The sequence below is a fragment of the Salvia splendens genome, chromosome 19 (assembly GCF_004379255.2).
Source record: "Salvia splendens isolate huo1 chromosome 19, SspV2, whole genome shotgun sequence".
NCBI lineage: Eukaryota > Viridiplantae > Streptophyta > Magnoliopsida > Lamiales > Lamiaceae > Salvia > Salvia splendens.
The window spans coordinates 8,825,824-8,970,002 of NC_056050.1; the positions used below are offsets into that span (position 1 = coordinate 8,825,824).

Below are 144,179 nucleotides of genomic sequence, written 5' to 3' on the forward strand. Positions count from 1 at the left end.
AGGTTTTAAGAAATTATTTGACTTTATGAAGTAAAGTGGGTAGAAAAGTTGATGGAATATGAGGCATACTTTTATATATTGATTTTATAATAAAATGTGAGTAGAATGAGTTAGTGAAACGTAGACGATAGAGTATTTGGATTCAATGAACAGAGGAAAGAAAAGTGCAATGATACATGTATGGAAAATGGGCCTACCATGTAAACAATGCCTATTTGCACATTGATTTCTGAGCCATTAATTGAAAGCAATTCTAGCTAGCTTAATTACTCCATCCGTCCCACAATAATTGTCACTCTTATTATGGACATGGGTTTTAAGAACGATAAAGAAAAGTTGGTTGAAAAATTTAGTAGAATATGAGACTCATTTTTTATATTAGTTTTATAATAAATTGTGATTAAAGTGAGTTAATAGAATGTGAGATCTACTTACCATTTATGATAAAAAAAATAAAGTGTGACAATTATTATGGGACGGACTGAAATAAAAAAGAGTGATAATTATTGTGGGATAGACTATATTTTATACCCCTATATTTTGTCAATTAACTAATACTAACAATGTCTCCACGATCAACGAAATACTAGTTTTTAAAATATTGCGCATACAAATTGTACCCCTTTCACATTTAATTTTCTTATTGTCTTCCAAGTTATATATGCCACTTTCTTATTTCTTCCTTTTCATATGTAGGCATTTGTCAGTTGGACTCCAATAAAAACTAGCAAAAATATAATATTTCATCTATTATAATTTTTCAATTCATGGTGGGAAGAGCTAGAAGACTCTTAAATTGATGCGACATTAATTCTTATGCAGCATAATAGCAAGTTGGCAAATTGAAGGTATAGAGCCAAATAATAACTCAACATTTGGTGTTGAACTAGAAGCACCTCTTTGGCATTTTATTTCATTCATGTCTATTTTTAAAATCCAGATATGCAGATGCTATGTTTGTATATATTTATATAGGGTCATGATCTATGGCAAACACCTCTTAACCATATAACTAGAGAACAAATAATAGCCACAAGATCAAAAAAATCAAGGGCTAGTATTAATTTTTGAATTTAATGAGATATTAGTTCCCTCAATCACAAATTTACTCCACAATAATAAGGCGGGGGTATAATGGTCATTGCACATCCAAAATTAGATTACATCATTGGCATTTGAAAAAGAAACCGCATTCTTCTCTTCTCCTCCTCTTCCTTCTTCTGCAAAATAGTTCTCAGCTCTCCTACCGCCGATTCGTCCGATTGAAGAGGAATTCGATTGGAAATTATCAATATTTTCGCGATTCAAGTGACTCTCTTTCCCCGACGAAGGAATCTGCATCGGTGTCTCCAATCATCACTCTTCCAGCGGCCAACAACACCGCCACCGTCAACAAGGCGGCGGCGGCGCTCCGGAAGGAGCTCATCGCGGTGATCAAGGAGAAGAAGGAGGCGATGGCCAAGGGCGGGCCGCTCTACGACATCTTGTCGCACATGATCGTGGCATCTGACCCCGAGCGGGAACACACAGATCTATGATATAATTTAGCCTGCATTTCCCAATTTATCTTCTGTTTTTCTTAGTTTTGATTTCCTTTAATTAGGGAATTAACATTAGGTGATAAGCTATCGTTGCAATTTTTATGATGGGATGTAGTGTAGTATTTGAATTTTGTGAGATTTTAGCTATGCATTTCAGATGTAGCCCCTTTCTGTTTCTTCTTGCTCTGATCTAATTATAATATCAATGTTGAATTGTCCCAAAAATAATCATGCTAAGAGTGAAGAGTGAAGTAAAATCATGCTAAGAGTGATGTGTTTTGTAAACAAGAGTGAAGTAAAATCAGAACAAGAGTGATGTGTTTTGTGATCAAGAGTGAAGTAAAATCAGAACAAGAGTGAAGTGAAATCAGAACAAGAGTGATGTGTTTTGTGAACAAGAGTGGAGTGAAATCAGAACAAGAGTGATGTGTTTTGTGAACAAGAGTGAAGTAAAATCAGAACAAGAGTGATGTTTTGTAAACAAGAGTGAAGTAAAATCACAATAAAAGTGATGTGTTTTGTGAACAAGAGTGAAGTAAAATCATAATAAGAGTGATGTGTTTTGTGAACAAGAGTGAAGTAAAATCAGAACAAGAGTGATGTGTTTTGTGAACAAGAGTGAAGTGAAATCAGAACAAGAGTGATGTGTTTTGTGAACAAGAGTGAAGTGAAATCAGAACAAGAGTGAAGTGTTTTGTGAACAAGAGTGAAGTGTTTTGTGAACAAGAGTGAAGTGAAATCAGAACAAGAGTGATGTGTTTTGTGAACAAGAGTGAAGTAAAATCAGAACAAGAGTGAAGTGAAATCAGAACAAGAGTGATGTGTTTTGTGAACAAGAGTGAAGTGAAATCAAAACAAGAGTGATGTGTTTTGTGAACAAGAGTGAAGTAAAATCAGAACAAGAGTGATGTTTTGTAAACAAGAGTGTAGTAAAATCACAAGATACATCAGTAACATTAAACGTAGACGGAAACTAACTATATCGAAGACGAATCTTAGAGCCTACAGCCACCGCGCCCCGCTCTTGTTCCGAAACTCCGCTTCTCTTCTACGGCAGCTCATCGTTGCGTCTCCTTACCTGCCGACGCTGATTCCGGTGAGTCCGACTTAGAGGTAGGTTTTGATTTGCGATTGAATCCGCCAGCAGCCCCTCCGCCCCGATCGCCTTTGCCAGCTCCCCCACCGCCGCCAGTATCCTCTCCGGCGCCACCCCCAGCTCAGAATTACGATTTGGAAGAAGAAAGGATCGCAGATTTGGAAGATTTCGCGTAATTTGATCGCATGTTTTAATTCAGAAAGTAATTTCCAAAAATACCCTCAGCATATTTTATTTTATTAAAATTAATAATATTTGTTCCATTAAGATGTGTGGCTGAGATTTGTTCTCTAGTTATACCCTTAAAAATAGTTATATCTTGATCACTACCCTATTTATATATACATAAATAATAAATAAATGTCTCGAGTTTTATGGGATAGTCTGATTGGAGAGTTCATAATTCAATAATCATAAAATCATAAATTTTAGAGGCTAAGCCGACAATTACAATTCTCCCTGGCTAATTTCTGATTTGTTCCCATTATTTTATCTGTATAGCTAGAAATGGTCTCTATGCAGAGAAAAGAAAAATCCTAGCTTAAATATTTGTAGCAACCACAAATTTGGGGAGGAAAAAATAGTGGATTTAGAGATGTAGTTGAAAATAGAAGAAAAATCATCAAAACTTGGTAGACACAAAAGTTAAGACTTGAAATGGATGTTGTGTTCGACCTCATATGCGCCGAAAAATTCCAATAATTTCTTGATCACAAAAAGTGGAGAAAGGAAGTAATTGGCATCTATCAATAATGGCAACAATATTTTAGTCTTGTTATTCATCAACATTTTAGGAGATGAACTAACAGTATTAATAAGAACGCAGAAAGGGGAACAAAAAATAAACTATGGAGAGAGGTTTCAAACCCGTAATCATTTTATTAGTTCATGCTCATCATCATCTTTTTTTTTCATTTTCAGATTCTATTTTTTCATTTGGTTTTAAATAACAATCCCAATATGTTTAGCACCTTAACGTCAAAAGCATTTAATATCTCTATTTGGAGTCAGAGTAAAAATACCTTTACCCTTTTCAATTGCATTGGACTTGTAGTTTAACATATCAATTTGAGGTTTAAGGATTTTTCCAAAATTAGATTTGGATGAAGACCATTCCTGATTGTCGGCCAATTAATTCATTATCTTTCATTTTCGCACATAAATGGTACCTGATCTTTATTTTACTATATCGTTTTTTATCTATAAATCACATTTTTTTCCTATTATAATTTTCACCCAAAAATGCTATCTAAACAAATATATTTTCTCATTTGTGTCATAGAGGATAATTTGGCATAGACAAAACTAGTACCAAAAGCGATATTATAATATCTTCTCTCATACTCCTCACTCTTTATACTATTATTATTAATCAATATTAATATTATTATTTTAATGTTATAAATTAATAATTAATTTAATTTTTTAATATCATTGAAATATACTTAATTATAATTATAACTATAATTATATTTAATTATTATAATAATATTATTGTTATAATACTAAAAATATTAATAAATAATCACAGTACACTTATTTAAATTATGAATCATACAATAATGCTATATAATAATAATAATAATAATAATAATATATTTATATTAAATTAATAACTAATTAATATAGTCTTAATAAAAATTTAAAATTTTGAATTGTATATAATGATATAAAGAGTTGAATATTTTTAGTTAGGTGTTTCGGCCCTAAAATGAGTATAAAATAATTTAATAAAATTATTCAATTGATTTACTTTAAATAATTAATTTAATTAGGTGCTTTGTTCTTGATTTATATTATGAATGCAATTAGATGTATGTATAAAACACTAAAAGGAAAGAAGAAAAAGAAGAGAATAAAAAAAGAGGAAATATAAACTAAGTAGAAAAAAGAAAGAAGAAAGGAAGATAAAATACTAAAAAGAAAGAAGAAAATGATGAAAAAAAAGAAGAAACTAAAGAAGAAAAAAGAATAAGAAAGGAAGAAAAAAATCACATGTTTGATACTCCCTCCGTCCACGAATAGGAGTCCCGTTTACTTTTTTACACTTGTTTTATAAAAATGATAACAAATAGTTAAAGAGGAGAAATGATAGAGTAAGAGAGAGCATAATGTAGATGAGACTCTTGTCTATGTTATTCTCTCTCTTACTTTACCATTTCTACACTTTAACTATTTATTATCATTTTTATGAAACAAGTGCAAAAAAGTAAACGAGACTCCTATTCGTGGACGGAGGAAGTACTATTTAATTGAAATTTCCAAAAATATCCTCCATAATAAAAAAAATCACAAGTTTGGTACTATTTAATTGAAATTTCCAAAAATATCCTCCATAATAAAAAAAATCACATGTTTGGTACCTAGCGTTATTTTTGCCACGGAGTACCAAAAACGGTATAAAATAAAGACCAGGTGCCATTTATGTTGAAAGTGAAATATCGGGTATCATTTATGTTGTTCACTCTATTTTATTTGCAGGATTACCATTTCTCCCTTCTTTTCATTAATATCACAATATAGATATTACTTTCATATTTCTTTCTATACCATTATATATTTTCTTATCATACGATCTCATATAATATTTCTTTGACTAACATGTAGTACCATTTAAATTCTAGTTTTATAATGTATTATTCCCTCCGTTTCATTGAAGATGATTCACTTTCTTTTTTTCAGTCTATTCCAATCAAGAGACTCATTACAAAAAATGAAAATACTTTTATTTCTACATTATTCCCTCTCTCTTATTTTATTCTTTCCACTCAATACTCAAAATTAGATTGCATAAAATTCATCTCTCTAGGGCCAGAGAGAATATACAAATAAGAATAGCATGTAAATAGTCTAAGGTGAACACCACCCACACAGGGTGCATTTTTTAAAAAAAAAATACTCCGTAACAAAATATAATGAAGGTAGAATAATTAATCATAGTCAACAGTGAACATAGCACCAAAATCCATAAATGAAGGTATAAATCTATAATATTAGATATATAGGATTAAATTTCAAATCTCAACAGATCACTGGTAGTACATAAGCTGCTGGGCGGCAGCTATGTTCTGATAGCCACCATCGTAGATGGCCTGACTAGCGCCTGCACCCATTCCCATCGTTGCTGGCTTCAGAGCGTGTTGACCCTGATGAGGCATGAGGCCAGGGACACCACCCATCTTGCTCATTGCCATTTGCCGCTCATATGCTAACAGGTCTGCAGCAGATAAGCCGTGCAGCGGTGCAGGTGCAGGTGGAAGGAGTGGGTTTGAGCTAGTTCCAGGCGGTGTTGGTTTGTTACCCCATGAACACTGAAAAATGAAAAATATCTTGGAACAAACTGTGACAAGATTATAAAAATTTGAAATATATATTGTTCCTGACATTACATTTTGGACATAAGTGTAACATGAGGGAGGAGAATGACCATTATCCATGATCACATTCCATATCTTATTGAATATTAAACTAGTGATTATGCAGGATAAACAGAGTCGCCGCAGTTTTCCAGTAGAAGTGGAATAACAAAAATCAAAGGCAAAACAGAGGTGAAGGACGAAGAAAGGAAGGATCGAACTATGGAAGGTGGCAACTACAAGTAGGGTGTGTTTTTTATCTGCACCAGACATTGATCACCACAGCCACCTTGGGGCGATTCAAGTTGGGCCCGTGTATCCTACACCCTTGGGCAATCTTCGGTATAGGAGGAAAATTAATCTTTTATTTTATTCATCTTTGTTTATTACCTATCTCTGTTTTCTTTTATCTTTCACTCTTTCTTATTGTCCATCAGCTTCTTCACTGTTATTTATCTTTGTTTATTTCCCATCTCTTTTTTCTTCTATCGATTCGATTTGGGCCCGTGTATCCTAACTGTGCAATATGATTCGTATGCTGAGATATTAGTGAATGCTTATAACCGCCTATTACTCTGTATCATTCTCCATAAAGACTAGTAGGAACAAATCAAACCTTAATTTGTTTGCCGCAAAGATATGACTGAGCATTTCCCAATTGAATGGCGACAGAAGCCTCTGCATGGGTGCTGTACCTCACAAAGCCAAATCCTTTATCACGTTGCACCCTAACTTCTTCAATTGATCCTACACCAAGTGCATGGAAGTGGCGGTGGAGGTCAACCTGGCTTACCTGGCAGAATAAAACCAAGGAAATTAAATTGTGACACCAAGTTCTGGTCAACTAGTCAACAAGTGAGATGTGTTTAAAATTGATTATTCAATCAATCAACTATCCAAATCAAGTTATCATTGCGGAAACCCATGAAGAATCACACGCTTATCCATGTAAACTGTCATGACTAGTTGCATACTATTCTATATATAATTTTCTTAGACCATTAAAGAGTTCCATATCCCAGCATTCCGACAAAGTCATATTCTGGTATCATATCACAGGAGACAATCTAACTAAGGGAAATGGAGAAGCAAGCAAAAGAGGACTTACTTCTGGAGCAAGATTACCGACATACACAGTGGTGTATTGAGGGTTATTCTCGGGGGCATCAGTGCTTGCTGCCTCCTGAACCTCCTCTGTAAAAGCAGAAGTATGCATCAGCTATGGTCACACCATTATATAGTCATCACCTAGTGACTACAGCTAGTAGACACGAAAGGAAGGCGATAAAGAAACTGGTATGTAGTTGTTTCTAATGGAAAACCAACAAAAAGCACCCTCATGCAACGACTAAAACATCACCCAGATATAAATCAACATTATTCGTTCAACAGCCTGTAATTACGCACTTCAGAGTTCAGAGTCAGTAAAATAAAATCTTCTAGTTTCTTACAACGACTAAAACTTATACTAGTTCCTTAACATACTCACCAGAAGAGCCGTTTGTTAGTTCCACAACACTTTTAGCATCCGAATTCTGCTTTTCATCAGTGGTACCAGCACCCTTTGTGGCCCAGTTACAGCGTATCTGCCTGTTACCAAGCCATTTTCCTGCAAAGTTTCATATAAAGCAACCTTAAGCTCAATGTTAATTGAAATACACAGTGTTTTTAAAGGAATTAACCCAAACCATTCCCACCAGTTAAATCATTTATTGCGCTTTGAGCTTCCTGGAAAAAAAGGAAAAAAAAAGCATACTCAAAATTTCTGTATAATGTAAACACTAGCATGAACAAAAGATCAGGTATCACATAAAGATTTACCTGCTGGTTGCGGAAGGAGACGAATCCAAACCCCCTAGAACGGCCAGTCTTTTGGTCCCACATAACCCTTGCATCACTAGTATAAACAGAGATAGTTAACACCTCTTAGAACTAACGACTAACGAGCACATGAAAAGAATAAAAGCATTAGCGTGACAAACAAGAGTAAAAGAAATTAAATGGAGAGGGCGAGAGATGCTTACGAACAACTAGAATAAACAGAAAAGCATGCATACAACATAGCATCAGTAACCTCAGAGCTGAGATCACCAACAAAAATGTTGTAGTGGCCTGCAATCAGATTTAAACTTTCATGAGACACTCAACGAACATACAAACTATAAGCTAATTTAGCCGATGCCACATGTATAAAAACATCAAAGAAGATGCGCGCACTTGATGTATCTTCCCTCTGACCACTAGCATATGCCCAGTTAACTTTGATAGGCTGCCCAAACCTGAAATTCTCAAAAGGTAATATTACTGTGAACAGCACAGCACTTAGAGATTAAATCTTCACTCTTCAGTAGTTACTACTCACAAGTGCCTTCCGTTAAGAGTCATTATCGCAAGTGAAGCACATCTGCGATCAAAGTAATGAATGAACCCATAGGATGACTGCACCATAACATCAAGCAAACAATGTTAATACAATCCTAAATTTAGATGTATGTGAATAACTAGAAGGTTTTATTTGAGAGCATTCACACCTTTTCTTTTCTAACAAGCTTGCAGCTCTCAACCGGACCAGTACTTGCAAAAACTTCTTGAAGAAGCGGTTCTGTCACCTGTATATGAATGTTTCCAACATACCTGCATTTTCTCAAAAAAAAAAAACAAATTGGAAGTTTAAAAAGTAAAGAAAAGAAAACAAAGAAAAATAAAGGAATTTATGAGAATCCTCCCAAGAATGACAAAATGATACTCCCTCCATCCCATGTTCCTTGAGTCATTTCTTTTTTGCACTCATTTAGGGAAAATGATAATAGATAGTTAAAGTGGATAGAGAGTAAAGTAAGAGAGAGAATAATGTGGAGGAGAGTCTTATCATTCGTATTCTCTCTCTTGCTTTACTCTCACTCCAATTTAACTATTTATTATATTTTTTCCAAAACGAGTGCAAAAAAGAAGTGCCTCAAGTAACGTGGGACAGGGGGGAGTATCATATTTATGAGTAAGATAGTATATATATGTGCAGATGCTAGAGTATTCCTCAAAAGAAGTAGATGATCTAAAAAAGAAGGTCATATATGACTGTCAGCATCACATAGATTCTATTATTAGAAATATATACAGAGAGAGGCATGTGAATTTAATTTTGGAGCAATAACTCAGTTATATCATTAAATGCTACTCAAAAGGTTAAACAAAACAAAATAAGAAATCCAAAAATAAACACTTACACACTGCGGCATGTGGTTGGATCAAACCCAGGTGGAAGATTTCCACTAGGAATTGGCTCAATCTGCAAATGGAGAGGTGGAAATGAATTAAACCGAAGAAAAGTAATTTCCAAACCATTGGCCAGAATGCAAATCACCCAAGGGACAAAAAAGGAAAAGATAAATACACCACAAGTGAAGGATTTGGAAGGAAAAATATACATGCAGGAATGAGAAGCAAATACATTCAATATCCATCAGCTTTACACATTTAAAATGCAAGGAAACTACTGAAACTCCACCACATTTGCTTCACATATCAAATAGTACTGCTTACTTTCTGAAATAGTAAGAGGCACAAAAAAACAGGCACCAATAGTACATCTCTTAGCTTCCAGCCGAAAAATTTGCTCTCAGCTCTTTTGCCATAAATAAAATCATGTAAAGGTTGATGAACTTAAACTAACTACATATTTATCCTTTGTGAGGGAAGCCAACTGATTGCAGTGTTGCAAACTATGCTTACCCAGCAACACAATCTGCTTCAACTTTCTTTCTCTTTGCATGTGGTAATATTATATTTACCTAACCAAATCAATCTCCAAATTAGTGTTGATCTTCAGGTCTTTGACGATGACAAAAAGATTTTCTTCATGAAACAGGTAACTTCTTCTGGTGATGGACTGGTCTTTCAGATTAACCACTAACTAGACATCGAGTAGAAAAGCATATTCTCGAGTGAGCATTTCCTTATCTATCTCCTTAGAGTCACAGCTCTTTTCAGAATAGATTTTCCTATTTATTGAGAACTTACTAGGAGTATATACTAAGGTAATTGATTTTGTAATGCAGTTTCCAATGGCTCCGTATTAGCTTATCGAAAGGAAAAATAGGTTATTAGATGATCTACAGTTTCCTCCGCCTTAATCTAATCGCACTCATATACAGCCAGCAATTCAACAAACAAACAAACAACGACAAAATGGAACTAAAAAACCAGCCATTCAAATTCAAATTTCGGAAAACCACATCAATGACCAAGCATACAAAAACTTAAGTCTGCAACAAAACAAAAGCATGAAGAAAAGTAGCCAATAAAAGCAACCAATACGTAAAAAATCTCAGTGAACCAACAAGCAAACAAAATCACCTAGATCAACACGCGAAGCATTCCAAAATGCACAAAAAAATCTAGAAAAATACGTATCAATTAACTCCAAAAACAGAAGGAGCTAAACAGCTAAAAATAAATAAAAACCTGCGGAGCAGCTAAGAGGCCTGGATGGTAGAGCGACTGCTGCTGAAGAAGCGCTTGCTGCATCAACGCCTGATGCTGCTGTTGCTTAAATCTCTGATTCAGCATTTTTTTGCTTGAGTTTTCAGCTAAAAATCGATCAATCGAATGATCGAAACGGAAATATTATCCGATTAGGGCTCGTTGAGCGAGGGAAATGAGGAAAGGGAAATGAAGTGGGAAAAAAAAGAAAGAAAAACAAAATTGAGAAAAAAAAAGGACAAAATGAAAATGACTTTCTCATAGAGGAGAAATTATTTTGCTTCTCAACAAATTTATACCCCAAGTGTTTCGACTGGGTCCCACTTGACGCGTTGCAAAATAATGATGTTTTTTCTTGTTGCTAACCTTTCCTGTATAAGATTACGAATTTATTTGTCCATACGAAATTTTAAAAGTGGTTGATTAATGTTAGTTAATTACATAAAAAAAGGGTGGGCATATAACAATTAAATGAAGAAAAAAAAGAGAATTGAATATTTAATTAGAGAGAGAAAAAAGTGGTTCAATGTATTAATTGAAGAGAGAAAATTATCAAAAATAATGTGTCATCTTGGTTGAGAAAAATTCAAAAAGAAAGTGTGGTAACTTAGAGCATGAATAACGCGGAGGGCCGGGCCGCAAATCGCGAGTCCCGGCCCGTCTCGCGCGTTGGAGGAGGAGGCGGCACGGCCTGGGCCGGTCCCCGTGCCGCGATCCCAGCCTGGTGCCCGTCACGCGGCCCGGCCTGGGACGGCGTTATTCGGGGGACGGGCGGCATCCGCGAGTCCCGGCCCAGCGTTACACGCTTCTCGGGCCGGGCCGCAAGTCCAATTTATTTATTTTTTTTTTGATTTTGTGTCTATAAATACGAGCATTCCATTTGTGCATCAATCTTACGTGCATTCCATTTCAATCTCTATTATACCCTTTATTTCGGCGTCAATGGATTGGTTCAACAACGATGAACGTGAGATGGAGGAGTTCCTTAACTCGAACAATTGGTACATACCGGGGTCGCAACCATCGCAGCCACAGCTTAGTCCGGAAGTCGGTAGCAACGTCGACGTAACATCGCCGGTCAACACCGAAGAGTTCGAGCTCAGTGAGATGGAGCCCGCTCAAGAGCGGGGCAAGGAGAAGGTCGGCGAGGAGGATGGGCCGAAGAAGTACGGTCTGCAACAGACAATGTGGCTTGCGAGGAACTACATTGACGTCGCCGAGGATCCTATCATCGGCAACCAGCAGACCGGCAAGGCTTTCTGGGAGCGGATTGCTCATAAGTATAACGCTGGCCGTCTTAAAGGGTCGATCGAGCGTAGCTACGTGAAGTTGCGCAAGCATTGGGGCCGGGTCCAGGCGGATATGAGCAAGTGGAATGAAAAGTGGGCCAACGTAGTCCGGATGTGGCCGAGCGGGCACAGCGAGGCGGACCTCGTCGAGAAGGCGAAGGATGCGTTCTTCACTGACGGGAAGAAGGCCTTCAAGTACTTCGAGGTTTGGAAGCTCGTCGAGAAGAGCCCGAAGTACACCAGCGGTGCCGAGGCGGCGGCAACTGGGGCGGCGAAGAGAACCAAAGTTTCCGCCTCCGGAAACTACTATTCGAGCGAATGAGGTCCGGCGATCGACCTCAACGTGACGGACGACGACGTCTTCGGCTCCTCTCCTAGCATTCAGAGCCGCCCGACGGGAACAAAGGCGGCCAAGAGGAAAGCACAGGGGAAGGCAACTGCGAGCAACTCCGCTATGGTGCCACCGCCGACCAATCCGTCTCTGGATAAGATGTCCGACACTTTGTCGGAGATGAGTATTACATGGCGGATGAGCCAGCTGACGGAGTTGACATCGAGGGATACATCGAAGATGTCGGACGACGAGCTCGAGTTGCACCGTGAGATGATCGCCTACCTTCGCGCCCAAATGAAGAAGTAGTAGTCGTGGCCCGGGTTTCTAGTATTTTAAATTTGCTTCGTCTAGTAATGTAATGTTAATTTCTAATGAACAATGCATTTTCCCGGTTTCAATTGTTCAACGAATTGCGTTTACGAGTTAAATATGTTGAAGTTGTGAATAGTGTCATTTATTAGTTGCGGCCCGAGTTGTAGCCTGCAGGGTTAGAGCAGTTGGGGCCTGGGCCGCAACTGTAGAGGAATGATAACGTGGAGGGGACTTGGGGCCGGAAATGGGGACGGGGTTATTCATACCCTTAGTTGAGACGGATGGAGTAGTACATAGTACTCCTAAGTTTACAATACTATTAAAACTACTCAGTCCGTACACCATTAAGTGGCTTAAATTGACTTATCATGAGTGTAAGAAATGTACTAATAGAAAATGGTTAAAAAAGTTAGTAGTATGTGATTCCTATTTTTATATACTTTTTTCGTACTAACTAAGTTAAGTCGTATTTCTTTTTGGGATATCCCAGTAAAGTTGATTATTTTCTTTTTTTAAAAAAAAAACAAAACATCTAATCACTATTACTTTATTTCATTACATGCTTTACTCTTTATTTATTTTTTCTTCTTTAATTCTCTCCTAGTCCCCCTTACTTTTCGACATAATTTCTTAATCTTTGTGTTCAAAAGTGTTGTCTCAATTTATTTGGAAAGAATGGAGTATGAGTTTAAAATAAAATGTGAGTGAGATAAGTTTATAGTTAGTGAAGTCTACTGAACATAGTAAAATGTAAATGAGCTATTAAATTATGAATTGGCGAAAAAGGAAACTTAAGATACTTAATCGTGAACATAATAATTGAAATTTTATTATTTTAAAATAGACTCATAGTCCCAAATTAGATGCATCATAAATTACACCATAAATAAGCATTCCACTTCGAGTAAAGCTAAAACAATTTAATATTATTAGCAAACAAATATTACCGATAAAATTTTCAACCATGATTTTTCGATTAATGTTTTGAAAATTGAAGCGGTAAATTGATAGGAAAACTTACTAGATTATGGTTCAACAGCTCGAACCATCGAACCAGTTTAACCAAGTATTTCGATATTTTATAGGAATATTAATTTCTAAAATTATAAGTTTTGATCAATTTTAATATTTTCCATGAACTTTAAACTTAATCTCAAATATCACAAATTACATTTATTCTACATTGTAAATCAATGTGGTTTTCTACCTGAATTTTTATTTTATTTGTAACAAACTTAAAAAGTGGTCTAAAATACCATATATATTTCACGGTTGTTCTTGTAAAAGTAAGTTTTTTGCAGAAGATATTTTATTTGAGTTGGGTTGGGAAATAACAAACAAAATGTAAAGTTTGTGATATTTAAGATTAATTTTAAAGTTTGTGTGAAAAACTAAATGTGGTCAAAGTTCATGATTTTAAGGACCAATGTTAATTCTACCTTCGTCCCACAATAGAAGTCACATTTGGTGTGAGTACGAGTTTTAAGAAATATAAAGAAAAATGAGTTGAATAAGTTAGTGGACTACGGATCTCATATATATATATATATATATATTGGTTTTATAATAAAATGTGAGTGGGATAAGTTGGTGTAATGTGGACCTACTCACTACTTATGGTAAAAATGAAATGTACTTTTATTGTGGGACGAACCGAAATAGCAAAATGTGACTTTTATTGTGGAACAGAGGTAGTACACCCTATAAGAACTTTTAAAGTTCATAATATGCTATCAAATTTTTGGAATATACTTCCTCCGTTCTGAAAAACAAAAGATAAACTTGTACTAACTAACATGAGATTTAATGTGCAATTAGTAAAATAAGGAAAATATGAGAAAAAGTAAGAAAAAGATAGGTAAAAGATAGTGAGAGCTATGAATAGCTAAGGAATGAATGAATTGTTAAAAAGTTAAGAAATTAAATAAAAAAAATAGATAAAAAATGGTGTGGGATCATATATAATGTATGGCATTCCTTAAAAATGCTATTGAATATGCTCTTAGAATTACATTTTCTATCAATTCACAACATTAAAAAAAGAAAATAATTACTTTTACCTTGTCGTTGATATTTACCAAGCTTCTCCACTTACTCCAATAATTTCATTAAAATCACATTTATGTGTATGTGATTAAATTTCATTTGAATTCATTGCAGTAGAATAATTCCTTCAAGCCTATATTGCTTGGGGTATCAACTCGTACTTAACTCTAGTACACTTCATACAACTCTAGTACCCTTCAATAATGTGATAAAGTTATAAAATACATAATTTTTCATCGAGTCTACTATTAGTTGCCATTGCGTGCCAATGCTTCAATTTGTATCTTCTCGTGCAATGATGGCTGCGCACCTCGGCGTGGGGGCTGCTTGCAGTTGAGCTTTCGTGTGTCGAACCAATTTGTCGTAGTCGGTCCTTCATCATCAACTATCATGTTATGCATGATAATACACACATAAATGATGTCGACTAGATTACTTACGTACCACACCCGGGGACTTGGCAACGTTGAATCGTGCTTGGAGAACCCCGAACGCTCGTTCAAACATATCTACAGTGCTCTCGACTACGTAGAAAGACTCTTCAAACATATTTGCAGTAGTGCCGTAAGCGAGTTGACGTATTGCGGATGTGAATGTAGTTTGCTTAAAATATGAGTAACGAGCTACAACTCCGTGACGACATGCAGGATTAAAGGCTTCCGCATCCAGAACCGTTGGCGTAACATCTGATAACTCCATCGAGGATCTCTGGAGAAATAATTTGTGAACATCCGCAAACTAGCGTCTTCATGGTCACGGTGGATATACATCTGAGTTTGTGTTACGCTTTGTCCGTTCCAAGCTTAAATTGCAGCTTGGTGGCGAGCAACCTTGTTGTTTATTTCCCTTTGGATTGCATGCATCACCTCAGCCAACAATCTAGCAATGTTGTCGCGGATGGCTCTCTCATCAGATTAAGGGGGCATTTTGACGATGTATTGGGTGATTTGGTTTGAGAGGGATAAAAATGAAATAGAATAGAAATGAAAATGTTGTAGAATGGTATGGTTTTATAGGGAAAATTTTGAATTAAAAAAAAATGAGTTGGGATCTGGCCCGAGCGCCCGCAAACAGGCACGGTCCGTGCGCTCGCAACACAGGGACGGACTGTAACTGGGCGCGGCCTCAACCCTCTCCACTGGCCCTAGGCGTGTCCCAGGCCTGTCCTCCCCCACCTCCAATGCCTGTAGGCCTCAGCCGGACCCCAAGTGCGGTCAAGCTCCATTTTTGTGCAACGCGCTGTGGATGCTTTTAATAACTCTATTTAACACTTTCTCTGTCCATTAATGGGAAAGACAAAAGCATTTATGGACTATTCAGAAAAGAGAACCATTAAGTTAGAAAATGCAATAGTACTTTGACTAACACTGTAGGTGTCGTGAACATTGCAAGATTGACATGACAGATGAGGGGAGAGGGTTGTTGAAAGAAAAGATAATGGTGGAAAGACAGTAAACAAAATTAACTACACCAATGATCAGAAGGGTTAAAGGAAACCCTAAACCTGGTTACTTCTAGCAAGATCACTGTTAGGAGTAAAGGCTGTCACTCGTTTAAATCAAGCATGAGAGGTGCTTGATCTTATAAACTCACTCACACAATCTGCTTGAATAAAATGCACCAAAGGATTACCCAACAAATTTGGAATGAAACTCTTTAATAATTATGAAGGATTACAGAACAGGAATGGAAAGAACAGAAAATAAAAATATAAATCCTCCGCAGAAGCTTACGGCTACTGCCGTCCTAAACTGATCTTACTTCCAAGATGATTTCTATCTCCTAAGAATCTCAATATTTATAGACGATTAATGCAGCTAAACAAATCAAATAACAAGCTTAACAAGGTTGCCTATTTCTTCTCCCATATCTTCTCCATCAGTTAGCTTGAACAAACTAACCAATCAGCTAGATTTGTGGAGCTAGAGATAGATGACTGAAATACAAATGAGTAGAAACCAGAAAGAAAAGAAGAAAAAGTCTGCCCTCACAAAATGCTATTTCCAAGCTTCTTTTCTCGTACTTCACCCTCGCAGTTTCTACAAGACACTCACTGTAAACCACTTTTCAAGTATGTTACTTGATCTGATTAGCCACACCATATGTATATTGGGGAACTGAAGTTACAGAGTAAATGTACACCATCTTAGTCGGTCTTTTCTTCTTCGAGATCACTCTGGGGTGAAGCATTGCCGCTTGTGGGAGAGTTGGAATCTGGACTCCTTACATCTTTCGGGATCAGTTTTGATGGTTTTATGGGTTTCAAAGTGTCGTCTTTGTATAACTCTTCCTCAGCATCCTCAGACGAAAAAGCATATCTGGTTGGGGCATAAAATCACCAATAACATACAAGGCAAAAATTTTGTACACAACATTTCATAGATCTTAGCATAGTTTTTTTGTTGTGTATGGGATAAATCCAATTTTACAACTATTTAGAATTCCAAATATTTACTTAAACTATATAATTCAAGGTGTAGATTGAGAGGGTTTGGAATTAGAATTTAATTCCAAACATAGATATTTTTGTGATACCAAACAATGGATTTGAAAGTGAAGGCTTCAATTCAAATTCAAAACTCCAATTACATGGTACCACACGCACTCTTAGTGTAATTTGATTTATGTATAAGAGGAAAATAGCTAAAATTCAGAAAGTGGCAGGGTAAATGAATGTTTAAACAAAACCTTATACTTTAAGCAGTTGAACCACCAAATACAAAAACACATACATAAGAGTTTTGAACAAAATGTTTACCGCATTGAGTTCTGCGATGGCGCCCAAAGAGCACATATGACGCACAAGAGGGAGAAAGACAATACTTGCCAGAAGGCTGGGATGATCCAAGCATTCTGCCATTGCTCATTGTAGACGTCATTTGATTTGAAATAAAGCTGCAAAAGACAAGGCATTGGGTATTTACATTAAAGAGGCAAGTACTATTCGCGACTCAATTCTTGTCCCTAAACACTGTCGTGGGACAAGATATTAGATTTGGTTCGTTAAGATAAGCTGCCAGGCTTTACCTCATAGCAAATCCAGCCAACAGACACAATAACTGCAACTGCTAATGTATTCGTGAACTTCCTGTAAATATCTAACTTGGCAGTCAATCTCCTAGCCTGTTAGGTCGAGTACACAGAGAATTTTAGCAAATGGACATGTCAGTAAACAAAGAAAGGAGTCCAGGTAAAAATAGTTAGAGCAACCAGGCACCAATCTGTTCCAAGTCCATGATGGACTATGAAAGTAAAATCAACTGTATACCAAGAATATGAAAGACAAATATTACACGTGCACACACACAGTAAAACCGCGAACTTTAGCCTAATTCTGGTTTGTTCCATACATTTCAAAATTTGAACGACAAACAAAAAGCTGAGGTGCCCGATGGAGAAACCTAGGTGACGTCTTTTCATTAATAAAAGTATTCTTTTACCCTTCTATTTTACCATATTTTAAATGGGATGTTAGGTTAAGAATGAGAATCTTGTACCTGAAGCTTATTCAAGGTGGAAGAGAGGGAGGTAAATATCCAAAGAATGAAGAAAGCATCCAAAATTGCCACTGGCAGAACGAAAAACAGCCTAGCCTTCCCTGAGCGGTCACTCACAGTACCAACATTTTCAATAATTTCAAGTACTTCTGTGGCAAGAAAGAAAGTCCCTCCAAGTAACATAACCTTTGATGTAAGACCACCTAAGTTGGGTCTAACAACACCATAACCCATGGAGACAATGAGGAGGACAAGTCTTGCCACAGTATGTTTCACCGTCCCAAAAGTGACTGCCCAGAGAGTGATACCAGTAGGTCTGGTACCAGTTTCATTAAACTCAGCATAATCAAAGTACCACAAGGCCATCTCAAACATGCCCAGTGTTATCACGAGTGTAATACAGTTTTGCAATGGAAGTACTTCTCTCCAAAATCTTGCATACTGTGAAAACCATAATACCCCAAGCAGGACAAATGCAAGAGACATGAACCCATAGAATCTCATTAGTGGAGCCATTCTACCAGGTAGGTAACCGGTAGGATTTTTCCAGACCGAAAACCCCTCGACATAAACCTCTTTAAGCCGTGGATCACAATGAATGAAATACAGGTTATACATCCCAGTTTTTGTAATATGCAGGGATCTTGGCTCCAGAGTAGCATCAGTCGCATCCATATCAAATGACACACCAAATACTTGTGGCCAACCTGGATTATTGGTAGCAGGACGGTAAATGATTTCACCTTGCTTAGATACTCCAAGTTTTGCTAGGTCGGCTGAGCAGCAGACCGCTCTCTGGCCTCCATATGCTGAACCTCCAATAGTGTCCCTGTCGTCGACCTCAAAGACAACTGCATGAATAGATTCTGAGCTGAAATTGGAGAGGTCCAGAGGCCTCTGGAATACTATCTTTTCAAATCTGGTTTTTATATAATTAGAAGAAAAGGATCAACTATCACTTAGTATCTATAATGAGTTGAGATGCTCAGGAGATTCTGATTAACTTTTCCAACCTACTTCCAATCATTGCAAAAATAAACAATATTATGCTGTTGTAGATCTCTAGAGAAATGCTTATTCTAGTGGATTATAGGCATTCATTTTCAGCATGTGAAATAAAAAATGAGCTCAAGTACAAGTCAATACCGTTGCATTAGCTTTCGCCTCGCCTCGCCTCGCCTCAATGCTCAAATCTCATATCTTATAAATTCAGACTCAAAGAAACAAGAGTTGGTAAAATTGTAACAAAACTGAAACAGCAACGGCGCTCATCATTGTTGGCAGGAAAACATTTAATCAAACACTCTACAGCCACGAATTCCTAGACGAATTTCGAGCCGATCTCGAGAAATAACTAAATCAACACCTCCAAGCGACAATACATCAATCATGAGCAACAATCCAACACAACCATGCGCAACGTGAGAAGATTATAATTGAAGCATAACCATGCTTGAAGAGAGAAAATATCTCAGTTGTTTATTGATTGAATGAATAGTTTTTGGTAACAAGAGAGATCCCACCTTATATACTAGGGATCGATACCTCTACAAAGAAAACTAACAAACTAACAGTTGCCAGCTCACTATAACTAACTTCTAACTAACAAAAGTAGCCGTTGGTTGATCGACCGTTGGCTGAGTTCTTGAAGCTTCCATCTCGTCTCTTTACGCATGCATGCTTCACTTCTTCACGCATGCATGCTTTCATGTAGCATATCTAAGAGCCCCCCTCAAGATGGACTATACACGGTTGTGAAATCCATCTTGGACAAGAGAGTGTGAAAGGGTGTAGAAGCCAAGGGCTTTGTGAATATGTCGGCAAGTTGAAGATTATTATGAACATGCACGGGTTTGATGATGCCTTCAAGTAGCTTCTCTCGAATGGTGTGGCAGTCGATTTCTATGTGTTTGGTGCGCTCATGGAATACGGGATTGGAGCTAATATAGACCGCCGCCTGATTATCACAATAGAGAGTAACAGGTTGCTTCACCGAGACTCCAAAATCCTTCAGCAAAGCCAAAATCCAAACAACTTCACAACATGCCAAAGCCATTGCTCTATATTCTGCTTCAGCCGAAGATCTAGAGACGGTGTGTTGTTTCTTTGAGCGCCAAGAGATTAAAGAACTACCCAAGAATAAGCAAAAACCAGTTATACTTCTCCTTGTATCTGGACAAGCAGCCCAGTCGGCGTCAGAAAAGATGCTTAGGGATGGATCCGCTTGTGTTGAGTAGAAGAGGCCATGACCTAGAGTGCGTTTTAAGTATCTGAGAACTTTCTCAGCTGCTAGCATGTGTCCTGAGCAAGGCTTGGATAAGAATTGGCTGAGCTTATTCACTGCAAAAGTGATATCGGGTCTGGTTATGCAAAGATACACTAATCGACCAATGAGCCTTCTATAGGCAGTAGGATCCGAAAGAGGTTCTCCTTCATCTTGGGGCAGAGGTTTAGAAGAATCCATAGGGATGTTGGAGGGTTTGCATCCAAGCAAACCTGCATCAGTGACAAGATCCAACGCATACTTGTGTTGTGAAATGAAGATGCCACTGTCATTTCTTGCAATTTCAATCCCTAAGAAATATTTAGGAGTGCCTAGATCCTTGTATTTGAAGTGATTAGTGAGGAATTTCTTGAAGCTAGCAATCTGTGCATCATCACTGGAGGCAACAAGAATGTCATCCACATAAATCACAATTCCAAAGTAAGAACCATCAGTGGAATGTCTGTAAAAATAAGAGTGATCTGATGCAGATTGAGATAGCCCAAAACCGGATAAGACTTGTGAAAACTTCAAATACCATTGCCTAGAGGCCTGCTTAAGACCATAGAGAGACTTTTTAAGCTTGCAAACAAGCTGTCCAGATCCTGATAAACCCTCTGGAACAACCAAACCCGGTGGTAATGTCATGTAAATTTCTTCATCAAGCTCACCATATAGGAATGCATTATTGATATCAAGATGAGCTAGCTTCCATCCATGTATAGCAGCAAGAGCAAGCACCATCTTAACAGTGGTGAGTTTTGCTACTGGAGAGAAAGTATCATGATAATCCACCCCGGCTTGTTGTGTGAATCCTTTGGCAACTAACCGGGCTTTGTATCTCTCCACTGTAGCATCAGCCTTGAACTTGATCTTGAACACCCATTTACAAGATATGGGGATTTTGCCCGGAGGTAACACAGTGATCAGCCAAGTGTCAGTCCTTATCAATGCTTGTAACTCCTCTTGCATTGCCAATATCCACTCAGGGTGTTGGGTAGCTTGCTTATAAGATTTTGGCTCAGTGAGGGTGGAGAGAAGGATGATGAATTTCTGATAAGGCTGAGATAGCTTGGCAAGAGAAAAATATGAAGAGATGGGATATTTGGAATCAGTCACCACTGAATTGCATATGTAGTCAGTGAGGTGTGCAGGAGGTTTAATGGTTCTGCCAGAGGATGAGTGATAAGATGGAGGAGTTATGGATGAAGCAGCATTGGTAGGAGATTGAGAAGTGGGATTTTGCTGCGGCAGAGGAGGTATAGAAGAGGAAGTGTTATGCTGAGGCTGAGATATTTGCTGAGGCAGAGAGTTTTCTGGAATAGCAGAAGGAAAGTGAGGAAAAGATGTGGGGTTTAAATGGGAGAGAGGGAATTTAGTTTCATGGAATATAACATTTCTACTGATGAATATGTTATTGGTTTCCAGATCTAAAACTTTGTATCCCTTATACCCGGATGGATAACCAATAAAGATGCACTTTATAGCTCTAGGTGAGAACTTATTTCTGCTTTTGTCCAAAGTTGAAGCAAAGCAAAGACACCCAAACACTTTGAGATTCAAGTATGTTGGGGATTTATTGAATAGCATCTGGAAGGGTGTCATCTTATTGGGTAGAACATAGGAAGGGAGTCTATTAATGAGAAAGGAAGCTGTAAGAACACATTCACCCCAGAATTCTATAGGGAGATGGAATTGAAAGAGCAGGCTCCTTGCAACATTCAAAAGATGTTGATGTTTTCTTTCCACCCTAGCATTTTGTTGGGGTGTTTCTACACATGAGTGTTGAGATAAAGTTCCATAGGTGGATAAAAGGGAGGTGAGATTGAATTCTGGAGCATTGTCACTTCTCAACATCTTAATTCTCTTGGAAAATTGAGTAAGAACAGTGGAAAAGAATTGAGATAGCACAGCAGGAACTTCAGATTTTTGGGAAAGAAGGAAAGTCTAAACAAAACGTGAACAATCATCAACAATAGTGAGAAAGTACTTAAATCCATTGTGTGTAGGGGTATGAAAAGGTCCCCATACATCACAGTGAATTAAGTCAAAAATGGACTGAGATCTGTTTGAAGAATCAGGAAATGGTAGCCTTTTTTGTTTAGCTATTGGACAGATATGACAAGAAGTGGTTTGAGAGTTTGAAGAAGGTAGAGTATGATACAAGAGTTTGAGTTTATTCAGTGAGGGATGACCCAAATGATTGTGCCATACATCCAAAGAAACAACTGAATTAACAGATACAGCAGAATTCTCATCAAGAACAGCAGTAGAAAGATGAGTATTTATCATACTTGAATCAGTGTATGGAGATTGAGCTAAATCAAGTATGTAAAGATTTCCAACACGGCTACCCTTCCCAATCATGATCCCCAGTGAGGCTTCCTGGATTAAGAAAGCAGTGTGAGTGAATGTGACAGTGCATGATGAGTTGTTGGTTAAAGCACTAACAGAAAGAAGATTAAAGGAGAAGGATGGAACATGAAGGACTGAAGTTAGAGTGATCTTTGGAGTGAGATGGACAGTACCTATGTGAGTGATGGGAGCAGTTTGGCCATTAGGGAGGTTCACATAGGCATTAGAGACAGGAGAGGCAGAAGACAAGAGTGAAGGATCAAAGCAGACATGGTGTGTAGCACCTGTGTCTAAAATCCATGTAGATAGACTAGATGATGAAGATAATGTGTAAATAGGAGATGAGAAGGAAATCGTACCAGAAAAGGGAGCAGATTGAGGTTGAGAGATAGATTGTGGAGTCTGAGATGAGTCTGGAGCAGAGAGGCTTTGAGTGTGGTTCTGAGTGTGGAGTTGGCTTTGCAAGAGATTTACAAGCTGTTGATATTGATCAATGGTTGGTAAATTCACAGCAACAGGAGCTCCAGATTGTGATCCTCTCCAATTAGAAGAATCAGAGTCATTCTCAACAAAGTTCACTGACTTATGCTTGTAAGATGTGGATTGATTGAATCCACCAGATTTTGGTTTATCTCGGCCATAACCTGGAGGAAAGCCATGGAGAAAGAAGCATTTATCTACATTATGGTTAGTTTTACCACAATGACTGCACAAAAATTTGTTGAAGCCTCGGTTAGCATTTGAAGCTGCATTTGCATAAGGTTGTTCACTTGCAATTGGAGTTGAAGCTGGAGAATAAGCTGATGAGATGAGTTTTCCATCAATGGAGCGTTGTCTTTCTTCCTGAACCACTAAGGAAAAAACTTTAGAGAGTGAAGGCAAGGGTGAGATTGCCAAAATACTGGATCTGATCTGAGAAAAAGATTAATTAAATCCAATGAGGAATTGGACTGTGCAATCGGCTTCCTGATGCTGGTGCCATCTAGCTGCGCTGTTGCAGGTGCAACGATTGCAATTGCACCAGGAGAGAGGCTGAGAGTTTTTGAATTCATCCCAAACCGACCTCAGATTTGTGAAATAAGTGCTCACATCAGTATTTCCTTGATTGAGAGTCATTAGCTGCTGCCTCAACTGATAAAGGCGAGCAGAATCACCAAGAGAGAAACGTTCCTTGAGATCTGCCCAGATCTCATAGGCATTATCCAAAAACATGATGCTCGAACAAATCTGAGTAGAAACTGAATTGCGTAACCAAGCAACCACCATGCTGTTGCACCGGATCCATGCGTGATACAAGAGATCATCACCGGATGGCCGAAGAATGGATCCATCCACAAAAACGAGTTTATTTTTGGCTAGTAAGGCTGTGGTGAAGGAGCGGCTCCACGTTGAATAGTTAGATCCAACCAACAACTAAGGAACTAGAACAACACCGGGATTATCACTCGGATGAAGGAAATAAGGGCTGGTAGTGTCCTCGGAAGGAGGGAGTAGAGGACGATTTCTGGTGTTCATGATGAGCGAAACACGAAAAAAAAACAGAAAAGGATATGAAATCAGAGAGCAATTGCGGAAGATTTTTTGTCTCCTGATACCATGAGAAGATTATAATTGAAGCATAATCATGCTTGAAGAGAGAAAATATCTCAGTTGTTTATTGATTGAATGAATAGTTTTTGGTAACAAGAGAGATCCCACCTTATATACTAGGGATCGATACCTCTACAAAGAAAACTAACAAACTAACAGTTGCCAGCTCACTATAACTAACTTCTAACTAACAAAAGTAGCCGTTGGTTGATCGACCGTTGGCTGAGTTCTCGAAGCTTCCATCTCGTCTCTTTACGCATGCATGCTTCACTTCTTCACGCATGCATGCTTTCATGTAGCATATCTAAGACAACGAAATTCGAGAAAAAGGAGGAAGTAAAATTGCAAATTCACCGAATAAAAGAGTGGCCGGGGGAAGACTCGTTGAGTCCAGGGGCGGAAGAGTGAAGTCCTTCGCTGCCGACGTGAATAACGAACGCATTTCCTTTGGCAGCGAATCTCTGTCCGGTGTACTCGTGGACCGACGCCTCAATGCGAAGAGCGCAGAGCAGCATCGCCGCCGCCGCGAGGGGCAGAGTGGGGATTATGCGCCGCATTGTGAAACCAAGTTAGGCTCGGGCGTGTGGATCTGCTGAGAGTAAGAGAGAGATCTGGCGCTGAATATGGAGGGAGAGTGAGACTAGTCAAGCTGTTCTAACTGTGGTTAAAACCATTAACCGGAAAATCCTTACGAACCAGCGGTTAACCATGGATTTTGGTTTCATATTCTTCTTAACCGTTCCAGACCGGTATAACCGATAAGACGGTTTTGGTAAAACTATCGGATGCCGGTTGCAATAATAAAAATCGCATATCTCTAACCATGACTACCTACGTCTAGGGAAGTTAATTGGGCCAGCTCAGCGAGTTTTGTGCCCACCATACTTCGATTGCGAGCTTAGGGTTAAAATTTACAATCCTAATTTTAATTGCTCGGATTTTGGGTTAACCATGCAGACTAATTGGACTACTAAGTATTAATTAAAATTATTTTATTTATTTATTAATAGTTAAAAATCTATATTTCTTACAAATAATAGTGCTTATCAAAATCAACATTGTAAATAAAAATATATAGCAAAAGAAAAAAAAACTGAAAATATAAGATGAATATAAAAAAAGTGGAGTATCAAATTTTTAAAAAATAGGGCAATATAATTATTTTTTAAACATTTATATATATAGAAAATTCATGTATTTAATTTATTTTCTTTTTGAACAATTATAAACTTTCGTCCTATCTTAAGTATGATAAGATTTTTCAACGCTTCTCGTGGCTTGCGAGTCAGAGCATGCCCATCGGTGCTCTTGCGCAAGGACAACGTCTGTGCCGTCGTCAAGAGCAGACCCATGCTCGCTGCTGTGCACTTGTCAACGGCACGGCCCTACTTGATGCATAGAGCACGTCCGTGCCAACGGCAAGAGCATGAGCATCCGACGTGGCATGCTCTGGTTGGCCGTTGGTTTATCATTTTTTATTATATATTTTTTTAAAATTTTGAAAAAATCTGAAAAATTCAGATTTAATAAAAAAAATATTTTTCCACTTCCTAATAAAATATATCCATTTTTTCCACACTTTTAATTTATTTTTTCATTATTTTTACCCCAAAATTCATACTTTCATCTATAAATACTCTCATTTCAAACATAAAAAAATGACACTATACCAAACAACTCTCTCAATCTCAATTTTTAGGATTTTTTTTAATTTTTAGGATTTTAATTATTTAATTTTTAATTTTTAGAATTTTAATTATGTAAATTTTAATTTTTTAGTAATTTGTAATAGTATTTCGCGTATTATTAATGCATTTAATATTGTGAAAATGTTTTTAGTAATTAATTATTTAAATTAAATAATAGAATGGTGGGACTCTTAAGCATGCTCTTGTGGAAAAACATAGATGTGTGTGTTGTGCTCTTGCCAAAAAGCAAAGAGTAAAAAATTAATAAAGATTAGTCCGACATCGTCACGCCGAACTAGATCTTTCGAAAACTAAAATTCCACATCACATCACGCCCAATTTTGCGAATCACTCTAATCTCAAACTGCGGAATAAACTAGAATGAAGCATGTATATCACATTAAAATAAGTACCTTTTTCACATTTTTTGGTTAAATATAAGTTGTATTTACAAGAACATCATATTTATCACATTAAAATTAGTACATTTTTCACATTTTTTGGTTAAATATAAGTTGTATTTACAAGAACATCATATTTCTGTGATATAATCATATAATGGTATAGAACAAATAAATGAACAGACATCTACAAGCCAAGATATACAGTAAGGCAACGTATTTTCGAAATATATATGTAAGACATGAGTGCCACAAACAAACCTTATCATTTATAATCATGATAACAAAAACAGGTCCATTGTGGCCACACTGAGGTTTGCAAGAAAACTCGCAATCTTGGGAATGTGTAGGGAACGTACAAGGTGGTTTCATAGAGGCAAAAAATCCAACTAACAACCTATCTTTGCTCATTGCCTCACACTGCCACCATCTGAAGAACAAAGGAAGAGTGTCCGCACTCTCCTTCTTTGTATCTCCAGTGGGCAGCAAACCCGTACTCAGCTTGAAGATGCATTCTTTTTGTTCGGATCTGAACCATACTGTCACACATTACTATTGTATGTAGCGATTGGTATGTGCAAATAGGAAGAGCACCGCATTAGATAAATTACATAGGAAACCAGTAGAAATAAAGGAGTATTCGCATTAAAACAAAGCATACCCATTGCACTTGGGATAAACAATGTAGTCCTTGAATCTCCCTGGGACTTCGTGCCACAGATGCTGGACAATTTTCAGAGCTTTATAACATTCTTCTCTTGTTTCAACTATCAATCTTAAACCATGGATATCATGAACTTCCTCCATATTTACCTTCTTTCTGCAAGAGCTTACAACATAGCAATTAGTGGATGTTACACCAAAGATAATAACTGAACACACTTCAACTTCTATACATGCATCTAGGTAAATCCAATAGTGTATGTATATTTGAGAAAGCAATGAGAAAAAGATCATACTTTGACATTTTGGAATAGATGCCAAACACGCTTTTATGCCTGCCTGACACAGAATAGTACTAAGAAACTGCTCCATTTGTGAGAGCTTGCTCCAGCTTATCTACAGAAGAAGTAATCACAGCCTCATCAAAGAACTTCACAAGCTTCGATGACAACTCCTGATATTGATCATGGTTTAGATGTTTGAAACTTAGATTTTCAAGCTGCTCTTTCCAAGAGGAGGCCCCTAATCTATTGGCTAGAGGCACGAATATTTCAGAAGTTTCCTTAGAAAATCTTTGTTGTTTGATCAGAGGCAACGCCTCCAGAGTCGTCATATTATGCAACCTATCAGCTAGCTTTATCAGAACTGCCCTAGCATCTGCCATTGCAAGGAACATGGTATGCAGTAGATCCGCCTCAACAGTCTTGTCAGCAGTAGAGGTCCCCAAACCTAACCGAACCGGACGAACCGGCCCGGAACCGTCACCGGCGGTTCCGAACCGGAACCGGAACAGTCGGCGGCGGTTCGAACCGTGACCGGAACCGCCGGTTCCGCTGGGCCGGTTCAGGTTTCATTTTTGGACGAACCGTAACCGGCGGTTCAAAACCGCCGGTTTCACCGGAACCGGCGGTTCGGCGATTCCCGACAGCTTTTCAGGCTACTTCCGACCTACCCCTAGCCTTTTCAGAAACCGGTTCAGAAACCGCTGGTTTTCGTTAGAAAACCGTTGACGAAACCGGCGGTTTTGCCAGATTTTTAAAATTTTGAAATTTTGATTTTTTTTTAAAATTTAATCACAATTTTCCCCTATAAATACCCCCATCAATCTCATTCTTGTGTTAATAAGAATTTCTCTTCTCAATCTCAATTTCTCTATTCTCCATCCTCATTCTCTCAAGTTGTATACTTTATTTGCGCGCCAAATTTACTCACGTTGTATACGTTATCACAATCACACTACTCTTTATTCTCCACTTTCAATTTCCATAAATATCATGTCTTCATCTCATCGTGGTGGTGATCGGGGCAAGGGAATTGTCCAAGATCAAAGTGATACTCGTCGTCGACGTGCCCCTACTAGAGCACAAGTTGCGGAGGAGGTGGGAAGGCGAGCCGCTCTTCGAGCGCAAGTAAGTTCTAATATGTTTTTGGTTTTTGTTAATTCATTTTTATTAAATTCATAATTTCATTTTTTAAATCTATATGTCTATGTGTTTTATTTTTTGTGTTAGTATTTTTACTTAGTTGTATAATTTTCGTAGGAGGAAGAAGATCGAAATGCGGCCTTGTTACTTGCCCTCGCCGACGACAACCAACAAGGGGGCATTCACATTCGGCTTCGCGTTTCGAATACGATGTGAATCTATCGTCGGACGAAGGCGATGATAGATCGCATCAATTCCCCCCTTCTAGCGCCGACCAAGTTGGCGAAAATGATGAGGAGGTCGATGCTCCTCCTGCTTCAGGACGACAAAAGAAGAAGATGCCACCAAAGTTGAAATCCGATATTTTCACAAAACATTACAAGAAGGTCCCGGTGGTAATTTCAAATCCTAATGATCCGACCACTACCGTGGAGACAAATGAGTTCAAAGCATATTGCAACTATTGCGATAAAGTTTATCCATTTGGAACCGGTGGGGGATATGGTACTCTCCATCGCCATTTGAAGACAAAACACCCCGTGGAATATGGGCATACTAAGTCCCAAAGCCAAATAAACTTCTCCGCCGGCTCATCGTCTCAAACAGGTACGCCTCTATTTAAATATGATCCAAAAAATGTTACCGACGCTATGGTAAGATGGGCGGCAATGAAGCATTTGCCGTTTGAATTTTTTTAATGACAAAAAATATGAAGTTACTATGCAAACCGCTTTTAATGTTGCTACAAAAAGAATTCCTCCCTCAACTGCTCAAAGATCTAACAACCGGCAGTTTTTTGATAAAAAAAAAAAAGAGAAGTTGGAAAATTTCTATCCAACTTGGGGCACAAAGTTAATATTTGCTCCGATGTGTGGACGGATTCTTTCCAAAGAAATTCTTACATGGGAATTTCGTGTCATTTTATAGACAATAGTTGGTCTTTAAATAAACGTTTAATTGGGTTTAGACAATTTCCTTCCCCACACACCGCACAAGCAATTGCATCTTTAATTATTCAAGTTTTGAATGATTATGAGTTATGCAACAAAATATTTTCGGTTGGTTTTGATAACGCAACCGTCAACACTGCAAGTATACCCGATTTAATTACGGCTTGCTCCCCGATGATAAGTGGTAAGTATTTTCACCAATGATGTATTTGTCATATTTTAAACTTATGTGTACAAGATGCTTTGCCTTTATGGCAAAGACATATTCAACCTATGACAACAGTTGTATCCTTGATCCACTGGAAGTGTCAAATTGACAAGGCGTGGAAGAAGTATTGTCACTCGAAGAAAATAAGGTACACAACTTTTACTTTAGACGTGTCTACTAGATGGAACTCTACATATGATATGTTGCATTCTACATTAGAGCATATAGAATATTTGGTTGATTTTTATAGAACTTTCCTTGTTGATGATTTTTATATCTAACCTCTTCTTGTTGGGATCAAAGCATGAGTTTATTTAAATTATTCAAAGGTTTTAGAAATGCCACCATTGAGTTATCGGGTGTGTATTATTACACATCCGTTCGTGTTTTAGAACATTGCATGTACATATCACTTGGTTTTAAAACTGCAATGAAAAATTTCGCAAATAATCTTGAATTAATGTGTGTTTTATATTACATGGTTGAAAAATGGCTCAAGTATTTCAATGAGATCCCAACGGTTTTTTTGCTTGCAAAAGTTTTGGATCCAAAATGGAAACTAGTTGGTACTTTAAAAAATTTAGAATTTTATTACAACAATTTGGCTTCTATTGATCTTGAACCACTCCGAGCTTTGCAATCGAATGACGAGGACGACGACAACTACATAAACCTACCCCAAACATTCCAAATAAACCTCCCCCACCTCCCAACCCTGCAAAGAGGTTTTGAGTTCGACTTGCGGGCTCTCTTTCACGATTACGAAGCCAAGTACAACAGTACCCACCAAGTGAGACCTAGACCCCCCCCATCAAACACATAACTTTGGCTTCTTCCAAGTTGATGACCCCGACGCCCAATCCTAATTGGCGGACCTATACGACTTCAGCAGCAGAGGAAGGACGGCAAATTTGGTAAGTGAGTTAGATTTATATTTTGACTCACACTTTTCATTCAATGAGGAAGAATGAGGTCCCGTTCCCCAATAAATCGACGTCCTAGATTGGTGGGGATCACACGAGAAAGATTTTCCCATCCTTGCATCAATGGCCAAGGAGATCTTTTCGGTTCCGGCTTCCACTGTCGCTGTCGAGTCCGCCTTTAGTGTTGGAGGCAACGTCTTGGACGACAGAAGAAGTAGACTCACCGGGCAAAACATGAAATCCACCATGTTACTTGATGATTGGTGCTCTGCCGAAATTAGAGACCAAAAACCGGATTGGGACAATCAAGTAGTACAACCCGACCAAGACTACTTCCCCGGCGAAGAAGAATAGGCCAATTCCTCCGATCAAGCCAAATAGGTAAGCAAGGTAAGAGAACTACGTGTACTTTGATTCCAAAATGCAATTGAGCATTGAGGATACGTAGGCATCCCAACTTAAATTTTAAATTTAAGTTGAGCTCAAGTCTCTTTCCTTCATTTCTTTTTTCTCCCCTTTGTTTCGAATATGTAATTTGTAAATTGTAATCAAGACTTTAAGTCTTTTGTAAAATATAATTTTTAAGTTGTAATTTGTAAATTTTAAGTTGTAATTTGTAATTTTAAAGTTGTAATTTGTAATTTTGAAGTTGTAATTTGTATCAATAAAATTGCATTTGTATATCGTTTTATTCTAATTTTATTTATGCAAGTATATGTACATTTTTTACTTGAATTACAATGGTAAAAAAATAACATGAACCGCCGAACTGGACGAACCGGCCCGGAACTGGATAGGAGCCGGCAGTTCTGGCGGTTTACGTGAACCGCCGGTTCACGGTTTAGGAACCAGAACCGCCGAACCTAGGACGGGCCGGTTCAGGTTCATGTTTTTCTTGAACCGGAACCGGCGGTTCCGAACCGTGAACCGTTGGTTACCGAACCGTGGTGACGTCTAGTCGGCAGTGTTATTGTCCCTCGCAAGCTTGCTAATTTGGCTCAGCTTTGACACCTGGCAGAATCACCCCAGTTTAACAAAAGTACTAAATTCAGTAAAACAGCCATGTGATGACAAAACTAACAGTTGCAATTTTTCTAATCTGATAGCCAAGAAAATGTATGAAGTCACAAAACATAGCACACAATGAAGGTTGAATGAATTTGTATTTATTATCACATATTTCAACTGAAATCAAACATATCACACACCAAAACCTAAACATTTCTCACCCCTTCAACTAAATCAGCGACTCCAGTTCCAAGTGACGCTGAAATATGGTCAAGAGTAAAAAATGAATCGTCAACAGAATCGTGCAAAAGCCTTATAGCAACAATTGTAGAATTAGCGCCAATGTTTGCCAGGAGCATTGCAGTCTCCACACAATGCTGCAAATAAGGATGCCCACTAGCTCGCTTCTACACAGATCAAAAGCATCAAATTGCTCAATTTCAAGTTTCAACTCACCATTAATGCCAACCAAATAGAAGTTCTAAGGTACCTGGCCTCTGTGAGCCTTCTCTGTTTCGTTGAAAGCCTTGATCACGAAATCATCGCTGAAAATTGAATGCCTCGACTGCGCTTCACAGAGTAAGTCTTTTGCGTAACCCGATTCCACAAAACTATTGAAAGTGAGTATTGGAATCTTGAATTTAAGATGCCCGGTCAACGAAATTTGATCAATAATAAATGTGATGAGATTTTTAATTTTTGGAAATTAAATGATATAGCGTTGATCTACGTTCCGCGTAGATGACCGTAGTATATTCACATTCTCAAATCCAATTCCCGGTAAGTGAGAAAAAGTGGAATAAAGTTGGTCACATTGTAGCTTTTAATAAAGCTATGAGATTAAAGCTTAGGAAGTAATTAGCTAGTGTTAATTATCCCATATAGGAGATGAGACACATCTTTAAATGTGTATTTCTTAAGTGACTTTACTACACTTAATAATTATAGTGGACTAAGATGGGTTGAAGAAGCCCACACGCGCGCACACGTTCCGAGCCGAGCTACGCCCGTGCCCTTGCTCTTGGACTTGGCAATTGGTCTTTGGGTGGTGCTTGGTCTAGTCCCTGGACCCAAATTTAATGTTTTGGACCAACGCTTAGTCAGCGAGACCAGTGGCATGACACATCGTCAACTATGACGCAATCAAAGTCTACGAGGCTGCCACGTAACGAAGTCCACATGTGACGGATGAACTAGGCATGCATAGCATCTAGATTCGACGTCGACCACTCCAGCTTTCAAACTCGTAACGGCTGGCCGTTACAGCCACGCCATGATGAGTCATGATGATAGCCATCAAGGCTGAGTTGACCCCTACAGTGGACTAGGCCTATAAATAGGTTAGTCATTTCTTGCATCAACATAGAACTTACACACAAACCATCATACTCTCTTTGCATAGTCTTTTCTTCCCGAAGCTCTGCCGTCTCCTCTTCCAGTTCACCGGAGCTCTGCTGATAGCGGTGTTGCTTCTCCAGAGACGTTGCCGTTTTATCTTTGGGGACGACACGCCAAACCGAGAGCATTACCGGGGCGTATCTCGTCTTGCGGAAAGAGGACTTTCCTCGACTCGACTAAGTTTAATTTCCATTTTACAGTTTCGTTGTATTTTTCAGTTTCTGTGCTTCCTTTTTGGGTTGTATTACGCCCGGTTTTTGTTTATCTCTTGTAATTCCAGTCATAATCTCAACAATCGCAAGACGAGATATACTTGCCGTTGAAGGATCGAACCTTAACTGAACTTAAAACTATCGAAACCTAATCCTTTTCTTGGAGATGTCGACCAACGCCGACACCTCCGCTGCCACTACTCCGGCCACCACCGCCTCCACTATTCCTGCCACCACCGCCTCCACTGTTCCGGCCACCGCCGCCTTCACTGCTGCCCAGTGTTGTTAGGGTCGCGGGTCGGTCCGGGGCGATGAGGCTGGACCCCGGGTCGCGGGGCGATGGGGCGCCGGGACGAGGGACCCACGAATCGGGGCGCAAAATTATTTATTATTTATATATTAGTAATAATAATGATTAAAGATAATTCACTATAATATAAATAGTATATTTACATAACAAGTAAAAATATTTTTAAAGTTCAATTTTGACATTGGGTAGAAAAGAATTATTGGAGGAATTATAATCAATTTACTTATTATAATATTTAATTAATGGATTTTATAATAGAGTCATTTTGGAAAAAGATGAAAGATTGGAAAAAATAATAAATTATTATTTTATTTCTCTTCATTTAAATAAACATAATTGTTATTTTAAATCTCTTCATTTAATTCATAAAACAAATTATCAAATAAACGTATAATTATTATTTTATTTCTCTTCATTTAATTCATAAAATAAAATTAGGTAAAATGAAAAGCTCCATAAATAGAGATTGTAATGTTCTAAAGATTACTAAATTAGCTTTATATAAACCTAAAATTAAATTATAAATATAAGGAATTAATAAAAATATGTTACTTATATAAATAATAACAATAGAAATAAACAATAATTGATGGGGTAACAATAGAAATAAACAATAATTGATGGAGTACAAAGTAATTTCATTTCCCAATGTAGTCACTCTCTCTCTCTCTCTCCCCTCCTCTCCCCTCCCCTCCCATCCCTCTTCTTTTTTCTCTGTAAAAGCAAAAAAATTGCAGCCAACCGGCGAACCAGGGCGGACGGCAACAGGTAAGCCCCCGATCCGTCTCTCGCTCCAGTCGCCCCGACCGCCCAGAGCGCGCCCCGACGGCGCCCCACGTATCTCGCTCGGCTCACCCATGTTGGGGCGAAGCCGGGCTCGATCATGGCGACCCGCGCCCCGAGCGCGCCCCGGGCGCGTTTTTGACAACACTGCTGCTGCCGCTTTCTTATCAACATTGATGGGTCAAGGCACTCCCTTTTCTGCCTCAAATACCTCTTCGGTATGGGACAACCCCTTTGGGGCGTCCACTGGATCCACCTTTGGTGGGTCGATAGGTTCCACTTTTAGTGGTTCCTTTGGATCATTTAATGGATCGAGTGTTGGTGCCTCCGGGCTCAATACTAGTGTTGGATCTATTGGGATCAACACGAATGTGGGGTCATCTATGGGCCACACATATGTGGTGGCCAATACGCTCAACACAAACTTTGGAGGCTCAATTGGAGCCCACATGAATGGTTCATATCAAGGACCAAGCTCGGTGCCTTTGATGCCGAGGATGATGCCTCCCGACGAGAAGCCCTCCAAGTTTGGAAGATCCGACTTCAAGAGGTGGCAACAGAAAATGTTGTTCTACTTGACAACATTGGGGGTCGTGCTCTATCTCAAGGAAGACGAGCCACCCACGCCAAGCGATCAAGAGACAAGGTTGGAGATCTTCTCCGACAACGACGCATGGCACAAATGGGACTATCTATGTAAAATTTTCATTTTAGGTGCATTAGATGATAGCCTCTACAATGTATACTCTAATGTAACCACATCTAAACAAATGTGGGAAAACCTAGAGAAGAAGTACCGTAGTAATGATGCCGGTACTAAAAAGTTTGTAATAGCTAAGTACTTGGACTACAAAATGGTCGATTCAAGACCAGTGATAGACCAAGTACAAGAGTTCCAAATTATCATCCACGAACTCGCCGCTGAGGGGATGATCTTGCTAGAAAACTTTACTTCTGGCACGATAATTGAGAAGCTTCCACCTAGTTGGAAGGACTTCAAGAGCTACCTTAAGCACAAGCGAAAGGAAATGACCCTTGAAGAATTGATCGTGAAGTTGTGCATTGAATCTGACGTGAGCAAGAACGACCAAAAGGCTAAAGGCCATGGCCCCTTTGAAGCCAAGGACAACTTGTTGGAGCGAGGAGGTCCCTCCAACAAACGTCCTCGCCCAAATCGTCCAACGTCAAAGGACAAAGGCAAGGCAAAGCAAACTGTGAAACGCGACTGCTACAAATGTGGCAAACCTGGGCACTACGCCAAGGATTACCGAAGCAAGAACAAGAAGCCTGTTGCCCACGTCGTCGAGAAAGAGTTCAAAGACTGGGACAAGAATGACCTCATTGTCGTGGTCACTGAATAGGCCAACTTGATTGAAAACAAGGGAAACCGGTACATCGACACTGGAGCAACTGCTCATGTTTGTGCCGATAGGAGTATGTTTTCAACCTACAATCCTGTTGATGGGATGAAGATCAACATGGGGAATCAAGCATCATCCGAAGTGAAAGGAACTGGAGATGTGATCCTCAAAATGACATCTGGCGTCTGCATCACCTTGAAGGATGTGCTGCATGTGCCCGACATCCGAAAGAACCTAGTCTCGGGATCTATACTAGTTAATAGGGGTTTTAAACTTGTATTTGAATCCGATAGGTTTGTATTGTATAAGTTTGGAAAGTCCCTCGGAAAAGGTTATGTAACCGATGGACTTTTTAAGCTTAGTGTGGCTACGCGCCTTGTTCCAAAGCCTTTGGCTATCAATAACAATGCATCTACTTCCTTTACTTGACTGAGCATTCAAACTTGTGGCATTGTAGATTGGGACATGTAAATATAAACGCCATCAAAAGATTAGTAAATCTTGATTTACTAAAGGCAAGTGGAGTTTATAGTAAAGATAAATGTGAGATTTGTCTTGAAGCCAAAATGGCTAAATTACCATTTCATTCAGTTGAAAGAAACACCAAACCCCTCGAATTAATTCACACCGATGTATGTGACTTAAAACTTGTGCAAACAAGAGGTGGTAAAAAGTACTTTATCACCTTTATAGATAATTGCACAAGATATTGCTACATCTATCTTTTGAAAAGCAAAGATGAAGCAATAGAAGCGTTCAAGAGTTATAAGAACGAAGCTGAGAATCAACTTGGTTGTAAAATCAAAATAATTCGAAGTGATAGAGGAGGCGAATATGTAGCCCCGTTTGAAGAACTATGCAACGAAAGTGGCATAATTAATCAAACAACTGCTCCCTATTCACCCCAATCTAATGGGGTTGCAGAACGCAAAAATCAAACTCTAAAAGAGATGATGAATGCACTGCTTCTGACTTCAGGAGTACCACATAACATGTGGGGGGAAGCGGTTTTGACCGCCAACTATATCTGGAATAAAATCCCTCTCAAAGGTAAAGATGTTACTCCTTATGAGCTGTGGAAAGGAAGGAAACCATCCTTACCTCAAAGTGTGGGGGTGTTTGGCTAAGGTGATGGTCCCCCCGCCCGAACAAGTTACAATCGGACCTAAAACGGTTGATTGCATATTCAATGGATATGCACTTAATAGTAGTGCATACAGATTTGTGGACCACAAATCTATATGCACTACTATTAAGTGCATATCCATTGAATATGCAATCAACCGTTTTAGGTCCGATTGTAACTTGTTCGGGCGGGGGGAACAGTGACTATAGGAACAACGATTGAATAAAGAAACGCTATATTTCTTGAAAATACATTTCCTTGTAAAAATAAGGAAAACGTAGCATCCAATTCTGAGAGAAGAATTGAGGATGAAACCACCAGCTCTAAACCATTGGAGATAGAGACCGATTCACGCAAACGTGCAAGGCCTGATCCGAATGAGGCAGCACTGAGACGTGAGAATATGGTCAGAACACCAAAGACATTTGGTCCTGACTATATTGCATTCATGTTGGACGAAGAACCAACATCGATAAAAGTAGCCTTTGCAGGCCCAGGCGGGTTGCATTGGAAAGAAGCTGTTCAAAGCGAAATTGATTCAATTTTGCTAAACCACACGTGGGTCTTGGTTGATCTACCTAAAGGTGCTAAACCTTTAAGATGCAAATGAGTCCTTAAAATAAAGTTTAAGGCCGATGGAACAGTGGACAAGTATAAAGCTAGACTGGTAGTCAAAGGCTTTAAACAAAAGGAAGGGTACGATTTCTTCGATACCTACTCACCTGTAACGAGGATTACATCAATTCGAGTGCTTCTCGCGATTGCTGCTGTACACAATCTTGAGATTAATCAAATGGATGTTAAGACTGCGTTTCTAAATGGTGACCTTGAAGATGAAATCTATATGAAACAACCTGAAGGTTTTGTAGTACCTGGACAAGAGAAAAAAGTATGCAAACTGGTTAAATCCCTCTATGGATTGAAACAAACGCCGTTGCAGTAGCACTTGAAATTTGATAACGTGATGTTATCAAATGGATTTAAAATCAACGAATGTGACAAATGTGGCTACATTAAGAACACTAATAATGGATACGTTATAGTGTGTCTCTATGTTGATGATATGTTAATCATGGGTAGTAACACCCAAGTGATTAATGACAAGAAAGCCATGTTAAAGAGAAACTTTGACATGAAGGATATGGGTCTAGCCGATGTAATTCTTGGAATGAAAATTCTAAGAACACCCGAAGGAATCACCTTAACACAATCTCATTATGTTGAGAATGTACTAAAAAGATTCAACGCTTATGATAGCACGCCGGCTAAGACACATATATAGCTAAATGTTCATTTAACCAAGAACAAAGGCGAACCTGTCGCACAAGAAGACTATGCGAAGGTCATTGGGTGCATTATGTATCTGACTATTTGCACCCGACCCGATATCGCTTGCGCTGTGAACAGATTAGCACGCTACACGAGCAATCCAAACAAAGAGCATTGGACTGCTCTTGTAAGGGTTTTGAGATATTTAAGATATACTCAAGATCATGGGCTACACTTTACGAGATACCTCCGGTACTTGAAGGGTACTGTGATGCAAACTGGATATCCGATAACAAAGACTCACTCTCTACAAGTGGATACGTCTTTACTATTGGGGGTAGTGCTGTCTCGTGGAAATCCACAAAACAGACTTGTATAGCCCGATCAACAATGAAATCTGAATTCATAGCTTTAGATAAAGCTGGTGAAGAAGCCGAGCGGCTTAAGAATTTCCTAGAGGACATTCCTTGTTGGTCCAAGCCTGCGCTTCCAGTGTTAATTCACTGTGATAGCCAAGCAGCTATCGGAAGAGCAAATAATGGCTTCTATAATGGTAAGTCTCGACACATTCGTCGACGACACAACACCCTGAGGCATTTGATCACATCTGGCGTGATTACAATCGACTATGTAAAGTCAATAGATAATCTAGCAGACCCGCTAACCAAAGGGTTAAACCGTGATCAAATGAATAAACTGCTAGAGGGAATAGGTCTAAAATCCACAAACTAAAATAATGATCATAGTGGTAACCCAACCATGATGACTGGAGATCCCAAGAACTTGGTTCAATGGGAAAACTAGGCTATGAGAGTTCATGAAGAAACACTCATCTACATCTATTCCCTAAAAAGCAATAGAGTGTTGAAAAACCTGCCTAAGTGGTAAGGTTAAGTCTATGACTTTTAATGGTTCTTAAGAATCTCAAATAGATGGAGTTCTCAAAGAGACCAAGTAGGGCAAGGTACTTGACTAAGAATCACCTATGTAAATGCGAAGCGTGGTCGCTTCACAAAACGCATTTATGAATCCAAAGTGGTGTCCAAGACCGCAATGGACACAAACTGTAAGAAAGGAAGAGGTTGAGGTGTTTAAGTGTTAACATCATTGTCTCGGTACATGCCATGGAGGAATAGTTCAAGGCATCGCACTACTAGTCCACCTGTGTATCCGATGGTGCTATCTATGGATGGTTCAAGGCCAAAAACTACCTATCCTTCTACTTATATACCTCGTGAGGGTTTTTGTTAAAATTCTCAAATATATTATAGTTTTCAATTAAATTAATGACTTAACATACTTGAAGATTCTTTATGATATTCGACATTATTCTTAGAATAAATTATAAGTTCTAAATATTTAGAAATAAAAAGTGCTATAAAAAATAAAATTAAAATAAATTAAACGAGAAAGATGTAAAAATATATTCCTTTCGCCCCTGAAAATTTGTCACTTATTTCCATTTTTGTCAGTCCCTTAAAATTTGTCACCTTTCACTTTTATCATTTTTGGTAGTAGATCCCACATTCCACTAACTCATTCTCACTCATATTTTATTATAAAACTAATACTCCGTCCGTCCATAAAAAATAGGACATGTTGTGAATGACACGAGTTTTAATGTGGAATTGGTAAAGTAAGAGAGAAGAGAAAAAAGTAAGAGAGAAGTAGTGTTAGTGGAATGTGGGGTCCATATTATTAGTAAGAGAGAAGGGAAAAAAATAAGAGATAAGAGAAAAAAGTAGGAGAGAATTAGTGTTAGTGGAATGTGTGGTCCGTATAATTAATAAGAGAGAAGAGAAAAAAAGTAGGAGATAAGTAATGTTAGTAGAATGTGGGGTCCTTATAATTAATAAGAGAGAAGGGAAAAAAGTATAAGAGAAGTTGTTGAAAACTTTTCTTTTTAAGATGCGCTCTATTTTTTGTGACAATAAAAAATGTCAAATGTGCTCTATTTTTTGTGGACAGATGGAGTATATAAAAGTATGACCCACAAGCCACTAACTTTTTCATCCTATTTTCTATTACATTTCTTAAAACTCGTGCTGGGTCAAATGGTGACGAATTATGGGGGACGAAGGGAGTAAATATTAAACACAAAAAAACATACATATATATTCAATCTCATAGACATAATTTATACTCTCTCTGTCCCATAAGAATATGTGAAAGCTTTGGGAAATTGATGTTGCTTGTGTAAGTAAACTCTTAGGTCCAGAGGATTCGCTAGAGCACAGGGTCTAGGAGATCATGAATTCTCAGAATTCAATCGTTGTCACAACAATCCCGCTTCAAAACCTCAACCCTCTATACTATTGGCTAGTATAGGGAAGTCGGGATCGAATCCACGAGGACGGAAGGGTTTGGAATGCATTAAGAGAACTTTGGAGGGTTTGGCTGCTGCCACGCAACATGAGGGTTGAGTTTTAACTACTAGACCTGGGAAATTAAAACTAATTTATTCTATCTACTGGATCCAGAGAACTGAAGGTGCTTCGAATGTAATTGCAATCATGATTTGAAACTGAAAATTAACTTTAAATCATTCACCAAATTTCCTGAGTCAAGCAAAATAAGTTTCCAAAAACAGCTAGACAACAGAGCATGAGAAAAAGTAACAGAACAGATTTCCCTAAATAGCTACTGACAAGAAAGCTGCAGCTAACAAACTAAAGCGGATCTGATTCTAACTACCGATTACCTTCATCTTCTTCAGTAAGCAAACATGAACTAGAACGAAACAGAGCATACTTCAAATCGAACATTAGACAAGAGATGATTAAGCTAAACATCACCAGGTCAAGCAAATCAACAATAACGGAAAATTCCATGCAGATCCAAAAGTACGTACTCAGATTTAAACATTAAAAAGGAAATCTACACTAGATCCATCAGATTCAACACCAACAAAACTCAGATCTACAACTTCCAACTCCCGATTCAACTCTGAATCAAGCTAACAACCACAAATCAACTCAGATATCTCCGATCTCAACTTCAAACGAACATTCAATTGCGAAAAGCATCCAGATCAGTAAAGTAAACACAGAACATCACAAATCAGAGTGAAAGCGAGAAATGGAACTAGATTAACCATAAAAATGTCGAAGTTAATCACAAAACAGTCGCCGAACTTCCGGCAAGGAAGTCGGCGAGAGAGAATACTTGCGTAAAAGTAAAATGATTGTTTCTTCGCCCTTATCAGGACGGTGTTACACTTCCAAAACAACAAACACATCACGCTACACTACCCCGAATCGCCCATGAAACCAAAATGCGTGAGCTAAGTGAGTGAAGATGAAGAGTGAGTCGAAAACGGCTAAGGAATTTTCTAACTAAAAAGAGGGCTTGGGACTCCAAAAAAAGCTTGCGACCTCCAAAGAAAATTGCTTCTTCAATATTTTTCCTCGTATTTATAGGCCTGGCTCCAATCCCTAGGGCAACGGTCTTTGCGATTTGACGTTTGTGCCCTTGAGGATTCTGCTCCTTTTCTTCACTTTTTGCTCATATTTCCTCTGCCCTGGTAAATAGAACACGTTCCTGGGTCTGGTAGAATATTCACGCACCTGGACTTATAATTATACGTTAGCACCATAGAAAACACAGAATTTAGATCCAAAACAAATGCATGAAACGAGGAGCCTTATCAATATGCACTATTTTCTTTTTAGTCCGTCCCACAAGAATATGCACTTTTTAATTTTAGAAACTTTTTTCCCTCTAATGAAGTGGAACTCATTTTCCACTAACAATACTATAATTACTTTTTCTCTTTACTCCTCTCTTACTTTACTAATTTTGCATTAAAACTCGTACTGAACTCAAATTGCATATTCTTTTTAGAAGAAGGGAGTAAGTATTTTAATTTGTAAATATAATTGAATTTCATCGTGTTTTTGAGTATTCATTTAAAAAATATTCCATAATGAAAATAAATTGTCGGTAAATTTTGAAAATAAACAGGAGTAGTCGGTAAATTAAAATACGAGAATTTGGAAAGATTCACAATTAGTTTTTGAGCTCCTATAATGATGAGTAAATTAATAGTACTACAGTAGTACATATATTGAATAAGGTAATACATGATGGGTGTTCGGTTGGGAAGATTAAATCTCATGATTAAATATGTATCATGTTTGGTTCATAAGATTGAACCCTTTAACTTAATCCTAGATGGATAGTCTCACGATAATTAGTCATAGCCTCCCCCTTCCGACTAAAATAATCCCACAACTTAATCCTAGATGGATAGTCTCATGATATTAGTCATGACAACCAAACGCCACCAAAGGAAATAGATCTTTATTTCCATGTCAGCAAATATTCTTTTATTTTAATTTTTCTCTCTCTTCCTCCCAAGATTCAGACCATTAATGAAGTGCCGCTTCTCTATAGATCGATTTGTAATTTTTAAGTTTTAAGTAGAATAGTTTTTATAGTGAAACATTAAAATTCCTTTCTAATATGATATTTGAATCCTTTCTGGTTCTCATGATTTCTCACCTAATCTTGCATCTCTTCAATTCAGATCGAGTATAATAAAAGGTGGCATAAATCATAATTGTATGAAAAAAGAAAAACACAGTACGAATAAAAAGGAAAGAATTGCATTTGGAAAGATTGACAATTAAAAAGGGGAGATAAAACACAAAAGTAAAAAATATAAAGATTACAAATGACGTGGAAATAAGAGGCTATCAAAACTCTATTACTTCTTCCTTGCAATATACTCCATAATTGAAACAACAGTATTTTAGGAAATAATTATGTTTTCCAAATTAAGTGTTTAGAGCTTTAGGAAATTAATATTTGCATTATGTATCAAATCACGTCCATATTTAACTTAAATATTTCCATATAAACATTTTAAAATATACTTTTATAAGGAGTACAGTACAGCCCCCATCCCATCATCACGTTCTCGTCTCTCATATCTCTAGATCGTAGCTACCTTTGTAATTGTAAGTTTTTTTTACAATGTCAAAGGATCAAGTTCCGCAGAACATACTAGAAATTGTAAGTTTTTTTTTACAATGGATTGGATGGTCATGGAGTGCCTTTTTTTGTGTTTTCTCTAGCTATCACATGTGCTAAACTGTTCATCCTCCTCCTCCTATTATCAGCTTCAAAACCTTATAGAAAGATGCATTCAGCTTTACATGAGTGAGCGGGAAACTGTTGATTATTTGTTTCACAAGGCAAAGATTGAAACCTACCTCACTAAAACTGGTAACTTTACTGCTTTCTTCCAACTACCTTACTCACTATATCTTTTAATTTATCTAATTTGCTTTCTTCCAGTCTGGCAAAGACTCGAAGAGGGAAACCCCAATTTTTTTAAGGCCTATCATCTGAGGTTGACTCTGAAGGCCCAAATAACAAGATTTAATGAGTTGCTCGAGAAACAGGTTGAGCTAATGAGCCAGACAGGGAGAGGAGTCCCTTCCAATGGATCTCACATACATTCAAGTCAGTTTTTCCTTAATTTAGCCACCATATAATTAGCTTTTTACGCATGCATGCATTTGTTTCTTTGGATCAAAACAACAAATGTTATTGGTATGATTCATATTATGTTTTCAAATTTGGGCAGTGCACAACAACTCGGATTATCAAGCTCAACAACGAGCAGAAAACATGCACCAAGCTGTTACAATATTGCCCGGTGATGGTGTGCTAGTTCCAGTCAACATGTCCATGCCAGAAAACATGTTATTAACTCAAAATTCCATCGCGCAAGGGATGAATGATGTGATGATCGAAGCAAACCCTGAGAACAAACTCGCGTCTGTTTCACCTTTCACTAGTGCTTGGGATCCCATGGAGACGAGCTCATTTGGACAGATACCGCACAACTTGAGTGTCTCAGATTTCGCAACTTACTTTTCCAATGACACAGGTGGGCTCGATAGCTACTCTATGCAAGTTCCGGTCAACATGTCCGTGCCAGAAAATATGTTATTTACTCAAAATTCCATCTGGCAAGGAATGAATGATGTGATAATGGAATCAGAGTTAGAGGGTGGCTTTATGAACAATCTCAAAGAAGTTGAAAACACAATTGGAGAAGCTTCCATTTCAGTTTTCAATAGTGTCGGTGATCCCATGGAGACGAGCTCATTTGAACAGATACCGCACAACTTGAGTGGCACAGATTTGACAGCCTACTTTGCCAATGACACAGGTGCTGCATTTCTCTTACCATGCCAAACCTTTTAAGTATCTATCTTGACTCTTATGTGTTTACCTCACTTGACCTGTTCAGATATACTCGAGAACTACTCTTTATTTCCATGTCTGGACACACAGGTGAACTTGGACTCCCACAGCGATATCACAAGCCAACAACAAGGTACTGTAATTTTCTATGTTATTCCTTTGTTTGCTTGAAATTGGCGATCTATGTTGATGTTTTAAAGCTATAACTCGATTAGCAGATTGGACACCATATCGAAGGGGTTGAGTAACGATGAACAACTGAATCTAATGCGACGAGCAGAAGCTTAGCAACGTGATGTAGTGATATATTTATAGACGTTAGAATCATTCAAAATTTTATATCGACACTAATTATTAGCAGTAGATGAACTTCATTTTCTCTCATGTTTTTAGAGTTTCATCTTATTAAAAATAAATTTCTCAAAGTAGTGATCAATTTAATAGAGTTTTTCAACTTTTGTTTTCGGATTTAATATGCGACCACATGAAAACTCAATGCATAACCATAAGCAACAACTAAAATAAATTATCATTTACATTACAAACCATATATTGCAGCAATGGCATACTTACTTTGTCACTCTCTCAATTTTTTTAGTTAAATATAATTTAATCTCTTGTATTTTTTATAAATACACACTTAACAAGATGCATTAATTCTTTTTCATGTTTAATTGTAAATGCAGTAGTTTTTTAACATTTGTGGTCCAAACCGTAATAACAATTGAAAATGAAATTAAGCCCTAAGCAATTACGGAAATATAAGAAATACAATTAGTTACCCAATTCATCTCTATCAGATCTCCAATGAAAATATTACTTTTCCTATAATTAAACCAAATATACAAATTTAATAATTTAGAGCGCTTTTTTTGGCATTTGAGATTTAAGTGATAATATTCCTATGTAAAATTGCCTCAATCTAGGCACATACTGTAAAAAAAATTTATTCATTTTTACTCCTTGTTTATCATTATTAATCTTTTACAAAAAAGTTCTATTTTTATGTATTTTTTTTATTTAAACAGCTCATATTTTAATTTTTTTAACTATTAGATTATTTTACGCCAAACATTCGTCTATGACAAAATAGGATTATATTACTCGTGTAAAAATAAGTGTATACAAAAGTCAAACTTGAACTCTAGTGGTTGAGATGATCTATATATATTACGTACAATAAATATAATTCAAGCATAATAATTGCTATAAAATTAAAAGAGCAACTTCAATTAATATAGCAATATGTAGGGTGTGTGATCAAATACTAACTAATTTACAGTAATAACTAATAACTAATTTCAATTTTGTATGTTAAAAATATCAACACAAAGACATAAATTTATCAATATTCATGTGTTGATAAACTTGTGTCTTTATGTTGATATTTAAATTTACATGTTATATTAATATAATTATATCTTTGTATTGATAATTTTAATACACAGAATTAAAAGTTATTAGTTATTACTGTAAATTAGTTAGCACATTAACGCAATCCTGTATAGTAGATTGTGCAATAGAGTAAAAGAAACTGAATGATGCTCTTTATATCTGGGATATCCAATAAATAGTTTTTTGCAACCACCTATTTAGAAACTGACAAGACCGCATTTCTATCTTAGCATAGCATAGGGAAGTAAATTTATCAACGCAGTTTAATGGACGCAATCTAAATACATGTGACTAGCTTGTTTATTTCTGTAATTTGATTTCTGATTTTTAAATTCACATATTTATATAAATTTTTACTATTTAACAAGAACAGTAATAAGCAGTCTGAAAAACACAAAAAATATTTCTATTTTGCCGGACTTTTACTCCCTGTCACTTTTTCTGACATCTCCATTGAATTCCCTCCGTTCCACCGTACGAGTCACATTTGGTGTAAAGAATAGTGAGTTTGAAAAGTTAGTTGAATATAAAGCCTATGAAACCTACTTTTCTATATTGGTTTAATGATTTTAAGGATATTGACTCCTAATATCATAGAACTTTTAAAAAGTTGGGTTTTCCCACGAAGTTGTAAGACTATGGGAAATAACAAACTCCGGTAAAGTTTGTGATTATTTGCCAAATTTAAAGTTCATGGGAAAAATTTAAATTTTTTAAAGTTTCATGATATTAATGGCCAATATTCCATGATTTTATAATAAATTTGAGTGAATTGACTTAGAATGTGAGACCTACTTATCATTCAAAGTAAAAGTGAAATAGAATTCTTATTGTGAGACGGACCTAAATGACAAAATATGACTCTTATTGTAGGACAGAGGTAACATATTTCAATATTTAATACTACGCATTAGTCCCACTGCTAATAGTCTTGATAGTAACATATATTTTCTACATATAGCACGATACGATGAAACACCTTATTTAAAATCGTTTATTTTAGTGACAAATGCTACATATTCTCCATGGGCATGTATATTGCATTTTAGATGGAGTTTTGGACAAAATGAAATATATTTTCAAATTATATTTTCATTTAGGGTATGCATTCGGGTTTCGGTTCGGTTTTTCGCCCAAACCAAACCGAATCCGAAAAACCGAATTTAGGCTAAAATTGAAACCGAACCGTAACCGAAAACCGAAAAAATGAAAACCGAAAAATCGGAAACCGAACTTAAAAACTGAATTAAACCGAAAAACCGAAATTATATAAAAAACTGAAAAACTAAAAAACCGAAAAATCTAAACCGAAATTCTGGTAAAAAAACAGAACAAAATTACAGATACGTATTTAGGGTACAATAACAATGTCAACTAAAATAAAGTTTTACTTGATGGCTTTGTCCCTTATTTATAATAAATGTAGTTTTTAAATATAAAATTTAAGAAAATATATTAAATGAATTAAACAGAAAAAAATAAAGTAAATAGATGAAATAGAAGTGTGCAAAGTTTTCAACCCGAATCAGCATCTCACCGCTTCCATCAATGGAAGTCGTAACTGAAAACGAAGCCACGACCCGAATCCTACTGGGTCAAAGCCTCGAAATCGGGCGGGCACACGGCCTCGATTCCTCGGACAAAACGATTTCTCGGCGTCATCTCTCGCTCTCCGTCGCCGGAGATACGAACGGCGAAGAAATCCGCCTGCAATTCGAAGTCCTCGGAAGAAATCCGATCTACGTATACAGAGATGGCGAAGTCAAGATTTTCCGGAGGTTCGAAAGTGGCGAGATGAGAAAGGGCGACATGCTGTGCGTTTCCGGAAAGAATCCCGTTTGGTACTCGGTGAGAGCAACTGAAGATTGCGGGGAAGGTGTTCGACAAAATGTCTCAGAGAGTGATTCGGGAATTGTCGATTTTGATATTTCGGGTCTGGATCCTGTTAAAGGTTTGCTCTTTATCCACTGCTTATTTAATTAATTGATGTTTTGATGTTAAAGGTGAAAACTTGGTGAATTGGATGAGTGAATAATTAATTAGCTTAAATTTTGTTGCAGAATTTGGTTTTGTGGTTGAAGGGCTCGAGTTTGATGGATATCCGAAAAAGATGATGCGCGATATCCAGAATTGGAATTGGTTCGTTGAGGAAGAAGTGAGAGATGGAGAAGATGATAATGGGAAGAAAGTGAAGGGGAAGAGGAAGAGAGGAGGAGGGCATAATGATGATGAGTGGAGCGGCGAAAGTGAAGATGAGAAGGCGTTGATGAACAAATCAAGAAAGGCGCGAAGGGAGAAGTACGTGACAAGGTCCGAGGATCGCCATGGTAAGATGAGCTCAACAAGAACGGATGATAGGGTTGTTGATAATGAAGAAGAAGACAGGGACAATGAAGATGAAGATGACGAGACATTAGGGGGCTTTGTTGTGGATGACGAAAAGGTGGAGGAGGAGGAAGAGAATGAAACGGAGGAGGAGGAAGAAGATTTTGAAGATGAAGATGAAGACGAAGATGAATGACATGATCATACAAGATCATATTGTAGTGCTTTAACTTGTTCGTGTTGTATGTTATTGTATGTTTATTCTCTCATATTTTTGCATCCCTGTGATCCAGGTAATCTATACCTCATTTCACTTTCATTTCAGTGCAAATTTCTTTATAGTACTAATACTTAATTTTTATAAGCAGGATTTATTAATCCATGTATAAGTTTTTGAGTTTAGATCTCCTAATTTTAATTGGTTTATAATTTATTAAAGAAACAACTTTAAGATTAATTAATTTGAAATATTTTTTATTTTTCTTAGTCAACCAAACACAAACACCATCTTAAATCTTAATACATTAGAAAATAAACTTTAAACATGAAGGTAAGGAGTTTTAACAAACTAGTGTCATTGAGAACAAATGATAGTACTTCTCAAAGAACTCTAAAATATTGTTCAATATTGAGAAAAATAAACAATAAGTATCTTATGTTTGCTCGTGTATTACGGCTTCAATTATTAGATGAATAGAGACCAATATAGACCATTTTCGTTATATTTTTTAATTTTAATGTTAAAAAAGTTACCATGTGCAAAAATTGGGACTGCAATTTTAAGAATAATATTTTTTTTCTATTTGGCAGGTAACAATTTAATTATTCGGGTGAGCGAGCATTCAGATTTTGATTATTTTTTTTTTCAAATCAAAATTCCTAATTTCTCTGAAAATTTGAACCAGAGTATATTGAATTGTTTTAATAACGAATTCAAAAATCTGAAATCCAATTTACGAAATTCAATTTAACTAAAAATAAAATCTATAATTTGCTTCGGGTATATGAAGTTTTATTTTTTCTCTTTTTTAAATAAATATACATATGGACATTAGAAGGTGTGTGACACTATATTTGAAATGGAAAATTGAAGCGCCATTCTGTTACTCTTGGGGGTAGATAAAGGATCATATTTTTATCCTTTTATTAAAGATAAAAATGACTTTAATAATGTAGAAAGTGATAATATGGATTCATATGATCCGAGAAAGGAAACAACAATCTTATTGATTGAAGAAGTCGAAAGATACAAGCTGAGAACTACACTATTTATACAAGGATTTAAGCTAGATAAACAAAGAAGATATTTTGCTAAAATATCTCTTAACTAACTCTATAACTAACTCTTGTAACCAACTTATCTCCTAACTAACTCCTCCAAAATATCTTGGCTGACATGGCACATGTAGTGAGTATAAGAAGGAAGCTATCGAGCTCAGGTATGACTTCGGAGTCTTGTATGCATGGCAGCATTTCTACGTTGATTCCATCGTGTATATGCTCAAGATTCTTCACTGCTTTCACGGTTCATCATCTTTCACATGCCCCTTCGAGATGAATTGTACAAACTCTCAAAATTCATCTTGTTCAAGATAGAATGGAAAGCCAAAGTTCCTAAGGGTTTAGTGAAAATATCTGCCAATTGTAGATTGTTTCTGATATGCAACGGTTTTATCACATTCTCCAAGTATCTCTCCCTTACCATATGGCAATCAATCTCAATGTGTTTAGTTCTCTCGTGGAAAACTGGATTTGAGTAAATGTGAATTGCAGATTGATTATCACAATACAATGGCACAACTTTCTCAGTCTTAATTCCAAAATCTTTAAGGAGAGCAACGGCCCACACCACTTCACACGTTGCTTGAGCCATGGCCCTATATTCAGCTTCTGTTGATGATCGAGCAATGGTGTTTTGTTTCTTTGCTTTCCAAGAGATCATTGAGGAACCAAGAAATAGGCAATGGCCGGTCATAGACTTTCTTGTATCCGGGCATGCTTCCCAGTCAGCATCAGAGAATATGCTTAGATTAATCTTATTGCTGCTTGAGTAAAATAATCCATGGCCTGGTGTACCTTTTAGATACATGAGAATCTTCTCAGCCGCTTCCCAATGCTCGTCATTTGGATTTGAAACATATTGGCTTAGCTTATGTACTGCAAATGTAACATCCGGTCTAGTGATGCATAGATAGAGCAATATTCCAATGAATCTTCTATATTTTGCTGCATCTTTCAATGGAGTTCCATAATCCAATCTCAGCTTTTTTAGAGGGTCCATGGGCACGTTGGAAGGTTTGCATCCAAGCATACCTGTATCTCTCAATAGATCTAGTGTATACTTTCTCTAAGATACTAGTATCCATTTCTTATTTCTTGCAATTTCCAATCCCAGAAAGTATTTAGGAGCTCCAAGATCCTTGAACTTGAAATATTGTGATAAGAACACTTTGAAGTCCTAGTTATCTGTGGATGAGTGGTTGCAACCAGAATATCATCAACATAAACCACTATTCCAAAGAATCCATTGTTGTCATTGTTGCTGTCATTGCTGTTGGTTTTGAAGAAGAAAGAGTGATCAGAGGCAGACTATTGCATACCAAAACCATTGAGTACCTCAGATAATTTCAAGTACCATTGTCTTGAAGCTTGTTTCAAGCCATAAAGAGACTTCTTTAGCTTGCATACAAGAGTAGAATCTGAGTTTGCCCCTTCACCTGAATGTCAATCCACTTCATATCCCGGACGCAATGTCATATAAATATCCTCTTTCAAATCACCATATAAGAAGGCATTGTTGATGTCAAGATGAGAAAGAGACCAGCCTTGAATTGATGCTAAGGCAAGAAGCATCTTTACAGTGGAGAGTTTAGCTACTGGTGAAAAAGTGTCTAGGAAGTCCACTCCTTCAAGTTGAGTGAAGCCTTTTGCAACAAGCCTTGCTTTATAACGTTCTACTGTCTCGTCTGGATTGAATTTGACCTTATAGACCCATTTACAATCAATAGGGATCTTTCCAGGTGGGAGAACAGTGACTGCCCAAGTATCAGTTCTGGAAAAGGCTGCTAGTTCATCATTCATTGCATGTTGCCACTCTTCATACTGTGAGGCTTGCTTGTAGGTGGTAGGTTCAGGAACAACAGTCATGAGTATGGTGTATTTAAGATACTCAGGGGAGAGTTTGGAAAGGTTGATATAAGAGGAGATTGGATATGGAGTAGTAGAAGCTACTGAGCTGCAAAGTCTGTGAGATGAGAATGTGGTTTTATTGGTCTTCCATGTCTGGAAAGGGTGGTTAAGGGTGGTTTTATCTGGAGCAGGGTTGATGATAGGTGTGTTTGAGGTAGAAGAAGTAGGTGGAGATGAGTTGTGGACTTCTTGGGATGAATAGGGAATAGGTAAGGCAGAAGGAGTGAGATGAGAGAAAGGGAAAATGTCTTCATGAAAGACAACATTTCTGGTTATGATCTCTTGCATAGTGTGTAAATCAATGAGTTTATACCCTTTGTAGTCAGAAGGATATCCCAGTAGAGCACATTTTGTGGCTCTAGGTGAAAACTTATCTCTACCCCGTTCAAGAGTGGATGCATAACAAAGACATCCAATGACTTTTAGATGTGAATAAGAGGGAGGTTTCTGGAATAGAACTTGAAATGGAGTCAAATTATCTGGGAGAACAGAAGAGGGGACTCTATTAATGAGATAAGATGCTGAGAGAATGCAGTCACCCCAGTATTGAATAGGGAAAAAAGACTGAAACAATAGACTCCTAGCAACACCCAGCAGGTGCTGATGTTTCCTCTCTACCCGAGCATTTTGCTGAGGGGATTCAACACAAGAATGCTGAATAACAGTACCAAAAGTTGAGAACAATGAAGGGATGTTTAGTTCTGGAGCATTGTCACAACGAATGACTTTTATTTTGGTGGAAAATTGAGTGAGCACAGTGTTGAAGAACTGAGGAAGAATTGTTCCAACATCAGACTTTGTGTGCATCAGAAATGTCCACACAAATCTGGAACTATCATCCACTATAGTGAGGAAATATTTATAGCCTTGGGTAGTGGGAGGATTGAAAGGTCCCCAAACATCACAATGAATGAGATCAAAGCAGTTAATAGCATGAGAATCAGATTTGGAAAAAGATAAATGCTTCTGTTTATCAAGGGGACAAATATCACAGAGTGAATGAGATTTATTGGTAAATTTAAGGACATCAGCCATGGTTTTGAGTTTTCCAAAAGATACATGTCCTAATCTCTTATGCCAAGTGTCTATGCTAATGACAGAAAGTACAGAAGATGAACTAATAGCAGAGGAAATGATAGGACCTTCATCAGGCTTTGAATCTGAAGAAACATCAAGGGTGTACAAGTTGCCCAATCTGCTACCCCTCCCAATCACAGTTCCCTTGGAAGCTGCTTGGATTTCAATAGAGTCATGAGTGAATATTACAGTGCATGACAGAGATGAAGTGAGAGAGCTCACAGAGATGAGATTGAAAGAGAAGGTTGGGACAAAAAGGACAGAGTGAAGAGTGATTGTAGATGTTAGATGCACAGAACCAATATGAGTGACAGAGGCAGTGGCACCATTAGGTAGGTTTACAGAAGCATTTAGAATGGGTGAGGATGCAGAAAACATTGATAGATCACAACATACATGATGTGTGGCTCCAGTATCTAGTAACCACACAGATGGAGATTTTGAGAATGAATTAATGAAGGAGTTGGTAAACAGAGTGGTACCTGAGAAAGAAGGCACATTTGGTGATTGAGAAGGCATATTTGGTGCGGCAGAAGGTGGAGTAGAAGGATTGAGAGTGGCAGCAGCAAGCTGAGACTGAAGCAGACTTATCAGTTGCTGACATTGCTCTTGAGTAGGTAGATTCATGGATGGAGAGAAGCTGGATTTGTCACATGAATCTTCCAGATTATCCTCCACAAAGTTGATAGACTTGATGTCTTTACCACCAGTACCAAATTTGCTCTTATTTTTGTTGAAACCTGGTGGATAACCATGGAGAACAAAGTATTTATCCACGGTATGGTTAGTTCTGCCACAGTGTGAGCAAAATCTTCCCTTATTAAATGGTTGAGAAGTTGCAGCATTAGCTAGATATGGCTGCTCACTCATAGGAGATAAGATGTTTGGAGAATATCCATCAATGTTCCTTTGTCTTTCCTCCTGCAAAACAAGTGAAAAAACCTTTGCTAGAGGAAGAATTAGAATCATAGAGAGGATGTTAGATCGAATTTGAGAGAAAATAGGATTCAATCCAATCAGAAATTGCATTGTGCATTCTTGCTCCTGGTATTCATTCCATTTCAAGGCGCTATTGCATCTGCAAGTTGCACATATACACCAAGCGATCGGTTGAGAATGCTTGTACTCATCCCAAACAATGCGAAGGTTGGCGAAGTATGCATTGATGTCATCCTTTCCTTGAGTAAGCGAGATAATGCGTTGCTTTAGTTGATACGCTCGAGCAGAGTTGAGTTGAGAGAAGCGAAGTCGAAGATCTGACCAGATTTCATGAGCATCATCAAGGTACATGATGCTAGAGCATATCTGAGGGGAGCTGGAGTTTCTGAGCCACGAAACAACCATGCTGTTGCATCGCAGCCATGCGGAGAAGAGCATATCATCATCACGCGGTCTGTACAGATCTCCATTGATGAAAGCAATTTTATTCTTCGCTACAAGAGCTGTGTTAACAGGTCGGCTCCAATGGATGTAGTTAGATCCAGTGAGAACATGAGGAACTAACTGCAAGCTTGGATTATCACTAGGATGAAGGTAGTAATGACTAGAATTATCCTCCATAGGAGAGGAATGAACGACATTCGCGGTGGAGTTGGAACTATTACCACGCACCATCGCAAATTGAAGAAGAATAGAAGATGATTGATAAGAAAAGAGTGATTGAATCAGCGGAAGGAATTCAAATCACATCTGATACCATGTAGAAAGTGATAATATGGATTCATATGATCCGAGAAAGGAAACAACAATATTATTGATTGAAGAAGTCGAAAGATACAAGCTGAGAACTACACTATTTATACAAGGATTTAAGCTAGCTAAACAAAGAAGATATTTTGCTAAAATATCTCTTAACTAACTCTATAACTAACTCTTGTAACCAACTTATCTCCTAACTAACTCCTCCAAAATATCTTTGCTAACATGGTACATGTAGTGAGTATAAGAAGGAAGCTATCGAGCTCATGTATGACTTCGGAGTCTTGTATGCATGGCAACATTTCTACGTTGATTCCATCGTGTATATGCTCAAGATTCTTCACTGCTTTCACGGTTCATCATCTTTCACAAATAAAAAAAAATTCAACTAAAATGATGTGAATACAGGTAGCACTAAACCATTTCGAAGACATGACAAGGAGTTTGACAGGAGCTGGGGTTTGTTTCAAACCAGAATTTGCATATCAAGATGAAGTCCAAATGCTCATCTAAAATAATCATTGTCTGCGTCATTGAAAAAGCTTTGTGGGAGTACCTTGCACGCCTCAATTGGAGACGGATGAGGAAGTTATGGTCGTTTTACGAAAGCCGCGCATTCTAGAATAAAACGTGCGACTAGGCAAACATGAGTGACTGGCGTTTTACGAAAGCCATTCCAACATGAAAAGCACGACCGGGTGTTTTTGTGCGTGAAAATGAAAAGTCTCCGGAAAAGGACTCCGAGAGGCGGATTTTTGAATTATTTTATTTGAGTGTTTTTTCTCCTCCCAACACCTCCATCTATAAATAGGGTCTTTTGGTTTCATTTGTAATAGATAGGTGGAAGTAAAATTTGAGTCTCTTTTGAGTGTCCCTTCCCATGTTGGGTGAGATAAATGTTTGGAAAATTCATGGTCAGACTATTGTTGCTTGGTGGTTAGCTCGGGGTAGCCACTTGGTAAATTCTTAACTAGAACCATCACTTAAGCTTTGCCACTAGTTACATGGTAGAGCGAAGGATCATGTGACTAGCGGCAAAGCTTGAGTGATAATATAATACCATAAGGGCTATAGTTCTAGTTCTGAATTTATTAAGTGGGCGACCATGGATTTTCCAAACATTCATTTCACCAAACATAGGGAAGGACACTCTAATAAAACTCTCAAATTTTACTTGTGCCTATCTATACAAATGAAACCAAAAGAACTTGTTTATAGGTGGAGGGGCTGAGAGATGAAAAGACAGTCAAAATAAGTTAAAAATCTGCCACTTGGAGTCTTTTTTCGGAGACTTTTCGTTATCCTGGACAAAAATGATCGGTTGAACGTTTGTTTGCTTGGTCGCGCGTTTCATTCTGGAATGCGACTTTCATAAAACGCCCGGTCGCGTGTCTGTTTGCCTGATCGCACGTTTCATTCTAGAATGCGCGACTTTCGTAAAACGCCCATAACTTTCTCATTCAGACTCTGATTGAGGCGTGCAAGGTACTCCCATGAATCTCTTTCGCAAAAACGACCATAACTTTCTCATTCAGACTCCGATTCTAGAATGCGCAGCTTTCGTAAAATGACCATAACTTTATCTTGATAGGCAAATTCCGATTTGAAACAGACCCCAACTCCGTTCAAACTCCTTATCATGTCTTCGTCCCTTTCATCCTTGCAAATGGTTTAGTGCTACCCCGGGTTCACTTCAAAAAATGTCTAGTAAATTTCCAGTCATATTAATGTTTATTTCTACTCCCTCTTGCAATTAAAGAAAAATATTTTTGTCTATTTGGAACGTCCATAATTTAAAATTTCATTTTTTTTTATTTTAATTAGTAGGTCTCACAATTTACTAAATCACATTTCACTATATAACTAACCCTCTACTATATAACACTCTACGTTCAACTAATCTTTTCTACCTACATTTCTTAAAATCGTACAAGTCAAAGTGAGCATATAAATGAGGGATGGAGGGAGTAATTCATTTACATGATAATTTTCTGTTTATGACAATTTTACATGATTTTAAATAGTTATACAAAATTTAATGAAAATTTTAATATTTTTAAAAATTGTAGATATTTAAAAATTTTAATATATTAATTTTTAATGTAAAATAAAATGTTCTTTACTTGCACTGTGCATTTATCAACTCCTTTGTTTTTAAAAAAACAAGATAGATGAATTGACTCTGTTCCCTGCTTGATAAAAATCTCAGCTGTATGATAAGAAGAGATATTACGTCGCAATGTTGGCTCCGATTAAACAACTCCTCCATCCATCACCACTTCTCCACACTTTCCTCAGACTTTCACCACCAAAATCTCATCTCCCTTCTCCAATCATCCCATCAAATCTCTCAAACTGCTCGAATTCACTGTTTGATGGTGAAGACCGGTCTCGACCGAATCCCATTTCCACTGAGCAAGCTTCTCGCTCAGGTCTCTACGCAGGATATCAATTACGCAGATTCCATCTTCAACCAGATAAAAAGCCCCAATCTTTACATGTTCAACACCATGCTCCGTGCCCATTCTATCAGCCCCAATCCCGGAAATTCCCTCCTTTTGTTTAATTGCATGAGGGCTGAGAATCGCAGCTTCGATTTCGATCAATTTACATTCATTTCAGTTCTGAAATCTTGCTCCAGTTTGTTCGAGATTCGGGCTGGGATTGGAGTTCATACCGACGTCTTCAAATCTGGATTCGCTTCGGTTTTGAATGTGATGAATGCTCTTTTGCATTTTTATTGTGTTTGTGGTATGATTAAAGATGCGCGCCAAGTGTTCGATGAATTGGCTCTGAGAAAAGACGTGGTTTCTTGGAATACTTTAATGGGTGGATATCTTTGCGTGGAGGAATATTCTTTGATTTTGGATTTGTTTAAACTATTTTGCAGAGATAGTTTTGGTGTTGGTGTGAGTGTGACTACTTTGCTAAATGTTGTTTCAGCTGTGGGGCATTTGTTGAATGAAACATTGGGAGAAACTATACATGTGTTTTGCTTCAAGCTTGGTTTCTTGTCGAATTTAAACGTGGTTGCGGCTTTGATTTCCATGTACGGGAAGCACGGCCGCGTGCATTCTGCGCTTCGAATCTTTGATGAAATTGATGTTAAAAGAGATGTTGTGTTGTGGAACTCTCTAATTGATGGATATGCTAGAACTGGTCTTCTTGAAGAAGCCATGGAGTTGCTGAGATTGATGAAGGATCACGGCATACGGCCTAATTCTTCTACGGTGGCGGGGTTGCTTTCTGCTTGCTCCGCCTCGGGGGCTCTTGGGATAGGCGAATACGTGCATGGTTATGTTGAGGAGGAGCAGTTGCCGTTGGATGCAGTTCTCGGCACAGCAATAGTAAACATGTATGCGAAAAGCGGGCTGCTTGATAAGGCTGTCGATGTTTTCAACCGGTTGGAGTTTAAGGATGTCAAGAGCTGGACGGCTATGATCTCGGGATGTGGAGTGCACGGGCGAGCAGATCATGCAGTCGCACTTTTTCGTAGGATGGAGGAGGAGGGTGTTGTGCCGAATGAGGTGACGTTTCTGACGGTTATGAATGCTTGTAGTCACGGAGGCTCAATGAGAGAAGGGCTGAGCTGTTTCCGGAAGATGGTGAATGTTTATCAATTAAAGCCGAAGATCGAGCACTATGGATGCATGATTGATCTCTTGGGCCGCGCCGGCTTGCTGGAGGAAGCGTACGAACTGATCAAAGGATTGCCAGTCAAGAGGGACGCCACTGCTTGGCGCGCATTGCTTGGAGCGTGTAGAGTGTACGGGAATGTCAAGCTGGCCGAGGGCGTGAAGGAAGAGCTCGAAGGGATCCGTGAAAATCATGCGGCCGATTCACTCAGCCTTGCTGGTGCTTATGTTGCTGCTGGAATGGTAGCAGATCAAAGATATGAAGTGGAGAATGCTTGGAAGGGAGCTGGATATAGCAAAATTGATCTACCATTTTGATTTTAGATTAATCGTAATTTCAAAAGTTCAATATCTGTAAGAGATCAGAAGCTTAGAAATTACTATCTTTTACAATAGAGTAATCACAACCTTAGAAACCACTAGTTCACAATTAATTCTCTCCATTCCACACAGAATAACAGAAGGCAAACTTAATCTGCGATGCGATGCGATGCTCGAGATCACAGAAAGAGAGGTGAAGTAGTTGAGAGTGACGACGCCAGCCTTGTTTCGTTGTTTGACCTTCAACTCATAAACCACTCTGCACATTTCCACCCCGTTGTTGTAAGCTGGAGTGTATTATAAACAGTCTCTTCTGAATTAAAGAGTGGTTTAGTCGTTTTTACCTCATTCCGTCCACCCACATTTCAGTTATCAATGTAACAGAAATTTCCCAGTTATGTTCCGGATCATATTTTGGTCACCTCCACAGATCTTATAGATGATGCCTCTAACTGCAAACCCGAGTGTGCACAGTCCATGCAAGATCGGACGAGAGAATCTACACACTGAATTTAGCAAGAGCATGAAGGAAATGATACTTCGAGTGCATGATACTAGAAAATTCAAGGTTTAGCATAAATATCAATGTTGTCAAAGCAGTATGGCGGCTCCCCCGAAAACCGCCACAAGAATATGGCGTATCGGTATGGTGGAATATGGCGGTCATTAATTAAATAATATTTATATATAATTCAAAAAATTAGAAAATAATAAAAATATAACATTAAAATTCAAAACTCTTTAAACAATTAATAAAGCATAAAATAAAAAGCTATTATATATAAAAAGCTATAATTAAAGTCTTTAGTTCAACAAAACATAAAGCCATCCTAAGCAGTACTCAATAGTCATCAATTTTCAAGCTCAATATAGAATTCTAGTTCACCCTCATCACTAGAGGTGCCAAGGTTTACGGTTTCGGCGGTTAACCGCGAAACCGTAACCAACGGTTACGGTTACAGTTTCGAAACGGAACCGTGAGAAATTACCCGAACTGAAACCTTTGATTTTAGAAACGTGGTCAGTTCAGGTTCGAAAATTTCTGAACCGAAACCGTGAAAAACTGCTAGAAAACCGCGAAACCGAGCCGGAACAGCAAAAAACCACCAAAAACCGGCGGTTCGGAACCGTGAAAAACCGTAAAAAATCGCCGGTTCGGAACCGAAACCGGAGGTTTTGGAACTGTAACCGAGAAACACCCTCGCAGTTCGATTCCAGTTCAACAACTTCCAAAACCGGAACTGACGGTTCCACACCGTAACCGCCAGTTCCGGAACCATGGGCACCTCTACTCATCATTATCATCGGCATCCATTGTTTCATCACTATAATTAGGGTTTCAATTCTATTTTAAGTTTAATCTATTTTCATTTTTCATTTTAATTATAAAATAAAATGGGTTAGAATGGTTGGGTGGGCCGGTTCAATTTTGGGCTTATACCAAAATTCAATTAAAAAGTAAAAAATCTATTAAAAAGTCATAATTAGAACCAAAAATGTCAAAATTACAATAAAACACTGCCATGGCAGGATATAATGGCGCCACGACCGTGGCGGGCATGGTGGCCGATACAGAAAAATGCCATAAATCAGTGTGGCGATGGCGTTTTCATTACTAACCGATATGATATAGCGCCATATCACCGCTACAACCGCTATTTAACAACATTGATAAAAATCTCCAACAAACCATCCGAATAAGCTCCAGTGATGTAGAACAATAGGGGGAAAAAGGAGGAAATGAGTTCTTTCGGTTTAATAATTACCCAGCCATTCAACAGCCTCAGGATCAGTGTTATCAATCTCGTATGGTGGCTTATGGCGGTTCGCCTAAAAACCGTCACAGGGATATGGCGTATTAGTATGGCGGTCAATAATTAAATAAATAAAATAATACTTTTTATTTATACATAATTCAAAAATTGAAAAATAACAAAAATATAACATCTAAAACTCTTAAAACAATTAATAAAGCATAAAATACAGCTCTAAGATCCATGTTTCTTGCATAATGCCCCATTCCTAAATGCAGTACATACGCAATGTTGTCAAATGGCGGATATGACGGTGCTATGGCAGCGCAATGTTGCTATGGCATTTCCACCACAGAACGCCATGCCATAGCGCCATGGCGGCGCCATATCCGCTATTTGATAACATTGCTTAGGATCAGAGTGCAGTGGGTCGTAATCACCAGAAAGTCTGTAAAGGAGGACCTGCATCATTCATTGCAAAACTTCAATAAGAACAAACTTTGTTCAACCCTTTGGAAGTGACTACATTGCTTTTACATAAATAATTATTTCTTTTCTTTCTAATTCTTTTTCTATTGAAATAAGCCAATAAGGCAATGACACATCCTAATCACCGATCATCAAACGGAAGCAGATTATATACAGAATAATATATTTCCAGATAAAAATATGAATCTGTATTTGGGCTATCTTTTGTATATAATTTTACAGTCAGCAAATTTGAATTGAGTGTCTGCTCTCTTTTACACCCATACTGATGGGAAGGAATAGAAGGACTACCACCAGAAAGAAGAAAGCAATCGACAACTGCAAATTTTGTATTGCAATCATGTCTTTATTCCTATTCATTTGTTGCTTCTGAACTAAGGACTATATCTGATCCAATAAACAAAATCCCACAAACCTGTGAGGGTTGTGTGCATTCTTCAAATACAGCAAATGGTTGACTTTTAGGAATTTTATAAGTCAATGTCTGACTGGTATGACGGGTATTTGGAAAAAGAGTAAGGCTGGGATGATTTTGAGAATCCACCAGCACCCCGCAAATAAAGAGACATCCATATAAAGATGTTTCATACCTTATGTATATACGTATGTATGTATGATATAGATGTCCACACACATAGAAACTTACCGTTGCACACAGTAATACGCCAGACTCTTTTTCGTAACTTGAAATTTCAACCTCGACAATTGCCGACTTGCCTGAAAGGTAATCCAATATGATTTTTCCCTTAAGGTGCAGTCAACCATGTGCAAAGAAATGTTAATATCATAAGCAACGCAAAACCATACTATAGCCTGAAATTTTTTAATACAAGAGAGGGTTAATGTGAAAAATTTTTCGACAAAATCTAATATACTACATGGCAGTTCCTACAAAATGGGGATTTCCAGAAAGGTTAGATTTTGATAAAGAGGAAAAGTTATGCTTCATTAATGTGTACCTCAAAAGGTAGATACTGTGTTATACTTATAATACTAGGTCTAGGGGCTATCAATATTGCAAAAGTTATCAATATAAGTTCCAAACATCTCTAGCCTGACTCATTAACTACAAGGAAAATGATAAGAAAAAGCTCCCATCAAGAAGGGTAGGTTCAATATTTGAAGTGAACCTTTATCATGCAGCCCAGAAATTGTCGCCTTATTTAGTATCTGTTTCAAAAATAGACATAAGAATTAATAGGCTCCAGCCAGCACAGATAGGGCTAAAATACATGTTACTGATCTACGATAAGATGAGAAAAAACCTTACACAGCCATTAGAAGGAAGAGATTTGTATATCTCTATGAACTGTTGCCCATGTAATAGGAGCCTAGGATCAAATCTAGAAATGAAAGGTGTCAGAAAGTACTTTAAACAAGTACACTCAACCAAGATCTGTTTCCTGAACAATCCGTCAAAGTATAAGGCAAACAAATGTGCAAAGAGACATCAACAAAATTACTTACGCCAAACCCGGCATCTGTGTAAAATATGGCAGATATTCAACAGAAAATAGACTAGCAAATGTTGGCAAAACCTGCATGAAAAAATATAGTATAATATACACATTTAGATTTTCTTTATTAGTTCAACACGCACAGAAGTTAGTAATACATAGATTTAGAGTTGCTTTATTAGTTCAAAACACACACAAACTTCTATGCAGAGAAACCTTGATCTGTTTTCAATGTGAAAGGGGTGCGAATTGAGAATCATTAGATAAGTCATAGAAAATAACACAAAGCCAACCTTAAATCCTTACTTCCAAACTTGCTTATGATTAAATGCACAAAACCACTCCCCAACCCATCGTTGATGTGGTAATTCCAAGTGGCCAGGTGAGTCAAACCTTAAGATATCAGGTTTATGTGGTTATCAAATTGCTATTTATACATAACTATAGAAGCTATTATTTCAAATTTTCTTAACAATATAAATTTTTCTACCTTTGATTGCACCTTTTATTTTTATCAACTAATTCAATTCGCATCAACCATTCTCATTTTTTGATAGACTTTGTGCATCAATCACCATATCTTATGTTGGATTCGTAATCAAAGGAAATTAGGAACACAAATGCAATCACTGGAATAGATATATTACAATACTTTGCAACGATTATTAACATTTCCAGAGAGATAGAATATCATAATCTAAAGTGTCAGTTTAATGAAAAGACTTATTTGCCCTTTTTGACGGGAAATTGTGAAGCTATTTTATTTGCTCTTTTGGTCATTTTGAGAAGGCCAGAAACTTAAGACAGAGCATGTCATAGGATATTGTGAAAGCTTTTTATTTTGTGAGCTATTTTGTGCAGATGTTGGGAAAGTGTGAAAGATTACAGAGTAGTACTCCCTCCGTTTCACCATAGTTGAGGTGAAACTTTTCAGCACGGAGTTTAAGAAAGGGATGTTGAGTGTGTTGAATAAATAGATAAAATAAGTAAGAGAGAGAAAAATGTGGAGAGAATAAAGTAGAAAGTGAATAGAGTAGAGAGAAAAAAGTAAGAGAGAGTAAAGTAAGAAAGAGAAAATAATTACTATATATGAAAATGACTCAACTATGAAGAAACTTCCCGAAATGAAAAAAATACTCAACTATGAAGAAACGGAGGGAGTACCATACAAGCTACGATTTTAGGAAACTGTGACTTTTGATTCAAATTTAAAAACAGAGCCAAAGGCACTACGTTTTTCTATAAATACATATCACCATCAATTAGTTTTCCATGTCCATTTTTTATGAAAACATAAACTAATAATTAGTATTAATTTAAATAAGATAAAAGAAGTTTTATTTAAATCAAAATTGAATATTATAAAGTGTAGATTAATTATTCGATGTTGATGGCATTTTACTATTCAATCCTATATGTTCTTAGAATATATTAGCTCTCTTTGTAAATGAGGTAGAGATTAATGTTTTAATCCTCCTATATATTCTATTAATTTAATACATTATATTACAGTATATTCTTTTACTATATATTACTATATAATATATATTATATATAATATTAATTTTATATTATATATATATATATATGTTTTTTTCATTTTTATTCGGTTTTTGAAGTTCGATTTTGGTTCGGTTTGAGCAAAAAATCGAACCGAAACACCAATGCTCACCCCTAGATATTGTTTCTCAAAGATCTACTTTAGTTTTTTTTTATCTTAGTCTAATATCGAAAATAGAGATGTCAATCGGGCCAACCCGCTCGGGTTGTTGGGTTATTCTGACGGGTTGCAATTTTTCGACCCTAACCCTTCGGGTTTGGGGCTAATCCGGCCAAAATATTCAACAATGCTTAGTTCCAATTTTTATTTTATTAAAACTTAGAATTCATTTCCACTACTTCACATAATAAAGTAATTGAATTACTTAATCTTCTTTGTTTTGTAAACAATATAATTATTACTATAATGATAACACAATTATTGTACTACTTCCATCCCATGCTACTCGCACATTTTTCTTTTTAAACCGTAAATTAAGAATTGAGTAATTAGTGTACTTAAATTAATAATTTAAGTGTAATAAGGAAACACTCAATAAGTGACACTTAATTAATTATAATATTTTAATTAAATATGATAATTCTTACATAAAATAATAGTGCAAATAGTTTAAAACTAGACAAAAAAAAGAAAATAAAAGAGCGAATAGCAAGGGACAGAGGGAGTACAAAATAAAAATAAAAATAAAAATATGTGTTTATTAAATAATAATAATATTTTAAATATAATATCATGAACTTTGGAAAAATAATAATCTCAATATTAATGCATTCTAAAAAATATAACCACAAATTTGCAAAACACAAAAATGTTAGCATATAATTGAATTCGTTTGTAGTATCATTATGATTTCTAAAATGAGTAATTTTATCCATAAAATTTATGAAAGCAAAAACTAATAAAATTATGAAAGCATGATCTATATTCAAAATAAATCTTAAATTTATTATTTTAATTGAAAAGTATAACCCGTCAGGTTGACCCGCAACCATATCGGGCCAGCCCGCCTAACCTGCCGACCCATTCGGACTGGCCCATATAGCCCGTTTTATATTCGGGTCGTAAAAATATAGTCCTAACCCTATAATTTATCGGGTTATCCCTAATCGAAATTCATTTGGCCTTTGGCCATGCATTTCAAGATGTGCTAAAATTCATGCAATGATATCCTCTATTTTATTTTATTTACTCCACTCACATTAGTTGATTAAAACTATATAAAATCATATGCCGAAGTCTAAATGCTTCATTTGGAGTGTGATAATATAAGGACATTCTATTTTTGTAAGTGTTCATAATGTGATGAATTTTTTTTTCCTATAAATTTATTAAAATTTGTATTCATAATTTGAAAATCTTAGGTCCCGTGCATAGCACGGGTGATAACACTAGTTCAAACAAAACCATAGTTTTATAAAATATTATAACACCCCAAATCTCCCAATATATTTGTATTCCGAATTGAGTCATTAAAAATCTCTTGCTACAATTAATTGTGATTTAAATTGCCATTTCTTAAAGCAAATAAAATAATTGTTTAATTAAACAAGAGGTGTAAGTTAATCAATGTCAATTACTTGTATAATCGTTAATTAGAGGAGACTATTAGCAATTGCAATCAATACCTGAATGGATTCGTGATGGTAGACATATTTGAGCTCCTTATCATCCACCGCATCTTTGGAGCAAGCTCCAACACCAAGCGCATAGTATAACGCAGCATCCCTGTTCATCAACCGAATCACCAATTCAACCCACAATATTGCATTTTCCTCACAAACTATGGCTGCTCTACCTTTCATCGCCAAAATCAGGGCACGAAATAAAAAAACGGATTAGGAGTGAAAAAAATTAATGTGAGAAAGGTAGTGAGAAGTGTACCTGCGGGAATTGGTATGAAGTGACGAGATTGGGATCAGTCTCTGATGTTCCAGCCATGGATAAATTTCAAAATTTGCAGAAGAGGAATTGAGAAAGGTGTGTAGTCGTATTGGGATTTAAAAATATCTATCCATTTGACCATTTAGATAATGATGCAAGTCAATTTTCTTTTACTCCTACTTTATTTTTGTCTTTTTTGTTGAATCAATCAAATTCACTAGTGATACTAAATGTTTTACTTTTATTTCAATTTAGAGCACCCATAATCGTACTCCTGCCAACGAGCACGGTTATGGGCCCGGTGCCACTATTTCTATCTGCACTTAGGCAAGAGCACAACACCTACAGCTGTGCTCTTCCGCAAGAACGAGCACAAGGGTCCCACCATTCTATTATTCAATTTAAATAAAAACATTTCCATAATATTAAAATTCATTAAAAAAAATCAAAATAATATTACAAATTACAAATAAAATAAAAAAGACATAATTAAAATCCTAAAAATTAAAAATTACATAACTAAAATCCTAAAAATTAAAAATTACATAATTAAAATACTAAAAATTAAAAATTATAAAATTAAAGCTAAAAATATCCCCGTGGAAGACTATTCATCCGGCGGCACTACCCCTAATTATTTTTGGAGGCCCAATATCATGGCCTCGTGCGATCGAAGTTGCGAGGGGGTCATAGTTGACCTATCGGCCATATTGAGTTGGGCCAAAATCGCCCACAACGAGTTGGTGGGGGGTGGAGGTGGCGCATAGGGCACGGGAACGGGAGCGGGTTCGGGAGCATCGCCGGATGGAGTCGCGGCGCGACGGCGGTTGGCCGCCGCCTTCTTCCTTCCTTGCGGTCGGCGTTGTGAACCGCTCGGGCCGGTGTCGGGGCTACCCAAGTTAGCTCCGGCGAGTTGGCTAACCACGTCTTCGGAGCCAACGTCGGATAGGGATACCGACCTTGACCGTTTGGAGGAGCCGCTAGAGGAGGATGTTACGCCTCCCCTATACTTCGGATGGGACCGCGTCTCGTGCCAAATATTGAGGTACTTGAACGCCTTGTAGTTCATGGATTGGTAGGTCGACATGGCGGAACTAATAATGTCGACCTCGCTCCGGCCGCTCCCCGCCGACCGCTCTTCCTGGAGGTAATACCCCTGAAACTTTTGGATTTCTTCCTTGGCTCTGTAGATGGCGTTGGGCACCATACTCTCGTTGCGCTCGATTGTTCCCTCCGGCCGGTTTTCATTGTACTGGCGACAAATGCCCCACCAAAAGTGATCGCTGGATTGGTTCGTGCCAACCTCCGGATCTTCGGAGATTGACAAGAATGCCTTGAACAATTGCTCCATCTCCGCCGGAGTGTACGGTGTGCGGACACCGCGAGTAGGAGGAGTCAAAGTTTGGGAGGGGGCAGTCGACCTCGCTCAAGGTTCGGGTGTCCACCCGTATAGCCCTTCGGAGGCATCTTGGTCGTTGATCGGGTAAGGCCGGTAGCCACCTGGAACGACCGAACTTTGGGTTTGAGGAGAGGCTGAATATTCCGTTTTCGGACTAGGAAACGGTTGTGAACCGAACCAATCGGGGTTCCAACCGTGGGAGCCCGGAGGGTGATCGCCTTGGCCGGACATTGTTATGTTGTATGAGTGGAAGAAAGATTGAGAATGGAGATGAGAGAACGTAGATGAGAATGGAAATGAGAGAATGTAGATGAGAATGGAAATGAGAGAATGTAGATGAGAATTGTGTAGTGTGGTGTGATTTTTTTGGTGTGAAAGTGGGGGTATTTATAGATGAAAATGTGTATTTTTGGGGGAAAAAATTAAAAAAAAATAATTAAAAGTGGGTAGAAAACTGTAGAAAATGGATATATTTTTTTGGGAAGTGGGAAAATATTTTTTTTTTTAATCGATTTTTTAATTAAAAACCGATTTAAAAAAAAATTCAAATGCAACGGCTATGCCGTTGCCCAATCACGTCCGGCCACGTCACCTGCTCGCTGCCACGTACGTGCTCGATGCATCGAGCAGCGCCGTGCTAGCGGCGGACGACGTCTTCCGTACCGCTGTGACGGACGGACGGACGCCGTCCGTCCACCGTTGCAGATGCTCTTAATACAAAAAGTATTAAGTTTACATATTTCATACAAAAAGTTTAGTTATTGTTTCAAAATAATACATTACGGTAAGCACCTGCTAACACCGTTACTTTTAATCACATCATACATACAAAAAGTTGCGTCAATGTTTCAAATTTGTACAAAATAATTTTAATTAAAACTTTCCATTAATTATTACAAACATAGTTATTTTTATTACTCACAAAAATAAATGAAAAACACGTAGAAAAAAAATCACCACTCTTCACCATCAAATTAGAGAATTGCATTTTATTGTCGAGCTTTCTCATGTAACAACGGAGAATACAAACTAAAAAGATATTGAATTTTTTTTATAAAAATTAAATATTGACTTATTGACTGTTTGAAGCTCAAATTAATCATTTTGTACAGATGAAATATGGACTTATTTTATAATGTGTTCTATAAAGAATACAATAAAAAAAATAGAGTAAATTGAGAGACATAATTTTTTTAAACCACGATCAATTGCTGGAAGAATTGATATTGACTGTTATTTTTAGAGTGATTAATTGTATTAAATATGTTTTATTCTTTTATTATGATGATAAGTTGGACAAATAATAAACTAACTAACGGTGTTTAAAATATTTAACGGAATGTATTATTCTGTAATATTGGAATCATGCTTAGTCAATTGATTTTTGACTAATAATAAATGTTACAAGACATTTAATTTTGTGAAATTAAATGCAATAGCGTCGATCTATGTTCCTAGTAGATGACCGTAGTATATTCATTTTCTCAAATACGATTCCCGGTGAGTGAGAAATAATATATTAAAGTTGGTCACAATAAAGCTAGAAATGAGCTATGTGAAAAGACTAAGGGATTAATTAACTAGGTGTTAATTATCCCACATCGGGGATGATAAACTTCTTTGATAAAGTATCTAATCAGATGAATTATCATATGTAATAATTATCGTGGAATAAGACGGGTGACAAAGCCCATACGCGCGCGCCGCCCGCGAGCCGTGCACCGTGACCCGTGACCCATGCCCCGGGTGCCTGGTGCCTTGGATCTTGGATCTTGGATCTTGGCAATTGGTCTTTGGTCTGTTCTTTGGAGCTAGTCGTTGAGCGTGGTTCGTGCCCCGCTTGTTCTTTTTAGACCAACCCAAACTCCACGCTATCCCCGCGGGTCCTGGTCCACGTCATGGTCCCGCTGGACCCCGACGCATGACGGGAGACAAAAGGTTCCCACTGGACCCCGACGCACAACGGGAGACAAAAGGTCCCCGCTGGACCCCGACTCACAACGGGAGTCAAAAGGTCCTCGCTGGACCCCGACGCATAACAGGAGACAAAAGGTCCCCGATGGACCCCGACGGTCCATGGTGTATCCCGTCGTGTAGCATGTCCAGGTGCGTCGTGTCTCTTCAGCTCCCACTGGCTAGTGCACCAGTCAATAAGCCCCGGCGGTTACAGTCAAGCCATCATGGCACGCATAATGGTTGTTGACTCCATCAATGCCCTGCAGGTGGACTTGGCCTATAAATAGGCATACATACATTGCATTCTACATAGAATACACAAGCATTTTTGCATACACGCTCTCTCACTCTCTACATTGTCTTCCCGTCGAAGCTCTGCCCTCGCCATCATCTAGTTCGCCGGAGCTTGTTCCGTCTGCGGTGCTGCAACGAACAAGATGAAGCTGTTTTATCTTTGGGGACGACTCGCCAAACCGAGAGCACTACCGGGGCATATCTCGTCTTGCGGAAAGAGGACTCCTCGACTCGGCTTACATCTTTACGGTTTATTGTTTCGAATTCTTCTTTGTAATTTCAATTCAATTTATTTTCCGTTTAATTTCTCTTTTCTTCATTGGGTTGTACTACGCCCGGTTAGTGTATCTTTGTATCACAGTTAAACAATCTTTTTATCCAACATGTAATACTAAGTAAACGTTTTGTATGAAATATGTAAACTTAATACTTTTTGTACTAAATTAAAATAAAGGTAAAACATTTTGTATGAAATATGTAATTACCTGATTAGTCTGGTTCACTACGCGATCAATTTACGTGATCTAAGTAATTTAGTTTGATCAAATATTCGCATTTCTTCATTGCACGATGTGAAGTTTATTCGCATTTCTTCCTGGTGTTATTTTCTTAAATCCATCTATAATTTCATTCCAATCATGACAACAAATCATTACGAAGTGTTTCACAAGCTACTAGAATATATTCATCGAGCTCAAGAGTCAAGAGTATTAAGTGAACCCTCTACCAGTTCCTACACCAAGAACCCATCGGTACGTCCATTGTGACTACGAGCTTGGTGCGGAAAGGCTCGTCGATGATTACATTGTTTAGCAACCGCGATAGTGACCAGACGTCTTCGGACATTGTTTTGGTATTCTCCGAAGGTCATTCTTGTGCATAGTAGATACATTGACGACTGATGATGAATACTTTTAACAATAAGCAGGCGACACATTGCATAAGTGTACATCTGCACTCCGACAACTTGCCATAGGGGGAAGTTCCGACATCTTCAACAAGTAGTTGTTGTGTCTAGAATGAGATATAAGTCTTGCCGGGCGAAAATTACACGAAAAGAAAACAATGAAAATTACACGTTACAACTGAAAAAATTACAACGGGAAAATATCTGTGGACAGTGGTAAGCCGAGTCGAGAAGTCCTCTTTCCGCAAGACGAGATACGCCCCGGTAGTGCTCTAGGTTTGGCGTGTCTTCCCCAAAGATAAAACGGCTTCGTCTCTGAAGTAGCAGCACCGCTAGCAACAGAGCTCCGACGAATGGGAGTAAGGCGGGGGCAGAGCTTCGACGGGAAGATTATGCAGAGAGGGAGAGAGCGTGTATGCAAGAATGCTTGTGTATTCTATGTAGAATGCAATGGATGCATGCTTATTTATAGGCCAAGTCCACCTGCAGGGCATTGATGGAGTTAACAGCCATTATGTGTGCCATGATGGCTGACTGTAACCGCCGGGGGTTATTGACTGGTGCACTAGCCAGTGGGAACTGAATAGACACGACGCACCTGGACATGCTACACGACGGGATACACCATGGACCGTCGGGGTCCATCGGGGACCTTTTGTCTCCCGTTATACATCGGGGTCCAGTAGGGACCTTTTGTCTCCCGTTGTGCGTCGGGGTCCAGCAGGGACCTTTTGTCTCCCGTCATGCGTCGGGGTCCAGCGGGACCATGACGTGGACCAGGACCCGTCGGGGATAGCGTGGAGTTTGGGTTGGTCTAAAAAGAACAAGCGGGGCATGAACCACGCTCAACGACGAGCCCAAAGACCACCCAAAGACAAATTGCCAAGGTCCAAGGCACCAGACACCCGGTGCACGGGGGTACGAGTACGGGACACTGGACACGGGTCACGGTGGATGGTACGCGGGGCGCGGGTCGCGGGTCGCGGGCGGGCGGCGGCGGCGCGCGCGTGTGCGCGCGTGTGGGCTCTGTCATCCGTCTTATTTCACGATAATTATTACACATGATAATTCATCTGATTAAATACTTCATCAAAGAAGTTAATCATCCCCGATGTGGGATAATTAGCACCTGGTTAATTAATCCCTTAAGTCTTCTCACAAAGCTCATTTCTAGCTTTATTGTGACCAACTTTAATATATTCTTTCACTCACCGGGAATCGGATTTGAGAAAATGAATATACTACGGTCATCCCTACTCGGAACGTAGATCGACGTTATTGCATTTAATTTCACAAAATTAAATGTCTTGTAACATTTATTATTAGTCAAAAAATATTTGACCAAGCATGATTCCAACAATCTCCCACATGAGTGGAAATTGCTAGATGCATATGTATGCAGACATAAGCTCAACCCTCAAGAGGTATGTAAGCATAAGGAAAGGTATTTTTTGACTTTGAACCATCCATAGTCAACACCATCGGATACACAGGCGGACTAGTAGCGCGATGCTTTGAACTATTCCTCCACGGCGTGCACCGAGACAATGTTGTTAACACTTAAACACCTCAACCTCATCCGTTCTCACGTTTTGTGTCCATTTCAGGCCTTGGACACCACTTTGGATTCATAAGTGTATTGTTTGAAGCGGCCCCACTTCACACTTACATAGGTGATTCCTCGTTAAGTATCTTGCCATACTTAGTCTCCTTGAGAACTTATTCTCAACGAGATCCTTTAGGGATCATTAAAAGTCATAGACTTAACCTCACCACTAGGCAAGTTTTTCAACACTCTATTGCGCTCTAGGGAATAGATATAGATGAGTGTTTCACACGAACTCTCATAACTTAGTTTACCCATTGAACCAAGTTCTTGGGATCTCCAGTCATCATGGTTGGGTTACCACTATGACAATTCTTTAGTTTGTGGATTTCAAACCCATTCCCTCTAGCAATTTATTCATTTGATCACGATTTAACCCTTTGGTTAGCGGATCCACTAGATTATCCAATGACTTCACGTAGTCAATTGTAATCACCCCTGTTGTGATCAAATGTCTCATGGTATTATGCCGTCGACGAATGCGTTGAGATTTACCATTGTACAAGCCATTGTTTGTCCTCCTAATAGCGGCTTGGCTATCACAGTGAATTAACACTGGAGGCACGGGCTTTGACCAACATGGAATATCTTCAAGGAAGTTTTTAAGCCATTCGGCTTCTTCCGCGGCTTTATCTAAAGCTATGAATTCAAATTCCATGGTGGATCGGGCTATACATGTCTGTTTCGTGGATTTCTACGAGACAACACCACCCCCAATAGTAAAGTCATATCCACTTGTTGAAAGTGAGTATTTGTTATCGGATATCCAATTTGCATCGCAGTACCCTTCAAGTACCGGGGGGTATCTCGAAAAGTGTAGCCCATGATTTTGAGTATACTTGAGATATCTCAAAACTCTTACAAGAGCTTTCCAATGCTCTTTGCTTGGATTGCTCGTATAACGACTCAACTTGTTCACGGCGCAAGCAATATCAGGTCGAGTGCAATTAGTAAGATACATAATGCATCCAATGACCCGTGCATAATCTTCTTGTGCAACGGGCACACTTTGGTTCTTGCTCAAGTGAACATTGAGCTCTATAGGCGTCTTAGCCGGGATGCCATCATAGGCATTGAACCTCTTTAATACTTTCTCAACATAATGAGACTGTGTTAATGTGATACCTTCGGATGTTCTTAGAATTTTCATTCCAAGAATTACATCGGCCAGACCCATATCCTTCATGTCGAAGTTTCTCTTCAACATGGCTTTCGTGTCGTTAATCACTTGGGTGTTACTACTCATGATTAACATATCATCAACGTAGAGACACACTATAACATCTCCATTATCAGTGTTCTTAATGTAGACACATTTGTCACATTCATTGATTTTAAATCCATTTGATAACATCACGTTATCAAATTTCAAGTGCCACTGCAACGGCGCTTGTTTCAATCCATAGAGGGATTTAACCAGCTTGCATACATTTTTCTCTTGTCCAGGTACTACAAAACCTTCAGGTTGTTCCATATAGATTTCATCTTCAAGGTCACCATTTAGAAACACAGTCTTAACATCCATTTGATGAATCTCAAGATTGTGTACAGTAGAAATCGCAAGAAGCACTCGAATTGATGTAATCCTCGTTACAGGTGAGTAGGTATCGAAGAAATCATACCCTTCCTTTTGCTTAAAGCCTTTGACTACCAGTCTAGCTTTATACTTGTCCACTGTTCCATCGGCCTTAAACTTTCTTTTAAGGACTCATTTGCATCCTAAAGGTTTAGCACCTTCAGGTAGATCAACCAACACCCACGTGTGGTTTAGCAAAATTGAATCAATTTCACTGTGAACAGCTTCATCCAACATAAATGCAATATAGTCAAGACCAAAAGTTTTTGGTGTTCTGACCCTGCTACCACGTCTTAGTACCGCATCGTTTGGATCATGCCTTGTTCGCTTGCGCGATTCAGGTTCTTCATCCACTGATTTAGAACTATTGGCTTCATCCTCAATTCTCTTCTCAGAATTGGGTGCAATATTTTCCTTGTCTTTGCGAGGAAATATATTTTCAAGAAATACAACATTTCTTGACTCGATTGATGTTCCCACGGTCACAGTCGGTATTTCAGACTTGTGGACAACGAATCGATATGCACTACTATTAAGTGCATACCTAATAAAGATACAATCAACCGTTTTAGGACCGATTGTAACTTTTTTGGGAAGAGGAACCATTACCTTAGCCAAACACCCCCACACATTGAGGTATTTGTAGGATGGCTTCCTTCCCTTCCACAGCTCATAAGGAGTAACGTCCTTATCTTTGCGTGGGATTTTGTTTAGGATGTAGTTGGCTGTCAAAACAGCTTCCCCCCACATGTTCTGGGGCATCCCCGAACTGATTAGTAACGCATTCATCATCTCTTTGAGAGTTTGATTCTTGCGTTCTGCAACACCATTAGATTGTGGTGAATATGGTGCAGTCGTTTGGTGAATTATATCATTTGCGTTGCATAATTCCTCAAACGGGGCTACGTATTCACCCCCTCTATCACTTCGAATCATTTTGATTTTATATCCAAGTTGATTCTCGACTTCGTTCTTATAATTTTTGAATGCTTCTATTGCTTCGTCTTTACTTCTTAAAAGATAGACATAACAATATCGTGTGCAATCATCTATGAATGTGATAAAATATTTTTTACCACCTCTCGTTTGTACCAATTTTAAGTCACATACGTCCGTGTGAATTAATTCAAGGGGTTTCGTGTTCTGTTCAAACGAATGAAACGGTAACTTAGTCATTTTCGCCTCAAGACAAATTTCACATTTGTTTTGAGTTTCTACTTCATTTTCCTTTAGTAAATCTAAACTTACTAATCTTTTAATGGCATTTTGATTTACATGTCCCAATCTATTGTGCCACAAGTTAGAACACTCAGTCAAATAAGAAGAAATAGATGCATTCTTATTATTAGCCAACGGCTTAGGGACATGGCGTACAACTACACTAAGCTTGAAAAGTCCGTCGGTTACAAAGCCTTTTCCGAGTGACTTTCCAAACTTGTACAAAGAAAACCTATCAGATTCAAATACAAGTTTAAACCCCTTATTCACTAGTATTGATCCTGACACTAGGTTCTTGCGGATGTCCGGGATGTGCAGCACATCCTTCAAAGTGATGGTGACGCCGGACGTCAACATGAGAATCACGTCTCCAATGCCGAGGACTTGAGACGAGGCTTGATTCCCCATATTGATCTTCCTCCCTTCAACTGCAGTGTAGGAGGCGAACTTGCTCTTATCGGCACAAACGTGGACGGTAGCTCCAGTGTCGATATACCAGCCACCTTGTTATCAACAAGGTTGACTTCTTCCATGACCACAGCAACAAGGTCACTTACATCCCAGTCCTTGAACTCTTTTTCAACAACGTGGGCAGCCGGCTTCTTCTTCGGCTTGCGGCAGTCCTTGGAAAAGTGGTCAGGTTTGCCACAGTTGTAGCAGTTGCCTTCAACCTTCCTCGCAGGCTGCTTCTTCTTGCCCTTGTCCTTTGCAATTGGACGGGAGCGTTTGTTGGAGGGACCGCCCCGCTCCAACAGATTGGCCTTTGCAACATTTGGGCCATGGCCCTTAGCCAAATCATCGCGTTTGCGCACGTCTGACTCGATGCGCAGCTTCACGATCAAGTCTTCAAGATTCATCTCCTTTAGCTTGTGCTTAAGGTAGCTCTTGAAGTCCTTCCAGCCGGGTGGAAGTTTTTCAATGACCGTGCCCGCCGTGAAAGCTTTAGGCAGGGCCATTCCCTCGACTGCGAGGTCGTGAATGATGAGCTGGAACTCTTGCACTTGGTCCATGATTGGTCGAAAATCGACCATTTTGTAGTCCAAGTACTTGGCTATTACAAATTTCTTAGTACCCGCATCATCACTACGGTACTTCTTATCTATCATGTCCCACACTTGTTTTGATGTGGGAACAGTACAATACATGTTGTGGAGACTATCATCTAAAGCACTTAAAATAAAGTTTTTACAAAGATAGTCTCATTTGCGCCAAGCGTCATACTCGACGTACATCTCGACACGTGCCTCGTCCTCGCTTGGCGGGGTTAGCTCGTTCTCCTTGAGGAAGTTCACGACGCCCAACGTTGTTAGGTAGAACAATATTTTCTGTTGCCATCTCTTGAAATCCGTTCCCGTGAACTTCGATGGCTTCTCGGCGGGTGGCATCATCCTTGGTGCCATTGGTGCCGAGTTTGTCCCATGAAAGGGACCAAGTCCGTTGCCCCCGTAGGAGCTAACAATTGGGTGGGACACAGTAACCCCCATGTTGCGTGGAGCATGGAGGCCCCCGCATTTGTGCCGACCCCGAAGGATCCAGCTCCGGTGCCGACCCCGAAGGATCCGGCATCCGTGCCGACCTTGAAGGATCCGGCACCCGTGCCGACCCCGAAGGATCCAGTACCCGTGCTGCCCCCCGAAGGAGCTAGTACCCGTGTTGACTCTGAAGGATCCAACACTCGTGCCGTGCCCGAAGGCCCCGACACTCGACCCACTGAAGGATCCAATGGAACCACTGAAAGTGGAACTGACCGACCCACTCGAGGTGAATCCAGAAATCGTCCCAAAGGTGTTGTCAAACACCCAAGGGGTTGTTGATGAAGAAGTTGTGAATCGACCCACTGAAGGATCCAACACTCGTGTTGATGATTACATTGTTGAGCAACCGCGATAGTGACCAGACGTCTTCTGACGTTGTTTTGGTATTCACCGAAGGGCTTTCTTGTGCATAGTAGATACATTGACGACTGATGATGAATACTTTTAACAATAAGAAGACGACACATTGCATAAGTGTACATCTGCACTCCGACAACTTGCCATAGATGGAAGTTCCGACATCTTCGACAAGTAGTTGTTGTGTCTAGAATGAAATATAAGTCTTGCCGGGCGAAAATTACACGGAACGAAAACAATGAAAATTACACGTTACAACTGAAAAAATTACAACGGGAAAATATCTGTGGACAGTGGTAGCAGCACCGCTAGCAACAGAGCTCCGGCGAACGGGAGTAAGGCGGGGGCAGAGCTTCGACGGGAAGATTATACAGAGAGGGAGAGAGCGTGTATGCAAGAATTCTTGTGTATTCTATGTAGAATGCAATGGATGCATGCCTATTTATAGGCCAAGTCCACCTGCAGGGCATTGATGGAGTCAACAGCCATTATGTGTGTCATGATGGCTTGACTGTAACCGCCGGGGCTTATTGACTGGTACACTAGCCAGCGGGAACTGAAGAGACACGACGCACCTGGACTGAAGGGGTTGGCAGCGGAAGCGTGCAGTAATTTACCGATCACATAAATTTGATCTATTTATCACATGTATCATGCTCATAACTTGAATTAAAACATGCTTTAGCATATAAAATCCCTAAAACATGCTTACTACGGAATGATGGCTTGCGTCTTCTCCACGTGAAGATCTTCAGTACTCGACGTCGGACCTTCTGACTGTTGTCCCGGACTATACGCTGATATTTGTGTGGGCAAATCTCACCAACGTACTAGGACTTGAATAACGAAGACAAAACTCAGCTCACAGAGGAGGCAAAATTTCGAACTCTCTTTTTCTTTGAGGGGGACGAAAATTCTCAACAATAATAATTGTGTTTTCTGTCTCCTTTATTCTCCTATTTATATTAAGTCACATACTGGGCCTAGTGAGGGATCTAAGGAAGAATTTGGAACAGGCCTCACCCAATTAGCTTTTTACTAATTAAATTGAACCCACAATTTAATATAAGCTTATATTGAAATATTACAAGCAGCCACTACAGAAGTAATATTGCACTGCCTTCCAAATCCGAAATTATAAGTATTTCGGGTTTCATTTAATTGCATTTAATTTGTTTCTCACGCTTAAGATAGAAACATCCATTAATTAATTATTGTCTGCTATGGACTTAATTAATTAACATATTTTAATCTCCAAGAGTGGACTTAGCAAGAAACACTTATTTATTATTCATAGAGTAATTAAACTCGAACTAGCTAGGTTCCAAATAATAAAACCTTGTTTCGAGCTCCTCTTGTGGATGTTATCAAACGAGACTCTCCTCGCGCACGATTCAACGCAATAGCAATCCTAGCACCGCTAGATAATGATCGCCACTACCCAAAATACCTGGATCGTTGGGTGACGAAAAACCCGCACCTTTGGTAAGTCAAAGTAGTAGATACTCAATATCGTATGCTCAATGCTAACTACATTGATTAAGAAATTAATTATCAAGACCTCGTCTTTCAGTAGATAGCATAAAGACTAGTCTTGCTGTTAGATCCATTCAGTGCTATACCACACCAACGTCATCTTATTTCAATAAGGCTTAGAAATAATCGGACTGACATTGCAACCTTTCGCGATAGGTAGTCTAAGCCTATCTAGGTTGTGAAATTCTTATTTTTCTTTGTTTAGAACTGACCGTGTTACCTTAAATTGGACGACGCCCACAACCGGTCTACTAAAACAAAGACTTAGACTTTGTTACGTTTGCTTATACATTTAAATATGCAATAAACAACCATTAACTGTAAAACATAACAACATTATGACAAAAAATAATCTGTTGCATTTATTGGAAAATAACAATTAGAGTTTTACAGTATCCAATCACTCGAAAGGTGATTTCTAGTATACAAAACCCTAACAATCTCCCACTTATACTGAAAACAGCTTTCGAGTATACAAAATGGTAGTGCACACGTCTAAAATTTCTCTCACTTATACTGAAAGCGAGTTGAGGTCTTGAATGAGTCAAACTTTCATCCCTTCAACATGGCACTCGAACGGTTTCACCGCCAAAGCCTTTGTAAAAGGATCTGCCAGGTTGTTCTCTGACGCAATCTTGACCACTTTTATGTCTCCTCTCTGCACTATATCCCTGATGATATGATACTTCCGCTCTATGTGTTTGCTCGCTTTGTGAGCTCTTGGTTCTTTCGAGTTTGCCACAGCACCAGAATTGTCACAATAAATGGTGATGCTCTTGGGCAGATTCGAAACCACATCTAAATCCATAAGGAAGTTATTGAACCATACAGCCTCTTTTGCAGCCTCCGAAGCGGCCACATACTCGGCTTCCATGGTAGAGTCCGCGATGCATTTCTGCTTCACACTCTTCCAAATTATGGCTCCACCACCTAAGGTGAACACATATCCTGAAGTAGATTTTCTCGAGTCTTGATCAGCTTGAAAGTCTGAGTCAGTATATCCCAAAGGACAGAGCTCGACTGCATTGTAAACTAGAGCATAGTCCTTAGTCCGTTTAAGGTACTTGAGTATGTTCTTTACGGCAGTCTAATGTCCTTGGCCCGGATTCGACTGATATCTTGCCACCATGCCAACAGCAAAGCAAATATCAGGTCCAGTACAAAGCATAGCATACATGAGACTTTCAACTGCCGAAGCATATGGTTCGATGGCGTTTTAGGGCACATCTCTTGAGATAAATTGATGCCGTGTCTAAAAGGTAAGAAACCTTTCTTGGCGTCCTGCATGCTAAAACGACTAAGTACTGTGTTGATGTAAGGTTCTTGAAATAAGCACAACATCTTCTTTTCTCGATTTCGAAGAACCTTGATCCAGAGGATGTGTCCCGCGTCTCCCATATTCTTCATCTCGAACTGGTTCGACAACCATGTTCGTACTGATGACAACATCTTTCTATTGTTTCCAATTAGAAGAATGTCATCTACATATAAAACTAGGGATGTCAATCGGGCCAACTCGTTCGGGTTGTCGGGCCATTCGGGTACGGGCTATTCGGGTTATAATTTTTTCAGGTTATAAAAGTTCGACCCTAACCCTAACCCTTCGGGTTTCGGGCTAACCCACCGGGTTATTCGGGCCAATGCGTATTTTTAATTCTTTTAATATTTTCAAAAAAATAATACGTATTTTAAATTTTCTTTAATTATATACATATTTTTAATTAATCATTCAACAATGAAATACGTATTTTTAATTTTCTTTAATATTTTTAAAAAATATTAAGTTATTTAAATTTATATAACTTATTCATTACATAATTATTTATAAAATATCTCTCAATAGTATGTTTATGTTTATGTATTTAAAACATAAATCAACACTTTGTTTTAAAATTCAAACATAAATCAATTCGTAGAAAATTAAATAAAATTTTCATAACGTTAGAGGTGCATCGTAGATGTAACAAAAATATTTTGAATTGTTAAAGAGTGAATTATCAAGATGCTAGCTAATTGGAGTAACTCTAAGTTTTCTTGAATTATGATTGGTCAAATTTAATTTATTCCAGTTGTAAATAAGTCAAATAATAATTTATCTTTGTTTTAAAAATCATCAAAGTACGCATAATTCAATGACGAAGCGGCGTCAAAACACTTTGCACTATTATATTGGAAATATACTAAAAGAAAGCTTTTATACACGAGTATTTATGAATCCATGAACCACATAGTGATTTTTTTCGTGATCTTATATAGTCGGTTGACGTATTTGGATTTTGCATGGTTTTAGAGGGTTGTCTCGGATGATTTTGATTATATTTCTATATTTTGGTATGTTTATATCTTTGTTGAGAAATGATAGAAAATGGATTAGAAAATGTACACAAAATATGTGGATGTGCAGCAGCCTTGTTTGAGTCAATGTTTCTCGTGATTCTGAAGTCTGATAAACCTCTAATACATATCATTCTCTTCGTCTTCGAAAGAGCTTCGGGTGGATATATTGCACGCCTCAATTGGAGCTTTGTAGAGAAAGTTATGACCGTTACAAAAATTGCTCGCTGTGCAAAAGCCTTCAACCCGACGGGCAGACCCGTAACCCGATCGGGTCAGCCCGCTTATGTCACGACCACATCTCCCTAGTCAAAGAAAGTGCAGCTATTTCGCGACTAAATAATACTAAACTGTCTCAACACATCATATAAGTTACTTAATTTAAGGAAACATTGTCTGAAAGTTATAAAGATAACAAAATACTGAATCAGAGTAAATTCTGGGACATTGTCTTTACTAAAACAAGTCTAAGTCTGCGCAACGGAAGAGTTCCAAGACAGGTATAATATGTATGAAGACATACTACACCAGCTATCCTTCTACTTATTTAGCCTTCTATCCCAACACCTCCTCTGCCTCGATCGATCAACCTGCACATTAAGGAAAACAATATGCAGGGCTGAGTACTTGATATACTCAGTGGCTTATGCCGAAAACTGTTTTCTTTTAATTGTCAGCCAAGCTGAGTGAACGCGGGGTTTTTCTGAAAACAAGTCCCGGTCACTAAAATCTTTTATTTCTTTCTGAAATAGACTGCAGTCTTTTAAACTTCTGATGATATGCCATATCAGCTGTGTGAATCGGGAATGTGGCCACATTCCACGACCACTGGGCCGGCCAACCTGGCGCTAGCTCACGACCCCTTGACCGGCCAACCTGGCGCTAGCTCACGGTCCGTACGTGTACACTAGTCCGAGTAGGATTTACTGACCTACTGGACCCGAATTCGATTTAACAGATAGGCAATCACAAAACAAAACATGTCATGACAACTCACTGAAAATATTCATACTTTTCACATAAATTCTGTAAAAGAAAGCCCACACATAATGTAGGATAGAAAAGCCCACCTCGTTTGCTTAACTCTTTCAAACGGGCACTGTCTGACTTGAGATTTACTCGTCGAGCGACGACGTCCCTTTTCAAAAATAATATACTTAAATTAGGCTTTAAGTAATCATTGATCTTGCATGAATGCATGCCTAAGCGTGATCTTTTATTTTATCTCTTTCTTTCTAAATATTAGAGATCTAAAATCTTTAATTAAATCGGCGATTTAATTTGTTCCGAAACCGACTGATCTGTTTGGGTATAATATATATTCCCGGATTATTCTTAAGTATTTTTAAAATACTTTTTGTGACTATTAAAGTCCGCTTAATTATTTATTGGCTTTTATTTCACTCACGGCTTATAAGTTCTTTTCTTCCGTGGCTTAAGGAATTAATTCCATTAACTCTTGGAATTAATCTAAGATAATGGTTCCAACCAAAATTAAGCTTTGTGGTCCAAACTAATTAAAGAGGGGCAGTGGCCCATTTTAATTTCTGTTGAATCTGGCCCAACTTAATTAATTCCAGGCCCAAGTGTTTTATTTCTCCCATATGCATCGGTCCTCATCTCCTTATCTCCAAATTCCCAATTCCAGATCAACTCAAAAACCCCAATCTCACCACACGAAATCAGCGACACCTCTTCCTCTTCACGCCGCTCTATCTCCGTCGCGGAGTCAACCACCGGCGTTCTGTCGTCACCATCACGCTCCCCTCCGTCAACGCCTTACCTCGGATGGAGTTTCGACATCGAGCTGGAACTCGGCCGCGGTTCGGCGTGCTTCGAGGTGAGGCTCCGGCAGTAGCAGTGCCTCGCGAGGCTCCCGCCGTCGCCGCTGATTCGCTGCTGGTTCGAGGCGTACGGCGTCGCCGCCATCCACGCCATTTAGCGGCTCGGACTTGGCAGGGCAGGCGTCACTGCTGCTTCTGGAATCTCGCCGCGGGATTCCCTCAGCCGGCGCCTTTCCGTCTTCACCGCCATCTCCGACAGCCCCTAAAGCTAAGCCCCCTTTTCATTCGTTACTTAGCTTTTGTTATGGGTCCTATTCGGCAGAAGCCAAGTTCTTAATCTCTTTAAGTTCTTGCGGTAGATTTGCTATGTTCAACCGATGGTGTTGTAGTTTGGATTTGGTTGTTGAGTTCTACTACAAATCTATGGTTAACTCATCCATAATCAAAATTTAGGCAGTGGCTCGAGAGTTTGGTAGCATATGGTGTTGTTACCGTTCTTTATCTATGGTTTTCATCATGTTGGGTTCTGAAATTATATAAATCTTAGCATGCTCGTGGGTAAACATGATGCTTATGAGTAACATGAGCTTAGATCTTGGTTGTTGGATGAGTTACCTGCTGAGATTTACCGTTGGGTTGTAACACGGCGCTTGATCTATGTCTCTCGGTTCCAGCCCTTGGTCTCAGCCTTGCTCCCCTTTACTCTCTCCCTCTGCCTCGGTCTCTCTCACTCTGGGACTCACTGTAATGAGATTGATTTGTGATGGTGAGGGAGGCAGGGATGGGGTTATATCCTATATATAGGATAGTATGTAACTGAAAGCTGAAAAAGCTGAGTGTTGGCTGGGAAAAAGGATTTACAGGCTGTGCAGCTGGCTGCTCTTTCTCTCTGCACCTCTGCAGAGCACTTACCCTGGTCCCTTGGCCTCTTTCATAACTGATTCTGGTGTTAAATGGTAGTGGCTGTACTCTGCATGAAATCTCAGGGTGTACCCGTGAGATGTTTGAGCCTAAGGCTCCTCATTGTGTTCTGATGCTACCACTGAAATTGATGCTTTCTTTTCATACTCCCCTGCTGCCCATCTAACAACATTCGTCTCTATATGGGGTTTAGTACTTGGTTTATTTATTGTTCCTGTTGGTCTATGACAGGTGCACACAGGAGGGAGCATCTCATGACTGATTCTTTGACCATGGCAGGTCTGAATGGAGGTGGTACAAGCTGTTAACTGCAGCCTTGCAGTGTGCAGTTGTTGGTGAGGGATTTGCTGCCTGAATCTTACCCTTCTCGGCCCAGCTCTGCCTTACCTTTCCGGAAGGTAAGGTTCCCTTTTCCTTTTTCTAATACATGGTCATTATGCATCCCAAAATTTCCACCTAATGTGTGTCTCTGGTCTTTTCGCTAGGTGTGGGCAGCCTTGTGTGGCTAGCCGCGGAGAGGGTGCTCCTTCGATGTCTCGCTCATTTGGGCATCTCTGAAATCTGGGCCGAGGCGGCCTATTGACGAAAACGACATAGTTGCTAGGGCTTCAACCATGTAGTAGTATAGTTCGACTTACTTCCCAACATGTACGAAAAGTTCGATGTTAGTTGGTGTGTATTTTAATTTCAAGCATTTGTAATGTGTTAGCTTTGAAATTTCTGAATTTTGTATTAATACTCTTATTCAAGAAATAAAATACTCCTTCATTCTTTAACGAAATTCTAGCATTAAATTTCAAAATTCTCGAGAATTTAAGTCCCGGCTATTACATTCTACCTCCCTTAACAAAAATTTCGTCCCGAAATTTTGTCTCGGTTAGGCAAAAAGCTGTGGGTACTTCTCTTTCATCTGGTCCTTGAGCTCCCACGTCGTCTCCTCGCGGCCGTGGTGCTTCCATAGGACTTTCACTGTTACAATAGTTTTATTTCTCAACTCTTTAACTTTTCTGTCCAGAATTGCTCCTGGATTTTCTTCATAGCTCAAATCTAGTTCTAACACCATTTCTTCTTGGTGTACTATGTGTTTGGGGTCAAACACATACTTTCTCAACTGCGATACATGAATAACATTGTGAACATTCCCGAAGCTTGGCGGGAGCGCTAATCTGTACACCACATGGCCGACTGTTTCTAGGATCTCGTAAGGTCCGATAAAACGCGGTTTTTTTTATTTTTTGCTTGCCCTTGACGCCAAATCTGGTTATTCCTTTCGATGGGGACACTTTCAGAAAGACCTTGTCCCCTGCTTTGAACTGCAAATCCGTTCTGCGGGCATCTGTATAGGACTTCTGTCTATCTTGAGCTTCTTTGATTCTTCCTCGGATCTGTCGAACAATTTCTGTCATTTCCTCTACCGAGTCTGGTCCGAGAATCCTTCTCTCACCAACTTCATCCCAGTAAAGTGGTGATCTACATTTTTTTCCATAGAGTGCCTCATACGGGGCCATATCAATAGTTGCCTGGTAACTGTTGTTGTAAGCAAACTCTATAAGTGGGAGTACTGACTCCCAGCTTACTCCACGGTCGAGCACTACGACTCTTAACATATCCTCTAATGTCTGGATCATCCTTTCGGACCGTCTGTGGGGTATGGAATGTTGTGCTGAAATTCAGCTGAGTGCCTAACTCTCGTTGTAGGCTTATCCAAAATCTAGAAGTAAACTTTGAATCTCGATCTGGAGTGATCGTTACTGGTACACCATGCAGGCGCACGATCTCTTGCACATAAATCTGTGCCAGTTTGTCTGATCCGGAAGTGATACGAATCGGTAGGAAGTGAGCACTTTTGGTGAGGCGATCTATAATCACCCAGATGGCAGTGTTTCCTCGCTGTGATTTTGGCAATCCTGTCACAAAATCCATTGCTATATGCTCCCATTTCCATTCTGGAATCTCGAGAGGCTGCAACTTCCCATAGGGGCGTTGATGTAAAGCCTTCACTTGCTGGCAAACCAGGCATCATTCTACAAACGAGGCTATGCTTCTCTTCATGTCATCCCACCAAAATTGCTTCTTCAAGTCCTGATATAACTTCGTACTTCCAGGATGGGCAGTGTAGGGCGTCTCATGAGCTTCACTCATGATCTCATTCCTAAGCGCATCATCGTTGGGTACGCATAGTCTTCCTTCAAAGTGAGAGCGTTATCCGCCTCTTCGCGGTAACTATCTCCTGTTCCAGACCCCATTATGAGACGAACCTTTTCTAGGGCCTCATCGCGTCTCTGGGTGTCGATGATTCTGGCTCTTAAATCTGGTTCTATGACCAAGGTGGAAATTCTGCTGTCCACTGTCTCCGGGTCTCTTACTATTTCCAGTCGCATCTTGGCAAATTCCGAGATAAGCTCTTCCTCCTGGGTGAGTAAAGTAGCCATTTGAGGTGCAGTCTTTCTGCTCAAGGCATCTGCTACCACCGCTGCTAATTCCAAGTCGTGCGTTGGGTAGTTCAACTCGTGCGGCCTCAACTGGCGTGACGCATATGCTATCACCTTGCCCTTCTGCATCAGCACGCACCCGAGTCCGACCTTCGATGCATCTGTATACACCACATAGTCGACTCCCGCTTCTGGCTCGGCTAGAACTGGCGCTGTGGTCAACTTTTCCTTTAACAACTGGAAGCTTGCTTCGCATTCTGGGGTCCAATTGACTTTAACTCCTTTCTTGAGTTGTTGTGTCATCGTCCTTGCTATTTTAGAAAATCCTTCAATAAATCTTCGGTAGTATCCTGCCAGTCCTAGGAAACTCCGAATTTCATTGGGTGTCGCTGGTGACTGCCAACGTTGCACGGCCTCAACTTTAGCGGGGTCCACTCGGATCCCTTCTGCTGTCACTATGTGTCCAAGAAAGTTCACTTTGTTAAGCCAGAACTCACACTTGCTAAACTTAGCATAGAACTTCTCGGCTCTTAACGTCTCTAACGTAGTTCTCAAGCGCTCCTCGTGTTTCTTCTCGTTCTTTGAGTACATGAGCACGTCGTCTTTAAAAGCTAGGACGACCTTGTCCAAATATGGGCGGAACACGCGGTTCATTAGGTTCATGAACACGGCTGGGGCGTTTGTAAGCCCAAAAAGGCATTACCGTAAACTCGTAATGGTCATATCTGGTGCGAAGTGCAGTCTTAGGTATACCGTCTTGTCGAACTCCCAGCTAGTGATAACCCGATCTCAAGCCCATCTTCGAGAATACGCTGGCTCCTCGCAGCTGGTCGAAGAGGTCGTTGATTCTCGGTAGAGGTACTTGTTCTTGAGGGTTAACTTATTTAGCTCTCGATAGTCGATACACATTCGCAAAGTCCCATCCTTCTTCTTCATGAAGAGTACTGATGCGCCCAAAAACGATACACTGGGTCTGATGAAACCCAGGTCTACTTATTCTTGTAACTGGATCTTAAGTTCTTCTTATTTCTTGAGCGCCATTCTATATGGTGACTGAGATAATATGACTGATTCAAGTCATTCCTTTAGTAATTCATTTCGTCTGGGTGATGAAGCTATTTCTAATCTTAGATTTCATCGCCAGGTATTGAGTTCTCTAACGCTTGCATCGATCGTAAAGGTAGTCATTGAGCTGCCATAGTGATCTCGTAACCTCTCGCTCAGTTGAGGTAGTCTACTTTTACCGCTTTCAAGGTGCTTTTGTGCTTACTGCGACTCTTTCGTCATGATTTAGTACAGACTTGTTCTACTCGCGTCAATCCTTGAATATTGGTTTAGTGCATGTGGAGGTGTTGGCTTCTTTCTCCCAACGCTACTGTCTCCATGCCCTTTTTGGTTCGACTGAGCGATTCATGGTGAAATAATCTAGCATGACTTTCCAAAGTGATCTAGATCTCGTGTCCAGATTAACACAAAACTCTATCGACAGCTCCTTTCTGAGCTGCTTAATTGAGACGTGGCATATCATAGAATAATTCGTCGCATTTTATTGCCAACGTTTGCCCTTGCTCTATATTATAGGGCTCTAAATCCTGTTCTCTTGCGATAACTTCTTTTAAAAGGAAAAATTCAATTTCTCCCTTCATAGTAGGGACGGTGAGGGTAGCGGTGCTATCACGCGTTCCTCTTCCCGAATGTCTCTCCAGCTTTAGCCTTTTTCCTGGCCACCTCTTAGACGAATCCCTTTTGCTGATGGGATTTGTTCCGTCAAACATAAACTACGAATACACTCGTACTTTCTCCATGGCTTTCGTTACATGCCCATGATTGAGTCTTTGTTCTTGTGGCTTACTTATCTTACTCGGAGTAAGCATTTTGATCGTTCAAACTACCATATAGGTCTTTTACGTCTTCGGACATCGTTTAATCCACAAATATTCCTTGATATTTCTCTACCCAAGGCTAGTTGCTTCTCTATACAACAAAATATTCGATCTTCCACCTGCTTGTCACAAGCGGTACGTAGATTCGAAGTATTTAACGCTTTGCTGTCGGTTATGCGACGCTTCTGGTTGGTGCATCATTTCCTGCACGTGTCTCCATGGGGACGTATTTATTATGCGTATCTGAAAGAAACTGAGACCATGCCTTTTTCTGCTAGCCTCGTATCAATAACTCGATGATTAATCTAATAGTCTTAACTTGGATTATTATTCACACAAGAGAGTATGACTGAAAATTTGAAGGGCTACTGAATACCCAACTGGACTAGAATAACATCTCTTGTTCAACTTATATGAATTTTCGTCGATAATCGACCTTGAAGGTAAGTATTGAGTTCATTCAAAGAACTACGTAGCTCAACTGGTTCCAGGCAAACTCATAGAAGCTGAGGCTCACCCCTGGTGGGAGATAGAAATAATCATGAGATAGGTCATGAAAACTGGATGGAAATGAATTAACTGTAAATTCCCATAGTAAGCTGCAAAATAGGACAATATAGTTGTCCAATTAAACTGAAAGGATCTGAGCATCAAGGACAGTGGTTCAAACATGTCATCGCCTAAGATGATCAACCGCGAAAATTTATAAACGTAGGCGATTGCAATGAAGGAAACATTGATCATGCTTCAAAGGCATCTTGATATGGAATAACAAAATCACATCAATGATTTCATAGGTTCATTAAGGCAACGCACTGAAATGAACTATTCAGAAAAATCAGCTAGGACAAGCTCGTTAGGGAAAGGTGCAATATGCTTGCCTTAACTTCGAGCTGCAGAAAAATTCCGAGACTAGGAATAATACATGTACTGGAATCGAGGTCGAAAAATTTCACCTTTGTAGGATTTCAAAATAGGGAGGTAAACAAAAGTTCCAGCACCACATGAAATTCCCTGAGGAAAATGTTTAACTGTCTTGATCACTCTGGGGATCACAACGTAAGCATCGTAAGAATGAAATTTCATTGCATAGGTCCAAGAAATCGAGATATAAATCTCCAATATTGTGGCTCAAAGGAGACAACAACAAATAACGATGCTTGAAACATAAAGGTATCCAAAATTTGGGAACTGAAACTGGGTTACCGCTTTCGTGAAAGAATGAAAGTGGCGTACTACTTGCAAAACGTGAGACAATCAGAAGTCTCCATAGACGATGTCTGAAGAATAAACTTATTCTGAAGGTAATAGATAAAAGCAACTTAGAATTTATGACCGGAGCTTACACAGTCAAAACTTTACTCTTTATGAACGATGAGTCAAAGGGCTGCAGTCCATAAACTGGAAGTGAGTCTTACCTCGCATAGAAAAAGAAATACTGACATGTTACTTGGGAGTCAAACTAAAGTCTGATCAGACGGGGATATCGTCCTTTGGGAGGACTCTTAGAAAGAATTTCATTGGGAATCCAAGTAAGTACTATTGATTATAATCATCGGTTCTAGTTATGTGACACTCCCTTGTTTTTCTTGTGGAGCTCGCACATGACAACCGCGTTCTGGGAAACCATACATTCCAAGATGGGGTTCCTCGTGCTGTTAAACTGATAACCGCAGCTGGAGGTCATACTTTCATATCGTTCTCGATAACTTAGAACGCTGATTCTGGTAAAACATTACATTCTCCATCGTGCTTCGTAGCACGCTATAAGTATCGCTTCTGGATCACGTAGCCACTTGGGCTTGTTACGCCACATTAGATCACTTTACTAGATCGCGGGTACGATCTCTTTCCGTGTAGGGATGCATCTCCCGAACAGGCTTGAAAGTAAACTATTTTCGTTATAACTTGGTCTTTGTAAAGACATTGGGAACTTCTTGGTTCATCGTCTAGTATACATATATATATGTATACTATCTGTGTGCTTAAAAGAATGGACTTCCTTTAATTGCTGTCTATAAGTAGTACAATAGTACTTTTTGGCTCGTCTTTTCTTTCTCATAATTCCTTGGAATTTGAAGCTTGCCCAAACTGATGGGTTTTAGTTGGTCTCGTCGCCCTGGAAGGCGGTAACAAATTCTCGTTCTGCTAGTACTTAGTCGCATGTGTCTCACCTAAGATACTTTTCTAAAGCACTCTAGGTTCGCATACATGGGCCCACATGACAGCTATACATTTCTGTCAAGCTCTTTGAAAATAAATCACAGATACATTAAGCATATCTTATGCAAAGTATCAGCTATCACGTTGCCTCACGCAAACATTTCAAATAAACATTTTCGTTCCCATTTAGGGCTATGAAAATTCTTTTCTTTTTCTGGATGCTTAGAAAATTTCATTTTTCTTCTCAAAACGAAAAAAAATATTTTCTTTCTTTAAAATTCTCTTTTCTGGACGAGCGGGCGTCGACCCCTGTTTCTGGTGCAGTTGATCGTGTCGAGCTGAGGTGTTGGGATCTTGTACTGATCATTCTGTTCACCTTCTAGCCTAGTGCTACTGTTCTGGACTGAGGCTTAGAAAGAAGGTTCTTGGGTCAGAGCGAAAGAAAAGTGCTCTGATACCACTCTGTCACGACCACATCTCCCTAGTCAAAGAAAGTGCAGCTATTTCGCGACTAAATAATACTAAACTGTCTCAACACATCATATAAGTTACTTAATTTAAGGAAACATTGTCTGAAAGTTATAAAGATAACAAAATACTGAATCAGAGTAAATTCTGGGACATTGTCTTTACTAAAACAAGTCTAAGTCTGCGCAACGGAAGAGTTCCAAGACAGGTATAATATGTATGAAGACATACTACACCAGCTATCCTTCTACTTATTTAGCCTTCTATCCCAACACCTCATCTGCCTCGATCGATCAACCTGCACATTAAGGAAAACAATATGCAGGGCTGAGTACTTGATATACTCAGTGGCTTATGCCGAAAACTGTTTTCTTTTAATTGTCAGCCAAGCTGAGTGAACGCGGGGTTTTTCTGAAAACAAGTCCCGGTCACTAAAATCTTTTATTTCTTTCTGAAATAGACTGCAGTCTTTTAAACTTCTGATGATATGCCATATCAGCTGTGTGAATCGGGAATGTGGCCACATTCCACGACCACTAGGCCGGCCAACCTGGCGCTAGCTCACGACCCCTAGACCGGCCAACCTGGCGCTAGCTCACGGTCCGTACGTGTACACTAGTCCGAGTAGGATTTACTGACCTACTGGACCCGAATTCGATTTAACAGATAGGCAATCACAAAACAAAACATGGCATGACAACTCACTGAAAATATTCATACTTTTCACATAAATTCTGAAAAAGAAAGCCCACACATAATGTAGGATAGAAAAGCCCACCTCGTTTGCTTAACTCTTTCAAACGGGCACTGTCTGACTTGAGATTTACTCGTCGAGCGACGACGTCCCTTTTCAAAAATAATATACTTAAATTAGGCTTTAAGTAATCATTGATCTTGCATGAATGCATGCCTAAGCGTGATCTTTTATTTTATCTCTTTCTTTCTAAATATTAGAGATCTAAAATCTTTAATTAAATCGGCGATTTAATTTGTTCCGAAACCGACTGATCTGTTTGGGTATAATATATATTCCCGGATTATTCTTAAGTATTTTTAAAATACTTTTTGTGACTATTAAAGTCCGCTTAATTATTTATTGGCTTTTATTTCACTCACGGCTTATAAGTTCTTTTCTTCCGTGGCTTAAGGAATTAATTCCATTAACTCTTGGAATTAATCTAAGATAATGGTTCCAACCAAAATTAAGCTTTGTGGTCCAAACTAATTAAAGAGGGGCAGTGGCCCATTTTAATTTCTGTTGAATCTGGCCCAACTTAATTAATTCCAGGCCCAAGTGTTTTATTTCTCCCATATGCATCGGTCCTCATCTCCTTATCTCCAAATTCCCAATTCCAGATCAACTCAAAAACCCCAATCTCACCACACGAAATCAGCGACACCTCTTCCTCTTCACGCCGCTCTATCTCCGTCGCGGAGTCAACCACCGGCGTTCTGTCGTCACCATCACGCTCCCCTCCGTCAACGCCTTACCTCGGATGGAGTTTCGACATCGAGCTGGAACTCGGCCGCGGTTCGGCGTGCTTCGAGGTGAGGCTCCGGCAGTAGCAGTGCCTCGCGAGGCTCCCGCCGTCGCCGCTGATTCGCTGCTGGTTCGAGGCGTACGGCGTCGCCGCCATCCACGCCATTTAGCGGCTCGGACTTGGCAGGGCAGGCGTCACTGCTGCTTCTGGAATCTCGCCGCGGGATTCCCTCAGCCGGCGCCTTTCCGTCTTCACCGCCATCTCCGACAGCCCCTAAAGCTAAGCCCCCTTTTCATTCGTTACTTAGCTTTTGTTATGGGTCCTATTCGGCAGAAGCCAAGTTCTTAATCTCTTTAAGTTCTTGCGGTAGATTTGCTATGTTCAACCGATGGTGTTGTAGTTTGGATTTGGTTGTTGAGTTCTACTACAAATCTATGGTTAACTCATCCATAATCAAAATTTAGGCAGTGGCTCGAGAGTTTGGTAGCATATGGTGTTGTTACCGTTCTTTATCTATGGTTTTCATCATGTTGGGTTCTGAAATTATATAAATCTTAGCATGCTCGTGGGTAAACATGATGCTTATGAGTAACATGAGCTTAGATCTTGGTTGTTGGATGAGTTACCTGCTGAGATTTACCGTTGGGTTGTAACACGGCGCTTGATCTATGTCTCTCGGTTCCAGCCCTTGGTCTCAGCCTTGCTCCCCTTTACTCTCTCCCTCTGCCTCGGTCTCTCTCACTCTGGGACTCACTGTAATGAGATTGATTTGTGATGGTGAGGGAGGCAGGGATGGGGTTATATCCTATATATAGGATAGTATGTAACTGAAAGCTGAAAAAGCTGAGTGTTGGCTGGGAAAAAGGATTTACAGGCTGTGCAGCTGGCTGCTCTTTCTCTCTGCACCTCTGCAGAGCACTTACCCTGGTCCCTTGGCCTCTTTCATAACTGATTCTGGTGTTAAATGGTAGTGGCTGTACTCTGCATGAAATCTCAGGGTGTACCCGTGAGATGTTTGAGCCTAAGGCTCCTCATTGTGTTCTGATGCTACCACTGAAATTGATGCTTTCTTTTCATACTCCCCTGCTGCCCATCTAACAACATTCGTCTCTATATGGGGTTTAGTACTTGGTTTATTTATTGTTCCTGTTGGTCTATGACAGGTGCACACAGGAGGGAGCATCTCATGACTGATTCTTTGACCATGGCAGGTCTGAATGGAGGTGGTACAAGCTGTTAACTGCAGCCTTGCAGTGTGCAGTTGTTGGTGAGGGATTTGCTGGCTGAATCTTACCCTTCTCGGCCCAGCTCTGCCTTACCTTTCCGGAAGGTAAGGTTCCCTTTTCCTTTTTCTAATACATGGTCATTATGCATCCCAAAATTTCCACCTAATGTGTGTCTCTGGTCTTTTCGCTAGGTGTGGGCAGCCTTGTGTGGCTAGCCGCGGAGAGGGTGCTCCTACGATGTCTCGCTCATTTGGGCATCTCTGAAATCTGGGCCGAGGCGGCCTATTGACGAAAACGACATAGTTGCTAGGGCTTCAACCATGTAGTAGTATAGTTCGACTTACTTCCCAACATGTACGAAAAGTTCGATGTTAGTTGGTGTGTATTTTAATTTCAAGCATTTGTAATGTGTTAGCTTTGAAATTTCTGAATTTTGTATTAATACTCTTATTCAAGAAATAAAATACTCCTTCATTCTTTAACGAAATTCTAGCATTAAATTTCAAAATTCTCGAGAATTTAAGTCCCGGCTATTACAGCTTAACCCGAAAACCCGAACGGGTCAGCCCGAATGGCCCGATTTTAAATTTGGGCAGCGAAATTACAACCCTAACCCTGTATTTTTATCAGGTTATTCAGGCCGGCCCGCGGGTTCGGGTTACATTGACATCCCTATATAAAACTAAGAACACCACATTCCCCTTATCAACTTTCTTATACACGCAGCTTTCTCTTGGGCACTTTTCGAATCCAAACTTGCGAACAGTTTGATCGAAACATTGGTTCCATGATCTAGATGCTTGCTTGAGGCCATAAATGGCCTTCTTAAGCTTCCAAACCATGTGTTCTTTGCCATTTATGGCATATCCTTCGGGTTGTTCCATGTAGATGGTCTCCTCAAGACCGCCGTTTAGAAACGCAGTCTTAACATCCATCTGCCATACATCCCAATCCATGTAAGCTGCAATAGACAATAGTATCCGGATAGATTTAAGCATGGCCACTGGGGAGAAGGTCTCGTCATAATCGACGCCTTCCTTTTGGGTATACCCCTTGACCACTAGTCTTGCCTTAAAGACTTTAACTCATCCATCGGGTCCACGTTTACGTTTATATATCCACTTGCTCCCAATAGAAGTACAGCCTTCGGGTAGGACGGACAAATCGTAGACGTCTTTGTCTATCATAGATTGTAGTTCCGAATCCATTTCTTTCACCCATTCGCAATGATCGACATCTGCCTGCGCCTCCGCAAAGTTCCAGGGATCTAATACATTGTTGTCCGAGGAGTGATCCATAGATTCTCCCAAACCAATGTATCTGTCGGGCTCATGCGAGGCCCTCCCACTGCAGCGCGGCACTACAATATTTTGAGTAGAAGTTGAAGTTTCGGGAATTGTTTGTACACTTGGTACTCGTTTTTGGTTAATGGAACTTGTGACAGAAGTTAGCTCATCAAGAGCCATTTCACTGCTGGGTTTATGATTCATTACATAGTCTTCCTCTAAGAATGTCGCGTGAGTACTCACAATGACTTTCTTGTCTCGGAGACTAAAGAATTCATAACCTTTCGTCCCTTTGGGGTATCCTATAAACAAAAATACCTCCGTCCTTGATCCTAGCTTAGTTGGATCATTTTCCAATACATGAGCCGGGCAACCCCAAATCTTGAGATGTGCTAGATTGGGCTTGCGCCCAGTCCACAACTCATAAGGAGTAGTAGGTATGGATTTTGATGGTAAATTGTCTAAAATATGGCTTGCAGAAAGCAAGGCATGTCCCCAAAACGAAATAGGTAGACGTGCATAACTCATCATCGATCGAACCATATTTAACAAGGTCATGTTCCTTCTTTCAGCCACGCCGTTCTGCTAGGGCGTGCCCGGCGCAGTCAGTTGGGATTCAATTCCTGACTCCGATAAGTAGTCCAAAAATTCGGCACTGAGGTATTCGCCTCCACGATCAGATCGTAGGCTTTTGATATTCTTTCCATGATACTTCTCCACAATAGTCTTAAAGTCTTTAAACTTGTCAAAAGACAATGACTTGTGACGCATCAAATAGACATATCCAATTTTCGAGAAGTCATCAATAAATATGATGAAGTATTGAAAACCACCTCTTGCCTCCGTAGACATTGGTCCACATACATCTGAATGAACGAGCTCAAGTACTTCCTTGGCCCTATTGCCCTTAGCCTTAAAAGGCCTCTTGGTCATCTTGCCTTCTAAGCATGACTCACACTTATGAAAAGGTTCCTCCTCTAGACCTTTGATAAGATCTTGTTGAACAAGAGAATGGATCCTCATTTCATTTGCATGACCAAGTCTAAGGTGCCATAAGTACGTTTCGTTCATTGAACTTGAAGGTTCCTTTCGTTTCTTTGAAATTTTCGATGTTGTATTGAGTTCTGATTTGCGATTATTAAATTGTGTAGAAATGATTGTGTACAGATTGTTTTCCATGATACCACGATAGATATAAGAACCATCTTTCTTAATAACGTAATTGTCATTAAAAGAAATCGAATATCCATCATAAACCAATTTAGAAACTGAAATTAAATTTCTTCTAAAAGAAGGTATCAACAAAACATTCTTCAAAATCAAAAGTCTATCACTACTAAAACGCAAATAAATGTTTCCCACTGCAACGGCCGCCACTTTGGTAGCGTCGCCCAGCTGGACTTCGATCCCACGATCATGTAGTCGTCTTGTCACCTGCATTAAGTCAGGATCAAAACAAATATGATCAATGGCTCCTGTGTCAATAACCCAAGTGCAAGTAGATGTCAAAGTCAAACATGACTCAACTACTAAAGCTTGGTGCATACCTGTAGCCTTGCCCCTTTTAGGACAGTCTGGCTTCCAATGCCCCTTTTCTCCGCACTTGAAACACTTCCCCGATGGATTCTTGTTTGCCCTTTTCTTCTTCTTTCCCTTAGCCACTTTGCCCGATTCTGAGTTCGGTGACTTCCTTTTTCCTTTGCTAGGCTTGAAGCCAGAGGAACGAGGTGCCGAAGTCATCATGGCAGCCTTAGCCTGGACCATAAGGTCCTCTGCTGACTGAAGTTCAGTCAATAGTTCTGCCAAGGTGTAATTCCTTTTGTTCATCTCAAAGTTGAGCTTGAACTGCTGGAAGCTAGGGGGAAGACTTTGAAGGATGATTGTTACCTGGGACTCAGGATCGATCGTCCCTCCCAACACCTCAATCTGGTTGAGGTGGCCCATCATCTCGAGGACATGGTCCCTCACAGACGAGCCCTCCTTCATTGTCTTCGACATGATACTCTGAAAGGCTTGAGACTTAGTCGTTCGATTCTGAGTACCAAAAAGATTCTTGAGATTCTGCATAATTTCAGTGGCAGTTTCCATGGCAGAATGCTGATGCTTGAGTACTGAAGACATAGATGCCAACATGTAGCACTTAGCCATCTCATTCGCCTTATGTCACTTTCTATGTGCATCTCTGAGTCCTACCGCAGCGTTAGCCGCCGGTACTGGAGGTCGCGGGGTTGTGAGCACAAAGTTGTACTCTTCAGCTGTAAGAACGATGTCCAAATTTTGTTTCCATTCTATGTAATTTTGGCCCTCGAGTTTGTTTTCTTTGAGAATTGCAGAAAGAGGATTGAACGACATTGTGACGATTTGAATTGCACTACAAAACAAAGTATTTTACTATTTGTCATAAACTTATGTAAGAAATTTGATTAGATTAACCATAAAACTTTTCAAAATCTTACAATTGTAAAATTAAAATTTTGTACCCTCCAGAGGAAGTCAATACGCATTAAAATATTACAATATTACTGGTCACAACACCGACGAATAGTCCAGAGACCACAGAGTGGCATGGCCGCCTAATGTTGCCTAAGCAAGACCACCGAATTTAGCATTACAGAATCTCATTTCTACAACACACTCCCATAACAATGCTTATGTGCTGCTAACAAGATCAAGCTATCTCATAAATCCTGTTTGAACTTCTGAATCTCGTAGTTTCTTAGGATTATTGTCCCCACAGAGCAGGTGGCGATAATATTGGAAACCACATTCTAGTTCATACCATTTATATTTGAGAAGTCCGCCATATGAACTTGCTAGTTCTTAGGATTATTGTCCCCACAGTGCAGGTGGCAATAATATTAGAAAAAAGCTTCATAAATTGCAGACCAATTGGTGGAGACCATATACAAACGTTGAGTTTGTAATTATAGCTTAGATATTTGGGTTATGGTTTTTCTTTAATTATCCTTAGCATTAGGGCAGAGAAAGGCTTGATTAAATTCTGTTAGTATTTAATTTGCTGGATAATTAATTCTTTAGTTTAATGTTGTTATCTTCCTTTAGGAAATTATTGTTCTAGAATATAATTCTTATTCATGTCTACTATAAGATATGTCTAAAATAAATAAATTATTTAATTCTTAATAAGACATGAAAAATTAAATTCAAATTAATTCCATTGTTCAAGATTAGGAAGAGATACTTTATTATTTAATGTATTCATACGTATCTATCCTTTTTAGGATCTTTGATATATAAATATTAGGAAACTATAAATTATTCTCATCTATATCATCTAGGAATCAAAATAATATTATTTACTTCCATAGATATATAAAATAATAAAAATATTCCTTAAGTCTAGATAAATATTAGGAAACTATTAAATTATTCTCGTCTATATCATCTAGGAATAAAATAATATTATTTATTTCCATAGATATAGAAAATAATAAAAATATTCCTAAAATCTAGACAAATCTTCCAAAAAGATTTTATTTCCATTAAATAATAATATATTAATGATATATTTTAATAAAATAATTAAATAATCATTAAAATAATCCTTCATTGTTATCTCATCATACGAGGTTTGTACGAACGATGAACGACGAAGATCCGACGAGTTCGTCGTCGAATCACGACGCACGCAGCGTCTAAGCCACAGGCGCGCAGGTGGCGCGCCAGCGTCTCGGCCCGTCGAGCCATCGGGTGTCGCCGCGTCTCGGCCAGCGGCGAGCGCCCGTCTCGGTCTTGTTGATTGTCGGGTGCCGACGCGTCTCGGCCAGCTGCGAGCGCCCGTTGCCGACGCTTCTCGGCCGTCTCGGCACGTCGGGTGACGCGGTCCTCGGCCAGCAGCGCGCACGACGGTGGCGCTACTCTCGGCCATTTGTTGTCGCCCGTCTCGGCCTATCCGAGCGACGATGCTCCCATCCCAGCGGCACACGGCGCGCGACTCGGCGCGTCTGTCTCGGCCAGTGGCTCGGGACTCCGTCTCGGACCTTCCGCCTAGGGTTGGAGTTCCCTCGCATCTCGGTGTCTCGGCCGGTTCTCGGTCGAACCGCCGCACCACGCCAGCATCCATGTCGGTCTTGACGCGGGTGCGTCTGGGGCGTACGATCTCGGCCTGCGACGCACACGAGCCCTCGCTCGTCCGCGGGTCGCCACGTGATCGTGGCTCCCTGGCTCCCACTGTCTCGACATCCCTACATCGATCGCGCGTGGTGCAATCCGTCTCGGCGCGAGCGCCGACGGATTGCACGTCTCGTACGATCGAGCAATTCAAGTTCTTTGATTCGATAGTTCTTGAGTTCATCATGCATACATGAATTTCGCGAAATTTAAATCCAAATAATCAGAGCCAAAGACTGGCTTTGATACCAATTGAAGGGGTTGGTAGCGGAAGCGTGCAGTAATTTACCGATCACATAAATTTGATCTATTTAGCAGATTATTTAGACAAATTCTATTCACGTAATTATCACATGTATCATGCTCATAACTTGAATTAAAACATGCTTTAGCATATAAAATCCCTAAAACATGCTTACTACGGAATTAGCCAATTTACCTTGTTGATTCAGTCAAGAATCGATGATGGCTTGCGTCTTCTCCACGTGAAGATCTTCAGTACTCGACCTCGGACCTTCTGACTGGTGTCTCGGACTATACACTGATATTTGTGCGGGCAAATCTCACCAACGTACTAGGACTTGAATAACGAATACATAACTCAGCTCACGGAGGAGGCAAAATTTTGAACTCTCTCTTTCTTTGAGGGGGATGAAAATTCTAAACAATAATAATTGTGTTTTCTGTCTCCTTTATTCTCCTATTTATATTAAGTCACATATTGGGCACAGTCATGGATCTAAGGAAGAATTTGGAACAGGCCTCACCCAATTAGCTTATTACTAATTAAATTGAACCCACAATTTAATATAAGCTTGTATTGGAATATTACAAGTAGCCACTACAGAAGTAATATTGCACTGCCTTCCAAATCCGAAATTACAAGTATTCCGAGTTTCCTTTAATTGCATTTAATTTATTTCCCGTGTTTAAGATAGAAACATCCATTAATTAATTATTGTCTGCTATGGACTTAATTAATTAACATATTTTAATCTCCAAGAGTGGACTTAGCAAGAAACTCTTATTTATTATTCATAAAGTAATTAAACTCCAACTAGCTAGGTTCCGAATAATAAAACCTTGTTTCGAGCTCCTCTTGTGGATGTTATCAAACGAGACTCTCCTCGCGCACGATTCAACGCAATAGCAATCCTAGCACCGCTAGATAATGATCGCCACTACCCAATATACCTGGATCGTTGGGTTATGAAAAACCTGCACCTTTGGTAAGTAAAAGTAGTAGATACTCAATATCGTATGCTCAATGCTAACGTACATTGATTAAGAAATTAGATATCAAGACCTCGTCTTTCAGTAGATAGGATAAAGACTCGTCTTGCTGTTAGATCCATTCAGTGCTATACCACACCAACGTCATCTTATTTCAATAAGGCTTAGAAATAATCGGATTGACATTGCAACCTTTCGCGATAGGTAGTCTAGGCCTATCTAGGTTGTGAAATTCTTATTTTTCTTTGTACCGTGTTACCTTAAATTAGACGACGCCCACAACCGGTCTACTAAAACAAAGACTTAGACTTTGTTACGTTTGCTTATACATTTAAATATGCAGTAAACAACCATTAAATGTAAAACATAACAACATTATGACAAAAAAAATCTGTTGCATTTGTTGGAAAATAACAATTAGAGTTTTACAGTATCCAATCACTCGAAAGGTGATTTCTAGTATACAAAACCCTAACATGGACATGCTACACGACGAGATACACCATGGACCGTCGGGGTCCATCGGGGACCTTTTGTCTCCCATTATGCGTCGGGGTCCAGCGGGGACCTTTTGACTCCCGTTGTGAGTCGAGGTCCAGCGAGGACCTTTTGTCTCCCGTTGTGCGTCGGGGTCCAGCGGAACCTTTTGTCTCCCGTCATGCATCGGGGTCCAGCGGGACCATGACGTGGACTAGGAACCGTCGGGGATAGCGTGGAGTTTAGGTTGGTCTAAAAAGAACAAGCGGGGCACGAACCACGCTCAACGACCAGCTCCAAAGAACAGCCCAAAGACCAATTGCCAAGATCCAAGATCCAAGGCACCCGGCACCTGGTGCACGGGACACGGGCCACGGTGCACGGTGCGCAGCTCGCGGGCAGGCGGCGACGGCGCGCGCGTGTGGGCTCTGTCACTTGTCTTATTCCACGATAATTATTACACATGATAATTCATCTGATTAAATACTTCATCAAAAAAAGTTTATCATCCCCGATGTGGGATAATTAACACCTGGTTAATTAATTCCTTAGTCTTCTCACATAGCTCATTTCTAGCTTTATTGTAACCAACTTTAATATATTATTTCTCACTCACCGGGAATCGGATTTGAGAAAATGAATATACTACGGTCATCTACTCGGAACGTAGATCGACGTTATTGCATTTAATTTCACAAAATTAAATGTCTTGTAACATTTATTATTAGTAAAAAAACATTTGACCAAGCACGATTACAACAGTAGTCACACGTCGTTGAGTCCACTGATTGCGAGTGTTTGAATAATTTATGCTAGGGCATTCTCAAGGCATTGGGTGAAGAATACAGGAGGTGAAAAAAGTTAGACCATGTTTATTTGTCAAGATTCTAACATGGAAAGTAATTGATCCTTGGAATTCTAGAATTCTTTGTTTGTTTCAATAATAAGAAAATAAGGAAACTAATTTGATTCCTAAAATTGGGAAAAGTTAGTGAAAATTCTGGGATTCCGATTGCTCAGCTTAAAGTTGTTATTCTTTTTTCCTGATTTGAGGATTTTAAAAAATAAGGAAATGATTCATAAAATCGTGAAAAGTTGGTGGAAGATCTGAGATTCCCATTCCTTAGCCTAAAGCTGTTATTCTTTCTACCTGATTCGAGGATTTTAAAAGATAAGAAAAAATAAGTTAAAAATATGTTTTCTGTCTTGTACTCATTAATTCTTCCAATTTCCCTTCTCCAAATCTCGTCTGGCGATTTTTGTCCTCCATATTTTTGCTTAATTCCCTTCATTATATCTCATCTTTGCCGATTTCTCTTCTAATATCTCACTCTACCGAGTTTTCTCCTTTTCAATCTTTCAATTTTGTGATTAACACCATTAACAGGTAAGAAGCTTGATTCAAATCAACAAATTTATGATTTGTTTGTAACTGTAGTTTATGTTGTTCTTTCTTCGATTCATGAACAATTTTATAAATTTATACAGTTTTATATTTGGAGTCTTTTTTTTTTCGTTTTCTAATTTTGACGAATGTGATTTGTTGTTGTAATTGCCTACACCTGATTAGTTCTTGTAATTGATCTACTTTTGTAATTATAATAAAACAGAGGCAGCAAAACCAATTAGGAAGAATGGTCTGTAACTTTCCAATAAAATTAGGAAGAATGATAAAGAATTTGTGTGATGAATAGAATGGAATTTTGGTAGTCATATCTATAAATTTCTGACTCGGGATTTTTTTAAAAAATTTTTGAATCCTATCACAATATTAGTGAATCCCCATGTGTGCATTTGTACACTACAATATTTTATTGCTATTGTGACATGACATAATTATTTTTGCATCATGAGAGTCCCGTTAGAGTTTCTAAGAAGAAAGGAAAGAATCTTCTACCTCTAATTCAAGTTGTCTTAGAGTTTCTAATAAAAAAGAACCTATCATACTTAGAAAAGGAAAAGGGAAAAGGAAAAGGCTTGCGCTTGTAGATGAAGAATCGGAGGAGGAAGAATTTGAGGATAGTGTAAGTGGAGATCAAGAGGATGAAGATGAAATGGATGCCGATGATAGTGATGATGATGAGCTAGAAGACTATGTTGAGCTTGATGATTGATGTCTATTGAGCTTATCATGGTTTTATGTTTTGTTGAACACTTGAACTAAAGACTTTAATTGCTAGACTTTTATATAATTGTTTACTATTTTATGCTTTATTACATGTTTTTAGAGTTTTTAATGTTATATTTTTATTATTTTCTAATTTTTTGAATTATATATGAATATATAAATATTATTTTATATATTTAATTAATGACCGCTATATCCCGCTATACCGATACGCTATATCCCTGTGGCATTTTTCGGGCGAACCGCCGTGAACCGCTATACTGCTTTGACAACATTGCTTTCCACCAATCTAATTTCACACTATTCAATATATAAGGAGCTTCATTCTAATATCCGTTCTTCGTAGAGTATGAATTCAAAATAAGATTTGATTTGAGCTTTGACATGAGATCTGGGTCACTCTTAGGGCATGTCCTGCGTCTGCTAATTGGGCAGATTTGAGGTGAAAACATGGCATTAAGAGCACCCGCAACGCGGGCCGCCGGCGTTCCGCGGGCCGTTCCGCCTGAACGACTTCGCAGCGGAACGCGTTGCGGTGCATGGTGTCGTCGAGGAGCCGTTCCCAAGCCGTGCCGGGTGCCGACGGCACGACATGCGGCACGGTCCGTGCAGCCACGCGCTTCGGCGACGTGGCTCTCCCCGCGTCGTGCGTGTCGCCCACTCGCCGGCCCGCGAGTGGGTGACGTCACGTGCTGACGCAATAATTATTTTTTTAAAAAAAATTCGATTTTATAAAAAAAAAAAAAAATTAACGGTATTATTACCATTTTTTTATACCATTTATTTATTTATTTTTATTTTTATTTTATTTTTATTTTCTTATTCTATAAATACTCCTAATTCATCCTTATTTCACACACAACTACACATCTATTCTTCCTAAATCAACTTCATTTCCTCTCCAATTTTTATATTCAACGCGTTCGGCGATTGAGAGACCATGTACAACACACTTGGTGGTTCCGGTTCGTCGACGCCGGGCACCCAGGGGTCGGCGACCCCGGGTGGGTACCAACCACCCACTTTCGATGTGGATGCATACGCTCGACCCTCCGCCTCGCGGCCTTCTCAGGGATTGTCCCAGATTCGGGAGGATATCCCCGTTGAACCCACCCAGGGAGGAGGCCGAGGCGGTGGAAGCTCCATGGCTGCGTCTGAGGCGGCCGAGGAGGAGGAACAGGAGGATCTGGGCCGGCATCCGTACATCAACGAAGAAACAAAGGCGGTGTACAACGCCTGGCTCACCGTCTCGTACGATCCCATCGTCGGGAATCAACAAGCCGCCAAGTGCTTTTGGGAAAAGGTCTGTGATGTCTACCACCAGACTAAGCCGAAAGAGGCCCGGAAGCGCAAATATACAATGCTCTGTGCTCACTTTGGCCGAGTTGACTTACAGGTAAAAAAATTCTGCGGCATCTACTCGGCCGAAGCGGCGCACTACCAAAGCGGAGCTTCGGGCGCCGACATTCTAAGGGCGGCTTTGCGCGCCTTCCACCAGGACACCGGTCTACAGTTCAAATTTGTTGATATTTGGCAGCTCGTCAAGGACGAGGAAAGGTGGGCCGGCGGTGTCCGCTCCAGCTCGGGCTCAACCTCAAAGCGCACGAAGCACACGGCGAGCGGCAACTACTCGTCTGGTGACATCGGGGAGGGCAGCGAGGGTGAATCGCAGGTGTTTGCGGGTACGGCCAGCGAATAGGGGGGATCCAGCCTGGGCGCCGTCGGCCGCAAGGGACGAAGGCGGCGAAGGCGGCTAGAGCGAGGAAGGGCCGAGGCGAATCAAGCCATCCGGCCTCGGGATCGGGCTCGCGGGGAGGCTCGGACACACTTATGGTGGCCTACATGACCGCCACAATGGCGGACACTTCCCGCTTCTCGTACGCCCAATTCGCGGCCTGGTGGAACGGAATTGTGCATATGGCAGCACAACTTGGCCTTCCGACTCCCCCTCAACCTCGACCGCCTCCGGAGGATGATTAGCCGGCGGAGTAGTTTTTTTATTTTCCCACGTTTTTTTATTGTGTGTTTTTTATTTTTTTAGGATTTTAATTGTGTGTTTTTTATTTTTTTTAAGTTTAAGTTGTAATTTTTTTTAATGTTGTGTGTTTTTTAATAAAGTGTGTTTGTTTTAATTGAATTGGGTTGGAAATAAAAATAAGAAATGAAATTGAATGAATAGTAATTTAAGGAACGGTTAAGGAACGGCTAAGGACGGAGGGTTGCAGGTTCCGTTTCTTAGTTAAGGAATGAAGTAAAAAAGTACAGTGGGGCCCGCAAATAGTAGTTTAAGGAACGATATAGGAACAGCGTTGTGGGTGGCCTAATGTCGGTTCGGGGTTCCTTATTAAATTCTGCACGATCCACGATAAATCAATCCACTGGCCCGCACTGTTCCTTTTGACTTTCACCTGAAATAATTCTGCCCAACCACTTGATTTTGCAATTCTCATTCGCTAAAGTGGATAGAGAAATGAGCTCAAGTGAACCCTTTTGTCCCTGAAAACTTTGACTTCCCCCCAAAATAAAGAAGTGTACGTCATTTTGAGGTGCAACTCCTAAATTTACTCTCTCTCTATCTGCTCACCGAGAGACCAACTGCGCGACATAGGGGACCATCAACACCTCACCGGCTCATTGTGCTTCAAAGTCGTCCTCGTCATCTTGGATAGGAGTCGGTAATGTTCTTTGCCGTTCCCTCACTCACAAAATTGATTATAACACTAATATATAAAAATGGTTCTCACATTCCAGTATATTTTTCTAACCATTTTCCTTTATATTTTTTAAAATTCGTGTCAAACTCAAATGAGATTTTTAATAGCAGATAAAGAGAATAGATGCATATCTTCTCTTCTCATTGTTTCAGCAATGAATATGGGAATATGATCAACACCTATGTGCACACACTTTCATTTGTTCAGGCTTTCATAAAATTCAAAAAATGTAAAATTATTCATTTGAAATATAGACTTACTGCACACAACTTAGCCATTTTCTAATTGGATAAAAGACAACTTGATGGTTGAAGGCTTAACACACACAGTATTGATAAGTTGTAATAGCAGAAAAATCCACACTAAAGTAGGTTTACTACTCCCTCGGTCCACGAAAAGATTTTACTTGTAGATGGCACGGATTTTAATGAAATTGGTAAATTAAGAGAGATGAAAGAAAAAGTAGGCGACGAAAAGAGAAAAGGTAAGAGAGGGGAAAAAGTTATGGGACGGAAGGAAAATTTAATTTCAGTTTAATCGGTTAACTGAATAACCGACCGGTTATTACCGGCTGGTTAATTGAACTAACCGATTACCAAACGGTTCTAGTTCCAGTTCTTATTAGTGTTCTTTATAGTCGGTTAATCGACAAATCGACTCGGTTACCAACCAAACCAACCGATTAACTAGACCTAATCCCAACTATACCTTGTACTATCTTCAAGTTCAAAAGTTGAAATTTTAAGAATCAAACAACATAAAGCTATTGATTGTGGTAGCTATGTCAAAACTAGATACCGTGGTACGTACACAAGGATTGACCGAGAAGCTGCAACACAATACTCCCTCCATTCCACAAGAATTTGCACTCTTTCTTTTTTAGTCCGTGACTTTCCAATTTTGGAAACTCTTTTATCTCTAATGAGGTGTGACTCATTCCCCACTAACATACTTTAATTACTTTTTCCCTTTACCTATCTCTTACTTTACTAATTTTGTATTAAAACTCGTGCCGAACCCAAAGTGAATATTCTTTAAGGACGAAGGAAGTATTAATATCTAATATACAAATATGCACTCATTCTAAACATGATGGTTAGAGAAAGATCCGAAGAATGAGCCGTTTCAAAAACATAAAACTCATGTTAGGAGATGCAGGAGAACATACGACGGCAGAAATGTTCACTCATTGAACTAGACGTGCCCAAGAGGATGATGTACACCCTTTATCTAAATGAAGATTGAAACTCTTCATATATTATATTACCACATGATGATTCGGAAGATTTTACCTTACAATTGCAAAGAGAAGGCCTCAAATTTAAGAAACACCCTTTTGTTAGGGGAGCATATGCTTAATACACCTTGGATAGTTCCATTTTTTACATGGAGAGACGTCGCACTACCTTACTCCAGTTGTACACTATTCAACATTTAGATAGAATGGTTTGGAGTAAGTTATGAGTTATACACAAACTCACAGTTCTATAAGATGATCAAAGCCAATATATACTACACTAAATTCTCACTCAATTGATACAGCCAATACCTGATAGTGGAAGATGCTTATTCAAATTTATATATAATTCACCTTTACGTTTCTCAGAATGCGCTACCACAAATAGGCTGATTATATATCGTCCTCGACATGCTTTTAATGTCAGGAAGCCCGTTTAAAAGTCAAATTTCAGAGTTGCGATATGAAATATCTGACAGTATGAAAAATATGAAATATGATCAAGCAAGCAGGTTTTGGGAAACTGACGTGCTTGGGGAAGAGTGTGGCATTCCTCATCCTCAGAACGAAGCATTTACTGTGAACAACTTTGTGCTTTTTCCATCTTTGAAAGAGCATAGCCTAGCACATGTTGAGCATCAATATCCTCAACATAATCTGCAACAAACAGTAAATCTGAGTATTTACTGTTAGCAAGGAAATAGCACACGATGGCCGTATTAGTGTCATAAACAAATAGTCAAGCTGTTGGAGAAGGAGAAAGAGCATAAGTTGGTGAAAATTTAACTTCATAAGATTAATGAAAGCATCAATTTCAGCTGAGATACTGACCAACATGTGTGGTCATCTAACAGATTTCATACATGCAATTTTTAGTCAATTCTAGCAAAGGCTGGGAAGATTTTTTGAATCATATCAAAGATATTCTTTCGCGTTGTATAGCCTTCACAACACACAACATTTCAAGGCATATTCATTTAAAAAGCAATTATTGTTGCCAGGAAAAAAAGGTACAAACCAATATTTCATTCTAAATTAGAACAAGACTATACAAATGATAAACAATTAACAATAATCAAATAGAAATCAAGGTTGAAAATATTATTTCTTCTTGGCTTAACATTATCACCCATGTACATCTCATAAAACAATAACAAAAGATATCATTCTCCAAATTAGCTTACACATTCCATCGAGGTGGCAGTTTAATATAGAATAAAATCAAACCAATTAAAGTGTTATACTATGTTATAATTTCACTAACACCAACAGTGTAATTCTTCAATATCAAGAATGCAAAACTGACCATTACACAAGTATGGGCAAGAACTGCACCGATAAAGAGATTTGAAGCACTTAAAATAATATAAGAGAGAAAAATCAAACCTGGGCAGCCACCAAGAAGCTTGACACCCGGAAGAAGCCTCAGCATCCTATAGTCCGGATATAACCTTGTCGCCGCTATTGTTCTTTCAAATGAGGAAGCTAATGGGTTGAGCTAAAACAACCAAGGTATAAACCGTTCATGTGCGGAGGAATATAGATCACCAATAATCACCACACGAACATACTCCATCTTTAAAATGATGGAACCTATTACAATCCCTAACAGTAATTTCCCGTTTAACAATTCTTGAGATCACTTTTATAGCAGCATGGCAGTCTACGCAAGCTCTTAGGTTTTTCATCACCAGTATAGGCGATCCCTCTGGAGTAGTTATGAGTGCAAACGCAATCGCCAGCCTTTCACTGTGATATTTTAGTGATTCTGCTTTTAGTTTGTCACTCACATTTTGAAGAGTACAACTAACATCAGGCTTGTAGCCTTCCTTTTCCATCTGTTCCGTCAAAATGTCTATCTTTCTCGCAATCTCCTCACTAAGTGGATGAGTCCTATCATTGGCAGTGAAGGCATGAACCTTTTGTTTAACTTCAACCCAGCTATAAGCAGCCATTTTTCGTACTCCACGATCTCTCATAGCCTTCTTCACCTTTGCCATGTGTTCCCAGTCTCCTGCCTCTGCATAAATATTAGACATGGTAACATAGGCACCAGCATCCTTAAGCCCATCTAGCTTAAAAAGTTCATCGGCGGCTTTCTTAGCTAACTTTTGATTCTTATGGATCCTGCACGAATATAAAATGGATGACCATATGATTTCATCTGGTGTGAACGGCATTTGGGCCATGAACACCTCTGCTTCCTTAAATCTGCCCAGTCTGCATAGTGCATCCACCAACGAGGCATAGTGCTCTTTCCTTGGAACAACTTTGTAAGTCTGGATCATGAGATTGAAATGCTCTAATGCTTCATCAACGTGCCCCGAGTGGCTGCATGCAGTCAAAACACTAAGAAAGCTAACCGGATCGGGATGAAGACCAGACTTTATCATCTCTTCGAAGGACCTCAGAGTGGCTTTACCATCTCCGTTCTGAGCATATGCAGATATCAGAGCGTTCCATGATATTGTGTTTCTCTCAGGCATATCTTTGAAAACTATGACCGCATCCTTCAAAGATCCACATTTAGCATACATGTCTAGGAGTGCGCTACCACAGAAGACATTTGACGTAAATCCAGCCCCAATGATGCACGAGTGCAATTGCTTCCCAAGTGAAACTAAGGCCAGGTTCGCTGCAGCTCTCAAAATAGAAGCAAATGTTGCTTGGTCTCCACGGACATCATTCCCTCGCATCTCATTGAACAGCTTAAGAGCTTCGTCATGGAGGCCTAGTTGAATATAGGCTGATATCATAGCTGTCCAGGAAACCGAGCTTTTGCTAGCCAAATTTTTAAATATAACATCTGCTTCATCAAATCTGCCACATTTGGCATACATGTCAACAAGGGCATTCCCTACTTGATTCTCTGAATCAGCTGTTGTCAAAAGCGTCTGCGCATGGATCTGCCTTCCCATCTCCATATCTTGCATATTTGCCGCTATACTCAACAAAGTTGCAAAGGGAAAGTTTCTTCTATTGAACTTGCTCAACTGTAACTCTCTGAAGAGCTCGAATACCTCTTCAATTTTTCCGTTCCACGCATAACTTGTGATGACAATATTGTAAGATACACCATCCAGCTCCCTCATTTCATCAAACAGCTTCCTCACATCTTCCATACAATCTTGCTTGGAGTAAAAATCAAGAAGCGCATTGCCAACAAATACATCCCAATGGAAGTTTGTCTTGATCACCAGACCATGAACTTGTTGCCCGAGGGTCGCACCATCCATTCCAGCACATGCATGTAAAAGGGCCGCAAAAGTGAAATCTGACGGCCTAAAACCAAAATGCTGCATTTCTGAAAAAAGCTTTATCGCTTCTTCACGAATCCCTTCTTTTGCATACCCTGTAATCAACGTGTTATAAGTAATGATATCCCCCACCACCATTTCCTTAAACAGCTGAAAAGCTAAACTAAGATTTCGAGATTTGCAGTAAGCATCAATCAAACTGTTACAAACACCAAGGTCAGAGCCAAATCCTAATTTAGTGATATGAGAATGAACCTGGTGCACATCATTTCTAGTCATAGTCTCATCGAAGCTCGACAAAAGAGTCGTCACAGTCACATGATCGGGTCTCATCCCTGACCTAAACATCTCAGCATAAAGATTAAAAGCATCCATAGGTTTATTACTTCGCGCGTATCCCCCCATGATAATCGTCCACGACACCGCAGTCCGGTCACCCATACCGTCAAACAACTGATGGGCGTAAGAAAGATTGCCTGACTTGACATGACAGGAGATCATCATGTTCACCGAGCATATGTTTCTGCGGGGCATTTCATCGAACAATTTGCTTGCCTCCGAGAGCTTGCTCTGTGCAACCAAATGCTTGAGCTGGAAGTTGTACCGGCTGATCTCTAAGTCAAAACCAGTCTTGATGGAGCGAGCATCCACCAAATTCGAGCCAAACGAGCTGCAATTAATTAAAACCAGATGGCATTTCTATCCCAATTGACGGAATTAGATAGAAGCAAATGAAGAGAGAGAGCTATAACAATTGATTTACCTGAAGTTGGAACCTTTTCTACAGAAATATGTGGCCTTGCGCAAGAACCTGAAAATTTGAGGTTTTAAATTGGGGGGTTTTTCACATGATAGCAAGAGTAGGAAGAGTGGATTTACCAGAGGGATCGCGTGTGCACCCAGTCTTTCATGTCTCTGGGCTGCCTTTGTGGTATCAACGGTCCATCAAGTTCTGGTCTAATTACAAATGGTTTAAGCAAGATTACTCTTTGGCAGCTTGGGAGGATGCTGCTTTTCGTCGCGAAAATTCCTTCAATCGGGATTGCAAAGAAATTGTATTTTGGAGCAGTTTCTCTTCTTTTTTTATTCCTGAATATTTCTTTCCCCCTGCTCAAGCAATAGTGTTATCTGCCTTTTCCAGTCAATCGAGTGTGTGCCGTAGAGGAGTCACACAACCGGCGACAGAAATGGAGGCAGTCGCGACAATGGTCGAGGCGGCGCCTGGACGGGCTTAGTGGCGGCGGCCTGTGGAGTGATAGGGAAGGAGTGCTTGGGAAAATTCCACGAAAGTACCTCCTGGGAGGTGGTATCTGTCATTTGTTCCCGCCAAAAAAAAGTTTCCAGATAGGGGAAAGACGCGAGAAGCTCACGCGTGTATCCATATTAAATACGCGTTACGCTCATGCGTGTTTCAATTAAACACGCGATTTGCTCATGCGTGTTTGAATTTATACACGCGATTTGCCCATGCGTGTTTTAATTTATACACGCGATAAGCTGATGCGTGTTTAAATGAATGAAATTACGAGGCTTCTGCCCTCTTCCTCACTCCCAGCTTTTGCCTCTTCCTCAAACCATGAACCCTAAATCTTATACCCAACTAAAATATACCAATAATAATCGAAACTAAGGGTAGAAAGTTACCTAACAACACTTCAAATTGGAATGGGGGCAGCTAAATGTCGGATCAGGGTTCGATTTTTGCTGGGTCGGAAGAATGGGGCGACGAAGGCAGAAGCAGCCTCCAATGGTTTTCGCGTTCTGTGAGAGGTAGAGAGCCTGGACTGATTTTGTATCCAAGGGAGACACGCATCAGCCTGATGCGTGTATGTTTAGACACGCGAGAGGAGAATGCGTGTATGTTTAAACACGCGTGAGCTTCTCGCGTTTTTCCCCTCTCTGGAAACTTTTTATTTGCGGGAACAAACGACGGATACTACCTCCCAGGAGGTAGTTTCTTGGAATTTGGCTAGGAGTGCTTTTACTTTTACCCAAGAAAATTAATTTAAATATAATTTTTTTAATGCAAAATCTATCTATTAGTATATAAAATGTCAGTTTTTTGAACTCCAGCCGGCAGCATTTTGGCGGGAAAATGAAGTTTTTGTATTTTTTTCATTTTTATTGCGTTTTTTCTGAATATTGTTGCTGTCATTCATGGTTCCAATGTTGGTATGTTGTTTTTGTTTTTCATTTTTTTAGCTTTTATTTGATTGGTTTGTGCAGTTCACTATGTAGCTTATTTCTATTTTATTACAAACACAATGAGATCACACTTTTCAAAGATGATTGAGATACATATCTTCTGCAAATTCCAATGCTTCATTTTCCTGAACAAGTATAAAAGATATATTAGTTTTGCACATTTACAACATGAACAATTGACGATATGGTAAAATTATATAACTGTTTTTGTATACTAATAATTTTAAATGTATTCAATGTTGAATCTAGCAAGGGGTTAAGAGAAATAGCAAAGACATAATGAGTAGGATATGCATATATTCAATAAAAGATGAACACAATTGATTGTTACTCACTTTGCAAGGATATGCATATAGTTTAGCTTGAATCATGGAAGGGATTAAGAGAAATAGCAAAGAACATAATTAGTATGATATGCATATATTCAATAAAAGATTAACACAATTAATTATTACTCACTATGCAAGGATATAACCTTTTAGCCATTATTCTAGCCTTTTCAGATCCATGTTTACACTTGCAGATCCACTAACTCCCACTGACTAAAATAGTCTATGGGTAGTATCGCAAGACTTGCAAACATTCTTGTCTATCTTAGATTATTATTCAAAATCTATCGTCTTTTTAAAAACGATTATCTGAATGAGTCAATGTGTCCATGTAGTTACAGGGATTGGGTTCAAGTCGATCTAAGGCTGAGTCTAAAGACTCTCTTAGACTCATGAACTTATTATGTTTGCAAAGAATGCTCCCTCTACGACATGACTCTTACAATCTTAGGTACAAACGTTGATTTTCTTAGTGCATAAGTTTCTAATGGTATGACTTCTTGGTTAAGATGGAAAATAGATATTCTCATTATCTTGAGAATTATCATGCTTGTTAGGCTTGTAGTTCTTTTCATAATCTTCATCTAATAATCTAGTATTCGTGTAAATAAACACCTATCTTGTCGTGAAAATTATAGAACTTGTACCTTTTCTATCATTCGGGATAACATTAAAACATACCTCCGTACACAACTCCAATTACTTGGATACCTTTTCTAAAACATATGTTGGAATAACTCCACACCTTGAGATGTACTGGACTACACTTGCCTCTAGTCCACAACACGTGTGTCGTAGAAGGTACTGATGTTATGGTAGTTTCTTTAAGGTATAACTCGTTGTTTCCAACGTATATCCCATCAATGAAAAGGTGTTATTGAGTACAACTGTTCACTTATCGAACTCGTCTTAGAGGGACTTCGATATCTTCTTATATGACTATCTCATTCTTTAGAAGAATGCTTGGAGTAGTCAACTAGGATTTAACTCCCACTACTGATCTTAACTCATTGCTCATCTCCTATGGTGTAGACCATTGAGACTTGCTAGTCTTTCTACGTTGCATCTCTATAAGTATTCTGAATCCCTTGAAACACCAACGGATTCTAACTTATAGTGCATCAACCAGACTTACTTGACTTTCAAGATATTTAACAAACAAGTTGTTAAAATCTCAATAGTCACTTGAGTTAGACAAAATCAGTTTGAACAATTACTAAGTACTTTCGTGGCCTTATCTCTAAGTGCCATAAATACTTTACCATTCATTGTATAAGAAGTTGAACTATTGTTTGAAACTCAATCTTGTTGCATTTATATTGTTTAGATACTATGATGTATAATTTTTTTTTCTATGGTACTATGATAGATAGTCGAATCACATTTCTTAATAATGCACGCATTATAAAATGACATCGAACATCGCTTAATCATAAACAAGTTTAGAAACTGAATATAAATTCATTCTAAAGAAGATTGAACCAATAAAACAAAATCTTTAACATCAAAACAAAATAATAAAGTGAGCATAAATAAATAGCTCCCACAGCAACAACTGTCTAACTGTATTAAAATCTTTCTTTTAGAAGTTGCATTGTTATCTAAGTCATTGTCCTTCGTAGGGGTGGGTCGATACGAGATATCGTATCCAAAACGTTGTATCGTATATCGTATCAAAAATATCGATATGAAATAATTTCATATCGTTATCGTATCAAAAGTTTCGATATATCGAACTTTCGATATGGATAATATCAATATCGATATCGTATCGAACACCTGTATATCGAAAATTATAATTTCAAAACTTAAAATTCACACAAGAACTAATAAAACTTCAACATAATAAAATTAATAGTGTTCTTATCTCCATAATCAAAATACAACACAACCAAGTACAAAAAAACACACCATAAAGTTTGAACAAACTCCATCACAATAATTAGCAAAAACTAGTAGTTGTCTTGATCTTGATTCTTGAACACCAAACCCTTCATCTTGTCGAAATCATCTAGAAATATTAACCTACATAATCCAAGACCAAGAGAGATGAGAGATTAGAATTGAACAATAAAATGGGCATATACAAATTAGATATACAACACAAAGAAGTGGACATTTAATTGACAAATTACAAACACAAAATTAAGACTAATACCTCATCATTTGGTGGATCAACTAGTAGAAGATATCAAAATATCAGATATTAGCAGATAGTTTAAAGCAGTGAGCTTCATATCAATGTTATCAAATGAATTAATGATTTAAACTATCTGCTTTAGCAAAATGAGAGCTCTGCAAACACAAGCTAAAATCAAAGTCTAGAACAATAGACCAATCTTGTCATATCTTCTCATGTAGTAGTAGTACTACTTATGAACTCAATCACAATTTATAAATCAAAGTCTATAATAATAAGACCAATCCAGTCATATCTACTCATATAATTTACTTACGAACTCAATCTCAATTAAGAAGCCTAATGGCTACCACATATCAAATAGCAACCAAATTTAAGACTAATACCTCATCATTTGGTGGATTAACTAGTAGAAGATAAATTTGGAGAACCATCTCGAGTCTCTTGAGTAATGGTTGAGTGACTTGAGCCTAAAAAGAAACATAAAATGGAATTAATAATATATGACAAATAAAGTTTATAAATTAAAGAAACACTTACTTTTTTCAATTTCTTCAATTTCTTGATAAAAAGCAAGGTCATCATCGGTCGGATCCTTGTATAAGCTAAAATCATCCGCTTTGAGCCAATCATTGGTGCACACCAATGGCTCAACCATATTTGGACTCAAACTAGTCCTAAAAGGATCTACAACTCTTTTGCCCAAGCTAAAAGCGAATTCACTAGCTACGGTTGAGCTTAGAATTGCAAAGATATCTTTTGCAATGAGCGAAAGGATTGGATACCTTGTTCCACTTCCTTTCCACCATTCTAAAAGATCAAAACAAGGATTAGATCGCTTCTCCATCTCATCGGCTAAGTACTTATCCACTTCATTAGATATTTGATTTAGTTGGTCTTGAGAAACTTCTTCTTGAACTCCATTATACAATTCATCAAAAAGACCCGAACCACCTAGACCAGTATCATCTCTATCACCACTATTTTCTAGAAGTGGTTTCTGAGTAACCAATGTATCACTCATTCCCTTATACTTAGCCCACAAAGTCACCAAGTCATTTTTAAATCGGTCACACAACTCTCGAACCTTTTGGTTAGAATCTCCAAATCTCTTCAATTTCTTCACACTAACTTGAAGCATTTTCAGTTTGTTCCTCGGGTCCAAAACATTGGCAATAAAAATTACTGGATTCATTTTATTCCAATCACCCCAGTACTTGTCAAATTTCACCTTCATTACTTTTGCAACCTCTGACATAATCGGATCCGAATCATCACATTTTTTTTCAATCTCGATTTGTAGAGCAAACATAGACACATAAATCATTTGGGATGTAGGAGTTTTTGATGCACTTAACTCTAAAGTGGCATCATAAAAATTCTTGAGAAAATGAACAAATACTTTTGCATTATCCCAATCCTCTTTAAGTGGAGGTCCCATTCTTTGTTTACCCTTGTCATCCTTTTCATCAAAGTATCTCATGAAAGGAATCCATTCGTCAGCCATTCTTTCAAACACCTTTCTATATTTCAATGCAACATCAAGCATTTTATATGTTGAATTCCACCTCGTTTTCACATCCATGGGCACCATTGACATACAAGAAAACTTAGCTAGTACTGCATACTCTCTAAATTTACTCAGTCTGGAAGGGGAAGAATGAATAAACACAACAACATTTCTTATAGACTTAATTGCATAATTAAGCTCCTTTAATCCATCCTTGACAATCAAGTTGAGTATATGGCAAGCACATCTCAAATGCAAATACTTTCCATCAAATTGCAATGTGTTTTCAATATGCAATCTTTTCTTCAAATAATCAATCGCACTATCATTTGAAGAAGCATTATCAACCACAATGAAAAATATTTTTTCTATCCCCCATTCTCTCAAGCAAACCTCAATTATCTTGCCTATTTCTAACCCAACATGACTAGTGATTTTCGTGAAATTAATTATTCTCTTATGTAATTTCCAATCACTATCTAGAAAGTGAGCAGTGATGACCATGTAATTGATATTCTGAACTGATGTCCATGTGTCTGTAGTAATACTCACTATTTGCCCATTGAGCACACTTTTAAGCCTCTTCTTCATATCTAAAAACAATTCAAAAACCATACCTGCTACCTTCTTTCGGTCGGGAATTCAAAACCTTGGTTCTAATTCATGGACAAGCGCAACGAATCCTTTTCCCTCAACAGCCCGAAAGGACACTTCATCTGTAATAACATATTCCGTGACCTTCAACTCACACCTTTTTTATTAAAAGAATGAGGCACTATCTGACTTCCTTTTCCCATAGTCTCATTTGTCAACACAGTTTGGCCCTTGTCATTTCCACTCGCAGCATAAAATGGACTTAATTCACACTTCTTCTCCAAATGATACTTCAGTCTAGTAGTACTTCCAGTAACAGTTGGTATTTCAGATTTGCAGTAGTTGCATATCCCTATTTTTCTTTCTCCTTGACTCGTTTTCTTCATTGTTTTTTCGAAGTGCTTCCAATATTGACTTTTACCTCTCTTTGTAGGAGCTAAAGGAGGTTTTTCTGAGGAATCTTCTGCTGCTGATAGTTTTCTACTAGTACCCTCATCATTTGTTGAAGCGCTTTGTTGCTTTGATGGTTCAGAAGTAAGTGGTAGTGGATGCGAATGAGAAGCTGCTGATTCCATTCTGAAAAAATAATAACAAAGTGAATATCTTATTTTTATGGATAAGCAGCAATAAAGTTGAAAGAGGTTTCCAACACTACAAAATCAAATATATTGGGTTTATTATGAATTCTTTTTCTACTTCTACCATTCAGATAAGTGTTCAAAACTCAGGGAAATTTGTTACAGGTTTAGTATGAATTCTTTTTCTACCTCTACCATTCAGATAAACAAAATAAACATGAGTCGGAAATAAACATCCCAGTCCCCTTTAATAGTACCAAAAATCATATCAAGTATACTCACCAAATTTTACATTCGAGTGAGATATCAAAATCCTATTATATGTATAAAGGCATATGCATATACAAATATCCGACATAGTAGCACTCCATGTCTCATTAATTAGGTCACACTGAACATTTCCTTCCTCAGAAGTCCGACCAAAGCGTACATAGTTTTTACAAGGCATCGGTTCCAAATGTGATTACGCCCACATAAAACCCCTCTTGTATGTTATTACTGCAAAGTTTCTCTAAAGAAGACATGTATGTGACATATTACCCGATGTCATAGGGTAGAGTTTCTCTAAACTATCATCAATTTTATATTCCAATCAGTAATGTATATTTTTTTCCGTGATGAAGGCCAATAACTAAGAATCCGCTTTTTTCAATTATCATCATCAATCTAACGATTTCCAATTCCCCAACGGTAATGCGAGTAAAAGAGATAATATAAGACCAATTTCCCAAGCCAGAAGAGTAAACCAAACAAGGAAAATCAAAATAATTGGGCGAGATAAAATCGTGCTATGATTCGACTAATTCTACATCCAAATCACAAGTGCGTTAATAGTACCGGGAAGAAGCTGGAGGTGTTGACTGTGAGGAGCGAGATCTCATTCACTTTCGGGCGGAAAACCACGAGCTGAGTGCTGGAGGAAAGCTGGAGGACGTCGCCAGAGATGGACCGTGGAGGCGTGGATGACCAATTGCGAGAGAATCGTGAGAATGAGAGCGATTGAGCGAGATTGAGAGGTAGAGTGATAGACGGCGTGAGGTGAGCGATAGGGTTCCAAATCCTAATTGAGGGTTTCATATATATATTTTCTAAATATATTAATGAAATAAATGGATTTTTATATACTTATAAAACGATATATCGAAAATATCGATATATATCGTATATTCAATATAAAACGATATATCGCGATATAAGGAAATTCATATCGTTATCGTATCAAAAACTTAAGATACAGTATCGTTTCGTATCAAAAATTACGATATATCGAAAATCTGATAATTTTTCGATATTTTTCAATACGATACGAGCGATATATCATTTTTCCGATATTTTTCCCCAGCCCTAGTCATTCATTAGAAAAGGTCAATCCAACTTACAATGTATCTTCTCTTTGCATTTTCACCAAAATATTTCTTGTCTTTCTTTCTTTCAGCAGACATTGATGACAATTCAGCTCTTCCCTATTTCCATTACTAGTCTTCTGTTCGATTGAACTAAGACATAGGAAAGATGCAGTTTTAACGAATTTGTCATCTATCTTGTTATCTTCCTCTACTATCTATACTAATCTAAAGTGCAAGTTTGATGAAAAGTCCTTAATACCCTTTTTAGAGGAAAAATGGAAAGATGAGGTGTCTTCTATTCAAAAATAATTTTTTAAGGCAAAAACAATTGGACAAATAATAGCTCAATAAAATGCTAACTTCTTGAAGAAGTGTTAAAACACATTTAAATAGTGCACTACCATTAAAATTTTTTATAATTAAGTTATTAAATTTATATATTAATTAGCCTTATATTTGAGTTAAATTGGAATTGTGCTAGAGAGTTTAGTTTGCCTTCCATTTATTTAGGTTAAAATTGAGATTTAATAATTTATTGCAATACTTTTTAATATAAAGAGTAGTGTAAATTCTCACATTATTCAAAACAAATAAGATGAATAAAATATTATCGTTATTTTAAGTGATAGTAGTAATTTACTTTTTATACGTATATGTGGCGGGAAGTAAGAAATTTATTCTTTCCAATATAAAAAATTCATTTAGTCATTGGAAATGTATATCAAGTTATGCTATGATCTGAAATTAAAAGAAATAAATAAACAGTCAACTAAAATGTGATTATTGGATAATTCAAATTTTCTAACATGACTTCTCAAAGAAGTTTTAAATTTATATGATTTAAATTATTCATATATTTAATGTGGATATGTTTAATATTCCATATATTTTTTTCAAATTAATTTTTTACAAAATTAAGCTATTAAATTTATATATTAATTTACCTTTTATTTGGATTAATGACTTGCATAGCACTTTCAATAAACATCTTTACTCACACATATTTTCTTTATGTGTATATCTTATTCTAATTAATTCATACTCTTTGATCATTAGTCACACATCTTATTTTTGTCATTAATTTTATTGTTTTTACTTCACTTAGATTATAAATTAAAATTGCATAAATGTTTCATTAACTGGGGAGTAGTAAATTCTTCATTTTGAGTGAGACAAGATAAGTACATTTCTGTTTTTTTAAATCTCCATATTTCTTTCGATTCTTATTTTCTATATATTTATTATATTTTATATTCATTATTTGAAACTCTTATGTCCCGTGCATAACTCGGGTGTTAATACTAGTTAGTAATAAAGTGAATATCATGTAGAAGGTTTCCAACTTTTAAGTAACAACCTTCATATAATCACTTCCTATTACATTTGCGATAAACTGAGTGTAGAAACTATTTGAGTAACTGAATCAGCAGATTCCTCAAAACATTCTATCTCTTATGGATATTCCAATAGAATCTGGACATCATCCTTATTGGATATTCCTCTTTCATCAATATAAACCAAGACGTGTCTTACTACTTAAAAGAAAGTGGTTTGACCTTCTATCTCAAAGAACTTGTCAAGTACATGCATAAAATGCATTCTTGAACTTTCTTTATAGAATTTTGTCAAGGAAATAGAGGACATGAATTGGTGAATACCAATAATTGGTGAATACCAACTTTAAGTTTATCCATTTACATTTCTAGTCTACATAATTTTGGCCTTCGAGTTTGATTTCTTTAAGGTTCGCAGACATTATTAAGAATTTAGCTGAGAAGAAATAAAACTATTTATTATTTTTATATATTTTTTAATTTCATTTAATTAGTAATAAATATATTTTATTATTTTTTGAAAATCATTTGGCCCGTGGCACGGGTGGTAAAACTAGTTGATTAAATAGAGTATAAGTCATTTATGGACTTAAAAATAGGACAATTTTACGATGATCAGAATTTAATCCATTTTGAATTGTGCCGTTAAAAAATTGATTATTTTTGGTTGGATTAACAATTTTAACGCAATGCTTTTTCTTTGTCCACCAGCACCCTCCACTCTCTCCCCTGAAAACGGCCACAATCTATGTATCTTAATTATGGTAATTTGATCTTGTAATTCAATGGTTATAAATAGGATATTTGTTCAATAATACTAATAAGGTTAACCAAATGAATATATTCCTATAAACTATCTCCGTCCAAAAAATAGATAAAATTGTAAATGGCACAGTGTTTAGGTGCAATTGATAAAGTAAGAGGGGGGAGGTGGTGAAAGTAGTGTAGTAGATTGTTTGATCCATATTTAGAATAATGTGTATGGTTAATATTTGTTTAAAACTTTCCTTATTTAGAATATGTCTAATTTTGATGAACGTCCTAAAAAGATAAAATTAGTCTATTTTTTATGGACGGAGATAATATGTAAGAATACACATGCAAATAGGTTGTGTATATGATAAGAATATACATACAAAATCATTTTATGATATTATGAAATTACAACCATGTGATTTTTTAGTTACCTAAATTATGAAGATGACGTGTAACAGTCTTGAATTTGATATTATGGTAGACTATTAAGACTTTATGATCAAATTATATTGGGACTTCAGTCAAATTATATGAACATAAATATATGTCAAACTTGATTTGTCACTTAACAATAAAATAAACGTTGAAGAATATATTACCCTCCTTAAAAATAGACCCACATTTATCATTTTGGAATGTCTCTAAAAATAGACCAATTCCAGGAAACTTTTTTTCTCTATGGGCACCCACAATGGCCCTTGCGATAGCCCAATTTTTATTTTTTATGTAAATTTAATTCAATTTTTTATCCCCTACATATATTTCATTCTCCATCAATTCACATTCATCCCTTTCCAATCTCAATTTCAATTTTAATTCTCTCCATGGTGATATGAATATCAATTCTATCTATCTTTATCTTATTTTTTTTTATCTTTTTTAATGTAGGATGTTTTATTTATATTTCATTTTATCTTTAATGAATTTGTTTTTTGTCGTATATTAAGTTGTCTTTAATTTACACCAACCATTACAAGTGAAATATATAAAAATAATGATGATGTGGAAATTAGATGAGCTATGAGATGAGCTCTCATTGCAGGGAGATATGCTCTGAGATGGGCCTGTTGATGTGGCAGTAAAAAATTGAGATAGACTCTGAAATGGGCTCCGGAGATAGGCCTCCATTGTGAGTGCTCTAATGAAGTGTGTCCCATTCTCCACTAACAATACTCCAATAACTTTTTCTTTCTATCCTTCTATTACTTTACCAATTGTGCATTAAAACGCATAAAGTTTAAAATGTTGTCTATTTTTTAGGGAAGAAGTACTTTTTATTGTTTGCATGTGTGTACTTGTATGATGTGGAATTAGAAATAAGGATTATTCATATTGAAACTTATAAACACATACACATAGGAGTATGATTTTGTCTGATTGTCCATTTATCCAGGATGTAAAACAATGCTAAAATGCAGCCTAGTGCTACTTTCCACCAACTATATTTGCACTAGAAACAATTACCTATATATAATTGTATTAAATTCATACATGAATATGAAAAAGAAAGAAACAAAGATCGGAGTAATTGAAGCTAGAAAGAATGTGAGCTCGAGGTGAGATCATTAAGTCCATGAAAAGAGTGAAGCAACAAGTAGTGTCAAGTGCATAGAGTCCTATTATATCATATGGGGCGCGTGTGCCTCCCTCTTGCCCTGCCGCAGAGGCGAGCATTCTTTGGAATCGGATACTCGTCTCTCAACGAGGTGGACGCCGTGTAAACTCTCAGGTACGTCTGCTGCCCGAGGTACTGTCTTGCCCAGAACTCTGATCTCAAATTCCACATCCCCACGTTGTCTAGTGCTATGTAGATTGCGCTCCATGACCTCGGGTACACTTGCACCGTGCAACGGGACACTGCATCTCGGAGGTTGTACTGGTTTCGGCTATTTGAGCTCCATTGCCCTCCATCCATTCTGCACACATACATCAACTCTGTGTGTTAGCATATGCATATTGTAAGGGACAGTTTAGTAGGGTAGATAATTCATCTATCTTGGAGTTACCTGACTTAAAATGATTTAAAATGTGTGTTCTTATCATGTTTTTCCTTATCTATCTGCCCTGTCTGAACAAAAGTTATGGAATGTGTTGAGATGATGTTTGAGGAGCTCACCCTACTACCCAGAAGGAGTAGCCCGCGAGATGGTAGCTCTGCATGATGTCCTCGTAGTTCTCGAAGACAATCTCGATGAAGGTCCTGTAGTCAGCCCCCAAGACCGATGTGTCCGTGTATATTCCGGCCCCGCGGGGAGCCTCGGAGATGCTTCCCAGGCGGTACACTCCGTCTATCTTGAAGTAGTCGGCCAGCTTCATGGGCGTGTCGGGCGCCACAAAGGACACGCTGTTGAGGGCGTACCTTTGCTTTCCGTTCACCTGACCGGCAGAGCTGGCCAGCCTGATCGTCTTCACGGTCTTGATCATGCCGTAGTGGTACGACCCCTGCGGGTTCGGCCTTGGCCCACTTGCAGTCAAATTAGTCCTGCATGAAAACACATTATAGTCAGTGAAGGACGCAGAAAATAAAATATGTATGCATTAGGTGTCAATGTATGAGTACCTCATAGAGCGAGCCTGGTTGAGGGACCAGTCAATCTGAGTGGTGGGCCCCCCGGGGAGTGGGCCGGAGGTGGGGGTGTTGGAGCTGGAGTATTTGAGGAAGGCGGTGTTGGTGAGGACCTGAGAGGTGAAGCGGGTGGATGCGACAACATAGTAGTTCCGAGGCGGCTGATCAGCGGTGATGAGGACGGACATGCACTGCCCGAGGTGGATGTCGAGGGACGAATAGCTGATCTGGAGCGTGTGCGTTCCTTCGATCTCGACCACCTTCATCTTGTGGCCTTGGATGCGGAAATTGAGGGAGTTCTGAAGTCCCACATTGCATATCCTAAGGCGGTACGTCTTCCCTTGGCCCACGGTGAAGACCGTGGCCCCGGGGCCGCGCCCGTTGATCAGAACACCGTGTGGGAAAGGCAGTTTCTTCCCCCTGTCCAAAAGTCTCCTCAAGATCTGCATAACATAGAAATTTTGTATTTAACTATGTGCCTTTCCAGTTTAATGATATGCATATGTCTACAAATTATCCATCAACTTTGTATTGTTGGCTCTAATTAAGAAACTTCTAAATTTTGATTTGGTCAAATACAGGGTATACTTAATGTACGAAATGTGTACTAAAATAACCTTTATACTGTTATAACTTTATTAGCATAGTACTAACATTTATTTCCTATTTCACACACATCAATGTATATTTGTATGAGGAAAATGACAAGTCAATTATGAAATTAATAAAATCTGCATTTTTGAAAACCGTTAGCAATAGATTCGTATAACCGAAGTCAGAAGATTTTGTACATGGACTAGGAAGAAGTTAATTGGGTAGGCCCACTAAAACACATGGGCCATAAATGAGTGGAAACGGAACAATATGAAATAAACATATGGGCCATAAATGAATAAAATTTAAAGGCTGCATCGCGATAGACTCGAACCCGAAACTTTTAACCTCAGACATCAACCATTCTCTACTACTAGTTTCTCCTTTCCAAGTGTACCGACACTTTAAACAATAGTTTTACAAAAAAAAACATATTAAAAGATGAGAATCCACAAATGATAAAATCGTGGGAAAAAAGAATTATTCCCTCCTAAAAACATAAAAAATTGAGTGTCGTTTTATATTTAATATTTTGGATGAATATGTACTTGTCTCATATATTGATAATGACTTGTAAACTCATGTAACAACTAGCATTTTTTTAATTTCATTTGATAAGCTGGAAATTGAGATAGCAAATAAAAATTAGGAGTAAAAATGATACTTACAGTGTGATTATTTTTGTACCAATCTCCAATTAAGAGAGTGAAATCATCTGCTGGTGGACCAAATGGGACTGGGATTAGAGGCCTGCTCATGATTCTGATGCCTCCAAATCCACCAGCAGCCTTTTGCATAGACAAAGATGGGAAGTAAAAGAAACTCCCTATTTGATCTTTCATTTGTAGAATATATGTGAAGTTCCGACCGGGCGGGATTGGGCACGTTGTCCCGATCACACCGTCCTCGAACGAGTTCCTCCTATTCTGCACTCCATTCCTATTTCATACACACATAAAAATTTTCACTTTAACCAATTGTATTGAAAATCAATTTAATACATGCATGGAAATATCAATTTTAAGCAAAATTGATCATTGGGGTTGTGTTAAATATTTGTAGCTAGGACATGAAGTTTACTTAGTTTACAAGGCATTATACACATTGTTTTGAGCTGGCAACTTTTTTTGCTAGTCCACTAAATTTTGATAATATAAAAAAGTTATAATTAGCTACAATGTTCTACAATTGACAATAAGGAATAAAGAGAGGCAAGAGAAAAAGTGGATCTAGACAAATTTAGGATGTAACAGCCCATGTGAATTCATTCAATCATATTATTTAAAATCCATGTGCCTATTTATCCCACCATTGGCTTTAATTATAAATACAAATTGTTATACAGCTACATTCAAACTGTTTTATATCACAAAATTTAATTTTGACTTAAGCTACTAAAATTATTGTGAAGGCATCATTTTTAGCAGGTAAGAATTTATTGTGATAGTTATAAATACATAGAGGGATGTGTGTGTCCACCGCCTTCGTGCTAATTAATTACAGTCTCAGTTGCCCTCGAATTGCATTTATATATCAGTTGACGTGAGGGAATTTTCTTGTATAGATACTACTTTTCAAGGTTAATTAAAATCATGTTAATTAGAATACTATATTTGTATATAAAATTAAGAAACAATATATCCCCCCAAAAACTTGATATTTATTTGTATTAAAAAGGTCATAATATATACTTATATAAGATGCTTAATGTGGAAGGAAAGTAGAGAGAGAGTTTATTTGATCACATGAAAATAAGACATACGGATGGATCTGATTTGTAGGAATGTTTTCTGTTGTTTTGAGTAAATTGTACCAAATGTTTTTAGGCAATCATTTCATATATGAAAAAACATGGCAAAATATCAAGTAAATTATGAAAACAGTCGTATTCTATTTTTTTTTCAAAACCAGTTGATAAACCCACGATGATGTGATGATGTGACAACCAAATTTATCAACATAGACAAACTGATAATGGCGCATAACAACTTGGTGTGGTTTACCTAGAAACAATGGTAAGATAATTGCTGATTGCCGCACATTGAAAAAACGTATAAACAATTGCAAAATTCTAAAAACTTGGTGATTTATCCATCCAGTTTTAAAAAGTAGAGAATTAGACTAATTTTCGTGATTTATTTAGTAAAAAGAAAAGTAGTGTAGCTAAGATGAGGGGAAATGTGATGAATAAAGTAGGATTATTTCTTACCAATGAATCAGGAAAGGCTCGTTCAAGCTGTTGAACACATTGACAATGATGTTATCATTGGTGACGGAGTAAATTTCGGGTCCCGGAAATTGGCCATTGATCAATATGCCCTGCACCATAAATTAAAATAATTATTTCAAGAAAACACCATATTCGAATACCCTTTTCAAAAACTGAAAAAGGGTTGTCCACAAAATGGAGATTAGATGGCAAAAATGCAAGCTTTATTTGTCAAAACTATCAACTTTGTGAAGAAAAAAAGGAACCTGTTGAGGGACTCCGAGAGGAGAGATGGTGCCGTAAGTGACGTTCCAATGGAAGAATCTGTAGGGGCTGTCGGCGGCGGCGGCGGCCAAGCACAGAAGCAGAGCCGCTAGTCTCAGCGGCGGAGATGGCATTGTGGTGGAGAAAGAAAGAAAGAAAGAATGTTTTTTGTTTTGGAGTTTTATGTTTTTGAGTGAGTGATGAAATGAGAGGAAAGGGAAATATTTAATGTGAGGAAAGTGTTGGGTAGTTAGAGGAATGGTGTTAAAGAGTAAAGTGTATGATATATAGAGTGCGGTACAGATAGCTATAAAAATTAGTCATTACTACTTTAAAAGAAAAAAGGAACAGTCAAATTGTTATGATCTGTAAAAATAGAGACTTGGGAAAATAGAATTGAATTAGGGGTAAGCAAAAGTCAACAAAATGAAGCATATGAAATGATTTAGCGAATGTTTTTTCAAATATTGATTGCTGTCTTCACACTGATTTACAAATAAATTGATATTAAGACCAAATAAAGGATGGAAAAAGAAACCCTTAATCAAGCCGATGGAAACATTATACGCGTACAATTAACGTGTACGCAAATTTGAATTTGAATTTGGATTGAGACATTTTTTTTATAAGAAGAAAATTCCTATGTAGTTGAGACATTTTTTACAAGGAGAAAAGAGTGTTTAGTCAGTTAAATAAAATGGGATTATAAGTGTAATGTGAATAAAATAGGAAAGATAATAAAGTTGATAAATAAAAATTAAATAAAGCAGGAGATGAAGTAAAATAAAATTGAAAAAAAAGTAAAATAAGAGAAAATAATACTCATTTCGTCCACGAAAAATAGTTTCGTTTTGTCATTTTGGGATGTCCACATTAAATAGTCTCATTTCTATAAATGGAAAGTTTATCTCTCATACTATTCCCATTTTTTTATCCTCTCTCTCATACTTCATCCGCCTTTTCTCTCCATCTCGCTCACTTTATCCACTTTTCTCTCTCCATCTCTCTTACTTTACCAATTTCTCAATAAAAATATGTGACGTCCACAAATAAAACTATTTTTTGTGGACGAAGGAAATAAAGTAATAGAGATTAAGTAGTATGTTATTTTTAGCCATAAAAGAAAATGATACAACTCTAGTCTATCATTAACACAACTCAATAAAAATACGACTCAATTACAGTGGGTCGGAAGAAGTATTTAGGGTTCATTAGAGAAAAATATTTCATATAATACTATTCTTGATTAGTAAAACAAAATAGCATAATTGCTATACCCGGAAATGTCCAAAAGCAAAAATAAAAATTGTTTTGGTTAAAGAAAAAATGAGAAAGTGGGGGTGTCGGTGGTCGGTCCATTGAGCCACTCACATGGCCATGTCTGTTTTTCAATGGGGTTTGGAGGAATATTTTTAGAATAATAGTAATGCTTTTCTTTATAAATAAATATAATAGTAAAGAACAATTACTCTAATTTGTATTTTTATAAAAAAAGGGGGCAATGGGATTTGGATGATATTGAGAATTAGACTTGACTCCACCCACGGAGTGTGCATGTGCATTGGTAAGTTGCACCACCGCGTCCCGTGGGTCCCACCGCCCTCATTCATATTCCCTTCTCTCCAACCTTCCTCAACCATCTTTCATCAACTCTCTACTAAAATATTTTCTACTTATTAATCTGCAAAAACTTCATACAAATGAAATGAGCAAATGGAAATCATAGTATTAAATATTTTCATAAAGTGATATATCTACATAACTCTTTGGCATGGTTATAACTTATAACACGAACGACGGATATATATATTCGTGTAAGAGTCTTGACAACAAACACTGCCACTTCGACCAATGGAATAAGCAATAAAATATTTGCTAAACACATTAAATGGGTTAAATCAAGATAAAAATAAGAATAAGAAGAGATCAAACTATATGTAGGGTAATTTGGAGGATTTTAATAAGGGGCATTTAGTAAATACTCCCTCCGTCCCGCATAATTTGACCCAGTTTTCCATTTTAGGCCGTCCCACATAATTTGACCTATTTCACTTTTACCATTTTTGGTAGTGGACCCCACATTCCACTAACTCATTCATACTCACATTTAATTATAAAACTAATATATAAAAGTATGACCCACATTCCACTAACTTTTTCAACTCACTTTTTATTATATTTCTTAAAATCCGTATCCGGTCAAAGTGTCCCAAATTATGTGGGACGGAGGGAGTAACTTAATAGGAGTGTATATTTGAAAATTAGTGAAAAAATATAAAAAAGTGAGTCGGGTGTGAGGAGGCATTTGCAGCATCTTAACATAAGCTGGATCCGCCCAACTAAAAATATTTTTATTTTTATTTGAAAATTAGTGCAAATATATATATATATATATATATATATATATATATGGGAGTGATCAAGCTATAACTAATCTTAAGTGTATAACTAGAGAACAAATCTCAGCCACACATCTTAATGGAACAAATATTATTTATTTTAATAATATAAAATAGGCCAAGGGTATTCTTGTAAATAATGAAATTTAAAGTTTACACAGTTTCAATTCCTTCCAAATCTCCTTCTCCCCATCACCTTTCAAACAATGGCGTAGCAGGAGAAGAGAGGATTGGATCAGTTATACACTTAGCGAGGGCCTCGTAGCAAAGCGTGACGATGGCGTCGAGGCAGCAGTGCGGCGGAATTCGAAGCAACAATTTGGAGGCGTTGCTAGCCCCGAAGACCCTGTGCACGGCGGCGAAGTGGGCCGCGCCTTGATCGGAGTCAAAATACGGTGCAAATACGCACCCTTTTACGCACTTGCGTCGAAGGAACTTGCACGCTCCACAAGGCCCACCATCTCTCTCAACCACGCAGCTCATCGTTTAATAGGACTACTCCTTTTAATTGTTCAATGGCTGAGGAGAATTGAAGAAAGGGTTTTTTGCTGACCGGAGAGCGCCGGCTGATGGTTTATGACGGTTTATGCCAATAAAGATAGTAGATTTACTTTGAGAAGTTTAGTAAATAAACTGAGGGTGATTTGCTTATAAGCTCATTTAAATATAGGGGGAAATGATGGTTTATGCCAATAAAGATAGTAGATTTACTTTGAGAAGTTTAGTAAATAAACTGAAGGTGATTTGCTTATAAACTCATTTAAATATAGGATTTCAAGTTATAAAAAAATTAGATTAGATATCTTACTTCGTAATTAGGATTGATTAGATTAAATTAAATAGTAGAAGTATTAGATTAAAACACATCACTATTAGCATGATTTTACTTCATTGGTGTTAATAAAACACATCACTATTAGCATGATTTTACTTCACTGTTGTTAATAAAACACATCACTCTTAGCATGATTTTACTTCACTCTTGTTTACAAAACACATCACTCTTAGCATGATTTTACTTCACTCTTGTTTACAAAACACATCGCTCTTAGCATGATTTACTTCACTCTTGTTTACAAAACACATCACTCTTAGCATGATTTTACTTCACTCTTGTTTACAAAACACATCACTCTTGTTTACAAAACACATCACTCTTAGCATGATTTTACTTCACTCTTGTTTACTTCACTGTTGTTTACAAAACACATCACTCTTAGCATGATTTTACTTCACTCTTGTTTACAAAACACATCACTCTTAGAATGATTTTACTTCACTCTTGTTTATTACAAAACACATCACTCTTAGCATGATTTTACTTCACTCTTGTTTACAAAACACTTCACTCTTAGCATGATTTTACTTCACTCTTGTTTACAAAACACATCACTCTTAGCATGATTTTACTTCACTCTTGTTTACAAAACACATCACTCTTATTATGATTTTACTTCACTGTTGTTTACAAAAAACATCACTCTTAGCATGATTTTACTTCACTCTTGTTTACAAAACACATCACTGTTAGCATGTCACTCTTGTTTACAAAACCTCTTCGAATCTAAGATGAAAATCCTGATTTACTGGGAAAATGAACCCTCTTCAAGGATTATCGCCATATACGAAATAAACTCCCCTTTTTCCCTTTTGTGATTTTGATTCAGCTTTTCTTTTATCTGTTTCATCAAGATTTAACTTTTCTCTTCACTATCTTGCAAGTTTGTTTGACATAGTCAATATCAGTTAAAGGAAAATGTTGAATATCTTATAATTACAATATCAAATATTCTAAATGATCAGTTCAAGGAAAACTTCATGATCCATTTGTCACGGCAATAAATGATTCAAATACAATACACTCCATCACCATTAGTGGCGCTCCTCCTCCTCGTCTCCGGCAAGCACATCACAAACATCGCCACCCCCAAACACGCCTTAAGACAAAAACGCGTTCTTCCTCCCCTCCGCCACCAGCAGCGCCACCGAGTTCCTCACTGACGTCGGAAACAGCTCAAATGTATAAATCAAGACGATGTCGAAGGCCGTGCAGGGGCAGAAAAAGGAAAGCAGCTCCAACACTATCTTCGAAGACAACACGGAAACTCTAAGTGGTCTCGCCGGTTCCGGTGGTCTCCGAATATCAAATTATGATTTGTAGCCATTTGTTCGACGAAGCAGTGGATGTTGACAACTGGATACCGACGGCGAAAGCAAAACGCCGACGACGATGGCGATGGCTTGAACGCGGTTTAATTTTCCAGAGCAGAGAAGAGGAGAAGAGATAAGAAGAAATCGCGGTTGTTTTTCAAATGAAATCAATTTGGCGACCTAACCTGATCTTGGTATCAAGCTTTTACAAAATTACCATAATACCCCCACCTTGTTATTATGGAGTAAATTTGTGATTGAGGGAACTAATTTCTCCTTAAATTAGAAAATTACATATATTAATACTAGCCCTTGATTTTCTTGATCTTGTGGCTATGATTTGTTCTCTAGTTATAGGTTTAAAGGGCTCTTGCCCTAGATCACTACTCTATATATATATATATATATATATATATATATATATATATATATATAGTCCCATTATTCACAAATCCACTCTTAAAGACCGAACCACCGAACCATACCAAATTAGGGTTTTTAGATCTAGTTTTTTATGGATGAGAGACACAAATTTGTCAATTATTTTCGCCTTCATCACGAGCCTATTTTAATTCATCCGAAGGTAAATAAGTCATACTAACATGTTACGAAGATTTAACTTCATTCCAGTAGGTTTTTACTTCATTTCAGTAGGATTATTACTTCATTCCAATACGTAAATGCAGTTTCACTGTCGCGTGCCGTTCTTTCTCTCTACAATATCTATCACCACCGCCACAACACTGATATGGTGTAATAAACACATGGAATGATGCAATAAATTATTGGAATGAAGTATGTGTAGAAGCGTTTGAAGTCCTACTGGAATGAAGTAAAAACCTTATCCAATGAAGTAATAATGTTTCTGAATGAAGTAATAAACGCACTTGAATAAATTGCATTTTTAATTTAAATAAAGTAAAAACTCAGGTCAATGAATTCAAATGAAACATATGTTGAATCATTTCGAAACCTACTGGAAGAAAGTAAAAACATGTTGTAGTTTCAAGGTATTACGTACGGAATGAAGTAATAAACCTATACAATGAAGTAAAATGGGCTTTTAATGAAGACCAAAAAATTTACACAACAGCACATCTCATAAAAAAAAATAGATCTAATGGCCCAAATTTGGTCTCTAGTTCGGTCTTTAAAATTGGTTCGACATTGATCACAACTCTATATATATATATATAGGAAAATGATCAATACAAAACTTGATCTCAATACAAAATCCAGACCAAATCCTGACCATGTGATTTGACAATCCAATGGTCAATAATTAAACAAAAACACGGAGGGTCATTGTAAAGCAGTTTTAGGTCATATTATAAACTTTGGGTTTGAGGTCATGTTAAGATCATTTCATGTCATCCTTACTATAATGACGTAAAAATAAGCTTACAATGACCTAAAAATGACTTTTGTATGCTTGGTTCTGCATTTTTGTATTAAGAATGGTTTTGCATGGATCAAAACCCTATATATATATATATATATATATATATATAGGGAGATGATCAAAATAAGTATGTGTTTAAATCCAGAAATGCAGACCAAATCTCAGCCCTAGGATTAGATGATCTAATGGTCAATAATTAACCAAAAACACGGAAGGTCATAATTAAGCAATTTTAGGTCATATTATAATATTTTGATTTAATGTCATACTAAGATCGTTTTAGGTCATGCTTTGTTAGCATGACCTACAAATTACCTAATTATGACCTAAAAATGCCCTAATTATGATATTGTTCTGCGTTTCTGTATTTAAATCCAGTTTTGCATAGATCAAAACCCTATATATATATATATATATATATATAGGGTCCTGTTAAGTTGAGATTTTTGGGCCTAACTGAGAATTGAGATGCAATCTCAGCCACTCATTCACAATTTTCGTGCGATGCCAACAGCGTGTAGTTTATGTCAACAAGGGGGTATTTTTGTCATTTCAGTTCTAAAATGTTTAAATTATATTCAAAAACCTCTGTAAAACTCTCGAACGTTTCTCTCCCAAGTTTCTTATACAATTCTGCATCTTCTCTTCTCTTCGTCGTGATTCATCTCCTAATCTAGACTTCATTCAGTTTTCTACATCAATTAATTTCCAAAAATGAGGATCGAAGAAATTGTTGAAGCTGAAGCGCCGATTGTAGCCAGAAAAAGGCATTCCAAATCGGCGGTAGTTAAAGCGACTTCTTCAGCTTAAGAAATTGATTCAAATTTTAAGTATATTGCTTCGATTTTAGTGTATTAAAACACATCTGGATTTATTTTCTTATGAATTCGATTTCTGCTGTTTTTTTTGTTGATTAGCGATGGTAGAATCGGAAGAGATGGAAATGAACAATGTTGCTGGAAAAAATAGAAGAGAACAAGCATCTTCTTCCAGTTAAGGATTTGTTTAAATTTTTAAGATTCTTGACATTTTATACAATAGTTATTAACATAGTTATGATAATATACTTGTGTTTTCTATAAACTGCATATACTTGTCATTGAGATAATTTTGTATACTGTTGACATAGTGTATGCTTGTTTGGATTGTTGTTGACATTATAAACTTTAACAATTGATATAATAGTAAAAAGATAATTGTGCTTGCTTTAAACAAGATATACTTGTTATTGACATAGTGTATACTTATTAGAATCGTTGTTGACATAGTCAAATTGACATTCAGCCTCTGATGATAGGGAGCGGGCTAGTTTTGGGGTTGGCGCTGTCTTTCGAGTACACAGTTTTTGGTGTATGCTTCTCCAGTTGGAAACTATTTCAAGGTTATGTTTACGTTTTCAATTTTAATTCGCTTGAATCAAGGGGATATTAAGAAGTTTGTGGATAAGGTTTAATTGTTGTGGTTTGCAGGAAGGGACTGCACCGATCAGCTTGTACGTTGAGGATGAGTTCCATCGCGCTGGCCGCGGTGGTCCTGGAGGTATGAAGAGCGTCACGAATTATGCGCCGGTATGTAAGTGTTGCATCTTTCTGCCAACTGTTTGATGAAAGTTCTAAATGAAGTTGGCTACTGAAAGTTCGTCAAAGTGTTTTAATTTTTTTATTTTTATGATTTTGATATCAATTAATTTCGTCCTGCTTGTAAAAACATGTTTCTCAGTATGAAATATCGGAATAATGTTTTTGATGCATGACTAAATTTAACAAATTTACAAAGTTCATTTGATATTTAACAGTAGTAAATAAATTATAGGTGAGGTCATGAACTGCTAGAAATCATGGAGAGCAAGAACTACCAAGCAAGCCACTATGCCACTCAGGGCTATGAGCAGACGTTGCTCCAGCGTCTGCATCTAGAGCTTTACAATCTCAAGTTTCTAATCGTCGTGGATGATAATGCTTGGGATCGGATCGCGCACGCCTTGCCAGATAAGGAGAACGACAGCCGGATTCTTCTCACCACTAGGCTTCGGGAGGTCACTGAATAAAATTCTGAAAAATCTAGTTTACTTCATGAGATGCAGCCGCTCGGGCTGGAGCACAGCTGGCAGTTCCTCTGTTATCTTACCTTCGGTGATATGCTGAAAAATGATAATGATGATGTTACATTGCTCTGCCCTCCTCACTTGAAGGAAATTGGAATATCGATCGCCGAGAAATGTAAAGGTCTTCCTCTGTCACTGGTTGTGGTTGGTGGTCTTCTCATTCAGGAGACAGAAAAGATTGATTTCTAGAAAAGGATAGAAGAAGATACTGCTGATGCTGCTGCAATGGGGGAGGGTTCCTACTTGGAGATCTTGGCTATTAGCTACCTTTACTTGCCCGCTAGACTTCAAGGCTGTTTCCTTGACCTGGGTGCCTCTAAACTCATCAAACTTTTGGTTGGTGAAGGCTTCTTCCTAAAACCTGCACTACCCACACAAACCATGGACAACTATTCTGGTTTCTGACTTTTGAACTTAGCAGTATGTAATATATATGAAATGTCAATCAGTTCAACAACTTGTATTGAAATGTCAACAACGCAAAAATAATTCTTATAATTAAAAAAGAACAACTATTTTCTCTTAATTTTTTTATTTTAAACAAGTTCTGGTATCATGATCATGCATTACATGTCAATAGCTTTCGTATCAAATACCAACAACTTATATGAAAATATTAACAGCTTGTATATCAAATGTCAACAACTTGTCAACAATTTGTATATAGTGTCAACAACTCAAAAACAATTCTTGTAATTTAAAAATAACAACTATTTTATCTTAAATTTTTATTTGACATGGGTTTTGGCATCATGATCATACAACACATGTCAATAGCCTGCATATCAAATGTTAACAACTTATAGCAAAATGTCAACAGCTTGTCAACAACTCGTATATAGGGTCAACAACTCAAAAACAATTCTTGTAATTAAAAAATAACAACTATTTTACCTTAATTTTTTTATTTGACACAAGTTTTGGCATCATGATCATACAACACATGTCAATAGCCCGCATATCAAATGTCAACAACTTATAGCAAAATGTCAATAGCTTGTCAACAATTTGTATATAGTGTCAACAACTCAAAAATAATTCTTGTGATTAAAAAATAACAACTATTTTATCTTAATTTTTTTTATTTGACACAAGTTCTGACATCATGATCATACAACACATGTCAATAGCCTGCATATCAAATGTCAACAACTTATAGTAAAATGTCAACAACTTGTATATAGTGTCAACAACTCAAAAACAATTCTTATAATTAAAAAATAACAACTATTTTATCTTAATTTTTTTATTTGACACAAGTTCTGGTATCATGATAATGCAATACATGTCAAGAGCTTTCGCATCAAATGTCAACAACTTATATGAAAATGTCAACAGATTGTCAACAACTTGTATATAGTATCAACAACTCAAAAACAATTCTTGTAATTAAAAAATAACAAATATTTTATCTTAATTTTTTTTATTTGACACAAGTTCTGGCATCATGATCATACAATACATGTCAATAGCATGCATATCAAATGTCAACAACTTATAGTAAAATGTTAACAACTTGTCACAACTTGTATATAATGTCAACAACTCAAAAACAATTCTTTTAATTAAAAAATAACAACTATTTTATCTTAATTTTTTTATTTGACAAAAGTTATGGCATCATGATCATACAAAACATATCAATAGCCTGCATATCAAATGTCAACAACTTATAGCAAAATGTCAACAACTTGTCAACAACTTGTGATATTGATTTTCGCGAATTCCCCCTTTCTCCTGTACAGCTCCATCGACGCATTCTGTATCCTAGGTCCACCTCCACCTCCACCTCCAACACCGCCGTCACACTGTGCCTCAGATCCTTGGACGATTTCGTTACCTCCACGAGCTCATGAGATCTGAAGCAGAAGAGTTCCGAATCGGAACCATTGTCACTGAGCTCCATTGTCAAGTCGTTGATCTCCATCTCAGATAATCGAACGGCAGCCATGGTGTCCTGCAGCTCTTCCCTCGTGGCATCCATTAGCTTCTCCAATGATACCGCAGCTCTCTTGAAGGCATTCAATGGAGAAAAATAGTGGATAGTATAGCATGTCACCACATCCAATCAAAGAAACAAAATCATTGCATTTTACAACCATTGCCTAAAAATCAATATAATTTCACAATTGGATTATCCTTGAAATTGAGTTCTTCATTACCATTGACTTGAATTAGAGTTTCCCCAGAATAGCTACAGGAATTGAAAAACCACTAACTAGTAGGGCTGGAATTGCAGCGCAGAAAAGCCAGGTTGCAGAAACCGCTGTCAGCAAATCAACACCAAATTAGTGCTAAGATCCCTAAATTTGTAAAACCAACGAAAATACACATTAAACAACTGAAGCTAAGCACCCTAATTTTTCAAAATGCGGAGATATTCATCACTCAGTTCAATTAGTTTAGCTGAACAACGCTGCGAGCAATCTCCAATCAATATGAAATGAATTAATCATAAGCTGAGTAGATCTTCCCCAATTATATCAAATTCAGGCAGAGAGAGAAATAGAGAGTACGACGCAGACGGTGAGACTGAGAAATTGAATATGGCAGTGAGAGAGGGTCAGCTGAGGCGGAGATCCGACGGCGGCAGTGAGTTGCGAGGCGGTGGAGGGCTCCGACGTGGCATTCTCGACGGAGAGAAGAGTGAAAGAAGCGAAGCGGCGGGGAGCGGGCAACCGGAGACTCAGCCGGCTAGGAGGGGAAACAATGCCGCCATTTCCGCCGCTGGAGGTTCACAGAGTCTGCCCGCCGCCGCCCAGAACCACCTCTCAGCAGCTCCGCCTCCGCCTCTCCGAGATATTTTTCCCCAACAACCCGCTCCACAAGTTCCAAGGATCAGTCGTGGTTTTGGAAACTGATTTTGGTGCTGCAGCTCTTCTTCCCCATTAAAACACGAAATGACCATTATACCCTTTTATAATAAATTAATTTAAAAATATTTTTCATGTGGCAAAATTTGAACCACTCATTTAATAAAAATGAGTGGCTGATATTGCATCTCATTTCTCAATTAGCCTAAAAAATCTCAATTGATCACAACCATATATATATATATATATATATATATATATATATATATATATATATATATATATAGAGTCGTGATCATATGATAACCCCTAAATATCGTAATAACCCTATAACCAAATCTGGACCACACATATTTCTAATCATGCGGTTGAGATTCAAACTTAGATTTACTTCATGAAAAAAAGCGCAGGGGTAAAACTGTCATTTCTCTCATTTAATTTCTGAATTTTGCCAAATATCACGTAAAATGATAAAATGATAAAATGATAGGTTTATTGCATAGAATGATAGTTTTGAGATTCAAACTTAGATTTACTTCATAAAAAAAAGCGCGGGGGTAAAACTGTCATTTCCCTCATTTAATTTCTGAATTTCGCCAAATATCACGTAAAATGATAAAATGATAGGTTTATTGCATAGAATGATAGTTTTGCCGGATAGAATGATACTCTGAGTTGATAAAATGATACTTTTGACTGACTGATAAAATGATAAAATGATAGGTTTATTGCATAGAATGATAGTTTTGCCGGATAGAATGATACTCTGAGTTGATAAAATGATACTTTTGACTGACTAATAAAATGATAAAATGATAGGTTTATTGCATAGAATGATAGTTTTGCTGGATAGAATGATACTCTGAGTTGATAAAATGATACTTTTGACTGACTGATAAAATGATAAAATGATAGGTTTGTTGCATAGAATGATAGTTTTGCCGGATAGAATGATACTCTGAGTTGATAAAATGATACTTTTGACCGACTGATAAAATGATAAAATGATAGGTTTATTGCATAGAATGATAGTTTTGCCGGATAGAATGATACTCTGAGTTGATAAAATGATACTTTTAGCTTATAAATGTTAGGTTTACTGCATAAAATGATAGTTTTGCCGGATAGAATGATACTTTCAGCCGATAGAATGATAGTTTTGACGGGTAGAATGATACTTTCAGCCGATAGAATGATAGGTATTTTTGGTGTATAAAATGACATTTTTGTTTAATAAAATGATACTTTTACCTGATAAAATGATAATCTAAGCGGATAAAATTACAGAAACCTTATAAAAATGATAGTTTTTCCGGATAGAATGATACTCTGAGTTGATAAAATGATACTTTTAGCTTATAAATGTTAGGTTTACTGCATAAAATGATAGTTTTGCCGGATAGAATGATACTTTCAGCCGATAGAATGATAGTTTTGCCGGGTAGAATGATACTTTCAGCCGATAGAATGATAGGTATTTTTGGTGTATAAAATGACATTTTTGTTTAATAAAATGATACTTTTACCTGATAACATTATAATCTAAGCGGATAAAATGACAGTAACCATATAAAAATGATACTCTGAGTTGATAAAATGATACGTTTACTGCTTTGTAGGTTTGTATATTATGTATTGTGCCGATTATATTAGGTTTATTGCATAGAATGACAGTTTTGCCGGATAGAATGATACTCTGAGTTGATAAAATGATACTTTTGACTGACTGATAAAATGATATATTTTAGGTTTATAGCATAGAATGATAGTTTTGCCGGATAGAATGATATTCTGAGTTGATAAAATGATACTTTTGACTGACTGATAAAATGATAAAATGATAGGTTTATAGCATAGAATGATAGTTTTGCCGGATAGAATAATACTCTGAGTTATTAAAATGATACTTTTGACTGAATGATAAAATGATAAAATGATATATGTTAGGTTTATTGCATAGAATGATAGTTTTGCCGGATAGAATGATACTCTGAGCTGATAAAATGATACTTTTGACTGACTGATAAAATGAGCGAAATTCAGAAATTAAATGAGCGAAATTTAGATACGTAAATTTTATCATGAGCGAAATGACATATTTACCCCCGCGCTTTTTTTTATGAAGTAAATCTAAGTTTGAATCTAGACCACGTGATTTTAAAAATGTGTGGTCCAGATTTAGTTATAGGGTTATTACGGAAATTTGGGTTATCATTATAATGCACCCCTATATATATATATATATATATATATATATATATATATATATAGGGTTTTGATCTATGCAAAACTAGATTTAAATACAGAAACGCAGAACAATATCATAATTAGGTCACTTTTAGGTCATAATTAGGTAATTTTTAGGTCATGCTAACAAAGCATGACCTAAAACGATCTTAGCATGACATTAAACCCAAATATTATAATATGACCTAAAATTGCTTAATTATGACCTTCCGTGTTTTTGGTTAATTATTGACCATTAGATCATCTAATCCTAGGGCCAAGATTTGGTCTGCATTTCTGGATTTAAACACATACTTATTTTGATCATCTCCCTATATATATATATATATATATATAGGGGAGCGTTATTCTCCTTTTCACATCTTAGATCCTTTTTCCTTCTTAATATTACGTGTTAGATCTAAGGCATCAACGGATCAGATTGATTCTATAAAACTTGTTCCGTGTTGCATTATATAAGGTGGTTGTATGCATTACAGGGTTATTATTGACATTTGACGGAAAAGTAACTGCCACATTTTGGTATCTGCGAATAATGCACCACATGGTCACGAGTAATGCATATAATTGACTATATAATGCACAATATGTGAACTGCAATGCATACGAATAAGATGTATCATGTTATGATGTTTGGACACACGTTTCTTGTTTCCCCTAAGGGTTTAATAAGCTTAGGGGCTAGGGTATAGTACGTAGACACGTATGTAATCTTCACATGGTAACGAGTAATGGATATAATTGACTATATAATGCACAATTTGTGAACTGCAATGCATACGAACAAGATGTGCTGTGTTATTATGCATTATTAGAGGTATTGTGTATATGGGTTAATCAACGGATTGAAGATTACATACGTGCATTTAGTAATGTCTACGTACTATACCCTAGCCCCTAAGCTTATTAAACCCTTAGGGGAAACAAGAAACGTGTGTCAAACATCATAACATGGTACATCTTATTCGTATGCATTGCAGTTCACATATTGTGCATTATATAGTTAATAACATCCATTACTCGTGACAATTTGGTGAATTATTCGTATCGTTTTATAATTTGTTATTAATGCGTACGTACTATACCCTAGACCCTAAGCTTATTAAACCCTTAGGGGAAACAAGAAACGTGTGTCAAACATCATAACACAGCACATCTTGTTCGTATGCATTGCAGTTCACAAATTGTGCATTATATAGTCAAATATATCCATTACTCGTTACCATGTGAAGATTACATACATGTCTACGTACTATACCCTAGCCCCTAAGCTTATTAAACCCTTAGGGGAAACAAGAAACGTGTGTCAAACATCATAACACAACACATCTTGTTCGTATGCATTGCAGTTCACATATTGTGCATTATATAGGCAATTATATGCATTACTCGTGACCATGTGGTGCATTATTCGTAGCGGTTTCCAGCCATTATTAGATTACTATTGTACCCTCATAATGCACAAAATAGGACAAATAATGCAACACGGGATTAATTACCCAATGTTGATCTTGACCGTCCATTTCTCTAATCTAATGGCTGATATTAAGAAGGAAAAATGAGAAAATATAGGAAAAGGAAATGAATACATCCCTATATATATATATGAGTAGTGATCTAGGGCAAATACCCCCTAACCAAATAACTAGAGAACAAATCATAGCCACAAGATCAAAAAAATCAAGAGCTAGTATTAATTTTTGAATTTAATGAGATATTAGTTCCCTCAATCACAAATTTACTCCATAATAACAAGGCAGGCGTATTCTGGTCATTGCAGAGCCTATTGAATTAACTCCAAAATCAGATTAGGCTGCAAAAATTGAATTCATTTGAAACCGCGTCTTCTTCTCCGCCACCGCCGCAACGCCCGCGGAATTACTGAAGCGAGGAATCGATCAATTCGCGCACCAGAGGTGGCGATCCTCTGGAGAAAATCAATTTGTGGCTACAGGATTTGGTGCCGGACATTGTTAGGAACCTAAAGCAGGCACCGCTGCTGGTGCAAATCTATTCCAGATTGGACGGCAGGGTGAGGATTGAGACGGAGAAGGCCGTGCCGGAGGAGCGGCCGGCGGCGAGAGAGGGGTGGCGAAGCGGGGAATCGAAGTCGCTGTGTCTGTATTGAGTTTTGAATGAATTTACGTTGCATAATTTTATCATTTAATAGATAGCATCACTTTTGTGCAGCTAACATGTGAATATTTGTTTTTGCTTAATAGAATTTATCGTTACTTGCTACTGTATTATGTTTTGCTTTTAGATGTTTTATAACTTGTATCGTTCAGTTTGCATATTTTCTCATTTCAAAGTTATTTAAGCTGCAGAAGTGTGATAACTTAGGATTTTTCACCCGAAAAAAGATGTATGGTAACATAAGAAATTAGACACACTCCTTCATACGACTTGGGAATTTGGGAAACTCTCACTTCATGAAATTAATAGGAACAAAACTGGAGTATATTTAGTTCTCTATGGCCATGGAACTAATAGTGATGTGTTTTGTAAACAAGAGTGAAGTAAAATCATGCTAAGAGTGATGTGTTTTGTAAACAAGAGTGAGGTAAAATCATGCAAAGAGTTATGTGTTTTGTTAACAAGAGTGAGGTAAAATCATGCTAAGAGTGATGTGTTTTTGTAAACAAGAGTGAAGTAAAATCATGCTAAGAGTGATGTGTTTTCTAAACAAGAGTGAAGTAAAATCATGCTACGAGTGACGTGTTTTGTAAACAAGAGTGAAGTAAAATCATGCTAAGAGTGATGCGTTTTGTAAACAAGAGTGGAGTAAATATCTACATATCATTATTAAAATATAAAATATACTATATGAGTAGATTAGTTAAGGTGTAATCATGTATGACATATAAATTTCAAAAATGAATCCCATTCCCATCGAGTTATTCCTTTAGTTAGCAAAGTGTTAATTTACTCGAAATTGAATAATTTGGTCTACATTAAATTTTAATGTTGTTGGAATTTTCGATACCAATATGCGAGGCCCTTGAAGGTTGTGGGCTTAATACGAGTTAACCAAAAACACTTGGACCTGTAAGTCCATTAATTCTCTTCACAAAACAGAACAGAACATGCTTATCCTTTAATTAATTTTATTTATGTAAACTGATTGTAATCACATTTCTAATCGATAATCATGGAATCTATCAACCATTTGTATCTCTCCAAAATTGAGGGGCTACGGTTATGTCCTAGTTTCCTTCTCCATCTCTGCATCCCAACTCGCAAAACATAGCCATAATATTTGAAAGTGAAGAGCGAGAAATCGATTGCAATTTCCACAGCGCGGCGGCGACGCCGATTGAGATGAAGAGCGAGAAATCGACGAGGAAGAAGAGATCGCTGAGGTGCAAGTGGATTATCTATCCACTTGTTCGTAGAGAGAGAGTATGCATGAATGTGGTGTGTATGTCAAAATATGGAACAATGTATTCCCAAAATACCCCCACGCAATTTTTATTAATAGAAAATGAATACTTAATTTAGTCATTAGATTAAGATAATGAGTGGCTGAGATTTGTTCTATAGTTATACACTTAAAATTAGTTATATCTTGATCACTAACCTATATATATATATATACATATATAGGGTTGGACTAGAGTGCTAACTATTTACAGTAATAACTAATACCTATCAATGCTATGTATTAAAATTATCAACACAAAGACATAATTATATCAATACAACATGTAAATTTAAATATCAATACAAAGACATAATTTATCAACACAAGAAAGATTGACAAATTTATATCTTTGTGTTGATATTTTTAACATACAATATTGATATTTAGGTATTAGTTATTACTATAACAAGTTAGTATTTGATCACAAACCTATATATATATATATATATATAGTAGTGATTTAGGGCAAGAGCCCCCTTAAACCTATAACTAGAGAACAAATCATAGCCACAAGATCAAGAAAATCAAGGGCTAGTATTATTACATGTAATTTTCTAATTTAAGGAGAAATTAGTTCCCCCAATCACAAATTTACTCCGTAATAACAAGGCGGGGGTATTATGGTAATTTTGTAAAAGCTGTAGAGAAGAATCGACTTCTCTCTATTCTCATGGCGTCGCAATTGCAGGCAACCACGCCGGAAATCTGACGTTTCAGCCAACGCTTTCAACGAATCTGCATTCTTCCTGTGTCGTTGCTGCTGCGTCTGGACTTTCCCTTGCTACGGCACCCCAAAACCAAAGAATTTGGAGCGAATTTCCCCTTCGGAGACCGAACACCACGACGGCGACCGGAGCTGGACCGACGGAGTGGAGGCGTTTAAGAAGGTGAGAGAATGGTCGGAGCTAGTGGCAGGGCCGAAGTGGAAGACGTTCATCCGGCGCTTTAACAAGGCATTCCTCGAGGAGGGGGAGAGGAAGCTGAGGGAGCTGCAGGGGGATGAAGACAGAGTGCTTCGGCTTGTCAGGGAGATTACAAAGTATTTTCATGGAGATGTGAGCAAGGATGAGTCCAATCCGCTGAGGATTTTCGTGATCGTTAAGGATTTCTTGAGCATGTTGGATAATGTGTGCAACACCCACACGTACAAACCACCAAAAATAGAAAGAAGAAAATTTGTTTTAAAAGGCATCAAGCCCCACTTTCATAAATCATGTGATCCCACACACTACTAAACTCAATTAAAGTTATTGCAATGAAACAACGAGAAAGAGTGGTTGCGAAATAAATTTAATACCGCTGTGTTTTCATTTTTCACAAAGGATGTTAGTAGTATTTTTCACTCCCCAGTACATGAAAATTAATTAAATTAATTTTATATATATGTATTTTGTTTATTCTTGATTCAATTCTATGTTTGGAATTATGTGTATGTATGGATTAGTGATGTGTTTTGTAAACAAAAATCATGCTAATAGTGATGTGTTTTAATAACAAAAGTGAAGTAAAATCATGCTAATAGTGATGTGTTTTGTTAACAAGAGTGAAGTAAAATCATGCTAATAGTGATGTGTTTTGTTAACAAGAGTGAAGTAAAATCATGCTAAGAGTGATGTGTTTTGTAAACAAGAGTGAAGTAAAATCATGCTAAGAGTGATGTGTTTTGTAAACAAGAGTGAAGTAAAATCATGCTAAGAGTGATATGTTTCGTAAACAACAGTGAAGTAAAATAATGCCAAGAGTGATGTGTTTTGTAAACAAGAGTGAAGTAAAATCATGCTAAGATTGATGTGTTTTGTAAACAAGAGTTAAGTAAAATCACGCTAAGAGTGATTTGTTTTGTAAACAAGAGTGAAGTAAAATCATGCTAAGAGTGATGTGTTTTATAAACAAGAGTGAAGTAAAACCATGCTAAGAGTGATGTGTTTTGTAAACAAGAGTGAAGTAAAATCATAATAAGAGTGATGTGTTTTAAACAAGAGTGAAGTAAAATCATGCTAAGAGTGATGTGTTTTGTAAACAAGAGTGAAGTAAAATCATGCTAATAGTGATGTGTTTTTTCTCTTGTGTCTGTAGTGTTTGTATTCAACCTCTATTAAATAATATTTGTTCCATTAACACGGAAGGTCATAGTTAAGCAATTTTAGGTCATATTATAATATTTGAGTTTAATGTCATGCTAAGATCATTTTAGGTCATGCTTTGTTAGCATGACCTAAAAATTAACTAACTATGACCTAAAAGTGCCATACGTATGATATTGTTCTGCGTTTTTATATTTAAATCTAGTTTTGCATAGATCAAAACCATATATATATATATATATATATATATTTGTTAACTTCAATAGTTGACTAAAAATTATATTTATATCAAAATACTACTATATGATAAGCATTTATGAGCAATAACACTGTGAATTAAAAATTAAAAAAAGGCGGGGAAATTTTTGCAAGTTGTATCTGAAACACGTTGACTTCTTGTTACAATTATTTAAGCATTATGGCATACTTGATTATAAGTTGATAATTTATTTGGGGAAATTCAGAATTGTCAGTAATAGTAAAATGGAAAATGCAGGGTGGGTAATTCGTTTCACGTGTGTACTTTGAGGTCGAAGGGTTGCAACTCTATCGGATCTTGCTTTTCAATAAAACTGGATAAAAAGGAACTTCTCACCTCTCTTTTCTCCTTTTATGCATCCATAGTTTTTCTTTCAGCTTCATTAAAAAAAGTCTTTTAACTAATAATAATAATAATAATCCCTTCGTCTCATCTTATGATAGTTGAGT

General features: G+C 38.0%; 9 protein-coding genes, 2 long non-coding RNA genes and 1 pseudogene across 19 annotated transcripts; 5 read left to right on the forward strand and 7 right to left on the reverse strand.

The window, feature by feature from the left end:
• Window positions 1-5,540: 5,540 nt before the first annotated feature.
• On the reverse strand, window positions 5,541-10,720 carry LOC121780381 (oligouridylate-binding protein 1B-like). The gene is made up of 12 exons (XM_042177972.1): window positions 10,455-10,720; window positions 9,218-9,279; window positions 8,525-8,627; window positions 8,356-8,432; window positions 8,211-8,272; window positions 8,018-8,105; window positions 7,815-7,890; window positions 7,691-7,721; window positions 7,483-7,602; window positions 7,102-7,187; window positions 6,610-6,786; window positions 5,541-5,948 (listed from the first exon to the last, which is right to left on the reverse strand). Exons 1-12 carry the CDS (start codon window positions 10,557-10,559, stop codon window positions 5,667-5,669), a joined length of 1,269 nt encoding a protein of 422 aa, XP_042033906.1. The 5' UTR covers window positions 10,560-10,720; the 3' UTR covers window positions 5,541-5,666.
• A 5,879-nt stretch (window positions 10,721-16,599) lies between these two features.
• On the reverse strand, window positions 16,600-24,715 carry LOC121778985 (transmembrane protein 87A-like). Its single transcript, XM_042176349.1, has 5 exons — window positions 24,513-24,715; window positions 17,951-18,869; window positions 17,481-17,576; window positions 17,212-17,348; window positions 16,600-16,771 (listed from the first exon to the last, which is right to left on the reverse strand). The coding sequence occupies exons 1-5, from the start codon at window positions 24,713-24,715 to the stop codon at window positions 16,600-16,602; spliced, it is 1,527 nt and encodes a 508-aa protein (XP_042032283.1).
• Window positions 24,716-26,350: 1,635 nt separating this feature from the next.
• On the reverse strand, window positions 26,351-34,300 carry LOC121778986 (annotated as a pseudogene).
• Window positions 34,301-42,859: 8,559 nt separating this feature from the next.
• Window positions 42,860-44,345, forward strand: LOC121778987. Its single transcript, XM_042176350.1, has 6 exons — window positions 42,860-42,898; window positions 43,006-43,111; window positions 43,184-43,351; window positions 43,476-44,066; window positions 44,148-44,234; window positions 44,320-44,345. Exons 1-6 carry the CDS (start codon window positions 42,860-42,862, stop codon window positions 44,343-44,345), a joined length of 1,017 nt encoding a protein of 338 aa, XP_042032284.1.
• A 2,653-nt stretch (window positions 44,346-46,998) lies between these two features.
• Window positions 46,999-48,140, forward strand: LOC121778462 (chromatin modification-related protein EAF7). The gene is made up of 2 exons (XM_042175817.1): window positions 46,999-47,447; window positions 47,557-48,140. The coding sequence occupies exons 1-2, from the start codon at window positions 47,045-47,047 to the stop codon at window positions 48,015-48,017; spliced, it is 864 nt and encodes a 287-aa protein (XP_042031751.1). The 5' UTR covers window positions 46,999-47,044; the 3' UTR covers window positions 48,018-48,140.
• A 7,809-nt stretch (window positions 48,141-55,949) lies between these two features.
• Window positions 55,950-57,854, forward strand: LOC121779754 (pentatricopeptide repeat-containing protein At1g26900, mitochondrial-like). The gene has a single exon (XM_042177150.1). The coding sequence runs from the start codon at window positions 55,999-56,001 to the stop codon at window positions 57,736-57,738; it is 1,740 nt and encodes a 579-aa protein (XP_042033084.1). The 5' UTR covers window positions 55,950-55,998; the 3' UTR covers window positions 57,739-57,854.
• Window positions 57,855-59,209: 1,355 nt separating this feature from the next.
• LOC121779755 (enoyl-CoA hydratase 2, peroxisomal-like) lies at window positions 59,210-65,019 on the reverse strand. 6 transcript variants are annotated; one of them, XM_042177153.1, is made up of 7 exons: window positions 64,884-65,016; window positions 64,628-64,793; window positions 61,452-61,522; window positions 61,255-61,327; window positions 61,115-61,154; window positions 60,631-60,701; window positions 59,210-59,571 (listed from the first exon to the last, which is right to left on the reverse strand). In XM_042177153.1, exons 2-7 carry the CDS (start codon window positions 64,733-64,735, stop codon window positions 59,497-59,499), a joined length of 438 nt encoding a protein of 145 aa, XP_042033087.1. In that variant the 5' UTR covers window positions 64,736-64,793; window positions 64,884-65,016; the 3' UTR covers window positions 59,210-59,496. The 6 variants fall into 6 exon arrangements, 3 of the variants coding, with proteins under 3 accessions (XP_042033087.1, XP_042033085.1, XP_042033086.1); XM_042177151.1 differs by lacking the exon at window positions 59,210-59,571 and adding an exon at window positions 59,685-59,957; XM_042177152.1 differs by lacking the exon at window positions 59,210-59,571 and adding an exon at window positions 59,685-59,957 and having other exon boundaries at window positions 64,628-64,797; window positions 64,884-65,007.
• A 35,201-nt stretch (window positions 65,020-100,220) lies between these two features.
• LOC121778788 lies at window positions 100,221-101,300 on the forward strand. Its single transcript, XR_006045728.1, has 2 exons — window positions 100,221-100,473; window positions 101,038-101,300. It is a non-coding gene; the product is annotated as an uncharacterized LOC121778788 (long non-coding RNA).
• A 4,178-nt stretch (window positions 101,301-105,478) lies between these two features.
• Window positions 105,479-109,695, reverse strand: LOC121779793 (putative pentatricopeptide repeat-containing protein At2g01510). Of its 3 annotated transcripts, none has more exons than XM_042177218.1 (4): window positions 109,302-109,695; window positions 109,186-109,220; window positions 106,552-109,092; window positions 105,479-105,822 (listed from the first exon to the last, which is right to left on the reverse strand). In XM_042177218.1, the coding sequence occupies exon 3, from the start codon at window positions 108,954-108,956 to the stop codon at window positions 106,710-106,712; it is 2,247 nt and encodes a 748-aa protein (XP_042033152.1). In that variant the 5' UTR covers window positions 108,957-109,092; window positions 109,186-109,220; window positions 109,302-109,695; the 3' UTR covers window positions 105,479-105,822; window positions 106,552-106,709. The 3 variants fall into 3 exon arrangements, with proteins under 3 accessions (XP_042033152.1, XP_042033149.1, XP_042033150.1); XM_042177215.1 differs by having other exon boundaries at window positions 109,186-109,233; XM_042177216.1 differs by having other exon boundaries at window positions 105,479-105,840; window positions 109,186-109,233.
• Window positions 109,696-112,802: 3,107 nt separating this feature from the next.
• Window positions 112,803-113,725, reverse strand: LOC121779469. The gene is made up of 3 exons (XR_006045822.1): window positions 113,637-113,725; window positions 113,483-113,566; window positions 112,803-112,981 (listed from the first exon to the last, which is right to left on the reverse strand). It is a non-coding gene; the product is annotated as an uncharacterized LOC121779469 (long non-coding RNA).
• A 6,933-nt stretch (window positions 113,726-120,658) lies between these two features.
• On the reverse strand, window positions 120,659-125,120 carry LOC121780196 (L-ascorbate oxidase homolog). 2 transcript variants are annotated; one of them, XM_042177718.1, is made up of 6 exons: window positions 124,850-125,117; window positions 124,584-124,693; window positions 123,043-123,313; window positions 121,775-122,223; window positions 121,331-121,696; window positions 120,659-121,130 (listed from the first exon to the last, which is right to left on the reverse strand). In XM_042177718.1, exons 1-6 carry the CDS (start codon window positions 124,979-124,981, stop codon window positions 120,839-120,841), a joined length of 1,620 nt encoding a protein of 539 aa, XP_042033652.1. In that variant the 5' UTR covers window positions 124,982-125,117; the 3' UTR covers window positions 120,659-120,838. The 2 variants fall into 2 exon arrangements, 1 of the variants encoding a protein (XP_042033652.1); XR_006045980.1 differs by having other exon boundaries at window positions 120,990-121,130; window positions 121,221-121,696; window positions 124,850-125,120.
• A 7,516-nt stretch (window positions 125,121-132,636) lies between these two features.
• Window positions 132,637-133,092, forward strand: LOC121778990 (putative late blight resistance protein homolog R1A-3). The gene is made up of 2 exons (XM_042176352.1): window positions 132,637-132,834; window positions 132,883-133,092. Exons 1-2 carry the CDS (start codon window positions 132,637-132,639, stop codon window positions 133,090-133,092), a joined length of 408 nt encoding a protein of 135 aa, XP_042032286.1.
• Window positions 133,093-144,179: the final 11,087 nt, after the last annotated feature.

Coding starts and splice junctions, on each gene's coding strand:
- LOC121778985 (XM_042176349.1), bottom strand. CDS start 24,715: ATGCGGCGCATAATCCCCACTCTGCCCCTCGCGGCGGCGGCGATGCTG. Junction 17,349..17,480: donor TTGGCTGGATTTGCTATGAG/GTAAAGCCTGGC, acceptor TGTCTTTTGCAG/CTTTATTTCAAATCAAATGA. Junction 16,772..17,211: donor CCATCGCAGAACTCAATGCG/GTAAACATTTTG, acceptor TGCCCCAACCAG/ATATGCTTTTTCGTCTGAGG.
- LOC121778987 (XM_042176350.1), top strand. CDS start 42,860: ATGTCAAAGGATCAAGTTCCGCAGAACATACTAGAAATT. Junction 43,112..43,183: donor AACCTACCTCACTAAAACTG/GTAACTTTACTG, acceptor GCTTTCTTCCAG/TCTGGCAAAGACTCGAAGAG. Junction 44,067..44,147: donor CTACTTTGCCAATGACACAG/GTGCTGCATTTC, acceptor TGACCTGTTCAG/ATATACTCGAGAACTACTCT.
- LOC121779754 (XM_042177150.1), top strand. CDS start 55,999: ATGATAAGAAGAGATATTACGTCGCAATGTTGGCTCCGATTAAACAAC.
- LOC121778990 (XM_042176352.1), top strand. CDS start 132,637: ATGGAGAGCAAGAACTACCAAGCAAGCCACTATGCCACTCAGGGCTAT. Junction 132,835..132,882: donor TCACCACTAGGCTTCGGGAG/GTCACTGAATAA, acceptor CATGAGATGCAG/CCGCTCGGGCTGGAGCACAG.
- LOC121779793 (XM_042177215.1), bottom strand. CDS start 109,333: ATGAAAGACTGGGTGCACACGCGATCCCTCTG. Junction 109,234..109,301: donor GTGCACACGCGATCCCTCTG/GTAAATCCACTC, acceptor TCAAATTTTCAG/GTTCTTGCGCAAGGCCACAT. Junction 109,093..109,185: donor AGAAAAGGTTCCAACTTCAG/GTAAATCAATTG, acceptor AATTAATTGCAG/CTCGTTTGGCTCGAATTTGG.
- LOC121779755 (XM_042177151.1), bottom strand. CDS start 64,735: ATGAACAGGGATGCTGCGTTATACTATGCGCTTGGTGTTGGAGCTTGC. Junction 61,523..64,627: donor ACCATCACGAATCCATTCAG/GTATTGATTGCA, acceptor TTTTTCATGCAG/GTTTTGCCAACATTTGCTAG. Junction 61,328..61,451: donor ACACAGATGCCGGGTTTGGC/GTAAGTAATTTT, acceptor TTTCATTTCTAG/ATTTGATCCTAGGCTCCTAT.
- LOC121780381 (XM_042177972.1), bottom strand. CDS start 10,559: ATGCTGAATCAGAGATTTAAGCAACAGCAGCATCAGGCGTTGATGCAG. Junction 9,280..10,454: donor GCCTCTTAGCTGCTCCGCAG/GTTTTTATTTAT, acceptor CTCCATTTGCAG/ATTGAGCCAATTCCTAGTGG. Junction 7,891..8,017: donor TCTGTTTATTCTAGTTGTTC/GTAAGCATCTCT, acceptor TGTTTATACTAG/TGATGCAAGGGTTATGTGGG.
- LOC121780196 (XM_042177718.1), bottom strand. CDS start 124,981: ATGCCATCTCCGCCGCTGAGACTAGCGGCTCTGCTTCTGTGCTTGGCC. Junction 123,314..124,583: donor GAGCCTTTCCTGATTCATTG/GTAAGAAATAAT, acceptor TGTATGAAATAG/GAATGGAGTGCAGAATAGGA. Junction 121,697..121,774: donor AACCAGGCTCGCTCTATGAG/GTACTCATACAT, acceptor GTTTTCATGCAG/GACTAATTTGACTGCAAGTG.
- LOC121778462 (XM_042175817.1), top strand. CDS start 47,045: ATGGAAGTCGTAACTGAAAACGAAGCCACGACCCGAATCCTACTGGGT. Junction 47,448..47,556: donor GGGTCTGGATCCTGTTAAAG/GTTTGCTCTTTA, acceptor ATTTTGTTGCAG/AATTTGGTTTTGTGGTTGAA.